The sequence below is a fragment of the Erythrolamprus reginae genome, chromosome 3 (assembly GCF_031021105.1).
Source record: "Erythrolamprus reginae isolate rEryReg1 chromosome 3, rEryReg1.hap1, whole genome shotgun sequence".
Lineage (NCBI taxonomy): Eukaryota > Metazoa > Chordata > Lepidosauria > Squamata > Dipsadidae > Erythrolamprus > Erythrolamprus reginae.
In genome coordinates this window covers 9166679-9310857 of record NC_091952.1, presented here as the reverse complement: position 1 = coordinate 9310857, position 144179 = coordinate 9166679, and the positions used below count along the sequence as shown (strand labels likewise).

Below are 144179 nucleotides of genomic sequence, written 5' to 3'. Positions count from 1 at the left end.
CGTACGGCATAGGAGGAGTCCTAGCTCACGTTCTACCTAATAAGACAGAGGCCCCAATAGCATTTTTTTCAAGAACCATGACCAGCACAGAGAGGAATTATAGCCAGTTAGACAAGGAGGCTCTAGCATTAGTGGCAGGGGTAAAGAAGTTTCACAATTACATTTTTGGAAGAAGCTTTGAGCTAGTCACTGACCACAAACCCCTACTAGGCCTGCTAGCCCCCAACAAGCCCACTCCACCTTTTATGTCTCCAAGACTAATCAGATGGGCTCTTTTCCTCTCAGGGTATCAGTATGAGCTCACCCACAAGGGGGGGAAGGAAATCAATCATGCAGACGGCCTCAGCAGATGCCCCATAGCAGACTTAGTGGAAGACCCTGTTCCTTCCACAGATGTGTTAATGATAGAACTCGAGGAAAACCCACTAACCACAGCAAAAGAGGTAGCTGCACACACGCAGCAAGATCAAATCCTTAAACAAGTGGTGAACTGTGTTCTAAAGGGATGGCAAAATGATGTTGTGAAACCTGAATTGTGTGATTTTAAAAACAAAAGACTTGAGTTATCGTATGTAAAAGGTTGTTTGCTGTGGGGGGATAGAGTGATCATCCCCAAAAGCCTAAGGGGAAAGGTACTCAAAATGTTACATGTGGGTCATCCTGGGATTGTCAGGATGAAGAGCCTGGCAAGGGGGCATTTATGGTGGCCAGGGCTGGATGCTGATATTGAAAGTTGGGTTTCAAAGTGTGATCCGTGCCAAGAGTCACGGCCCAGTCCCCCCAAAACAACTCCGGCTGAGTGGGAACAGCCTGCTGGTCCTTGGTCTAGAATCCACATTGATTTTGCTGGCCCAGTGGGGTCTCAGTATTTTTTAATAGTGGTTGATGCCTTCTCCAAATGGTTGGAAATAATAGCAATGAACAACATAACCACAAGTGCCACTATCAAGGTATTGAGCAGACTGTTTGCATCCCATGGTTGCCCAGATCTCTTAGTGTCTGACAATGGGCCACAGCTAACAGCCAGGCAATTCGAATTGTTCCTAGATGGCCTAGGGGTCAGGCATGCCCTCATCTCGCCTTATTCGCCCTGGGCTAACGGATTGGCAGAACGTTACGTACGGGTGGCAAAGGAGGCATTGCGCAGGTCAGGCCCTGGGGATGTGCAACAGAACTTGGACCAATTCTTACTCACCCAACACATTACCCCTAACTCGCACACACATGTAAGCCCTGCAGAGTTATTGATGGGAAGGAAGTTGAGGTCACCACTAGACAGGTTAAACCCAAGGTTCTGTGTTAATAATAACCAAATGTGTACAAAACCTGAAAGAGAAATGTATTTGGGACAAAATGTATATGTAAAAAGTTTTGATGGAAATGTAAACTGGATGAAGGGAATTATTGTTAAGCAAAATGCACCTAAGACCTATGTTGTTAAACTAGAGGATGGTCGTTTGTGGAAACGACACATAGACCACATTCGGAAGCGAACAGAAAATCAATTGCCACAAACCGCTGACATGGACTCTCCCCCTTCAACAGACTTTAGTACATTGCCCGAAATAAGAGACACGCAAAGAGACTTATCGGGCCAGGGGGAACCATCCAGCGACGCCGAACCATCCTCGTCCTCCGAAGCCTTCGTTGGGCCCGCCAGGCCAAGTCCGCCACACCGGGAGAACAGCGGCGAGCCATCCTCCACAGTCGGTGGCGAAGGAGAAATTGAACTGCGCAGGTCAGCGCGAGCTCCTCAGAGGCCCCACCGATTGGACGACTTTGTCACATGGCTCTCTTGATGGATGTGTCCAACTATGAGGGGAGGGGTGTTGTATCCTGTAATGGCTACCTTGTAACTCTGTAAATAGTTTGTTCCTCTTTCAGCGCTGTCTGAGCCCAAGCAGGAAGTCGCTCCTGATTGGCTCAGACGCGGCCGGCTCTAGCTTTGGCGGGAACCGCAAATATATAAAAGGAGCGGTTTCTCCAGGCAGAGCCAGTCGGTACTCGCTGAATTGTCACTTTACCTTGCTGAGCTGTCACTTGTTCTCTGAGCTGAATAAAAGTACCGATTGCTCCAAACCCTGTCTCTGGGTCTACTTCAACATCGTCAGTGCTAGAAGGGAATACAGGGAGTAGAGAGAGAGATTTAGGGTGTACAAATGCACATATATACATACATACTGAGGATACACATACAAATGCGTTTGTGTATTAGATAGATAGATAGATAGATAGATAGATAGATAGATAGATAGATAGATAGATAGACAGACAGACAGACAGACAGACAGACAGACAGACAGACAGACAGACAGACAGACAGACAGACAGACAGACGATGATAGATAGATATGTGTTATGCAATCCACAACTATTTCAAGATCCTTCACACAAGTACAAGTCCAAAGCAACATTTTCCCCTTTTATGCTTGTTCCTTTGGCTGCTGGGTATTAAATGGAAAGCTATGTGCTGTTCTCCATTAAATGTCACACTCTTGACTTTTAGCTCATTTCTGCAACTCTTTAAGATGATTTTGGTAGGGGGTGGGGGTTCCTTTGGTTTTCCAGGAGAACATTTCTGAAATGGGGTCACACAGTGACAGATGGAAATAGCCACAAAAATGCCATCTTTACGAGTTGTTTCTGGCTCATTCATTGGCAAATTATGCTAATTCCAAAGCCACTTGGCTTTTTCTGAAGATCTATGGAGCTCAGCTGCTATTTTTGCCCTTTTTAATGGACTCTACGTGCAGAGGAATCACTGGAAGGGTCATCGTGCCTGAGTGCCCTTAAAATTAGCCGCTCAAACTTTACAATGCCATTTTTCCCTCTTTCTTTCTCACACAATCTACCGAATCATGCACAAACACCAAAAACAAGTACAAATGCACAGTATATGTGATACCTTGCTCAACAGTAGCAACTGTGAGAGGGATGTTGCAGTCCTAGTGGACAACCATTTAAATATGAGCCAGAAGTGTGCAGCAGCTGCCAAAAAAGCCAACACAGTTCTAGGCTGCATTAACAGAGGGATAGAATCAAGATCTCCTGAAGTGTTAATACCACTTTATAAGGCCTTGGTAAGGCCACACTTGGAATACTGCATTCAGCTTTGGTTGCCACAATGAAAAAGGATATTGAGACCAGTGGTCCCTCTAAGGTGCACGGCTGTGCGGTCGCGCACCCAGCAATGACTTACTGTGCAGCATTTTCCAAAGCTGTGCAGGAGCCGGGAGCCATTTCTCCCTGCCCGACAGCTGCTCTATTTCCTTAAGGGGGGGCATCAGTCCGCCACACCTTCCAGAGCCACAGCTTCCACGTGACCCAGGAAGGAAGAGGCTCAGGGAACCCCACCCACCATCACTGTGGTCTCCTGGCTGGGAGGAAGCCAAGACAGAGAGAGAGAAGTAGACTTGGCCAGAAGAGGGGATGGGGAAGGCAGGGAGGAAGGCAGGCAGGGACAGGGCTGCAGGGACATGCCGGCCATCTGATCCCAGCCCAGACTCCAGAGCCACGTCCAGCCGGATTGATTGATTGGTTGGTTGGTTGGTTGGTTGGTTGGTTGGTTGGTTGGTTGGTTGGTTCATTCATTCATTCATTCATTCATTCATTCATTCATTCATTTATTTATTTATTGTTAGAGTTGAAAGGGACCATGATGGCCATCGAGTTCAACCCCCTGCCCAAGCAGGAACCCTATAGTACACCTGTCAAGTGGCAGTTCAATCTTCTCTTAAAAATGTCCAGAGTGTTGGAGTTCGCAACGTCCGCTGGTAGGTTGTTCCATTGGTTGATCGTTCTGACTGTCAGGAAGTTCCTCCTTATCTCCATGTTAATCTCCCCTTGGTCAGCTTCCAGCCGTTGTTCCTCGTCCGGCCCTTTGGTGCCCTGGAGAATAAAGTGATCCCCTCCTCTCTGTGGCAACCCCTCGTATACTTGTAGACTGCTATCATGTCCCCTCTGGCCCTCCTTTTCTCTAGGCTATCCATGCCCAGTTCCCTCAGTCTCTCTTCATAAGTCTTGGTTTCCAATCCCTTAATCATCTTGGTTGCTCTTTTTTGCACCTTCTTCAGAGTTTCAATGTCTCTTTTGAAGTGTGGTGACCAGAACTGAATACAGTACTCCAGGTGTGGTCGGACCAATGCGTAGTAGAGTGGTATTAAGACTTCCCTGGTCTTGGAGTCTATTCCCCTGTTGATGCAGCTTAGGATTGTGTTGGCTTTTTTAGCTGCTGCTGCACATTGTTGGCTCATTTGGGAGAGTGAGGAAGGGAGAAAGGTCACCACCTACCAGCCACCAGCAGAAGACCCGCCTATTGTCAATCTGGGCTTTAAGGATGGGGGAAATCTCCGAGCATGCTGGACCAGGGGGGACATGATAGCAGTCTTCCAATATCTCAGGGGTTGCCACAAAAAAGAGGGAGTCAACAACAGATATCCTTTAACAGCTTCTGAAAGAAAGAGGGATATAGATGCCCCAAATGTTTGTTGTATGTCTGTTTTGTTTTGTGTGTACTTATTCAAAAACAATAAAATAAAATAAAATATTAAAAAGGGACGTTTTGATTTCGAGAACTCAATTTTGTTTAGATGTTATTAAGCGAGCTCATCCATATTCATGGGTCTCTCTGCTGCCTCAGCAACGGCACATTTTTGTTGAGTTTGGCCGCTGCACAATGCTGAACTAACATTTGCGATGTTCCCCGGTAGCTCTGGGCCACACTAGCTCGTTGTGTTCTGTTTGCTGTGACGATTGGACAAATTTCAGCAGTTTGCCTAAAAGAGACTTTCCATCCTGCAGGGTTTGAAAAACCCCATTCGTTGCCTCTCCTTCTCGGTGTGCAATTGCCCCACAACAGAAACACAACTTTTACTGCCAGTGCCATAACAACCCTTTGGAGGCTGTATCCCCAGGTCTGTTGTTGGGTTTATTATCATTTAATGTATTTAGTTAAAACAATTTATATGTCCCCTCCCTCCCACCTCACAGCAGGGATTCGGATAGTTTAGCCGCAGGACAAAATAAACTGAGAAAAAATGTGGATCGCTCAGAGTGGAAAGATCCTGAAAATACCTGTAGTGAACTCACATAACTGCTTACCCCAGAAATAGAGAGAAATATTGGGTTTGTTTTTGATGATGGCAAAAGCAGGTCAGCTCCTTAAAACGTTCTTACTGGTTAAGTAGGTACGAGTGGCGCCCATAAAGTAATGCATCACATTTTTTTTCTTCAACAATTATTTATTGAACATGATGAAACTTACACACAAGAAAGCATGATGCTTCTTCTACACTTCCTATTTTCCCACATAATCTCCGTCCCGTTCTATGGCCTTCCTCCAGCGAGACACAAGGGCGTGTATGCTTTGTCGGTAGCATTCCTTGTTGTGGTCATGAAGCCTTGGAGCTCTGCTGAACCATCTTCTATTGGCCTCTGTCTGAGCAGACAAAAGAACGGAATACCTTACATAATGGAGTCTTAAGGCAGAGAAGAACAAAGGAACATGAAGGCGGAAATGACAAGGCAGGATGTTACATCAAAAATAGGAGGAGATTAATAAAGGCAAAACATGTTAACTCTTTAATTACTAAATGTCTCTGAGGCTGGCAATATTCAGCGTGACAGCCTCACCCTCTGTGCCCAGCGACTAACCGTACTTCTGTCGACTGCAGATTCTCCATAAACTGTACACAAACGTTTGTGAATGTTCCCAACAGTTTCTTTCTCCATAGTGAGAAATTCAATGATGACACACTGCTTGTAACGTACACAGGGGTGGGCCCCACCAGGAATGGTCGATAATGCCGTTCTGGCAGCAGAAATGGAGCACATAGCCTAGCTATCTATGCATGTTTCTAGATATGCATAATTCTTGGCTCAATATGAAGAACAGTTGCAGGAACTGGGCATTTCTAGTCTAGTGAAGAGAAGGACCAGGGGAGACATAATACCCTGTTTCCCAGAAAATAAGACATACCCCGAAAGTAAGGCATGTCAGAGGTTTTGCAGAATTTGCTAATATAAGGCACCCCCCCCCCCCGAAAATAAGGCATAGTCAAGTTTACATACGGTACGGTGGAAAAACATACGGTACCATTCAAAGCTGTTCATAGCGGTACCATAATAATGTGGCGTTCCTCAGCGGTTCGGTTTGTTACCTCTAGGCAGCTGCACCAACTTTTTCCTTCCCGGCGGTGGCGGCTCCGGCGGCTTCCCTTCATCACGTGACGCCGCCAGGAAGGAAAAAGTTGGTGCAGCTGCCTAGAGGTAACAAAACGAACCGCTGAGGAAAGGAGCCCCCGAAGCTGTCGGAATTGCAGCCAGCCTTACCCTTCCTGCAGCTTGGAGCGGTTAGACAGTAGAGACTGGGAGGCTGTTAAGCGGGCGGCCAGGAGGGGCGTGTCAGATCCCGACTCCCATTCCGTCTCACCCCGTCCCCTCAGATCTTGTGGCAACTGCTTTAAGTAAGGCACCCCCCGAAAATAAGACGTAGCACAACTTTTGGAGCAAAAATTGATATAAGACAGTGTCTTATTTTCGGGGAAACACGGTAGCAGTGTTCCAATACTTGAGGGACTGCCACAGAGAGGAGAAGAGTGGTCAGCCTGTTTTTCAAAGCCCCTGAAGATCAGACGAGGAATAATGGATGCAAACTGAAGAAGGAGAGATTCAACCTGGAAATAAGGAGAAATTTCCTGACGGTGAGAACAATGAACCCATGGAACCGAAGTTGCCTTCAGAAGTTGTGGGAGCTTCATCACTGGAAGTTTTCAAGAAGAGACTGGCAGCCACCAGTCAGAAATGGTATAGGGTCTCCTGCTTGGGTGGTGGGTTGGACTAGATGACCTACAAGGTCCCTTCCAACTCTGTTAATTTGTAATCGAGCGAGTTGAAACTTTAGGAATATAGTTATGGGAACTTTGATGAGGGATCATGCTCCCTTTTCCTCCAAAACGATCAGATAAAATCGTAATTAATGAAAAATTAACTAAAGCTGACCTAGATAGATTCTCATTGATGTACACGTGGCTCTTATTGTCCTTAGGCCAATTGAGGAATATTCCATGGGGAATGATTAATCCGCATAAAAGTTACCATGCATTTGCCTAATGAAATGCAATTAAGCATCTGGGGAAGCGATTATGCTAACAGTTCCTTAAGTAGCCGCCCTGAGTACCAAGGTATTGGGTAACATAGAAGTCTAATTAAGTATTGAGAGTGGTCCATGACTAGGTCCGTTAGTCACAGATTCTGAGGAGGATAAACTGGGCCCATCTTGGAACCCTAGGCCGGGGTAGGCAAAGTTGGTTCTTCTATGGCTTGTGGACTTCAACTCCCAGAAATCCTGAGCCAATCATGCCAGCTCAGGAATTCTGGGAGTTGAAGTCCACATGTCATAGAAGAGCCAACTTTGCCTACCCCTGCCCTAGGCCAGTGTTCTTTACAACTGAGTCAGATAGTGAGAGTGAGGGAGAGTTGAAACCTGAGGAACCTCCAGAGACTGTAGAAACCCCAGTGATGATAATGTTTCAGTCAGAGAAGGAGGGGAACATGAGAGATGAACCCCTGTTAGATGCCGGGGTCAGAAGGTCATAAAGCAGACAGGAATATCTTTATGGGAAAAAGTTCAGAAAGTGAGTCTATGAAAGAAAGTCTCTAGGAAACAATTGACCACACCCAGACAGGATATAAAGGAGGATTTCTGGGTAAAGGGGCATGGTGTTCCAATGTTTGTAATATAATTCAGAATAGAATAGAATAGAATAGAATAGAATTCTATATTGGCCAAATGTGTTTGGACACACAAGGAATTTGTCTTGGTGCATATGCTCTCAGTGTACATAAAAGAAAATATAGATATAGATGGTGGCAGTCCTAGATTTGGAGTTCCAGAAATGCCACGCTGGCAACCTGCTATTATTCTTCTAAATTCATCGGGCAGAGATGCAGTTGTGTGATCAAAACCTGGAGCATCGTGAGTGTGTGTGTGTGTATGTGTGACCGACGAGCCCTTATCTCATAGAGAAATGTGATAATTAGCTTTGACTCTTGGCGGCTGCCTGGACTTTTATCTCTTAGCCAATTTAACAGGGAAACCTGCCAAGATGGACTGAAATGCATGAGTTTGCTTGTATAAATCCTGCTTTTTATATAAATATAAAAGTGTTTTATTTGAAATCCCAGTGCATGGATTTTCCCTTTGTTCTGATCTGAATAGGCCAGAGCAGAACATTAGGTAAATTTATTTATTAAATTTATTAGAGTTGAAAGGGACCCTGCAGGTCATCAAGTCCAACCCCCTGCTCAAGCAGGAAATCCTACACCTCCCCAGCCAAATGGCAGTCCAATCTCCTCTTGAACATGTCCAGAGTTGGGGCATTCACAACCTCCGCTGGCAGGCCATTCCACTGGTTGATTCCTCTGACCGTCAGGAAGTTCTTCTTTATTTCCAGGTTGAATCTCTCCTTGGTCAGCTTCCATCCGTTGTTCCTTGCCTGGCCCTGTGGTGCTCTGGAAAATAGAGTGACCCCCTTCTCTCCATGGCAACCCCTCAAGTACCTGTATACTGCTGTCATGTCCCCTCTGGCCCTTCTTTTCACTAGGCTATCCATGCCCAGTTCCCGCAACCTCTCTTTGTATGCCTTGGGTTTTAGTCCCCTTGTCTACCCTTTCCAGAGTCTCTATGCCTCTTTTGAAGTGTGGTGACCAGAACTGAATGCAATACTCCAGGTGTGGTCTGACCAGGACATTATAGAGCGGTATTAGTACTTCCCTAGTCTTGCAGCTGTGTTGGCTTTTTTAGCCACTGCTGCACATTGCTGGCTCATATTTAGTTGGTTATCCACCAAGACTCCGAGATCTCTTTCACAATCACTACTGCTAATTGAGGTTCCTCCCAGTCTGTATGCATGTCTAGTTTTTTTTTTTTTTACCTAGGTGAAGGATTTTATTTTACCAGTTTTCAATCCATCTTGCTGTGTTACTGTCAATCTCACTCTTCTTTACTTTGCAGAGTGGTAGGTTTTGGTCCACCTTGTCGAATGCTTTGCTAAAGTCTAGGTATAGACCTCTCCAGGTTCCTTAGAGGTCAGTAAGGGGCATGCATAAGTGCACCAGTGTGCCTTCCGTCCCCTGTCCAATTGTCTCTCCTTTATCTCCTTTATTTTTTCTTCCTTTCAAATTTGTTCACCTATGCTTTTACATCTTTTCTTCTATTCATTTCTTTAGTTATATTACTACATATCTATTCTCTTCAATGTGTATTATGTATTGGACTAACTAACTAACTAACTAACTAACTAAACAAACAAACAAACAAACAAACAAACAAACAAACAAACAAATAAATAAATAAATAAATAAATAAATAAATAAATAAATAAATAAATAAATAAATAAAAATATTAAATCCACTGCATTACTCTGGTCAATTGATTTGTTCACAGTGTGATCAGGATATTTTGAAACTCTTTGCAGCAAAGATTCACTTAAAGGCAGGGCAAAAAAAGGCAGAATCCAACACGACGCATTTAACCATCACTTTGCTTAGCACCAAAAATCCTGAATCCCTTCTGTGCTTCATAAACTGAGGACCATCTCTAAAATGAATTCTGCAATTAGATTAAGGGTAATGCTTAAACTCAGCAGTTAAATAATTTTGCAGTGGCTGTTTTTAAAAAAGTCATAACAGCAGAAAGGGCAATTCCACAATTTTTGTGTGTGTGGTGCAAATATAAAAGGGGCTGGCATTGTGTGACTCACTTCACATCATCCACTTTGGCTATTTTGACCTCCTTCTTTCATTGCACACCATGCAAACACAAAGGTTAGATAACTGGATGTAGAATACCGAAATATTGATTTATTAGAGCCGATACAAAGGAATTGTGTGGCACGGACCCCATTTCTACCACTCTTTGCATCACTTGCTAAGGGCCTCATTATGCAAATGGCGTCGTTTGCAAACTGACACCATTGCACAGTTCACATAATGAGGTGCACTCCGACGGAATAAGCAGTTACACATAATGGAAATTTCTATTTGCGTTAGTCATGAAAGCAAGGTTTCAGATGTACATTAACTGTTGGGGACCTACCCTAATTCTGGTTGTTTTTTGTTTTTTGCTTCTGCATGGCTGAGCTCAGTCTTGTCAATAGTTTCTTTTAAGGAATGTGGATTTTGACTTGGCAAAGTTTGGCTGTCGCTTCTTAGCTTAATCAAACTGCCAAATCAGACTTCCTTTCTTTGGTGATGAGAGAGTGAGAGAGAGAGAGAGAGAGAGAGAGAGAGAGAGAGCATACACCTACCCTACTATATACCGGTATACATACATAGTGGAGTTACACACACATGCATAGTTATATATACTTCTCAAAAAAAATAAATAAAGGGAACACTTAAACAAAACAATATAACTCCAAGTAAATGAAATTTCTGTGAAATCAAACTGTCCACTTAGGAAGCAACACTGCTGTTGTGCACATTCAACTTGGTACAGAACAAAGTATTCAATGAGAATATTTCATTCATTCAGATCTAGGATGTGTTCTTTGAGTGTTCCCTTTATTTTTTTTGAGCAGTGTATATTACGTATCTCCATCATTTCTCATATCTATCATCTCTCTCTTTCTCCCTAATCTATCTATCTATCTGTCTGTCTGTCTGTCTGTCTATCTATCTGTCTATCTGTCTATCTGTCTATCTGTCTATCATCTATCATCTATCATCTATCTATCTATCTATCTATCTACCTACCTACCTACCTACCTACCTACCTTTCTATCTATCTGTCTGTCTGCCTGCCTGCCTGCCTGTCTGTCTATCTATCTGTCTATCTGTCTATCTGTCTATCTGTCTATCTGTCTATCTGTCTATCTGTCTATCATCTATCATCTATCATCTATCATCTATCTACCTACCTACCTACCTATCCATCCATCCATCCATCCATCCATCCATCCATCCATCCATCCATCCATCCATCCATCCATCCATCTATCTATCTATCTATCTATCTATCTATCTATCTATCTATCTATCTAAGACCTTCATATATATGTATATAATCTATTATTTGTATTCTGCCTTTATTATTTTTATAAATAACACAAGCCAATGAATATATATCCAACATACCTTTCTCCTCCTATTTTTTTCCCCAAAGCAATAATCCTGTGAGACTTAGAGAGAGAGAGAGAGAGAGAGAGAGACAGACAGACAGACAGACAGACTGATTGACTGACAGAAAAAGACCTCATGGTCCATCTAGTCTGCCCTTATACTATTTTCTGCATTTTATCTTAGGATGGTTATATGTTTATCCCAGGCATATTTAAATTCAGTTACATTCTTGTAGCCTGTCTTTGGACCCGTACAATTTTGTCAATATCTTTTTGTAGGTGAGGTCTCCAGAACTGAACACGGTATTCCAAATGTGGTCTCACCACCACTCTATATAGCGGGATCATAATCTCCCTCTTCCTGCTTGTTATACCTCTAGCTATGCAGCCAAGCATCCTACTTGCTTTCCCTACTGCCTGACTGCACTGTTCACCCATTTTGAGACTGTCAGAAATCACTACCCCATAAGCCTTCTCTTCTGAAGTTTTTGCTAACACAGAACTGCCAATACAGACAGACAGTTTTGTGTGTGTGTGAGGGAGTGTGTGTGTGATCTGACCCAAAATCACCCAGCTGGTTTAATGACTAAGGCAGAACTAGAATTCTCCCAATTGCTCACTTGGTGCCTAGACCACTAGACTATATTATTATTATTATTATTATTATTATTATTATTATTATTATTATTATTATTTTATTGAATTTGTATGCCGCCCCTCTCCGTAGACTCTGTAGAGTTATAGTCCCACTTTAAGCAAGAATGCCTGATGGACAACTATGGACCACTCACCAGGAGGCTGGGAGTTCTAGTCCCGCTTTAGGCTTGAATGCCTGATGGATGACCTTGAGCCAATTATAATCAATCCATCTTACAAGATTGTTATAGGGAAAATAAGAGGAAGGAGAGTTATGTATGTTCGTTGCCTTGAGTTACTTATCAAGTAATAAAAAGTGGGATAAAAAAAAATAAAGTAAAAAAAATCAGACAACCTCAAAGGTGGCCCTTGAGATTATCAGGTTCTATCCTTAATCTTGCAAGCTGCCTGGAATCACCACATAGGAATTGGGTGGCTATAGATGTTGGTTTCATAAATCAAAATAAATAAGTCTAAATCCAAATGGCTGAGATCTTGGACCAGCTGGAAATTTTTCTCCAGCAGTGTTCCAAATCTAATGACTTTATAAAGGAGGAAAAAAAGTCAACTGTAGCAAGATAAGCACCACTGCATTTTGCTTAGACTCTACGAAATGTTAAAATATCCCACTCTGACCTGAGATTGTGAGAAAGGTCCCCTCCTCCAACCAGCAGGGTGATATTTAAAGTAGGTTAATATTCTAATACTTTTATTTAATATCTCGAGCGTCCTTAACTCAGCGTTTTCGTAACCTGGCTTCTTACTCATTCCGTGGCTTAGCAACTTCATCGTTCAGCATCTTATTATCCTACTACGTGTTCACCATAGTTCAGCAATTTAGTAAATTCAGCTTTTAAGTACCTTAATTTGACTCTAATATATCCATTTATATTATATTGCAGTCTGTTGCAGATTATATTATGTTTAGCAATTCTTTTCAAAAAAAATTCCTGAGTGCTTAAAACAGAGGTCTCCAAACTCAGTCACTTTAAGACTGGTGGACTTCAACTCCCAGGATTCCCCAGGGGAATTCTGGGAGTTGAAGTCCACAAGTCTTTTTTAAAAGTTTTTTATTCCCCCCGCCTACTCTCCAAATACATATCCAGATTGCACTCTGGGTAATGCGGTCCATGACATGTGACCTTCTTTGTGTGTTCTTATTGGCCACTGAGCTAGACCCAGGCAGCTGGGTAATTGTCCCATGCTATCCAACCAGTAATGGGCTGCAGTAATGGGGACACAGTGGAGGTAGTAAGTGTATGCAGAATTTATTGAATACTTCATGGCATCGGACCAGAATATCTCCAGGACCGTCTTCTGCCGCACGAATCCCAGCGACCGGTTAGGTCCCACAGAGTTGGCCTTCTCCGGGTCCCGTCAACTAAGCAATGTCGTTTGGCGGGACCCAGGAGAAGAGCCTTCTCTGTGGCAGCCCCGGCCCTCTGGAACCAGCTCCCCCCAGATATCAGAGTTGCCCCCACCCTCCTTGCCTTTCGCAAGCTCCTTAAACCCACCTCTGTCATCAGGCATGGGGGAATTGAAATTTCCCTTCCCCCTAGGCTTATAGAATTTATACATGGTGTGCTTGTATGTATGAGTGATTCTTGGCTCTTGAGTGGGGTTTTTTAGATTATTTTTAATATTAGATTTGTTTACATTGTCTTTTTTATACTGTTGTTAGCCACCCCGAGTCTTCGGAGAGGGGCGGCATACAAATCTAATAAATAAATAAATAATAAATTAATTAATTAATAGGTTTTTTGTCCTTCCTTCTCTAGTACCTTAATATGATCCTTAATTCATTTTTAAAAGGAAATAATTAAATAGTATGTTTTTACCCATAAATGCTTTAATCGTTTTAATCATTATGTAGAACTGAACTTTTGTAGCAATTAAAGAAAATTGAGCTACTTGCCTAACCTGTTATCATACTGAACCTTGTGAGTTCAGTACAAAGCCTGTTTCTTTTCCTTGAAAAAGTTTTGCTTCTCATCCAAGAAGCTTCTTTAGAACTGAAATCTACTTACCTTCCCTATCGGTTTGGAAGTGCACGTTTTTGCACCCAGGCTCGCTTTGCTCATGCGCACACCACCTTCGTGCGTGCTTTTTCACCCTCTGCACATGCGCAGAAGGCTTTGTGCATGCACAGAACAGAAAATGGGGACGTCAAGGCAGGTGGGAAGAACCTTGCGCTGTCTCTGCTACCATTTATCTGAATTACTAGTGACAAACTCCTACCGGTATGCCCGAACTTGGCTGAACTGGCAGGATTTCACCCAGGGGTGGATGTCTATTACTTCTGCTACTGGTGCACTGTGTACGCAGCTTGTTAGATTGCATGTGCACATGCGCATCCCAGTGTGTTTTTGCTTCTTTGCTCCCAGTGCCACAAGGGTCTCTTCTGGGTCCTATTCTTTTTAATGTGTTTGTGAATGACATAGGGGAAGGTTTGGTAGGGAAGGTTTGCCTATTTGCTGATGACTCTAAAGCAGTGTTTTTCAACCGGTGTGCCGCGGCACACTAGTGTGCCGCGAGACATGGCCAGGTGTGGTGTGCCGCGAGGTGGCTCCTGCAAGTGGGAGCCCCCGCCCGCCCGCGGGCAGGCAGGGGAATGGGGACTGCGCGCCCATGGAAAAGGGCACGCAGGGGGGGTATTTTTGGGTGCGCGGCTATTGCCCGCCGCCGCCGCTACCCGTGCACCCCAAAATACCCCCCCTGCGTGCCCTTTTCCATGGGCGCGCAGTCCCCATTCCCCTGCCTGCCCACGGGGGGGCGGGGAGGCGCCGGCAGTAGAAGGCGCTGCCCCCGCCCGCCCGATCCGCTCCCTCTCCTCCTCTTCCGATGAAAGAAACGCGGGGAAGCTGCCTGCTTGAGCCTCGCATTGCTCCACCCCGCTTCGTCCTGCTTGTCATCCTCCGTTGCCAGGAAAGCCGGATTTGCTTTCCGTGAAAGCAGCGCGCCTTTTAACACGCTGCTTTCCTGCACCTCTTTCCTGGGGGGGGGGGGCAGCAAAAGCCTCAGCGAGGTTTGGCTGCCGGGGGGGCGGGGAGGAGAAAATCCTCCCCCCCCCCCCCAGGAGCAGCAAAAGCCTAAGCGGCGGAGTGCGCCATTTGCCTTTCGGCTCATCCGCAGAGGCTTTTGCTGCTTGTGGAGGGGGGGGTTGGCGGTGCCGATGCCAAATGCTTTCCCTCCGCGGTGGGGGGTGCATGGCAGGCGCAGTCAGCCCCAGGAGACAAAGATGGAATGAGAGAAAGGAAAGAGACAGAAAGGGAGGGAGAGAAAGAAAAAGTGAGAGATAGAAACGATAGAGAGAAAGGGAATGAGAGAAAGGAAAGAGAGAGAAAGGGAGGGAGAGAAGGAAAGAGTGAGAGATAGAAAGGATAGAGAGAAAGAGGGAATGAGAGAAAGGAAAGAGACAGAAAGGGAGGGAGAGAAAGAAAAAGTGAGAGATAGAAAGGATAGAGAGAAAGGGAATGAGAGAAAGGAAAGAGATAGAAAGGATAGAGAGAAAGAGGGAATGAGAGAAAGGAAAGAGAGAGAGGAAGGGAGGGAGAGAAGGAAAGAGTGAGAGATAGAAAGGATAGAGAGAAAGAGGGAATGAGAGAAAGGAAAGAGAGAGAGAGAGAAAATAAGAGAGAGAGAGCAACAGAGAGAGAAAGAACAAGAGAGAGAAAGCATGAGAAAGAGACAGAACAAGAGAGAGAGAGAAAATAAGAGAACGAGAGAGAGAGAGAAGGAAAGCAAGAGAGAAAAAAAGATAGCAAGAGAGAGAGAAAGCAAGACAGATAGGGAGAGGAAAGGAGAGTGAGAGAAATGAGAACAAAAAGGGGAGAAAAAAGGAGAAATGAGAAAATGATTGAGGCAGAGAATGAGAGGAGAGTGAAACAAAAGAGAGAGAGAGGTGATTCTTGAACCATATGGTAAAAAGCATCCAAATAATAAGAAAAAAAACCCAGCCCACACCTGTTTTGAAAAGAATAAAAGAGAAAAAAAAACCCAGCCCTCAACTTGTTTTGGAAATGGTTGGAGTGTGTATACATACACACACATAAGGGGGGGAGAGAGACAGGGATGGAAAAAGAGGAGAAGTGAGAGGGAATAGGAATGAGGGGAAAAGGGAGGAAGAGAGAGAGAAATGAGAAACATGAGAGAGAAAAGGGGGAAAGACAGGAGAAGTACCCATAAATGAGACAGTGGTATAAATTTCAGGAGGGATGATTGATGATTGACTGTATTTATAAGGGGATGTTACATGGGATTGTATATATGAGGGGGTTATTTATGTATGTATGTATGTATGTATGTATGTATGTATGTATGTATGTATGTATGTATGTATTTATTTATTTATTTATTTATTTATTTATTTATTTATTTATTTATTTATTTATTAGATTTGTGTCATTTTGGTTGGTGGTGTGCCCCAGGATTTTGTAAATGTAAAAAATGTGCCGCGGCTCAAAAAAGGTTGAAAATCACTGCTCTAAAGTGTGCAATAGGGTTGATATTCCTGGAGGCGTCTGTAATATGGTAAATGATTTAGCTTTACTAGATAAAGCAATGGAAACTGCAGTTTAATGTTTCCAAATGTAAAATAATAAACTTGGGGAAAAGGAATCCTCAATCAGAGTATTGCATTGGCAGTTCTGTGTTAGCAAAAACCTCAGAAGAGAAGGATTTAGGGGTAGTGATTTCTGACAGTCTCAAAATGGGTAAGCAGTGTGGTCGGGCAGTAGGAAAAGCAAGTAGGATGCTTGGCTGCATAGCTAGAGGTATAACAAGCAGGAAGAGGGAGATTATGATCGCACTATATAAAATGCTGGTGAGAGCCCATTTGGAATTCTGTATTCAGTTCTGGAGACCTCACCTACAAAAACATATTGACAAAATTGAACGGGTCCAAAGACGGGCTACAAGAATGGTGGAAGGTCTTAAGCATAAAACCTATCAGGAAAGACTTAATGAACTCAATCTGTATAGTCTGGAGAACAGAAGGAAAAGGGGGGACATTATCGAAACATTTAAATATGTTAAAGGGTTAAATAAGGTTCAGTAGGGAAGTGTTTTTAATAGGAAAGTGAACACAAGAACAAGGGGACACAATCTGAAGTTAGTTGGGGGAAAGATCAAATGCAACATGAGAAAATATTATTTTACTGAAAGAGTAGTAGATCCTTGGAACAAACTTCCAGCAGACGTGGTTGGTAAATCCACAGTAACTGAATTTAAACATGCCTGGGATAAACATATATCCATTGTAAGATAAAATACAGGAAATAGTATAAGGGCAGACTAGATGGACCATGAGGTCTTTTTCTGCCATCAGTTTTCAATGTTTCTGTTTCTATGTTCCTGTGCATGTGCAGGAAGCAAAATCATGTGAGGGGAGAATGCACGAGAGATTTTGGCAATTCTTATGCTCCTGCACATGTGCAGTGTTCTGCCTGGCTAATGGCAATTAGCCACCTACGAGTTCAGAATGAACTCAAACACACAGCAAGGAAATTGAGAAAGTCTTTTTTTATATTCCGAGGCAAAAATACTTGTTTGGAAAAGCACAAAAAACAATTAATGTTTTATTAATCCCAAGAGGTGACAGTTAGTCACACCAACAGTTCACATGATGTCGAGGCATATCCCAAAGCAGAGGAGTAATTTATGGAGCAATAAAGCCGGAGTTTCACACTCCAATCCTCACAGCCCTTTCTGGCTTAAGTGTGTCAGAGTTCACAAAAGTTCCAAAACAGAAAGCAGCCCCACACTGCTTAATTTTCTTCCTTCTTCCAAACACGCCAACGATAAACACCCACGCTCAGCACTCCCAATCTCCCTTATTTATCAGAGTCTCTGCAGTGTAATAGTTGTGGTTGGATCTGGCCCAGCTCCTGCCCCAAGGAATGTGGAGGTGGATGCAGGGGAAACATCAACATGTCATCAGCCTGTTTTATTGCCGACAGAGTCAGGTAGTGCAATTTCCTTGGACGAAGAAGAAGGTGGGGGTGACTTAGAAGAGGGAGGCTTGGCACACAGCCCAGGAAGCCAATCTCCATTATCTTCGGTCAATTTGGATGAAGAAGAGTTGGATCCATGCATGCGCAGAGTTATGCGTAGAAGAGACCAAGTAAAGAACTATTACAGGAGATAAGAGGGGCCACCTGTGTTTGGGTGAGGCTCCAGTAATTAGAGCTGCTGATACAAATAGCAGCGTGCTGGTTTGGCCGTTGTGGAAGATTATCTGATTGCAATTCTTCAGGACCGTGCCTTGCTGTTTTTTTATATTATTATTATTATTATTATTATTATTATTATTATTATTATTATTATTATTATTATTATTATTATTATTAATTAGATTTGTATGCCGCCCCTCTCCACAAAGTTTCCTGACTTTGTTTGTTGTTTTTTCAAGACTTTGAAACCAAAGCAGAGCAAAGTGTGGGTGTTTCACTTCGTGGCAGAAGGAGAGCTGTGATGTTTCTTCACAGCTGCTAGCTAAGTACTTAAGGACTGCTTGTACAGCTTACAAGTTTATTTTGAGAAGAGTGCTCTTTGCAATACAAAAAAGGGTGCTTTGTTTCTTTTGAATTTTTGTGATAAAGAACATTTTTTTTGAACTTTCAAGTGTGTGTGTGTCTGAAATTTGTACCCTTGAATTTTCGGGAGACTCATACCATAGAGCCCGGCAGAACAGTAATTAACACTTGAACAGCTGCACTCCATTATCTGTTTTGGCGCCTGCGCAACTGTTCCTTCCTTCCCAGGATCCTGTGCACGTGGGGATTCAAGATAGGGTCATCCATGACATCTTCCCCTTCTGAGTCTGAGGACTCTTTAGCTGGGGAACTAGCTGGTGGGCTGGCTGCACCCAATCCCCTGTCTGACTCTTCCCCACCACTATCTACCTCTGCTTGTCATTCATCTTCACTGTCCAAGACAGCTGGCAACCAGACAGATCTTCTATAAACAGGGGACTCCCACAGATCCACATCAAAATCCCCAGCTACAGGAGCTGGCCTAGAGCCAACCACAACACGCAGAAGCAAAAAAATGCTGAAATCTCATGTGCGTGTGTGCGCACACAAGATAGAAACATAGAAACATAGAAGACTGATGGCAGAAAAAGACCTCATGGTCCATCTAGTCTGCCCTTATACTATTTCCTGTATTTTATCTTACAATGGATATATGTTTATCCCAGGCATGTTTAAATTCAGTTACTGTGGATTTACCAACCACGTCTGCTGGAAGTTTGTTCCAAGGATCTACTACTCTTTCAGTGAAATAATATTTTCTCACATTGCTTTTGATCTTTCCCCCAACTAACTTCAGATTATGTCCCCTTGTTCTTGTGTTCACTTTCCTATTAAAAACACTTCCCTCCTGGACCTTATTTAACCCTTTAACATATTTAAATGTTTCGATCATGTCCCCCTTTTCCTTCTGTCCTCCAGACTATACAGATTGAGTTCATTAAGTCTTTCCTGATACGTTTTATGCTTAAGACCTTCCACCATTCTTGTAGCCCGTCTTTGGACCCGTTCAATTTTGTCAATATCTTTTTGTAGGTGAGGTCTCCAGAACTGAACACAGTATTGCAAATGTGGTCTCACCAGCATTCTATACAAGGGGATAACTGAAGCTGCGTGGGCAGCGCAGCAATCGCTACCGATGTATCGTCCTTGACTGTACTGGTAGCAACCCGCTACCGATTTCAACCCGAAGCAAATGTTTTGAGGACAGTCATGTTCAAGGAAAGCCATAAAAAATGACAGGAGATTAAGATTTCTCAGAAATCCTTTATTTTAATATTGTTTATGGAGCTTCTCTTAACTTGAGAAAGGATTGGCCAAGAGTCACGAGGAATAAAAATTGATGGGAGTCAATCTTCTTTTTTTCCAGTTCCCCCTCTTGAAGAATCTATATATTTTCCCTCTGGCTTAATGAAATTCAACCAAAAAAAAAATTGTAAATGTTCACCTGAGACAGAGGTCTTCAAACTTGGCAACTTTAAGACTTGTGGACTTCAACTCCAAGGCAGCATAGCTTACTCTCTTGTAATCCCTTCCTCTGCAATCTGCAGCTGCGAGAGCAATCATGGGCTTTCCCAAATATGCCCATGTTACACCAACACTCCGCAGTCTGCATTGGTTGTCGATCAGTTTCCGGTCACAATTCAAAGTGTTGGTTATGACCTATAAAGCCCTTCATGGCACCGGACCAGATTATCTCAGGGACCGCCTTCTGCTGCACGAATCCCAGCGACCAGTTAGGTCCCACGGAGTGGGTCTTCTCCGGGTCCCGTCAACTAAACAATGCCGCTTGGCGGGACCCAGGGGAAGAGCCTTCTCTGTGGCAGCCCCGACCTTCTGGAACTAACTCCCCCCAGAGATTAGAATTGCCCCCACCCTCCTTGCCTTAAGCTTCTTAAAACCCACCTCTGCTGCCAGGCATGGGGGAACTGAGATACTCTTTCCCCCTAGGCCTTTACAATTTTATGCATGGTATGTCTGTATGTATGTTTGGTTTTTTATTATAATGGGTTTTAATTGTTTTTAGTATTGGATTATTGTTATACGTTGTCTTATTATTGCTGTTAGCTGCCCCGAGTCTCCAGAGAAGGGCGGCATACAAATCCAATAAATAAATAAATAAATCTCTCCACTTTAGGTGGTAAGAGAAAAGGAAATGGACACGACTGGCTGAGGAATTCTGGGAGTTGAAGTCTACAAGTCTTAAAGTTGCCAAGTTTGGGGAACTCTGACCTTGAGGTTTTATAGAACATGGCTGAGCTGGCAAAACCAGGGCTGAGCATGGGAGCCACACTTCCATCTTTAAATGGGAGAATCCACTTTCTTTCTTTCTTTTCCCACCAGTCAAACCATGGCTTATTTTTTTAAAAAACAGAAAAGTTATGATGCATTGTCTTTGAGACCAACTTCTCCAATATGGCTGGATGGTAAAGCTGAAGCTGCGGCTTTGTAGCTCTACGGATCCCGATAATAGATAAAAATGACTTGCTAGCATGGGGCAAGTTAATGCAGCTTTGAAGAAGAAAACCCATACGGGCCCAGTTCGAGGAAAAAAGGGGACATCTATGACAAGGTCACCAGATGACGCTTTTTTTCATAATCTGTCCCGCGTCATGTGCCTTTTCAGAAATGTCCCAATTTTCTTCCTTCCTTCCTCTCTCTCTCCTCTATCGTGACTTCCTGTGTACTTCCTGTGTCTCCCAGTACTTCCTGTGTCTCCCAGTACTTCCTGTGTCTCTCTCAGGGTGGGCCTCGCGCTGAGGCCATGCTCGCAGGATGCTGCCTGTACATTGCAGAGAAGTGAGGGTGTCCCCCAGAGAGAGAGGATGAGAGAGAGAGAAAAATAAAGAGAATTTTTTTTGCCCCGCCCCCTCCGTCAATGGTATCCCGCTTCAACAATTTAAAAATCTGGTCATTTTAATCTATGACTGTAAGAGATTATATAAATCAGGCCAGATACTATGAATATGTGGAACTGGATGTAACCGGATTCTATGCAAAAGTTTGGATTTGATACCTTACATAACAGAATGACAGAGTTGGAAGGGGCCTTGTAGGTCATCTAGTCCAACCCACCACCCAAACAGGAAACCCTTCACCAGTGATGGCGAACCTTTTTTTCCCTCAGGTGCCGAAAGAGCATGAGTGTGCACTCTCATGCATGCATAAGTGCCCACAGCCATAATTCAATGCCCGGGGAGGATGAAAACAGTTTCTCTTGCTCTCTGGAAGCCAGAAACAGCCTGTTCCTCAACTTCCGGTGGGCCCAATAGGCTCATGTTTTGTCCTACCCAGGCTCAAAAGACTTCATCATCCCCTCCGTAGGCTCTCTGGAAGCCAAAAACGCCCTCCCAGAGCTGTCTGAGCCAAAAATCAGCTGGCCAGCACACACATGCACGTTGGAACTGAGCTAGGGCAACAGCTTGCATGCCAGCAAATATGCCTCCATGTGCCACCTCTGGCACCCATGCCATAGATTCGCCATCACTGCCCTACACCATTTCTAACAGATTACAGTCTAGTCTCTTCTTGAAAGCTTCCAGTGATGAAGCCCCCCCAACTTCTGAAAGCAACTTCTGTTTTTTTGGTTGATTGTTCTCACTGTCAGAAAAGTTCTCCTTATTTCCATGTTGAATCTCTCCTTGGTGAATTTCCATCCATTATTCCTTGTCTGGCTTTCAGGTGCTTTGGAAAATAAATAGACTCCCCTCCTGTCTGTGTCAGCCCTTCAAATATTGGTAGACTGCTCTCATGTCTCCCCTGGTCCTTCTCCTCATGGGACTAGCCATGCCCAGTTCCTGTAACCATTCATTATATGTTTTACTCTCCAGTACGCAATCATCCTCGTTGTTATTCTCTGTAAGCTATTACCAATTTATTCCAACGATAAAAACCAATCTTGTCAATAATAATCTCATTATTCTGAATCATTTAAGTCTAAAACGTTATATGACAGACTCAAACTCAACCCTGATAAGACGGAGTGGCTGTGGGTTTTGCCTCCCAAGGACAACTCCATCTGTCCATCCATTACCCTGGGGGGGGGGGAAGTTATTGACCCCCTCAGAGAGGGTCCGCAACTTGGGCATCCTCCTCGATCCACAGCTCACATTAGAGAAACATCTTTCAGCTGTGGCGAGGGGGCGTTTGCCCAGGTTCACCTGGTGCACCAGTTGCGGCCCTATTTGGACCGGGAGTCACTGCTCACAGTCACTCATGCCCTCATCACCTCGAGGTTCGACTACTGTAATGCTCTCTACATGGGGCTACCTTTGAAAAGTGTTCGGAAACTTCAAATCGTGCAGAATGCAGCTGCGCGAGCAATCATGGGCTTCCCTAAATATGCCCATATCACACCAACATTCCGCAGTCTGCATTGGTTGCCGATCAGTTTCCGGTCACAATTCAAAATGTTGGTTATGACCTATAAAGCCCTTTATGGCACCGAGCCAGATTATCTCAGGGACCGCCTTCTGCCGCACGAATCCCAGCTACCAGTTATGTCCCACAGAGTGGGCCTTCTCCGGGTCCCGTCAACTAAACAATGTCGGTTGGTGGGGCCCAGGGGAAGAGCCTTCTCTGTGGTGGCCCCAACCCTCTGGAATCAACTTCCCCCAGAAATTAGAATAGCCCCCACCCTCCTTGCCTTTCGTAAGCTCCTCAAAACCCACCTCTGCCATCAGGCATGGGGGAACTAAGATAATCTTTCCCCCTAGGCTTCTACAATTTATGCATGGTATGTTTGTATGTATGATTGGTTTTATAACAAGGGTTTTTAGCTGTTGTAGTATTGGATTTTTACATTCTGTTTTTTGTCACTGTTGTTAGCCGCCCCGAGTCCATGGAGAGGGGTGGCATACAAATCCAATAAATAAATAAATAAAAGATGGAGTCAAACCTACATGTCTAAATTGAGGCAACCCATTTCTTTTATTAGTTCAAAGAAATAATTATTCATTTAGGCTTCCCTTCACCTAAGACCCTTCTGGGTGTCTACGGTAAAGGTTATGTGCTTGTTCAACTCTTCTATTGTTCCAGCTAAGAGCAAAAGGTCAAACCATGCTCACCTGCTCGCTTAGTATGTACTTTCTGTATGCTGCTTGTTAACCAGTCACTAGTTAGCTATTTTGGGGACCAAGTCAATCATCGGGATTACATACACAAGAATTTTGTTATAAAAAATAGACGGCTAGTCCAAGGAAATGAGAGCTTCACACATTAGAAGCTGCTCACTCAGCGGTAATAGTCCTAGGCTGGAAGGATGCGACGAAATGGACCATACAAAACTGGTATGGTACATGGTGGATCATATTCAATTTGAGGTTATATATAAGAGGATGAATTCAGCCAATGAAACTAATCTGCGGGAACTGATGGGCCGTTGGGACAAGGAAAGAGGATATGTGGTTAGTAGAATTCGAGACCAAGGTATAAAGATTAGATTAGAATTACTTTGTAATATGTAAATAGATATATTGCTCTTGAGTTAAAATGATATATAGAAATTGTGCCTCCATTTTGGTGGAGGGATATGAATGCTGTTTGGTGGTGGGCACTTAACACTGAGCACACTGTTATGTGTTGTATGAATGTTTAATGATTATATATTATATCATCACCTCGAGGCTCGACTACTGTAATGCTCTCTACATGGGGCTACCTTTTAAAAGTGTTCGGAAACTTCAGATCGTGCAGAATGCAGCTGCGAGAGCTATCATGGGCTTTCCTAAATACGCCCATGTCACACCAACACTCCACAGTCTGCATTGGTTGCCGATCAGTTTCCGGTCACAATTAAAAGTGTTGGTTATGACCTATAAAGCCCTTCATGGCACCAGACCAGAATATCTCCGGGACCGCCTTCTGCCGCACGAATCCCAGCGACCAGTTAGGTCCCACAGAGTTGGCCTTCTCCAGGTCCCGTCAACTAAACAATGTCATTTGGTGGGACCCAGGGGAAGAGCCTTCTCTGTGGTGGCCCCGACCCTTTGGAACCAACTCCCCCCGGATATCAGAGTTGCCCCCACCCTCCTAGCCTTTCGTAAGCTCCTTAAAACCCACCTCTGTTGTCAGGAATGGGGGAATTGATACTTTCCCTCCCCCTAGGCTTATAAAATTTATGCATGGTATGCTAATATGTATGATTGGTTTTTAAATTGGGGTTTTAAATTAACTTAAACTTAAATATTAGATTTGTTTACATTGTACTATTATTGCTGTGAGCCGCCCCGAGTCTGCGGAGAGGGGCGGCATACAAATCTGATAAATAAATAAATAATAAATTGTAATTATGAAAATCAATTTTAAAAAATTATTAAAAAAAGAAGAAGCTGCTTATTTATTTATTTATTTATTTATTTATTATTTAGATTTGTATGCCGCCCCTCTCCGCAGACTCGGGGCGGCTCACAACAAGATATAGCAATTCATGACAAATCTAAATAAATTTAAAAGATTTTAAAAGATTTAAAAAGAACCCCATTTAGTAGCAAACACACACACAAACATACCATGCATAAATTGTACATGCCCGGGGGAGGTGTTTCAGTTCCCCCATGCCTGACGGCAAAGGTGGGTTTTAAGGAGTTTACGGAAGGCAGGGAGAGTAGGGGCAGTTCTAATCTCTGGGAGGAGTTGGTTCCAGAGAGTCGGGGCCGCCACAGAGAAGGCTCTTCCCCTGGGGCCCGCCAACCGACATTGTTTAGTTGACGGGACCCGGAGAAGGCCAACTCTGTCGGACCTAATCGGTCACTGGGATTCGTGTGGCAGAAGGTGGTCTCGGAGGTATTCTGGTCCAGTGCCATGAAGGGCTTTAAAGGTCATAACCAACACTTTGAATTGTGACCGGAAATTGATCGGCAGTCAATGCAGACTGCGGAGTGATGGTGAAACATGGGCATACCTAGGTAAGCCCATGACTGCTCTCGCAGCTGCATTCTGCACGATCTGAAGTTTCCGAACACTTTTCAAAGGTAGCCCCATGTAGAGAGCATTACAGTAGTCGAACCTCGAGGTGATGAGGGCATGAATGACTGTGAGCAGTGAGTCCCGGTCCAAATAGGGCCGCAACTGGTGCACCAGGCGAACCTGGGCAAACGCCCCCCTCGCCACAGCTGAAAGATGGTTCTCTAATGTGAGCTGTGGATCGAGGAGGACGCCCAAGTTGCGGACCCTCTCCGAGGGGGTCAATAATTCCCCCCCCAGGGTAAGAGAGACCAAGAAAGGACAAAGCATTCCAGAAATCATGTCTCTGCATCTGTGGTTTCTACATCTCTTACACTTCTCTGCACTTTTTCTAGAGACTTTTATTTTAACAATAGATTTTAACAAGCAATCACAGTTGCTTTTTCAAAAGCCAACTGGACTTCCTTTTTCCTTGAAAAAGTTTTGCTTCTCATCCAAGAAGGTTCATTAGAACATTTTCAAGGAAAAGTGTGGTTGATTTTTTTTTTTTTAAAGTCCCTCTGGGACTTTTATTACATCCACTATGTTGATTCGTCATCAGCATCCCTTACCACATAGAGTTCTTCATTAGTTATTTAAGGTTTCAGGCTTATCTTTATTATTCTTATCTTGGTTCCCGAAGTTCTGGATGGTCTAACATTGGAGGTTCTTTAGAGGAGATTGGACAAACAATTTTTTTTTTCTGAAATGGTATAGTGTTTCCTGTTTGAGCAGAGGGTTGGTCTGGAACAGTGTTTTTCAACCAGTGTGCCGTGAGACATGGTCAGGTGTGCCGCGAAGCTCAGAGAGAGAAAGAAAACAAGAGAGAGAGAGAAAGAGAGAGATAAAGGAAGAAAAAGAGAAAGAGAGAGAGAGAAAGAAAGCAAGAGAGAGAGAAAGAGAACAAGAGAGAGAAAGAAAGCAAGAGAGAGAGCAAGACAGAAAGAGAGAGAGAGAAAGAGAGAACGGGAAGGTGGGAGAGAGAAAGACATAGGGGGAGGGAGTGAGGGAGAAAGAGAGCAAAAAAGAGAGGAAGGAAGGAAGCGAGAAAGAGGGGTGGAGAGAGAGAGAAAAAAGAAGGGAGAGAAAGAGGGAGTGAGAGATAAATAGAGCGGAAGGGAGGAAGAGAGAGAAAAACTTTTTGTCCAAACGTTTTTAGCCCCCCCCCCCCCAACTCAATGTGCCCCAGGATTTTGTAAATGTAAAAAATGTGCCATGGCTCAAAAAAGGTTGAAAATCACTGGTCTAGAAGACCTCCAAGGTCCCTTCCAACTCTGTTATTCTATTATTCAAAGCCCACCAATTGAACCCAAATACAATAACATTCTTCAGCTCATGTTCCCCAGGAGCCTGGTATCTACTGCAACTTTCTACTTTTTCATTGGACACAACCCAGCAGGGACCGACCTGTGACCTATTTTCTTCTATTACTGGAAAGTTGGGATGCTTTTCTCCCGAATCCTTGACTTTTCATTTCCCACCCCCAAAATCACAATCATCAAAATCCATCACCTTAGTTGGCCACGTGCCTTACTTTTAGCCCAAGGAGGCGTGCCCGAGACCTTTCGTTTAGACCCCATACAGTTCTGGAGAGCTTCAACTCAAGCCGAGCGTAGTATTTCTCCACGGGCTGAATTGGACTCTTGAGTGCCTTTATGTTGGCAGTTCCTTAAGGGAACCTCCTTTGGATTCTCAGGATTATAATAGGACAACTAATGCCATCATGCAATTGGAACCAGCCCTTTCCCTCCCACCCCGACCCCCTCAAAGAGATATAGAGGATGACCATGGTTTTAGGCAAATGACGCAACCTTGGAAGGCAATCCCGGAGCTTCTAGGAAAAAAGTCATGCGCTGATGTGATGGTATATTATGAATAGCAGCCAGCCCAAGATGAAAGCTTGGGCTTTCCAGGGTGGACTTCCATCTGCTGAACTTAATCGATTCCGGTTTCCAGGCTGGGCTGTTCCTAGATCATCCCTGCTAGCCAAGGCGGGAGGAAAAGTCCCACGGTTCCCAGCAAGCAGACTAAGATAAACATCCAGAGGAATATTCTGTCAATGACCATGGCCACATATTTCCAGTCTTCTTTCACCTATAGAGAGAGAGAGAGAGAGGGAGAATCAGAAGCAAAACATTCATAAAAGATAAAGGTAAAGGTTTCCCCTGTCCAGTTGTGACCCAATGTGAGGAATCATTCAGTCATCTGCACTGGTTTGGTTCTGCAACCCAACAAGATCGGCACAGACTTCAGAGGAGAATCAGAACTGCAGAAAAAACAATTGCTGCCAACCTGCCTTCCATTCAGGACCTGTATACTGCGCGAGTCAAAAAGAGGGCTGTGAAAATATTTATTGACCCCTTGCATCCTGTTGTGGTCAGCTCTGGCCCAGCTCCTGCCCCAAGGACTGTGGATGTGGGGGACACATCCACATGTTGCAGGCCTGTTTTGCCCCCCGGTGAAATCTGCTGATGAAGGCTCCTCTAACTAAGACGACATGAGTGACAGGGAGGAGGAGAGTGTGGCAGACAGCTCAGAAGGAGATCAATTATCTAGCTCCTCCTTGGATTCAGAACAAGAGTTAATGATACAGCCACGCATGTGGAGAGCGATGCATAGGCAACAACAACTGAGAGATTATTATCAAAGAAAATGAGGCCACCTGTGGTTGGGTGGGGCTGTGGTAATTAGTGAGGCTGCTATAAATAGCAGCCTGTGGGTTTGGCCATTGTGGAGGATTATCTGATCATTGTGTTTCATGACTGCTTTGCTGACTTTGATCTTTGTGTGCTGATTTTTCCCCACTTTGAAACTAACCCAGAGCAAAGTGTGTTTCACTTTGTGAAAGAAGAAGGACTGTGAATTGCCTCACAGCTGCAAGCTAAGTATCACAGAACTGATAAGGGACTTGTACAAATTACCAGTTTGTTTGGAGACCAGTGCTCTTTGCTATACCAAAAGAGGGCTTAGGTTAAGTGAATTTTCATTATAAAGAACATTGTTTTGAATTTTCAAACGTGTGTGTGTCTGAAATTGTATCTGTGCATTTTTGGGAGGATTCTACCAGAGAGCTTGACAGAACACATCCTGGACATAAACTGTTTCAACTCCTACCCTCAAAATGTCGCTACAGAGCACTGCACACCATAACTAGACACAAGAACAGGTTTTTCCTGAATGCCATCACTCTAAACAAATATTTCCCTCAACACTGTCAAACTATTTATTAAGTCTCCACTACTATTAATACTAGTTTTGTCTCATCCCATTTTCTCCCACTTATGACAGTATGACTGTAACTTGTTGCTTAAGATTTTTATTAATATTGATTGTTTCCTCATTGCTTATTTGACCCCTATGACAATCATTAAGTGTTATACCTCATGATTCTTGACAAATGTATCTTTTTCTTTTATATACACTGAGAGCATATGCACCAAAGACAAATTCCTTGTGTGTGCAATCACGCTTGGCCAATAAAGAATAAAGAATTCTAAATAATTCTTTGCTAAAGGACCAGTGTTGTCTAAAGCAGGAGTAGGCAAAGTTGGCTCTTCTGTGACATGTGGACTTCAATTCTCAGAATTCCTGAGCTAGCATGATTGGCTCAGGAATTCTGGGAGTTGAAGTCCACAAGTCATAGAAGAGCCAACTTTGCCTATCCCTGGTTTAAAGATGCTTTTGTGGTCAGGTGGCCAACAGGACTACATGCCAAGGCACACAGAATGCTGTTACCTTCCCACCAAAGTGGTACCTATTTAGCTACTCGCATTTGCATGTTTCTGAACTGCTAGATGGGCAGGAGCTGGAGCAAGGAACGGGAGCCCATCAGGCAGCACTTGTATCTCAAACCCAGGCTGCCACCTTTCTTCCTGATAAGCTCTGCATCTTTAACCACTGAGCCATCACACCCCCAAGGCATTCATAACCTGGGAGAAATAATCAATCGGCTTCTTGCGACAGTGATGTCAAAATGTGCAAATCCCAGAATAGGCTTCTGCCACAGATGACTAAATTGAATATGAGCCAGCATTGTGATGTGACTGCAAACAAAGCCTGGTGCACCATTTGCAGCCCTATTTGGACCGGGAGTCACTGCTTACAGTCACTCATGATCTCATCACCTCGAGGCTTGACTACTGTAACGCTCACTACATGGGGCTACCTTTGAAGAGTGTTCGGAAACTTCAGATCGTGCAGAATGCAGCTGCGAGAGCAATCATGGGCTTTCCCCAAAAATGCCCATGTTACACCAACACTCCGCAGTCTGCATTGGTTGCCGATCAGTTTCCGGTCACAATTCAAAGTGTTGGTTATGACCTATAAAGCCCTTCATGGCACCGGACCAGATTATCTCAGGCCTAGGGGGAAAGAGTATCTCAATTCCCCCATGCCTGATGGCAGAGGTGGGTTTTAAATAGCTTACAAAAGGCAAGGAGGGTGGGGGCAATTTTAATCTCTGGGGGGAGTTGGTTCCAGAGGGCCGGGGCGGCCACAGAGAAGGGTCTTCCCCTGGGTCCCGCCAAGCGGCATTGTTTAGTTGATGGGACCCGGAGAAGACCCACTCTGTGGAACCTAACCAGTCGCTGGGATTCGTGCAGCAGAAGGCGGTCCCTGAGATAATCTGGTCCGGTGCCATGAAGGGTTTTATAGGTCATAACCAACACTTTGAATAATATACTTGTTACTGACATATTTTAAGATATATGCATTGATGTATATATGGAAATTGTGGAGAAACAATAAAAAAATTACATTAAAAGATACTTAAAAAATAAAGTCAAGTTTGATGCCCCATTATCCTGCTAACATACATGCAGGTTGGTCTTAATCTGCTCCCGATTTACAAATGCCATCGGGAGAACCGGAGACAATGAATTTCATCAGCTTAAGGTTTTTACAGCCTCTTTTTAAAAAAACAGTTTGCCGGCGACGCAGAGGACCTGGGAGAGCTGTGGCAACATCACCGTAGGAGTCAAGGGGAACATTAGCTCGTGTTTAATTGGCTTGTGATACCTTGGGAACGTTAAGTAACATCGGTGTGTTAAATTAAGCAAAAGCTCGTTGCACCTGGCTGGCTATCTGGTTGTTGCTGTTGTAAATATATTACTTACAGCAACAAATTTCCCCCTTTTTAAAACTACTGGCTCCCAAATTTATTAATTTATTTTTATTTATTTATTTATTTATTTATTTATTTATTTATTTATTTATTTATTTATTTATTTATTTATTTATTTATTTATTTATTTATTTATTTATTTATTTATTTATTTATTTATTTATTTATTTATTTATTTATTTATTTATTTATTTATTTATTTATTTATTTATTTATTTATTTATTTATTTATTTATTTATTTATTAGATTTGTATGCCGCCCCTCTCCGTAGACTCGGGGCGTCTCACAGCAATAATAAACAATATGTAACAAATCTAATAATTTAAAAGAAACACTAAAAGCCCCATTATTAAAACCAAACATACACACAAGCATACCATACATAACTGTATAGCCCCGGGGGAGATGTTTCAATTCCCCCATGCCTGATGGCAAAGGTGGGTTTTAAGGAGTTTACGAAAGGCTATGCAGCCAAGCTATGCAGCTTGGCTGCATAGCTAGAGGTATAACAAGCAGGAAGAGGGAGATTATGATCCCACTATATAGAATGCTGGTGAGACCACATTTGGAATACTGTGTTCAGTTCTGGAGACCTCACCTACAAAAAGATATTGACAAAATTGAACGGGTCCAAAGACGGGCTACAAGAATGGTGGAAGGTCTTAAGCATAAAACGTATCAGGAAAGACTTAATGAACTCAATCTGTATAGTCTGGAGGACAGAAGGAAAAGGGGGGACATGATCGAAACATTTAAATATATTAAAGGGTTAAATAAGGTCCAGGAGGGAAGTGTTTTTAATAGGAAAGTGAACACAAGAACAAGGGGACACAATCTGAAGTTAGTTGGGGGAAAGATCAAAAGCAACATGAGAAAATATTATTTTACTGAAAGAGTAGTAGATCCTTGGAACAAACTTCCAGCAGATGTGGTAGATAAATCCACAGTAACTGAATTTAAACATGCCTGGGATAAACATATATCCATCCTAAGATAAAATACAGAAAATAGTATAAGGGCAGACTAGATGGACCATGAGGTCTTTTTCTGCCGTCAGACTTCTATGTTTCTATGTTTCTAAGGCGAGGAGGGTGGGGGCAGTTCTAATCTCTGGGGGGAGCTGGTTCCAGAGGGTCGGGGCCGCTACAGAGAAGGCTCTTCCCCTGGGTCCCGCCAAACGGCACTGTTTAGTTGACGGGACCCGGAGAAGGCCAACTCTGTGGGACCTAACCGGTCGCTGGGATTCGTGCGGCAGAAGGCGGTCCCGGAGATATTCTGGCCCGATGCCATGAAGGGCTTTATAGGTCATAACCAACACTTTGAATTGTGACCGGAAACTGATCGGCAACCAATGCAGACTGCGGAGTGTTGGTTTAACATGGGCATACCTAGGGAAGCCCATGACTGCTCTCGCAGGGTGATCCCGCTGTATAGAGTGTTAGTGAGACCACATTTGGAATACTGTGTTCAGTTCTGGAGACCTCACCTACAAAAAGAGATTGATAAAATTGAACGGGTCCAAAGACAGGCCCCGGCCCTCTGGAAACAACTCCCCCCGGAGATCCGAACTGCCCCCACCTTCCTCGCCTTCCGCACAACCTTGAAGACCTATCTCTGTCACCAGGCATGGGGCAACTAATGTATCCCCTTCTCTTACCATTAAGAGTTATGAAGTCCACAAACCTTAAAGTTGCCAAGTTTGAAGACCTCGGCCATAGACATTCCATTCTATGTCTGCAGTTTAATGTTTCCAAATGTAAAATAATGCACTTGGGGAAAAGGAATCCTCAATCTGAGTATTGCATTGGCAGTTCTGTGTTAGCAAAAACTTCAGAAGAGAAGGATTTAGGGGTAGTGATTTCTGACAGTCTCAAAATGGGTGAGCAGTGTGGCCGGGCAGTAGGAAAAGCAAGTAGGATGCTTGGCTGCATAGCTAGAGGTATAACAAGCAGGAAGAGGGAGATTGTGATCCCCTTATATACAGCTCTGGTGAGACCACATTTGGAATACTGTGTTCAGTTCTGGAGACCTCACCTACAAAAAGATATTGACAAAATTGAACGGGCTACAAGAATGGTGGAAGGTCTTAAGCATAAAACGTATCAGGAAAGACTTAATGAACTCAATCTGTATAGTCTGGAGGACAGAAGGAAAAGGGAGGGCATGATTGAAACATTTAAATATGTCAAAGGGTTAAATAAGGTCCAGGAGGGAACTGTTTTTAATACGAAAGTGAACACAAGAACAAGGGGACACAATCTGAAGTTAGTTGGGGAAAGATCAAAAGCAACGTGAGAAAATATTATTTCACTGAAAGAGTAGTAGATCCTTGGAACAAACTTCCAGCAGACATGGTAGATAAATCCACAGTAACTGAATTTAAACATGCCTGGGATAAACATAGATCCATCCTAAGATAAAATACAGAAATAGTATAAGGGCAGACTAAATGGACCATGAGGTCTTTTTCTGCCGTCAGTCTTCTATGTTTCTATGTTCCTATGCTACTGAATTGTGTGTATGTCCAACTAACAAAATCCTTTCGTTAACTACTGGCTATCTTGCAAATACTGTAAGGCAAGTGTGGTACTTAACACACACCCCAACACTGTCTGAAAACCTTCCCTTTTTAAAAAAAATCAAATGATTGAACACTTGTGGAATGCCTATTCACAGGAAGTGAGGGCTTTTTTTTCACACAAGCCAATTCAGTATTTGCTGGAGGCCGCAAAGTTCTTGTTTTAGCCATCAGCTGTCTAAATCCCCAAAAGCCTGTCTCATTTGCAGGCAGAAATTTATTTCTCCAGTTTCTGTCCAATTTCTTTGGTTTTGCCAATCTCTATATTTCAGCCCCTTTCCCCGGAGTCATGTGAAATTAATATCAAATGATCTCCAGAGAGCAATTAAAGTCACACTGTATTTGAAGAGAAGGGGAAAATCAGACGAGAAAAACCATAAAGAGCTGCTTTGTGTTCTGGAGGACAGTTTAAAATTAAATTGGGGATAAAGAACAATTCACTTCACACACTCTAGAAACAAAGAAACATAGAAACATAGAAACATAGAAACATAGAAACATAGAAACATAGAAACATAGAAACATAGAAACATAGAAACATAGAAACATAGAAACATAGAAACATAGAAACATAGAAACATAGAAACATAGAAACATAGAAACATAGAAACATAGAAACATAGAAACATAGAAACATAGAAACATAGAAACATAGAAACATAGAAACATAGAAACAAAGAAACATACAAACATAGAAACATAGAAACATAGAAACATAGAAACATAGAAGTCTGACGGCAGAAAAAGACCTCATGGTCCATCTAGTCTGCCCTTATAAAATTTCCTGTATTTTATCTTAGGATGGATCTATGTTTATCCCAGGCATGTTTAAATTCAGTTACTGTGGATTTATCTACCACGTCTGCTGGAAGTTTGTTCCAAGGATCTACTACTCTTTCAGTAAAATAATATTTTCTCATGTTGCTTTTGATCTTTCCCCCAACTAACTTCAGATTGTGTCCCCTTGTTCTTGTGTTCACTTTCCTATTAAAAACACTTCCCTCCTGGACCTTATTTAACCCTTTAATATATTTAAATGTTTCGATCATGTCCCCCCTTTTCCTTCTGTCCTCCAGACTATACAGATTGAGTTCATTAAGTCTTTCCTGATACGTTTTATGCTTAAGACCTTCCACCATTCTTGTAGCCCGTCTTTGGACCCGTTCAATTTTGTCAATATCTTTTTGTAGGTGAGGTCTCCAGAACTGAACACAGTATTCCAAATGTGGTCTCACCAGCATTCTATATAGCGGGATCATAATCTCCCTCTTCCTGCTTGTTATACCTCTAGCTATGCAGCCAAGCATCCTACTTGCTTTCCCTACCACCTGACTGCACTGTTCACCCATTTTGAGACTGTCAGAAATCACTACCCCTAAATCCTTTTCTTTTGAAGTATTTGCTAACACAGAACTGCCAATACAATACTCAGATTGAGGATTCCTTTTCCCCAAGTGCATTATTTTACATTTGGAAACATTAAACTGCAGTTTCCATTGCTTTGACCATTTATCTAGTAAAGCTAAATCATTTACCATATTACAGAGCCCTCCAGGAATATCAACCCTATTGCACACTTTAGAGTCATCGGCAAATAGGCAAACCTTCCCTACCAAACCTTCCCCTATGTCACTCACAAACATATTAAAAAGAATAGGACCCAGAACAAATCCTTGTGGCACACCGCTTGTAACCTGACTCTGCTCAGAATACTCGCCATTAACAATAACTCTCTGATGTCTACGCTTCAGCCAGCTGCAAATCCATTGAACTATCCAGGGATTAAGTCCAATCTTCACTAATTTATCTATCAGCTCTTTATGTGGAACCGTATCAAAGGCTTTGCTGAAGTCCAGGTAGGCAATATCCATGGCACCACCTTCATCCAACACCTTTGTGACCTAGTCAAAGAAATCAATGAGATTAGTCTGACACGATTTGCCTTCAGTAAAGCCATGCTGATTTGGGTCCAATAAGTTATTGTTTTTTAGGTGCTGATTTATCCTCTTTTTGAGTAGAGTCTCCAGCATTTTAACTACCACTGATGTCAAGCTAACTGGCCTGTAGTTACCAGCTTCTTCTCTACTGCCCTTCTTGTGGATAGGCACAACACTGGCCATTCTCCAATCCTCAGGAACTTTTCCTGTTAACAAGGATTGGTTAAACAAATCAGTCAGGGGGGTAGCAATGACAGATCTGAGTTCTTTAAGAACTCTGGGGTGGATGCCATCTGGACCCATTGCCTTATTTATCTTTAATCATTCAAGTTCTTCTAAGACATCGGCTTCTAAGATCACTGGAGCTGAATCCGTACAGCTGGAAGCAATGCAATATCCCTCTATAGTATTATTTTGTAAGGTGTCTTTTGAGAAAACTGAACAGAAGTAGCTATTGAAATGGTCAGAGATCTCCTTATTCCCATTAATGCATGTATTATTCCCGGTACTAAGCTTCGTGATGCTGCAGTTTTTCTTCTTCCTATCACTAATATATCTGAAGAAGGTTTTATCCCCCTTCTTTACAGATTTGGCAATTTCTTCCTCTTTTGAGGCTTTAGCAGCATATATTATCTGTTTCGCCTCCTTCTGTCTCATTTTATACACCTCCCTATCAGCTATACTTCCAGACTCTTTATACCTCCTATAGGCAGCCTTTTTTTCATTGACCATAGCCCTTACATCATTGCTAAACCATAGTGGTTTCTTCTTCCTTTTACCTTTAGTTGTCTTACATACAGTCCAGTGGCTTTTAAGATGGCCTTTTTTAATACAGTCCACTGGGTTCTCGCTCCTGCCATTTTATCCCTCCCCTTTAATTCATTATCTAAATATTCCCCCATTGCATTAAAATTTGTTTTTCTGAAATCCAATACTTTGGTTGCATTATAGGATTGCTCACAATGAGTTTTTACATCAAACCACAAACATAGATGGTCACTGCAACCTAAATTTTCTCCCACCTTGACCTCTGAAACCCAATTCCCATTCGTAAAAACTAAATCTAGAATATTCTCCCCTCTAGTTGGTGTCTTAACCAGCTGTGCCAGAGCTGCTCCTGTAAAGGCCTCTACTATATTCTTACTTTTGCATGTAAGGGCACTGGGGATATTCCAGTCAACATCAGGCATGTTGAAATCACCCATAACCACAATATCTCCCTTTAGTGCCATTTGGGAAATTTCATCCACCATCTTGTTGTCGTATTCCTCAGATTGCCCTGGAGGCCTATAGATCACCCCACTCTAATCCAGTGTTTCTCAGCCTAAGCCTCTAGAAGATGTATGGACTTCAACTCCCAGAATTCTCTAAGTTGCCAAGCATCTGAATTTTGATTACATGATCATCGAGGATGCTGGGAAGGTTGTAAGTGTGAAAAACGACGATAGGTCACTTTTTTCAATGCTGTTGTAACAGTCACTAAACAAATTGTTGTAAGTCTAGGACTACCTGTAACAAATCCTTGGACAGCAGGAATGGAATGGAATGGAATAGAATGGGATGGGATGGAATAGGATGGGATGGGATGGGATAGAATAGAATAGAATAGAATAGAATAGAATAGAATATGAATTTTTATTGAGAATAGAATAGGAATTTTTATTGAGAGTAGAGTAGAGTAGAATAGAATAGAATAGGAATTTTTATTGAGAATAGAATAGAATAGAATAGGAATTTTTATTGAGAGTAGAGTAGAGTAGAATAGAATAGAATAGAATAGAATAGAATAGAATAGGAGTTCTTTATTGGCCAAGTGTGATTGGACACACAAGGAATTTGTCTTTGGTGCATATGCTCTCAATGTACATAGATGAAAAGATACATTAGTCAAGAATCATAATGTACAACGCTCAATTATAGTAATAGGGTACGAATAAGCAATCAAATCATATTAGGAAACAATCAATATAAATCATAAAAGGATACAAGTTACAGTCATACAGTCATAAGTGGGAGAAAATGTCTGATAGAAAAATTTTGGTTACTTCCTTTAAGTCTTGAGTTGAATTAATGGAGGAGGAAGCGTCACCATTTCTTTATAACTTTCTACCCATCATCTTCTGCCCATAGGTTGACTCAGCCTTCTATCCTTCCGAGCTGGGTAAAATGAGGACCCAGATTGTTGGGGGCAATATTTGCTGAATCTGCAAACCGCTTAGAGAGGGCTGTAAAGCACTGTGAAGCTATATGTAAGCCTAAACGCTAATACTATTTTATTTTTCAAGTTTGCTTTGATATTTTAAGGGCCCAAATAAACTCCTGCCCCTTTCCCTGTGTGTACTTGCAAGGAATTTAGGAAATCACCCTTTTCCTGACATCCCATTGGCCTCGGCCCCAATTCCCAATCAATTTTGCAAAACGGAGTTGCAAATAAGTAGACATTTAAAAAAGCAACAACCCACCATTGATCTGGAAACCTATTATGTGTTTAACAAACTATCCCTTCATACCCCCATTCAGTATACCAGTGAAATATGGATGCCACAGGAAAAAGTTGTGTATATTAAAGGCTCCTTCCAAGTGAAGAATTGATTTTTTTTGTGGCTAAACAAGAAAGCTGGAAGGTAAGTAGTAAAGGGTGCTCCAAAAAATTTATCATGCAAATTAAATCATGGGCTGCAGATTCTGTCCTACACATTGGGAAGAAGAATCTGAACTCCAAATACGAACTGAATAATCAAATTATCACAGATAATCCCCACTTGGTTAAAGACCTTGGTATACGAATAACAAAAGATTTAAGTGCCAAAGCCCATTGCAACAATATAGCTAAGAAGGCTTCAAGAGTTGTAAACCTAATCCTACGTAGCTTCTGCTCTGGCAATCTCACATTACTTACCAGAGCTTACAAAACTTTTGCCAGACCCATCCTCGAATACAGCTCATCTGTTTGGAACCCATATCGCATCTCAGACATTAACACCCTTGAAAATGTCCAAAGATACTTCACCAGAAGAGCCCTTCACTCCTCCACTCGAAATAGAATACCCTATGAGACTAGACTTTCAATCCTGGGACTAGAAAGTTTAGAACTAAGACGCCTTAAACAAGATCTAAGTATTACCCACAAAATCATATGGTGCAATGTCCTGCCTGTCGGCGACTTCTTCAGCTTCAACCACAACAACACAAGAGCACACGACAGATTTAAATTTAATATTAACCGCTCCAAACTTGACTGTAAAAAATATGACTTCAGTAACCGAGTTGTCGAAGTGTGGAACTCATTAGCGGACTCTATAGTGTCATCCCCAAACCCCCAACACTTTACCCTTAGATTATCTATGGTTGACCTATCCAGATTCCTAAGAGGTCAGTAAGGGGCGAGTACAAGTGCACTAGAGTGCCTTCCGTCCCCTGTCCTATTGCTCTCCTATATCTCCTATACCTTTCTTCTATTCCTATATCTCTTCTTCTATTCTTTCATTGATATGTTCTATTACTATATCTTCTTTTCTATTATTTCTTAAATATATTTTACTATGAGTATCTCCTCTATAACCTTCATCATGTATTTTACTATGTGGATATAGATATATACCCACTAAAACCCTTATTGTGTATTGGATATAAATAAATAAGTAAGTAAGTAAGTAAGTAAATCAATCAATCAATCCTGAATGTCTCTTAATTTAGACTAGTTCTGTGATGGCAAACCTATGGTACGTAGAGCCATATCAGAGGGGATGCAAGACTTTGCCATATTTCAGCTCCAGCGCGCATGCGTGTGCTGGCCAGATGATTTTCAACCTTGGGAAAAGCAGTTTTGTCCTCTGGACGCTTCAGGGAAGCTTCCTGAAGTCCCGGAGGCAAAAAAAATATATCACCCAACAGACAAATCAGAAGTTTGGGAAAATGCATTTCTGGTTTGCTGTTGTGCTATTTTTTGCCTTCTGGAGCTTCAAGGAAGGTTCCCTGAACCCTCCAAAGTGCAAAATACAGCACAACAGCAAACCAGAAATGCATTTTTCCGAACTTCTGATTTGTCTGTTGGGAGATTTTTTTCACCTACCAGGCTTCAGAGAAAAATAAAAGAATGAAATACCTCTTGGCCAACAACCAGCCAACACTGACAAGGCAAATCTTTGGCGAGTCTTTGGAGAGGGGTGGCATACAAGTCCATTAATCAGGGAACTATAGCAATCGCAAAAGCATTAAGACTTATAGTGCTGGGTCCTCATTTGACCCACCTTGGAAGGATGGAAGGCTGAGTCAACCTTGAGCCAGTGGTAGGATTTGAACTGCTGAACTACAGCTAGCAGTTATTTATTCATTTATTTATTTATTCATTCATTCATTCATTCATTCATTCATTCATTTATTCATTCAGTTAGTTAGTTAGTTAGTTAGTTAGTCCAATACAAATTGAAAGTTAAGGAGAATAAAAACGTGTAGTAGTAAATATCAGGGAAGGGATAGAAGAAGAGATATGAGAATAGAATACATCAATGAAGAGTAGAGGAAGGATATATGGATGGGAGAAAAGATATATAAAATATAGGAGAGACAATTGGACAGGGGACAGAAGGCACACTAGTGCACTTATGCTTGCCCCTTACTGACCTCTAAGGAATCTGGAGAAGTCAACCGTGGAAAGTCTAAGGGAAAAACATTGGGGGTTGACACCACGGAGTCTGGTAATGAGTTCCATGCTTCGACAACTCGATTGCTAAAGTCATATTTTTTACAGTCAAGTTTGGAGCGGTTGATATTAAGTTTGAGCCTGTTGCGTGCTCTTGTGTTATTGTGGTTGAAGCTGAAGTAGTTGTTGACAGGCAGGATGTTGAAGCATATGATCTTGTGCGCAATACTTAGATCATGTTTAAGGCGTCGTAGTTCTAAGATTTCTAGACCCCGGATTGTAAGTCTAGTTTCGTAGGTATTAGCTGAAGCAGCCTGCAGTGCTGCACTCTAACCACTGTGCCACCCTGGCTCCTACCAGGAGAAAACCACCCACCCATCACCCATTCATACTAACAGGGTAAACTATGATGAGCTTTTATTTGTTGTCATTTCAGATATTCCTCCTATTACATATACGGCCAAGAAGTTCCCTGAGAACTATTTAAATATATTTCTTTAATACTGAGTACAGGTAAAACTCAAAAAATTAGATAATTGTGCAAAAATTCATTTATTTCAGTAATGCAACTTAAAAGATTAAATTTGATATATGAGAAACATAGAAACATAGAAACATAGAAGTCTGACGGCAGAATAAGACCTCATGATCCATCTAGTCTGCCCTTATACTATTTTCTCTATTTTATCCTAGGATGGATATATGTTTATCCCAAGCATGTTTAAATTCAGTTACTGTGGATTTATCTACCACGTCTGCTGGAAGTTTGTTCCAAGGATCTACTACTCTTTCAGTAAAATAATATTTTCTCATGTTGCTTTTGATCTTTCCCCCAACTAACTTCAGATTGTGTCCCCTTGTTCTTGTGTTCACTTTCCTATTAAAAACACTTCCCTCCTGGACCTTATTTAACCCTTTAATATATTTAAATGTTTCAATCATGTCCCCCCCCTTTCCCTTCTGTCCTCCAGACTACACAGATTGAGTTCATTAAGTCTTTCCTGATACGTTTTATGCTTAAGACCTTCCACCATTCTTGTAGAAGGTCTTAAGCATAAAACGTATCAGGAAAGAGACTCATTACATGCCAGACAAGATAGTTCTAGCTGTGATTTGTCATAATTGTGATGATTATGGCATATAGCTTATGAAAACCCCAAATCCACACTCAGAAAATTAGAATATTACATGCAATCAATAAAACAAAGATTGTACACAGGACAGTATCGAACCTCTGAACAGTATAAGCATGCATATGTACTCAGTACCTGGTTTGGGCCCCTTTTGCATCGATTACTACCTCAATGTGGCGTGGCATGGAAGCTATCACCCTGCGGCACTGCCGAGGTGCCATGGAAGACCAGGATTCTTAAATAATGGCTTTTAGCTCTTCTGCATTGTTTGGTCTCATGTCTCTAATCTTTCTCTTAGCAGTGTCCCATAAATTCTCCATGTGGTTCAGGTAAGGCGGGTTTGTTGGCCAATCAAACAGTAAGTGTGAGCATGAATCTTCAGTGAAGCCAGCCTCCCTAACCACCACCATCCAGATATTTTTGACAGCAGCATGGAAGAAATTTGCCAGGATCACCTTTTTCAAGGTCTTTTTTCCATGTGCATTAGCATTTAGACTTATATAGCGCTTCATAGTGCTTTACATCTCTCTCTAAGCGGTTTACAGAGAGTTAGCATATTGCCCCAAACAATTTACAGTACAAGTACAAGTGCACTAGAGTGCCTTCCATCCCCTGTCCTATTGCTCTCCTATATCTCCCATACCTTTCTTCTATTCCTATATCTCTTCTTCTATTCTTTCATTGCTGTGTTCTATTACTATATCGTCTTTTCTATTATTTCTTAGATATATTTTACTATGAGTATCTCCTCTATAACCTTCATCATGTATTTTACTATGTGTATATAGATATATACCCACTAAAACCCTCATTGTGTATTGGACTAAATAAATAAATGAATGAATGAATGAATGAATGAATAAATAAATAAATAAATAAATACACAATACATATTGAAGAGAATAGACATGAAGTATTATATATAAAGAGAAGATATAAAAATAGAGGAGAAGATATTTAAAGGAAGAAAAGATATATGATATATGAGATAAGGAGAGACAATTGGACAGGGGACGAAAGGCAGATTAGTGCACTTATATACGCCCCTTATTGACCTCTTAGGAACCTGGAGAGGTCAATCGTGGAGAGTCTAAGGGAGAAATGTTGGGGGTTAGGGTTTGACACTACTGAGTCCGGTAATGAGTTCCACACTTCGACAACTCGATTGCTAAAGTCATATTTTTTACAGTCAAGCTTCAAGCGATTAATATTAAGTTTGAATTTGTTGCGTGCTCTTGTGTTGTTGCAGTTGAAGCTGAAGTAGTCATTGACAGGCAGGACGTTGCAGCATATGATTTTGTGGGCAATACTCAGATCGTGTTTTAGGCGTCATAGTTCTAAGCTTTCTAGACCTAGGATTGTTAGTCTGCTTTCGTAGGATATTCTGTTTCGAGTGGAGGAGTGAAGGGATCTTCTAGTGAAGTATCTTTGGACATTTTCTAGGGTGTTGATGTCCGAGATGTGGTATGGGTTCCAGACAGATGAGCTGTATTCAAGGAGGGGTCTGGCAAAAGTTTTGTAGGCTCTGGTGAGTAGTGTGAGATTGCCGGAGCAGAAGCTGCGTAGGATCAGGTTAACAACTCTAGAAGCCTTTTTGGGCGATATTGTTGCAGTGGGCTTTAGCACTTAGGTCATTTGATATTAGTATTCCAAGGTCTGGGTCCTCATTTTACAACTGTCTTGCTCAACAGTGGAAACTTTGGTCTCATCTATGAGTCAGAAGTCAAGGACTTAACCTGTATACGTTTATCTCATATTTAAGTTCTGGTGGCATTTTACGGCCTCACTTCACGGTCTACTGGTGATCTCCAGTATAGGATTTTGTGCAGATGATATAATTCTACAGAAGGTTTTCCTGGATTTTGCAAAAGACAGAGAGGGCTGGAAAAAGAGGATTATTCAAAGGCTATTAAAAGCCTAGGGAGGATTAAAGAGAATTATTCCAGCTAAGAGAATAGTGAGTGGTGCCTTTGGACCACAAGGCTCTGTCATGGTGAAGCTAAGCCTCCTACAGAGGCCTATTAAAAATACAGCAATAATATATTCTTCTTTTATCACACGGTTCCCCCGGGTTCTATAAAATCAAGCAGAATAAGCCGCAACAATGATAATCAAGACCTAAAATATAAATACAGCTATCCACTTACGTACCAGAAAATAATCAACATCTGAAATTAAAAGACAAGGGAACTAAGCTACAGATACAGATAGTCCTCAAATTACAACGATGGCTCTGAAAAAAAAAGGGACTTAAAACCAATATTCACACTTATGACCACTGCACATACCTGTGGTCATACAATCAAAATTTGGATGCTTTGTCAACTGACTCATATTTAACTAATTTTTTTAGTTAACAGACTCCTGAAAAAATCCAAAAACCTTCTGCATTAGACCATCCAGTGTCTGTTTGAAGACCTGTAATGAAGGAGAACCCATCTTTGTAACAAAATCAGCCAATGAATAGGCACAGCAACTAGGTCAGCCAATGGGAACTAACCACTGAGTCTGTGCAGAGAATTGAAACTGAAACCTTAAGCTTAAGTTTCGGTGTGGCTCCAGTCTCCACTCTGCACTTTTCCACTCTGAACTCTGCTGAAATGAAACTAACTGTTCACTGCTGCCTGTAACTGATTGAAGAAGAATTCTACTTGTGGTGTTTTTGCTGAATTTCAAAATTAAGGGAGACTAGGATAGATCTATTTCGGCCTTGTTCTGGCCTCATCAGCTAGCCATACCCTCACTGGGACTTGAACTTGCAGCCTTTGCCTTGTAAGGCAGAGAATTAACCTCTAGGCCACAGGATCTGATCCCTTTCAGCTTACAAAATAATAAAATGCAATACAAAAAGATACAAGCAATAAGAGGAAGTCGAATATAATATCTAAAACTAAACCCCGTAATAAAACCCATTTGTATAAAAAGAGTCATAATCACATGCACACCATTCATAGTTTGGCCATGAAAGATATACAATTCATGTTCCCCAGGCCTGTTGGCAAAGCCAGATTTTCATGGTCTTACAGAAGGCCAGCACAGTGGGAGCAGTACAGACATTGGGGGCTAGTTGGTTCCATAGAGCTGGGGCAGCCACAGAGAAGGCCCTTCCCCATGGTCCAGCGAACCTACATTGCTTTCCCACACTGGCCTCCATACATGCCAGACACATAACAGTAGCATTCATCTTCCCTAAATATGTAACCTTCCTTTGCTGATGCCTATATTAAGGAAGTCTAGGGGTGGTGGGGGAAAGAGACAGAGAGAGATTGAAGAGATATAAAAGTTGTGCAAGAAATGTCATCCCTTTGTGAGTCACCTGCAAAGAAGGAATGGCATTTACTGTAGTTGTCTGGGGACAGAGAGTTTGGAGCTTTAAAATAAATCTTTATTCATTGTAAGCAACCTGGCATTTTTACTTGATGTCAGAATAGCAGAATAACAACAAAAAGACCTCATGGTCCATCTATAGTTATAGTTCATTAGATTTGTATGCCGCCCCTCTCTGAAGACTAGTCTGCCCTTATACTATTTCCTGTATTTTATCTTAGGATGGATATATGTTTATCCCCATTCTCTCCCCACTCCTTGGGTAAGCAGGGGTGGGCTACTGCCCCAACGCGGGGAAGGGGGGTACGCAGTGGTGTAGCAAAAATGGAGCTCTTCCCCAGAGCACCCAATTTGCACTGAAAGATGTTGAAAGAAAATGCAGGGCGTCCTGCATAAGTCATGCCCATAGTGTAGTAGTAAAAAGTTTGGTAGCTCTTCACTGGGGAGAAGGATATTGAAAAATCTCCATTCATACCCCTCTCCAGGAGAAGGATACAGCAAAATCTCTATTCCCTCTCTGCTCCAGGGGAAGAATACAGCAAAATATCCATTCCCTCCACACTCTTGGAGGAAGGATACTGCAAAATCTCCATTCCCTTCAAACTCTTGGGGGTAAGTGAATACCATGCCTGTATCCAACCCACAATGCACTAGCCAGAAACACAGCTCTCCTCTAAGTTGATCCGACTTAAAGAAGAGTCTGCATTAAATTTATTTATAAAAACTACAAACTGACAGAGTCACACCCCAATGTGCATGAAAGTATCTTAAAGTTGCCAAGGTAGAGAAATAGTGCTTTATATAAATTATTTCCTCCCTCCCTTCCTTTTCTTCCTCCCTCTCTCCCTCCCTTCCCCTCTCTCTCCTCTTCCCTAATCTTTCTCCTTCCTCCCTCCCTCCCTCTTTCTCTTTCCCTTTCTCTCTCTCTTTTCTTTTTTTGCCAAGACTTCACAGGATGACAGAGCACCACAAAAACAGAGGTTTTGCTGAAGCTCAAAATAAAAATAAAAATCTGATTGCCAGGCATCTGTTCCACCTCAGTTAAATGAAAGGGGTTTTGAACTATCTCCCTTCAGCTCACGATCAGGGCTCGGTCTGACTCCCCTGCGCATCACTTGTTTGGTTTTTCTGAATTTTGAAATGCCTTTTTATCACCTCCTCCTCTTGTCAGAAAACCCGAAAACCTACTCTCCCCTCCATCCCTCGCATTTTGCATCGCTGCATTGCTCTTTTTCAAATTCTAGAGTCATTTTTTGTAAATTGTAGACACAAGGGATCATGCAGCCTGGTCTTGTCCTCAGCTTATCTAGAAAGACAAATCCAATTAAGCTCTTTAGAAAAACGAGTGGTGAAACCCGCTATTTTCCATCCCTTCTTGGGTTTTTCTAATCGGCCTCTTGCAAGAAACACTCTCCCCACTTAGAGATAACAATTTTATGGACAGGTTATTAGACCCAGACGTGTTTGATACTCACTCCCTGGTGGGGATGTAGCAGCACTGATAGGAACCATTAAAATGCCCTGGTTTGCTATGCACACAGACGTGTAGTGGTGTTGTGATGTTCAATTCTCATCCCAATCCCAGGTGAGTCAATGGGCATTACCCAAATACAGTAGAAATGGGTTCCTCCTGGTTTGCATCGGTTCGCCCGAACTGGTAGCAAACTGCTAGTGATGTCATAGAGCCAGTTCTGTCGGTGCCTGTCCATGGATACCTCCTGCTTTTTTCTTTTCTTTTTTTGATTTTTGGGGGGCAATTTTTTTGGAATTTTTTGCTGGTTTTTTTCCTTCTGCATATTTGCAGAAGCCAAGTCCCAGCACTGCACATGCTCCATCATCTTATTTTGGGGGTTGGTTTTTCTGGAGTTTTTTGCAAATTTTTGGTACTACACATGCACACCACGCAGCGTGGGAGGAAGCGAACTAGTGGCGAGCTAAGTTAGAATCCACCCCTGATCTACAGCTAGTCGTTGACTTACAGCAGTTTGTTGAGAGGCCATTCAAAGTTACGATGGCATTGAAAAAGTCACTTACGGCCATTTTTTGAACTTCCAATGCAGTGGTTCTCAACCTGTGGGTCGGGACCCCTTTTGGGGTTGAATGACCATTTCACAGGGGTCGCCTAGGACCATGAGAAAAGACAAATTTCCCATGGTGTTGGGAACTATAGCTTCTATTCTGGCACTTTGGAGTATATTTTTACTATCCGACCAATCAGGCGTTTACAGAGGAGGTGTCCCACTGACCTTCCCGCCAATCAGCTTAAAGCTCTGTTGGAAGAATTGGCGCAAGGCTTATGATTGGGGGTCACCACAACATGAGGAGCTTTATTAAGGGGTCACGACATTAGAAAGGTTGAGAACCCCTGTTCCAATCCTTGCAGCATCTCTATAGTCACATGACCAAAATTCAGACCCTTGCCAATTGCCATGTACCATTGCAGTATTTTGGGGGCACAGTTTCTGAAGGCGAGCTACTCCACTGGTTTGATTGCTCTCACCATTGGGAAATTCCTCCTTAGTTCTGGGTTGCTTCTCTCCTTGCTCCATTGCTTCTTGTCTTCCAAAGCACCAGAAGACAGGACAAGAAGCAATAGATGGAAACTAACCAAGGAGAGAAGCAACCCAGAACCAAGGAGGATTTTCCTAATGGTGAGAAGATAAACTTGCTTTCAGAAGTTGTGGATGGTCCATCACTGGAGGCTTTCAAAAGGAGATTAGACTATCATTTATCTGCAATGATAATGAAAAAGGGTGTCCTGCTCAAGCTAGAAGACCTCAGAGGTTTCTTCCAACTCTATTATTCCATGTTCTAAGTGATGCCCTTTTGTCACCATCTGACAAGCAATAGCATTTAGACTTATATACCACTTCATATTGTTTTTACAGCCCTCTCTAAGTGGTTTACAGAATTAGCCTATCGCCCCAAAAAATCTGGGTCCTCATTTTACCCACCTTGGAAGGATGGAAGGCTAAGTCAACCTTGAGCCGGTGGTAGCAGTTAGATGAAGTAGCCTGTAGTGCTGCACTCTAACCACTGTGCCACTTCCACTCTGCAGTGGACAACCAGTTAGACATCTGCCAACAGTGTGCGGTGGCAGTCAAAAAAGCCAATACAATCCTAAGTTGCATTCACAGAGGGATACAATCAAGATCAAATGAAGTAATACCATCCTATAAAGCCTTAGTAACACCACATCTAGAATACTGCAACCAGTTTTGGTCACCACACTATAAAAAAGATGATGAGACTCTAGAGAAGAGCAACCAGAATGATTAGGGGACTGGAGGATAAAACATATGAAGAACGGTTGCAGGAACTGGGCATGACTAGTCTAGTGAAGAGAAGGACCAGGGGAGACACGATAGCAAGTCTTCCAATATTTGAGGGGCTGTCACAGAGAGGAGGGGGGTCAACCTGTTTTCCAAAGCACCTGAAGGCCAGACAAGGAATAATGGATGGAAACTGATCAAGGAGAGAGATTCAACCTGGAAATAAGGAGACATTTTCTGACATTGCAAGTCATCAACCCATGGAGCAGAAGTTGCCTTCAGAAGTTGTGGGAGCTTCATCACTTGAGGCTTTCAAAAAGAGGTTGGACTGCCATTTGTCAGAAATGGTGTAGGGTCTCCTGCTTTGGTGTGTGTGTGGGGGAGGAGGGGTTGGACTAGATGACATATTAGGTCCCTTCCAACTCTTAACTCAACTCAACTCAACAGTAGAGACCTTCAAATTTCTAGGTTCTATCATATCTCAAGACCTAAAATGGTCACCTAACATCAAAAACATCATCAAAAAAGCACAACAAAGAATGTTCTTTCTGCGCCAGCTCAGGAAGCTCAAACTGCCCAAGGAGCTGCTGATCCAGTTCTACGGAGGAATTATTGAGTCTGTCATCTGCACCTCTATAACTGTCTGGTTTGGTGCTGCAACCAACAGGACCGAAACAGACTTCAGAGGATAATCAGAACTGCAGAAAAAGCAATTGCTGTCAACCTGCTTTCCATTGAGGACCTGTAGACTGCACGAGTCAAAAAGAGGGTGGGGAAAATATTTACTGACCCCTCACATCCTGGACACAAATTGTTTCAACTCCTACCCTCAAAACGTCGCTACAGAGCACTGCACACCAAGACAACTAGACACAATAACAGTTTTTTTTCTGAATGCCATCACTCTACTAAACAAATAATTCCCTCAACACTGTCAGACTTTTTACTAAATCTGCACTTCTATTCTACTAGTTTTTCTCATCCTTCCTATCACCCATTTCCTCCCATGTTGACTGTATGACTGTAACTTGTTGCTTATATTCTAAGATTTTTATTAATATTGCTTCTTCATTGCTTATTTGACTCCTATGACAATCATTAAGTGTTGTACCACATGATTCTTGACAAATGTATATTTTATTTTATGTACGCTGAGAGCATATGCACCAAGACAAATTCTTTGTGGGTCCAATCACACTTAGCCAATAAAATTCTATTCTATTCTATTAATCTGTTAAGGCGAGGTCAGTGGAGAAGCCAAATTCACTTAACAACCATGTTACTAACAACTGAAATGATTCCTCCTTAACAACCGTATCCAAAAAAATGGGGGCAAAACTCCCTTAACAACCATTCTACTTAGCAACAAAGGAATTTTTGCCCTCCACTGTGATTGTAAGCCAAGGACTAACAGGTTTTTTTTAAAAAAAACTTCCAAAGTTTTCTAATGAGCTTCTCTAACATCTCCTGGTATTTTCCTCTTGCTGAAAATGTCACAGCAGAGTGGAGCATCAGGTGTAGCACCAGAAACAAAATATATCTAAAGTCCGAGGAATCCAAAGGAATCCAAAATTTCAGCAGCTGGAAAGATGGAGGCCACCAAGCTAGAAAAAAATAAATTAGAAGAAGGAGGCCAGGAGGTCCTTGGGCCAGGAGGCAAACATCAGCAAGGAAGCTGGGTGAAAAGGTGAAGATAGCAGGCTCCTTGATTTATTTCCAGCTGAGAGGCCAAAAGGCATTTGACAGGATAGAGAAGATGCAACCTTACAATCTTTGTCCCACCTGCTACCTTTGTGTCTCAAACATCCCACCATCATCCCGGTTACTAAGAAATCTTCCACAGAAGGCCCATATACAGGTAGCCCTTGACTTACAACAGTTCATTCGATTGTTCAAAGTTACAATGACACTGAAAAAGATGACTTATGACAATTTTCACCATTTTATGCCCTTTCTGGCATCCCCCTGGTCATGTGATCATAATTCAGATGGTGATAGGTCCATATTTATGACTGTTGCTAACACACAGGGTTGTGCAATCCCCTTTATGGCAACTCCAAATCTCAACTAGCAAATGCTCTGTCCTACACATTGGGAAGAAGAATCTGAACTCCAAATACGAACTGAATAATCAAATTATCACAGATAACCCCACTCGGTTAAAGACCTTGGTATACTAATAACAAAAGATCTAAGTGCCAAAGCCAACTGCAACAATATAGCCAAGAAGGCTTCAAGAGTTGTAAACCTAATCCTACGTAGCTCCTGCTCTGGCAATCTCACACTACTTACCAGAGCTTACAAAACTTTTGCCAGACACATCCTCGAATACAGCTCATCTGTTTGGAACCCATATCGCATCTCAGACATTAACACCCTTGAAAATGTCCAAAGATACTTCACCAGAAGCGCCCTTCACTCCTCCACTCGAAACAGAACACCCTACGAGACTAGACTTTCAATCCTGGGCCTAGAAAGTTTAGAACTAAGACACCTTAAACAAGATCTAAGTATTGCCCACAAGATCATATGCTGCAATGTCCTGTCTGTCGGTGACTACTTTAGCTTCAACCACAACAACACAAGAGCACACAACAGATTTAAACTTAATATTAACCGCTCCAAACTTGACTGTAAAAAATATGACTTCAGTAACCGAGTTGTCGAAGCATGGAACTCATTACTGGACTCCATAGTGTCATCCCCAAACCCCCAACACTTTACCCTTAGATTATCCACGGTTGACCTATCCAGATTCCTAAGAGGTCAGTAAGGGGCGAGTACAAGTGCACTAGAGTGCCTTCCGTCCCCTGTCCTATTGCTCCCCTATATCTCCTATACCTTTCTTCTATTCCTATATCTCTTCTTCTATTCTTTCATTGATATGTTCTATTACTATACCTTCTTTTCTATTATTTCTTACATATATTTTACTATGAGTATCTCCTCCATAACATTCATCAAGTATTTTACTATGTGTATATAGATATATATCCACTAAAACCCTCATTGTGTATTGGACAAAATAAAAAATAAAAAAATAAAGTCAATGGGGAAGCCAGGCAGACACCACAACCATGTTTACAAATTTATGTCAACTGCCGTGATTCGGTTAACAAGCGTGGCAAAAAAAGTCATAAAACGATAGCAAAACTCACATAATACATTTCTCACTTAACAGCATATATTCTTGGCTTAATTGCGGTCATAAGTTGAAGACCACTTGTATTGCGTAGGTCAGAAGGAGGGCTGAGAAGACATCAGGGTGCCCTTCACAATCCAGGATGTAAACTATTTCAACTCCACCCCTCAGGATGGCTCTACAGGGCATTCCAGGCGAAACCAACTAGATACAAGCCTAGGTTCTTCCCTTGTGCCAACACTCTGCAAAATAGCTAATTCTTGCAGATTTGTCTACCTTCTGTATATATTTACCCATGGAGTATTATTATTTTTCTTATTACCTTCTTTATTGCCTTCCTCCTATTGGTATTATGATGATGATGATTATTGTTCTCTCTGTTGCTTTGCATCTACACCGAGAGTTCCGGTATTAAACTTATGTATAAAAACTGCAAACTGACAGAGTCATACCCCAATGTGCATGAAAGTAACGTAGAAATACAATTAATCTCCATGTCATCTGGGGAATTTTGGGAGTTGAAGTCTAGGTATTTTAAAGTTGCCATGGTTTAGAAATGATGGTTTATACATCTTCACTCCCTCCCTCTCTCTCCCCCTTATTTCTTCTTCCCATGTCCAGTCTCCTCTTTCTTTCTTTCTTTCTTTCTTTCTTTCTTTCCCCCCTCCCTCCCCCCTCATTTTTTCTTCCCATGTCCTCCCTCTCCTCTTTCTTTCTTTCTTTCTTTCTGTCTGTCTTTCTTTCTTTCTTTCTCTCTTCCTTTTTCTCTCTTTCTTTTTCTTTTTTAATTCTCTCCCTCCCTCATTTCTTCTTCCCATGTTCTCTCTCTCTCTCTCCTCCCCTCTTTTTTCTCTTTTTTCTCTCCCTCCCTCATTTCTTTTTCCCATGTTCTCTCTCTCTCTTCTCTCCTCTTTTTTTCCTCTTCTTTCTCTTCCTCCCTCCCTTACTTCATCCCTCTCACCTTCCTCACATTAATGTGCCACCCCATCTCACCATCATATGATTCTTATATAAATTTGATGGTTTCATTATTTTTAGTAATCACTGCGTATGTGGGTGCCCTTGTGTCCACATCCCCACATTGTCATAATTTCTTTGGGGACCAAATTTGAGCACAGAAAACATGTCCCCTCTGGCTATATCATGCACAACAGTCCCATCTTCAAAACTCATCCCCTGAAACACATCGTTCCAACTCAGAACCTGCTGCAATTAATCAGAATTAGAAAAACTCATTTGCAACCCCCATCCCCGAACGTAACTTAATTTTATGTTTTGCATTCCACCCAAGAACGCAAATTCTACAAGCGCTACAAGATATCCAAAGTCCCAGCCATCCAGTTTTTGGCTTGCTGGGAGGAAGCATTGAGAAAAAAAGGACTCAGGGTTTTTCTGTACTTACTGAGAAATCAGCGTCTTCTGCTCTCAAGTGGTCTGCAATATAGTGGACGCCTTCCACGGCTAACTTCAAGGCAGGAGACATGAGCAAAAACTGCTGCTCTTTGGGAGTCTTGCTCCCTTGTCCCGAAGGGCTGGCAGATTCCTTCTTTTTACATTTACATTTACAATGGGTGGCCTTGGCTTTAGGCTGGTCCACATTCAGATGGCACTGCGGGGATGCTGGGGACCCACTGGATTGGCCGTTGGTCTGGGAAGCCTCTTCTTGCAAGTAGCAATATTGGATGCTCTTGGACCGGTAACGTATGGTCCCTTCTTCTGCTTTTCCTGGGCTGCTGTACATCTGCTGGACGCTTAAGGATCGGCCTTTGCACATGGAGCCAGACTGAAGGTCTCCGAGTGGGTGGCTGGGAGGAGGCTGGAGTGAGGTGCTACTACCTCGGTTAGGTTCTGGGTGCAGCATTGAATACTGGCCAGAGGGTGACTTACACACCGGCTGTGGGCTTTTCTGGTCCTCGAGTTGGGTTCCGAAGGACGACGTCGGGGACTGTTCGTTGCTCTGCGGGCTGTTGGACGAGGAGGTGATAAAGTTGGGGGCCACTTCCGTCTCCGACCAAAACTGTTGCGCGTTGGCGATCTTGTGCATGGACTCGATGAGCTTCTTGCAATTGTCCTTGACCGTCGAAGGGCGTTTCATGAAGAGGAGGCGGGGGACGACGTCCAGGAAAACCTTACGCACCCAGGCGGGCATGGTGTGGGTCCGCGGGGAACGGTGGTGGACGTTCAGCACGAAGACGGTGATGATGATAGACAAGGTGACGAAGATCATGGTGAAGAGGAGGTACTCGCCGATCAAGGGGATGACCAAGGATGTGGAGGGGATGATCTCAGTAATGAGAAGGAGGAAGACCGTCAAGGACAGCAAGACAGAGATACAGAGGGTGATCTTCTCCCCACACTCGGAAGGCAAGTAGAAAACCAAGACGGTCAAGCACGAGATGAGAAGGCAAGGAATAATCAAGTTGATGGTGTAGAACAGAGGGAGGCGCCGGATGATGAAGGAATAGGTGATGTCTGGATAGATCTCCGAACAGCACTCGTACTTCTTGATGTTGTAGTTGCCTACAGCGTTGATGATCACCCATTCGCCGCTCTCCCAATAATCCAGCTGATCCACGTGGCGGTGCATGCTTTCGAGATCTATCTTGGCCTTGTCATAAGTCCACGAGCCGAACTTCATGGTGCAGTTCTGCTGGTCAAAAGGGAAGAAGGTGACGTCGATGCTGCAGGAGCTTTTGTAGATGGCGGGAGGATTCCATTTAATCCGTCCGTCGTAGAAGAGGTGGGCTCTGGTCAGGTGGGTGACTGCGAAATCCCCGTCAGCGCTGTGGAAGGAAACGAAAAGAAAATACAGTGTGGAATTATTTTTTTGAGGGGGGGGGGAGATTTTTCCAAAGCACCAAAAAACAAGACATGAAACAATGGATGGAAGTTAATTAAGGAGAGAAGCAAACTCTTGAGTTTTGTATTGTCTTAAGCATAAAACGTTTCAGGAAAGACTTAATGAACTCAATCTGTATAGTCTGGATGACAGAAGGGAAAGGGGGGACATGATCGAAACATTTAAATATGTTAAAGGGTTAAATACGGTTTAGGAGGGAAGTGTTTTTAATAGGAAAGTGAACACAAGAATAAGGGGACACAATCTGAGGTTAGTTGGGGGAAAGATTAAAAGCAACATGAGGAAATATTATTTTACTGAAAGAGTAGTAGATGCTTGGAACAAACGTCCAGCAGATGTGGTTGGTAAATCCACAGTAACTGAATTTAAACATGCCTGGGATAAACATAGATCCATCCTAAGATAAAATACAGAAAATAGTATAAGGGCAGACTAGATAGACCATGAGGTCTTTTTCTGCCATCAATCTTCTAATTTTCTATGTTTCTATTATATGGAAGAGAAACCCTTTTTTCTATTTTGGAATCTCAAGACTTTTTGCTGGGATCCTACTTATTATGGGATAGGAGAGGGAGTCAGTCTATTCTCCAAAGCACCTGAGGGCAGGACAATAGCAATAGCATTTAGACTTTATATATCACTTTACAGCCTTCTCTAAGTGGTTTGCAGAGTCAGCATCAGTGAAGGGCTGCAAAAAAATTTCCTACCACAATGTGGCCGTGGCTTATTTTGTAGGTGTGGCTTGTCGACCATGTGACCAGGTGGGAGTGGTTTGGTGATCATGTGGCAGGGATGGCTTAAAGGTCATGTGACTGGCTTAAAGGTGACCAACTTGACGTTACTCATGTTAAGGGTTTAGGGTTAGGGTGCCTGGCCCCTCCTCTCCTCAAAGAGATACAATTTCCCTCTCTATTTACTATTACTGTACATCCAAAATATACTATTTAATTCTATGTATATATGCCATATGTGTACATACATATTGCACACAGTCACACAAAAATATACATTATCTACTATATAAACTGTATGTGTATGTACACGCACGCGCACACACACAGCTGTTCTAAAATTATACACATTCAACCTCATTTACTGCGATAGGAAAAACATACTCAGAGCCCAGAAAGGGGGGGGGGGGGGTCAAATATTTTCTACTGGTTCTGCATACCTCACCAAAATTCTATTGGTTCTTTGTATCTGACCATACCTGTAGGAGCCCATCCCTGGTCAGCATATATTGCCCTCAACAATCTGGGTCCTCGTTTGACCCACCTTGGAAGGATGGAAGGTTGAGTCAACCTTGAGCCTGGTGAGATTTGATCTGCCAAACTGCTGGCAGCTGGTGATCAGCAGAAGTAGCCTGTAGTACTGCACTCTAACCACTGCGCCACCGTGGCTCGTCAAGCAATCATCATCTTCTTTTAACAATCCCATAATCCCTTGCAGGGTGGAATCTGGGCAACTGTATGGAGTTGAGTGTTTTACTGGCCGGATGCTGTACCTGTCGCCAATGTGGAGTTTTGTTCAGCAGTTTTATAGTCTCATTGTGCCCAGAGAGAAATAGCTGCCTCTACCTAGGATCGAACTCACAGCCTCCTGATTGTGAGGTTGAGAGCTCTACCTCTAAGCTACTGCACCACTCTGAGGGCAGGACAAGCAATGATGGAGAGAAATTAACCAAGGAGAGGTCCAATTTAGCATGAAGGAGAAACTTCTTTAACAGTGAGAACCAGGGTGTTGCAGCAGGTGGAGTGCTGTACTGCAGGCCACGGAAGCTGACTGTAGATCTGAAGGTCAGCGGTTGAAATCTCCTCACCAGCTCAAGGTTGACTCAGCCTTCCATCCTTCCGAGGTGGGTAAAATGAGGACCCGGATTGTGGGGGCAACAGGCTGGCTCTGTTAAAAAGTGCTATTGCTAACATGTTGTAAGCCGCCCTGAGTTTAAGGAAAAGGGCAGCATAAAAATCTAATAATTAAATAAATAAATAAATAAAATAAACAATTAAACAGTTTGCCTCCGGAAGTTGTGGATGATTCATCACTAGGTCTAGGGCAAGGGTAGGCAAAATTGATTCTTCTATGACATGTTGACTTCAACTCCCAGAATTCCTCAGCTAGCATGATTGGCTCAGGAATTCTGGGAGTTGAAGTCCACAAGTCATAGAAGAGCCAACTTTGCCTATAGGGCAGTGATGGCAAACATTTTTTGGCTGTCCTGCCAAAACAGTGCTTGTATGTGTGTGTGAGTGCGCTAGGACGCTGCATGTGCCCACACCCATTCCCTTCCCCCATGCATGCACACCACTCATGCGCTGCCTCAGTGCATATGCACAACCCTCCCTTGCCCCTGCATAAGCACACAGGTCTCAATTAAGCCTGGGACATGAAAAACTGCCCAATGAGCAAACCAGAAGTTTGGGGAAAAAGGACTTCCGGTTTACCCGTTGAGCTGTTTTTCGCACTCCAAAGGCTTCGGGAAGCATCCCTAAAGCCCCCGGAGTACAAAAAATGGGGCAAAGGGCAAACCGGAAGTCCATTTTTCTGAACTTCCGGTTTGCCCATAGGGCATTTTCTGGCACTCCAGGGCAAAAGGGCAAAAGGGCTTTCGCCAAGGCGAAAATCAGCCGGCTAGCACACGCATGAGTGCTGGAGCTGACATAAGGCAATGTCTTTTTTAAAAAAATATTTTTTATTGATTATAAAAAAGAAAAACAAACAAACAAACATAACACATAGGACATAACAAGACATTAAACGAACATTTCCAAAATGTGAACTGTAGATGGTACCCATCACAAAAGTAAAAACTATAAAAAGCGATTTTTATGAATATATCAAGTTAATATATAGTAACTTATCACTAAGTAGGGATAGCATATATAAGTTAAGGTTAACATAATTTACATTTTCATTCTTATTTTGCTTCTGTTTGGATCTTATATAGTCAAACTATATAGTCACAAGGCAATGTCTTATGTGCCCTCTGATATGGCTTTGCGTACCACTTGTGGCCCATGTGCCATATATTCACTATCACATAGGGTCTCCTGCGTAAGTAGGGGGTTGGACTAGATGACCTCCAAGGTCCCTCGCAGCTTTATTCTGTCTGACTGGATCGTCAGAAAGAGAGTTTTTCATTATGCTTTGATTCACTGATGATTGACCCTGCAAATAAACAGGCAGACAGGCTGGAAAAAAATGGGCTATGGATGGCTGGCTCATTGTTTATATTTCCCTTGCTACCTTCAAGCTGTAGATTGAGTCTCGGTCCAGTCAACATTCTTTACTGAAATATTCATCAAAGCCAATAACTATGCCGAATTAGCCTCACCGCCACCATCACTTTCAGCTCTTTTGTGTTTCCAATGAGTTAAAGCTCTGGCCGCATCTTCCCTTAACGGGAGATATATTGGCCAGCTGCAAACAAAAGAGATCAAAATGCTGAGTAAGCTAATACAGTGGCACCTCTACCTAAGAACGCCTCTACTTACAAACTTTTCTAGATAAGAACCAGGTGTTCGAGATTTTTTTTTGCCTCTTCTCAAGAACCATTTTCCACTTACAAACCCGAGCCTCCGAAACTGTAACTGGAAAAGGCAGGGAGAAGCCTCCGTGGGGCCTCTCTAGGAATCTCCTGGGAGAAAACAGGGCCGGAAAAGGTGGGGAGAAGCCTCCATGGGGCCTCACTAGGAATCTCCTGGGAGGAAACAGGGCCGGAAAAGGCAGGGAAAAGCCTCCATGGGGCCTCTCTAGGAATCTCCTGGGAGGAAACAGGGCCAGAAAAATTAGGGAGAAGCCTCCTTGGGGCCTCTCTGGGAATCTCCTGGGAGGAAACAGGGCCTCCACCCTCCCTGTGGTTTCCCCAATCACACACATTATTTGCTTTTACATTGATTCCTATGGGAAAAATTGCATCTACTTACAAACTTTTCTACTTAAGAATCTGGTCCTGGAATGAATTAAATATGTAAGTAGAGGTACCACTGTAGTTAGGAATGCCAGTGCCATCAAATCAGTAGTTATCATCAAGTAGATTCCCCTACCCTCCTCTGTGTAGGAAGCACTGTAACTCTGGGTCGAACTTTTTCCTAATTTATTCCCATGCATAGTGGGAAATGACTGCAAAGCAAAGCACAAACACAAAATACACTTGTGCACATGCACGCACACAAACAGAAAAACATACACAGGGTGGGAAATCCCTGGCAAAGCAAAGCACAAATACACACAAACACAAACACTCGAGGCTTTGTGCAATCCTATTTCACAGTTATTTTTTCTTGCTGTTTTCGCTTCTGCCTTGTGAGATGCTGGGATGCAAAGTTTCTTAATTCATTCCCATCCACAGTGGGGAATGACTGTCAAAGCAAAGCACAAATGCAAAACACAAAGACACACACTTCAAGTTTTGTACACCCCTGACTCCCAGGTTTTTGGGGAGGGGAGGTTTCATGTGATGCAGGGGCAAATTTTCATAATTTGTTTCCATTCACAATGAGAAAACTCTGTGAAAACAAAATCACACACATGGAGAGAGAGAGTGTGAGAGAGAGAGAGTGAGAGAGAGTGAGAGAGAGAGAGTGAGAGAGAGTGAGTGAGAGAGAGAGAGAGAGAGTGAGAGAGAGAGAGTGAGAGAGAGTGAGAGAGAGAGAGAGTGAGAGAGAGTGAGAGAGAGTGAGAGAGAGAGAGAGAGTGAGAGAGAGTGAGAGAAAGAGAGTGAGAGAGAGTGAGTGAGAGAGAGAGAGTGAGAGAGAGAGAGAGTGAGAGAGAGTGAGAGAGAGAGAGTGAGAGAGAGTGAGAGAGAGTGAGAGAGAGAGAGAGAGTGAGAGTGAGAGAGAGAGTGTGTCTGAGAGAGAGAGAGAGAGAGAGAGAGAGAGTGAGAGAGAGATGGAAATCCCTGCCAAAGCAAAGCACAAATACACACAAACAGAAGCACACACAAACACTCAAAGCTTTGTGCAATCCAACTTTGCAGTTACTATTTCTGTCCTTTTTCAATTCTGCTTTGTGCGATGCTGGGATGCAATGTTTCTTCACTGCCAAAGTAAAGCACAGACATAAAACACATGCACACACACACACACACACACACACACACAATCTTCAAGTTTCATACAGCCCTAGCTTCAATGTGTGATGCTAGGGGCAAATTTTCATAATTTATAGAAATAGAATACCCTATGAGACTAGACTTTCAATCCTGGGCCTAGAAAGTTTAGAACTAAGATGCCTTAAACAAGATCTAAGTATTGCCCACAAGATCATGTGCTGCAAGGTCCTGCCTGTCAGCGCCTACTTCAGCTTCAACCACAACAACACAAGAGCACAGAACAGATTTAAACTTAATATTAACCATTCCAAACTTGACAGTAAAAAATATGACTTCAGTAACCGAGTTGTCGAAGCGTGGAACTCATTACCGGACTCCACAGTGTCATCCCCAAACCCCCAACACTTTACCCTTAGATTATCTACAGTTGACCTATCCAGATTCCTAAGAGGTCAGTAAGGGGCGTGTACAAGTGCACTAGAGTGCCTTCTGTCCCCTGTCCTATTACTCTCCTATATCTCCTATTTCTTTCTTCTATTCCTATATTTCTTCTTCTATTCTTTCATTGATATGTTCTATTACTATACCTTCTTTTCTATTATTTCTTAGATATATTTTACTAAGTGTTCGGAAACTTCAGATCGTGCAGAATGCAGCTGCGAGAGCTATCATGGGCTTTCCTAAATACGCCCATGTCATACCAACACTCCGCAATCTGCATTGGTTGCGAATCAGATTCCGGTCACAATTCAAAGTGTTGGTTATGACCTATAAAGCCCTTCATGGCACCGGACCAGAATATCTCTGGGACTGCCTTCTGCCGCACAAATCCCAGTGACCAGTTAGGTCATACAGAGTGGGTCTTCTCCGGGTCCCGTCAACTAAACAATGTCGTTTGGAGGGACCCAGGGGAAGAGCCTTCTCTGTGGCGGCCCTGACTCTTTGGAACCAATTCCCCCAGATATCAGAGTTGCCCCCACCCGCCTTGCCTTTCGTAAGCTCCTTAAAACCCACCTCTGTCGTCAGGCATGGGGGAATTGACACTTTCCCTCCCCCTAGGCTTATATAATTTATGTATGGTATGCTAGTATGGTTTTTAAACTGGGGTTTTAAATTACTTAAACTTAAATATTAGATTTGTTTACATTGTACTGTTATTGCTGTGAGCCGCCCCGAGTCTGCGGAGAGGGGCGGCATACAAATCTGATTAATAAATACATAAATAAATGGGTATCTCCTCTGTAACCGTCATCATGTATTTTACTATGTGTATATAGATATATACCCATTAAACCCTCATTGTGTATTGGACAAAATAAATAAATAAATAAACAAAAATTTACAATGGGAAAGCTCACACAGAGAGAGGAGGGGGGGAATCCCTGACAAAGGAAAACCACAAACACACACGAATTCGAACACTTGAATCTTTGTGTGGTTCTCCTTCACAGTTATTTTTCCTGACCGTTTTCGCTTGTGCTTTTGTGCGATGCTGGGACCGAAGTTTTCATAATTTATTCCTCTCGACTGTGGGGAAATCTCTGCCAGCTGACCCACAGCCCACACAGAAGCACCAGTGCTGGCCTAATTACACATCCGTGACAAAAACAGGCAGATTTGTAATGCAGGTGACAGATGTAACAAGTTTCTAATCCTGTGGGTTTTTTTTAAAAAAAAAATATTGTTATTCAATATGCACTTGGGGAAATGCACTTGGGAAAAGGAATCCTCAATCTGAGTATTGTATTGGCAGTTCTGTTGTTAGCAAAAACTTCAGAAGAAAAGGATTTAGGGGTCGTGATTTCTGACAGTCTCAAAATGGGTGAGCAGTTGTGGTCGGGCGGGTAGAAAAAGCAAGTAGGATGCTTGGCTGCATAGCTAGAGGTATAACAAGCAGGAAGAGGGAGATTATGATCCCGCTATATAGAGTGTAGGTGAGACCACATTTGGAATACTGTGTTCAGTTCTGGAGACCTCACCTACAAAAAGATATTGACAAAATTGAACGGGTCCAAAGACGGGCTACAAGAATGGTGGAAGGTCTAAAGCATAAAACGTATGAGGAAAGACTGAATTGAACTCAATCTGTATAGTACTGGAGGACAGAAGGGAAAGGAGGGGACATGATTGAAACATTTAAATATGTTAAAGGGTTAAATAAGATCCAGGAGGGAAGTGTTTTTAATAGGAAAGTGAACACAAGAACAAGGGGACACAATCTGAAGTTAGTTGGGGGAAAGATCAAAAGCAACGTGAGAAAATATTATTTTACTGAAAGAGTAGTAGATCCTTGGAACAAACTTCAGCAGACGTGGTTGGTAAATCCACAGTAACTGAATTTAAACATGTCTGGGATAAACATAGATCCATCCTAAGATCAAATACAGGAAATAGTATAAGGGCAGACTAGATGGACCATGAGGTGTTTTTCTGCCGTCAGTCTTCTATGTTTCTATTCATTTCCTCACAAAGGATCGGTGCTTACTTCCCTTTGAGACAAAAAAAAAGGGGGAGATGGGGAGTGGGGCCATCTTTCAAACTGCACCCCTAATAAAACACAACGGAACGTTTCAATATACTTAGGGTGCACAAACGCAATTGAATATTCCTGAAAACATTTCGCAAACGGCTTTCTTTTGCCATTGACCTTCTAGGGAACTCCAGCCTCCATTTCTCAGCCTATGGGGAGTCGACAGCAGCAGCTGCTTGGAAACCCATTTGCAAAATGACTGCAAAGGGTAAAATGTAGATTAAGCTCTTCCTGATAATTAAATTTCCCCCCCTCCCCGTTCCCCCAGCCCATCATCGCTCTGACACATTTTCAGAAAACTCTGGATCGGCCGGGGCCTATTAGTTTATGTCGCACCAAATTTATTGATTGACAAACGGCGTTCATTTCCTCCGCTTCGAAATGCCACATGTGGTGTCTCAACCTGGGCAAGTTAATTATTCAGCCTGTTTAATAAAGTAAATGAAATGCCTGTCTGGTCACTTGCCTAGGAGAACATTAAGTCCTACTCATCGTGTGTGAGGAAAAACATTTTTTTTCCAGACCGGTTTTCGAAACCGACCCAACACGACACTGTGTTTTTTTAAATGGTAGAAAGAGCGAGGGATAAATGGAGCAGAAAATGTGACTTACGACCACCACTGAGGTAGACCTCGGCTTAACGACTAGTGATGGGCGAACCTAACGGTGTTCGGGTTTGGCAAGTTCGGACGAACTTTATGCAAAATCCGGCCAACCCGAAACCGAACCCGAACTTGAACCCGAACGGGGAATCCCTCCCATGAAGAGATTCCGGGGGCGGAGCTTTGATGTCACCGGCAGGTTGCTAAGGACGCCAAGGTGATCACTTCCTGGATTCCATGGAGAGAAGTGACTTAAAACTAAGGAGAATTTCCTGACAGTCTGAACGGTTTATCAGTGGAACAGCTTGCCTCCAGAAGTTGTAAATGCCCCAACACTGGAAGTTGTTAAGCAGATGTTGGATAACCAGTTGTTTGAAGTAGTGTAGGGTTTCCTGCCTAAGCAGGGGGTTGGACTAGAAGACCTCCAAGGTCCTTTCCAGCTCTGTTTCTGTTGTTGTTGTTGTTATTGTTGTTGTTGTTATTATTATTATTATTATTATTATTATTACTATTATTATTATTATATTACCTTCAAGGTCTAATAATCTTGGTTGCTCTTCTCTGCACTCTTTGTAGGCCAGTGGTTATCAACCTGGAGGTTGGGACCCCCTTTGGGGTCGAATGACTATTTCACAGGGGTCACCTAAGACCATCAAAAAAGACCAATTTCCCACGGTGTTAGGAACTAAAGCTTCTATTCTGGTGACTTGGGATATATTCTTACAATCTGACCAATCAGGCATTTACATGGGTGGTGTCCCTCTGACCTTCCTGCCAATCAGCTTAAAGCTCTGTTGGAGAATTGGTGCTAGACTTATGATGGGGTGTGTGTGTCACCACAACGTGAAGAACTGTATTAAGGGGTCACAGCATTAGAAAGGTTGAGAACATTGTTCTAGAATATCAACATCTTTTTTATACTTTGGCGACCAGAATTGGATGCAGTATTATTAAGGCTTTATAGAATTGTATTAGTTCCTCATGTGGTGTTGATGATTATTATTATTTTATTATTATTATTTATTATTATTATTATTATTATTATTATTATTATTATTATTAGTTAAGTTTTTAAGTTTTTAAGTTTAAGTTTAATCAGATTTGTATGCCGCCCCTCTCCACAGACTCGGGGCGGCTCACAGCAATAACAACACAATGTAAAACAAATCTAATATTTAAGTTAATTTAAAAAAAAACAAATTAAAACCAATCATACATACTAGCGTACCATGCATAAATTTTATAAGCCTATTATTATTATTATTATTATTATTATATTATTATTTATTATTATTAATTAGATTTGTATGCCGCCCGTCTCCGTAGACTCGGGGCGGCATAATCCCTCTGTTAATGCAATTTAGGATTGAATTGGCTTTTTTTGGCTGTTGCAAACACGGAAGGAGGAAGGAAGGAAGGAAGGAAGAAAGAAAGAAAGAAAGAAGAAAGAAAGAAAGAAAGAAAGAAAGAAAGAAAAGAAAGAAAGAAAGATACACCCTTTGCATAGGCGTGGCTTGAAGATATTGTGCGCTTGAAGGTTAGTGTGGCTTGAAGTTGTTATTGTGTGGCTTGTGATTGCAGTGTATAGTTGAACTGTCTAGTGAGATAGTTTACAATGTACATAGATAGATTAGTTTTGCTAAGAAGTAAATATTTTCTTAAAGAACCTTCTGCTGTGTTTGTCTTCAATTATCTGCAAATATTTTAGTTCCTGGTATCCTGGTCTGTGGCTGGCCTATTTAGGTTGGACAGCTTCTGAAAAATGCAACTCTAACAATACTACCTCAACAACAACCACAAGGACCTACCAACTCAACCACCGACATCTCAATTATAGTCAAAACAACATCCAGCGCAGGGAAAAACACACATCACATGCATCCTATTTGGACTAGAAACAGGGGTAGGCAAAGTTGGCTCTTCTATGAGTGGTGGACTTCAACTCCCAGAATTCCTGAGCCAATCATGCTAGTCCAGGAATTCTGGGAGTTTGAAGTCCACATATTATAGAAGAGCAACTTTGCCTACCCCTGGACTAAAAGGAAACGACAAGCCAGACATCAGCATAGTACGCAACATCAGCAGCAGCCGTGACACACAAACCATTACCTCCGATAAAATAATTGTTGAAGTTTCCAGAGATAGCCCCTGTGCACAAGAATAATGACGCTTGATGGCCCTTCATTGACTGGCTGGGAAGATTACCAATAATGATTACATGACCCTGGGACCATTACAACGGTGCCACAAATGGTTGCAACTCAAGGATTACTGTATCCAGGGGTGGGCTACTGCCTGGATGGGGGGGGGGATTGCAGTGGAGCTCCACCCCAGAGCACCCAATTTGCACTGAAAAATGTTGAAAGAAAATGCAGGGCGTCCTGCATAAGCCACACCCACAGTGTAGTAGTAAAAATTTTGGTATCCCTTCACTGCCTGTGAATCCTTTATTATTTATTTCTTTTTTATTATAAAGTTTTTATTTACAAGTATACAAAACATAAAAGACAATCGTAACAGTTGACAATTGAAACCTAGTACATTTACAATATGCCTGGATGTAATAATATAACCATTAATAAACATGTAGACTAACAAAAAAGGGTATAAAGAAAGTAGAGAGAAGAAGAAGGAAAAAGAAAAGGAGGAGAAGCAAAGAAGAGAAAAGAAAAAGAGAGGAGGGTGGGCGAGTGTACAGTGGAGCTGTGTTAAGAATATGAACTAATTTTAAATTTATTAACTCATTACCTTACATCAAGATTAGTCATATAGATAGGTAGAAGCAAGTGTTGAATTAATCACAGTATAGAGATTTTGAAACTAGAATTAAAAATACGCCAGGAATAGCCAAAAATGCTCTTCTAGACAAATATGTATAGGATCCCAGGATCAATTGATTACTGCTATTATTTTTTTCTTGAAGAATCTCCAGCCAGTGATTTCTGCCAGACCACTGCAGCACCAGCAGATACCAAAAAAAAGGAGTTATATTTTGGTTTACTAAGGAAATTCCATTGTGTCAAAAGTGCAAGAAACTTGGCTGCCCAGTGTCCAAACAATTTACTGCAGATTAATGCTACTTTTGCAAGAGATGTCACCAAGCAGGCTGCAGATGGAACAATTAGAAGTAAGTACTCTATCAGGAGGACAATGATTTGGAGAGAGACCAGGTATGTCGGGGGGGGAAATGCCTCTCTGAAATCAAGGGCCTTCAAACTTGCCAATTTTAAGACTTGTGCAATTCAGCTCCCAGCATGACAAATTATTTGCGGGACCACCTTCTGTTGTATGAGTCCCAGCGACCCGTTAGGTCTCACAGAGTCGGCCTTCTTCAGATCTCATCAACTAGACAATGTCGCTTGGCAGGGCCTAGGGGAAGAGCCTTCTCTGTGGGGGCCCTGGCTCTCTGGAATCAGCTCCCCCCAGAGATTCGCATTCAATTCAATTCAATTTATTAGATTGGTATGCCGCCCCTCTCCGAAGTCTCGGGGCGGCTCACAACAATAATAAAAACAGTATAACAATGGAACAAATCTAATAATAAAATTATATAAAAAACCCAACAGTATAAAAAAACCATACATACCAAACATAAAATATAAGAAAGCCTGGGGGAGATGTCTTAATTCCCCATGCCTGGTGATATAGGTGGGTCTTGAGTAACTTGCGAAAGACAAGGAGGGTGGGGGCCTTTCTAATCTCTGGGGGGAGTTGATTCCAGAGGGCCGGGGCCACCACAGAGAAGCTCTTCCCTTGGGGCACGCCAAATGACATTGTTTGGTCGATGGGACCCGGAGAAGGCCAACTCTGTGGGACCTTATCGGCCGCTGGGATTCGTGCAGGTAGAAGGCGGTTTCCGGAGGTATTCTGGTCCAATGGCATGAAGGGCTTTAAAGGTCATTACCAACAGTTTGAATTGTGACCGGAAAACTGATCGGCCAGCCAATGCAAGCCACGGAGTGTTGTAGAAAACGTGGGCGAATCTAGGAAGCCCCACGATAGCTCTCGCGGCCACATTTCTGCATGATCTGAAGTTTCCGAACACTTTTCAAAGGTAGCCCATGTAGAGAGCGTTGCAGTAGTCGAACCTCGAGGTGATAAGGGCATGAGCAGCTGTGAGCAATGACTCTCTGTCCAAATAGGGCCGCAACTGATGCACCAGGCGAACCTGGGCAAACGCCCTCCCTGCCACAGCCCCACCATCCTCGCCTTCCGCAAGAGTCTGTTTTGTCAAGTATGTATTGATGGTATACAAAGATATAATAATATTTATATACGTAATACTAGTAAAAGAGAAACATTAGGACAGAGGACGGAAGTCTGTGTATATTATTATTATTATTATTATTATTATTATTATTATTGTTGTTGTTGTTGTTGTTGTTGTTATTATTATTATTTATTCTGTTGGGCTCTCTGATAGGAGCCTCCCGAAAATTCAAGGATACAAATTTCAGACACACACACTTTTGAAAATTCAAAACAATGTTCTATATCACAAAAGTCAAAATAAACTAAGCACTCTTTTTATATTGCAAAGAGCACTCTCCCCAAAACAACCGGGTAATCTGTCCCTTAAGCAGTCATTAAGTACTTAGCCAGCAGCTGTGGAGAAACTTCACACCTCTTCTTCTTCCAAGGGAGATACACACACACACACATGCTGCTCTGCTTTGGTTTCAAAGGCATGAAAAAGCAACAAAGTCCAGAAGACACAGGATTCCTGATGAACTCCGATGAGATATTCTTCCACAATGGCCAAACCCGCATGCTGCTATTTATAGCAGCAGCCCTAATTACTGGAGCCCCACCCAAACACAGGTGGCCTCCCTTATTTCCTGTAATATGTTCTTACTTGGTCTCTTCTACGCATAATTCTGCTCTTGCGTGGATCCAAAATGTCATCATCTGAAACTATAGAAGATAAGGAAGATTGACTGCCTTGGCTGTGTGCCAAGCCCTCCTCTGCCAAGTCACTCCCACCTTCTTCTTCGTCTGAAGAAACTAAACTCTGATCTGATTCTGTCGGCAATAACACAGGCCTGTGACATGTTGAATTTTCCCCTGCATCCACCTCCCCATTCCCTGGGGCAGGAGCTGGGCCAGAGCCAACCACAACATCATCATCATCATCATCATCATCATCATCATCATCATTATTATTATTATTATTATTATTATTATTATTATTATTATTATGTCAGTACAACACAGCAAACGAGATCACTATGCTGGATTTCGTATTTCATCACCAGTCGGGCGCTTCCCAAGCACCTAGGACTGCGTGATGTAGCGGTGAATTATGTTTGCCGATGCCAGTAAAGCGGCCTTTTGCAATTGACACATGGAGATTTTGTCAATTCCGATGGTTTTCAAATGTCCGGTGAGATCCTTTGGTACTGCGCCCAGTGTGCCAAGTATCACTGGGACCACTTTCACTGGCTTATGCTAGAGTCGTAGCAGCTCGATTTTCAGATCTTCGTATTTCACTAATTTCTCTAGCTGCTTCTCCTCAATTCTGCTGTCTCCTGGGATTGCGATGTCGATGATCCATACTTTCTTTTTCTCCACGATCACAATGTCTGGTGTGTTAAGCTTCAGAATTCGGTCAGTCTGAAGTCGGAAGTCCCACAGTAGTTTTGCTTGCTCATTTTCGACCACTTTTTCGGGCTTATGATCCCACCAGTTCTTTGCCATTGGTAAATGGTAGTTCTGGCACAAGTTCCAGTGGATCATCTTTGCCACAGCATCATGTCTATGCTTGTAGTCAGTCTGTGCAATCTTTTTGCAGCAGCTGAGTATGTGAATATTATTATTATTATTATTATTATTATTATTATTATTATTATTATTATTATTTATTTTATTTATTTATTATTTATTACTTAGATTTGTATGCCGCCCCTCTCCGAAGACTCGGGGCGGCTCACAACATGTAAAAACAAATCATAAGCAATCAGACAAATTTAAAATATTTAAATATTTAAAAAACCCCATATGCTAACAGTCACACACACAGACATACCATGCATAAATTAAACGTGCCCAGGGGGAGATGTTTCAGTTCCCCCATGCCTGACGGCAAAGGTGGGTTTTAAGGAGTTTACGGAAGGCAGGAAGAGTAGGGGCAGTTCTAATCTCCGGGGGGAGTTGGTTCCAGAGGGCCGGGGCCGCCACAGAGAAGGCTCTTCCCCTGGGGCCCACCAACCGACATTGTTTAGTTGACGGGACCCGGAGAAGGCCCACTCTGTGGGACCTAATCGGTCGCTGGGATTCGTGCGGCAGGAGGCGGTCTCGGAGATATTCTGGTCCGATGCCATGAAGGGCTTTAAAGGTCATAACCAACACTTTGAATTGTGACCGGAAATTGATCGGCAACCAATGCAGACTGCGGAGTGATGGTGAAACATGGGCATACCTAGGTAGGCCCATGACTGCTCTCGCAGCTGCATTTTGCACGATCTGAAGTTTCCGAACACTTTTCAAAGGTAGCCCCATGTAGAGAGCATTACAGTAGTCGAACCTCGAGGTGATGAGGGCATGAGTGACTGTGAGCAATGAGTCCCGGTCCAGATAGGGCCGCAACTGGTGCACCAGGCGAACCTGGGCAAACGCCCCCCTCGCCACAGCTGAAAGATGTTGTTCTAATGTGAGCTGTGGATCGAGGAGGACGCCCAAGTTGCGGACCCTCTCTGAGGGGGTCAATAATTCCCCCCCCAGGGTGATGGACGGACAGATGGGATTGTCCTTGGGAGGCAGAACCCACAGCCACTCCGTCTTATCCGGGTTGAGCTTGAGTCTGTTGACACCCATCCAGGCCCCAACAGCCTCCAGGCACCGGCACATCACTTCCACCGCTTCGTTGACTGGGCATGGGGTGGAGATGTAAAGCTGGGTATCATCCGCATATTGATGATACCTCACCCCATGTCCTTGGGGTTATTATTATTATTATTATTATTATTATTATTATTATTATTATTTAGATTTGTATGCCGCCCCTCTCAGAGTTGCCAAAATTGAGAAACATTGACATAAAATATTTCCTGGCAATATTGACTTCCAAGGCAAAACCACATTTCCCATTAATTTCACAACGGCGAGCAGCTTTGTAGAAGTCCGTGCAGAATTCGAGGAGAGTGAATTAAATGACCAAGGTGCTTTCTTTCAAAATCAGAATGAAGCAGGCCCAGTCCCCAAGATCCCTCCGCAGCATTTAACGAAATACAGGTTGCGTTTCATCACAGCGAAATTCAAAAGAGCAGCCGTGTTTTGCCTCAACTTCAAAAGAAAATGTTGGCACCCCGTGCATTTGTTTCGAGCTCACCTCATTGCAAGGTTATTTTCTGCATCTTGAGCACTCAAAATATTGGCGCCAATGGTGATTTTCAGCCTTTTAAAAAGCATACCATTCAGTTACTCATAATTAACCAATGATGTGTTGGAAAGTCTCCATGGTGCTTTAAACTCCTTGTCTATTCACTTATATTTTATCTCTAATTATCCTTTTAAAAATATTTAACCAAAGTACACTCTGCCCTGCCCAGGCTCTTTTTAAGGCCAGAAGGAAACCTGCATTGTGCTACAACTTTGCCTAATTTTCAAGTTCAAATGGGCAATTTTAGAAACATAGAAACATAGAAGTCTGACGGCAAAAAAAGACCTCATGGTCCATCTAGTCTGCCCTTATACTATTTTCTATATTTTATCTTACAATGGATATATGTTTAACCCAAGGCATGTTTAAATTCAGTTACTGTGGATTTATCTACCACGTCTGCTGGAAGTTTGTTCCAAGGATCTACTACTCTTTTAGTAAAATAATATTTCTCATGTTGCTTTTGATCTTTCCCCAACTAACTTCAGATTGTGCCCTCTTGTTCTTGTGCTCACTTTCCTATTAAAAATACTTTATGTGCAAAATTTTGATACTCAGCCTTTTCTGTGTCTTCCTACAGTTTCTTATGTGATACATAATATTGATAACACTTTTTTTTCCTGATTGATGGACAGGACACAATTTCCCCACACAAAGATGTGAGAGTCAACACCATTTTCTCATTTACACCCAGAAGCAAAATGTATTTCATAATTTAAATTGAGTCCAATGGATTTCTTGATCCCTCTTAAGTCATCTCCTATAACTGGTTGAAGAGGGCTATCAGGCTGTGGTCTCTAGCAAATTTCCCTTCCAACGTTCCTCCTGCATTTCTCTCTCTTTCTCTCTCTCACACATACAAACATATACATACACAAACACACACACACATGCACGTGCACACACGCACACACACTCCTATCTATCTATCTATCTATCTATCTATCTATCCATCCATATCTATCTATCTATCTCTGTCTATCTATCTATCTATCTATCTATCTATCTATCTATCTAATCCATATCTATCTGTCTGTCTGTCTGTCTGTATACTCTATCCATATCTATCTATCTATCTATCTATCTATCTATCTATCTATCTATCTATCTATCCATATCTGTCTGTCTGTCTGTCTGTCTGTCTGTCTGTCTGTCTGTCTATCTATCTATCTATCTATCTATCTATCTATCTACCCATATCTGTCTGTCTGTCTGTCTGTCTGTCTGTCTGTCTGTCTGTCTGTCTGTCTGTCTGTCTATCTATCTATCTATCTATCTATCTATCTATCTATCTGTCTATCAATGTTCTGGTTGGCTCTGGCCAGCTCCTGCCCCAGGGAATGTGGAGGTGGAGGCAGGGGAAACATCAACATGTCCTAGGCTGTTTTGTTGCCGGCAGAGTCAGGGAGTGCAGTTTCCTTGGATGAAGAAGAAGGTGGGGGGTGACTTGGAAGAGGGGGGCTTGGCACACAGCCCAGGAAGCCAATCACCATTATCTTCAGTCGATTACGGATGACGAAGTGTTAGACCCCACACAGGCGCAGAGTTATGCATCGAAGAGACCAATGGAGGAAATATTACAGGAGATAAGAGAGGCCACCTGTGTTTGGTGGGGCTCCAGTAATTAGAGCTGCTGCTATAAATAGCAGCGTGCTAGTTTGGCCGTTGTGGAAGATTATCTGATCGCTGTCTTAAGGATCGTGCTCGCTGTGTCTGAACTTTGTTTGTGGATTTTTCACACGCCTTTGACACCAAAGCAAAGTGTGTGTGTGTTTCACTTCGTGGGAAGAAGGAGGTCCTGTGACGTTTCTTCACAGCTACTACGCTAAGTACTTAAGGACTGATTAAGGGACTTGTACAGCCAACAAGGTTGTTTTGGGGAAGAGTGCTCTTTGCAATACAAAAAAGAGTGCTTTGTTTTCTTGAATTTTGTGATAAAGGACATTGTTTTGATTTTCAAACATGTGTGTGTCTGAAATTTGTACCCGTGAATTTTCGGGAGGCTTCTACAAGAGAGCCTGGCAGAACAATCAATCTATCAGTTTATTCACTATTATCTATCATCTATCTATCTATCTATCTATCTATCTATCTATCTATCTATCTATCTATCTATCTATCTTTCTCTTTCTCTATATATATCTATCTTCTATCAATCTATCAATTTATCTCTCTATTATCTATCATCTATCTATCTATCTATCTATTTATCTATTTCTATCTTTTAATCTATCAATCTATCTCTTTATTATCTCTAATCTCTCTATTTGTTATCGATCTATCTATCTATCTATCTATCTATCTATCTTTCTTTCTTTCTTTCTTTCTTTCTCTGCCTATGTTGTAATTTTTTAAAATAAATAACTGAAGTTTCCAAACACTCTTCAAAGGTAGCCCCATGTAGCGAGCATTGCAGTAGTCGAACATTGTGAGGTAGATTGGGTTGAGAGAGAATTACTGGCCCAAAGCCCCCAGCTGGCTTTTTCTTTCTATTTGCACCTACTAGATTTTCTACATGATTTGCTTTAGTTTGGCAAGATTTCTGCCTACAAATGAAACTGCTTAGCGAATATCAGTGTATCCTTCTTGGTTAACGGAGCCCGACTATTGCAAAAAGGCCTGGTGTTTGCAGGAAGACAAGATAAAACCACAGCCTTAAAGGAAAGATGCTCAGAATATGCTCTTACTTGTTGTAAAGAACTATGTCCGGTCTCCAAATAAGCTCGGATGGGATTCGTATCGACGTAACGTTCTCGTATTCTTCGGGATCCCAACGTAACTTATAATCATGCCACTCCTAAAAGGCAGGAAATACCAGGTAAATAATTAGGCCCAAAAAGAGAAAGCAAGAAACATCACTGGAGACTTTCAAGAAGAGATTGAACTTCCATTTGTCAGAAATGGTACAGGGCAGTAATGGTGAACCTATGGCATGGGTGCCACTGGTGTCACGCAGAGCCATATCTGATGGCATGCGAGCCGTTACCCTAGCTCAGCTCCAAGGAGGAGGAAGAGGGGGAGGGGGAGGAGGGAAAAGAGAAGGAAAGAGAAAGAGAGAGGAAAGGAAAAAGGAGGAAGAGGAAGAGGAGGAGGAAGAGAAAGAAAGAGAAAGATAGAGAAAAGGAAAAAGGAGGAAGAGGAAGAGGAGAAGGAGGAGGAAGAAAGAAAGAAAGAGAAGAGAGAGAAAAGGAAAAAGGAGGAAGAGGAGGAGGAAGAAAAAGAGAAAGAAAGAGAAAGACAGAGAAAAGGAAAAGGAGGAAGAGGAGGAGGAGGAAGAAAGAGAAGAGAGAGAAAAGGAAAAAGGAGGAAGAGGAAGAGGAAAAGGAGGAGGAGGAAGAAAGAAAGAAAGAGAAGAGAGAGAAAAGGAAAAAGGAGGAAGAGGAAGAGGAAAAGGAGGAGGAGGAAGAAAGAAAGAAAGAGAAGAGAGAGAAAAGGAAAAAGGAGGAAGAGGAAGAGGAGAAGGAGGAGGAAGAAAAAGAGAAAGAAAGAGAAGGATAGAGAATGGGGAAAAGGAGGAAGAGGAAGAGGGGAAGGAGGAGGAAGAAAGAAAGAAAGAGAATAGAGAGAAAAGGAAAAAGGAGGAAGAGGAGGAGGAGGAAGAAAGAGAAGAGAGAGAAAAGGAAAAAGGAGGAAGAGGAAAAGGAGGAGGAAGAAAAAGAGAAAGAAAGAGAAAGACAGAGAAAAGGAAAAAGAAGGAGGAGGAGAAAGAGAAGGAAAAAGGGGGAGGACAAGGAGGAGAAAGAGAGATAAGAGATAAGAAAAAAGAGGAGGAGGAGGAAAGAGAAATGGAAGGGGAAGGAGAAGAAAGAGAAAGAGGAGAAGGAGGAGGGAGGAGGAGGAGGAGGAGGGAGAGAAAGATAGAGGAGCAGCAGGAGGAGAAGATGTGTGGACCACCTCTCAGAATTTCCTTCGATGGCCATGCTAATTGTGGAATTCTGGGAGTTGTAGTCCACCCATCTGGAAATTGCCACGGTTGACAAACATTGTATTTATTTGGAATTTTAAGAACTTTATGCAACAGCTTTCAAAAGCAATAGTTGCACTGTATGGGCCAAGTCTTTTAACACCCATTTCCCTAAAGGCAAATGAACAAGGAAATTTCCCAACATTTCATGACATCCCTCGCCATTAAAAAGCAGGATATTTGTACAGGAAAACTCTTCACCATTGCTCCCTCCACCCACATTTTCCCTTTTTCTTCTGAGCTAAATACAAGTAAGATCTCTGGAACTCCGAGTCTGCGGAGTGGGGCGGCATACAAATCTAATAAATAATAATAATAATAATAATAATAATAACAACAACAACAACAACAACAACAACAACAACAACAACAACACGGGGCAGGGGAGGAAGAATAACGAAATCTTGGTTGACTCACTTGTTTCACCCAAACATTTGTGGTCATCATTTGGTTCTTTTCATCCTGAAAAAATGAGACAGAAACAGAACAGAAGTTGTAAGAAAACCCAAAGCTCTATAAGCTTTTGCTGATGCTGCAATCTCACCAATATGATGAAGTGGACAAGGCCATCGGAGCTGTGAGTTCCGCCACCTGCTTACTGGATCCGTGTCCCTCCTGGTTGGTTTCGGCCAGCAGGGAGGTGACACGGAGCTGGGCCCAGGAGATTACCAACGCTTCCTTGGGGAGGGGAGTTTTTCCATCACTCTATAAAGAAGCGCTTGTGCGCCCCCTCCTCAAGAAGCCCTCCCTGGACCCAGCCGTACTTAACAACTATCGTCCAGTCTCCAACCTTCCCTTTATGGGGAAGGTTGTCGAGAAGGTGGTGGCACTCCAGCTCCAGCGGTCCTTGGAAGAAGCCGATTATCTAGGTCCCCGGCAGTCGGGTTTCAGGGCCGGTTACAGCACGGAAACCGCTTTGGTCGCGTTGATGGATGATCTCTGGCGGGCCCGGGACAGGGGTTTATCCTCTGTCCTGGTGCTCCTTGACCTCTCAGCGGCTTTCGATACCATCGACCATGGTATCCTTCTGCGCCGGCTGGAGGGGTTGGGAGTGGGAGGCACTGTCCTTCAGTGGTTCTCCTCCTACCTCTCTGGCCGGTCGCAGTCGGTGTTAGTGGGGGGCCAGAGGTCGACTCCTAGGTTTCTCCCTTGTGGGGTGCCTCAGGGGTCGGTCCTCTCCCCCCTGCTATTCAACATCTACATGAAACCGCTGGGCGAGATCATCCAAGGACATGGGGTGAGGTATCATCAATATGCGGATGATACCCAGCTTTACATCTCCACCCCATGCCCAGTCAACGAAGCGGTGGAAGTGATGTGCCGGTGCCTGGAGGCTGTTGGGGCCTGGATGGGTGTCAACAGACTCAAGCTCAACCCGGATAAGACGGAGTGGCTGTGGGTTCTGCCTCCCAAGGACAATCCCATCTGTCCGTCCATCACCCTGGGGGGGGAATTATTGACCCCCTCAGAGAGGGTCCGCAACTTGGGCGTCCTCCTCGATCCACAGCTCACATTAGAACAACATCTTTCAGCTGTGGCGAGGGGGGCGTTTGCCCAGGTTCGCCTGGTGCACCAGTTGCGGCCCTATTTGGACCGGGACTCATTGCTCACAGTCACTCATGCCCTCATCACCTCGAGGTTCGACTACTGTAATGCTCTCTACATGGGGCTACCTTTGAAAAGTGTTCGGAAACTTCAGATCGTGCAAAATGCAGCTGCGAGAGCAGTCATGGGCCTACCTAGGTATGCCCATGTTTCACCATCACTCCGCAGTCTGCATTGGTTGCCGATCAATTTCCGGTCACAATTCAAAGTGTTGGTTATGACCTTTAAAGCCCTTCATGGCATCGGACCAGAATATCTCCGAGACCGCCTCCTGCCGCACGAATCCCAGCGACCGATTAGGTCCCACAGAGTGGGCCTTCTCCGGGTCCCGTCAACTAAACAATGTCGGTTGGCGGGCCCCAGGGGAAGAGCCTTCTCTGTGGCGGCCCCGGCCCTCTGGAACCAACTCCCCCCGGAGATTAGAACTGCCCCTACTCTTCCTGCCTTCCGTAAACTCCTTAAAACCCACCTTTGCCGTCAGGCATGGGGGAACTGAAACATCTCCCCTGGGCACGTTTACTTTATGCATGGTATGTCTGTGTGTGTGACTGTTAGCATATGGGGTTTTTTAAATATTTAAATATTTTATATCTGTTCGATTGCTTATGATTTGTTTTTTTACATGTTGTGAGCCGCCCCGAGTCTTCGGAGAGGGGCGGCATACAAATCTAAGTAATAAATAAATAAATAAATAAATAAATTTGCACTAATAAATGTGGCGCCTTTCGTGGTCTCTGAGCTTGGTAGTTTTCTTGACATTTCATTACCCAACTAGATAACATTTTATTTATTTATTTTATTTATTTATTGGATTTGTATGCCGCCCCTCTTCGTAGACTCGGGGCGGCTAACAACAGTAATAAAAAAACAGCATGTAAATCCAATACTAAAACAACTAAGAAACCCTTATTGTAAAGCCAAACATACATACAAACAAACATACCATGCATAAATTGTAAAGGCCTAGGGGGAAAGAATATCTCAGTTCCCCCATGCCTGACGGCAGAGGTGGGTTTTAAGGAGCTTACGAAAGGCGAGGAGGGTGGGGGCAACTCTAATTTCCGGGGGGAGTTGGTTCCAGAGGGCCGTGGCCGCCACAGAGAAGGCTTTTCCCCTGGGCCCCACCAAACGACATTGTTTTGTTGACGGGACCCAGAGAAGACCCACGCTGTGGGACCTAACTGGTCGCTGGGATTGGTGCAGCAGAAGGCGGTCCCTGAGATAATCTGATCCGGTGCTAGAAGAGAGTGGGGCTGGAATAACTGTAGATCAAATGGTAAAGATAAAGTTTCCCTCGCACATATGTGCTGCTCATTTATTTTATTTTATTTTTTATTTATTTTTTGTCCAATATACAATACATATGGAAGAGAATAGACATTAAGTAATATATATGACGATGGAAAGTAAAAAGAAGAGAGTCTGGTAATGAGTCCCACACTTCAACAACTCGATTGTTAAAGTCATATTTTTTACAGTCAAGTTTGGAGCGGTTAATATTAAGTTTGAATCTGTTGTGTGCTCTTGTGTTGTTGCAGTTGAAGCTGAAGTAGTCGTTGACCGGAAGGACGTTGCAGCATATGATCTTGTGGGCAATACTTAAATCTTGTGGGCAATACTTATTTAAATACTTAAATACTTAATTTCCAACTCTAGGGGGCAGTGTTCATCTCCTTTTCAAAGCCGAAGAGCCAGCACTGTCCCAAGACATCTCTGTGTTCATGTGGCTGGCATGACTAAATGCCAAAGGGGCACAGAATGCTGTCACCTCCCCACCAGTAATGGGTTCCAGGTTACGCTATCCAGTGCACAGTCCCGGTAGGGAAATCTGCTAGGGATTCAAAGCACTGAACCGCTGACTTTTCTGATCGACAAGCTCAGCATCTTAGCCACTGAGCCACCACGTCCCTTTAGATAAAAAACCAAGCTGTAAATAACAACCCAATCAGGGAACTATCAAGGACATTCCCACCAACACTTACAGGGCAAACCACTTGTATATAAACAGAGAGCAAACCCCATTCCCTTCTAATATGTTTTTTTTTATTTAATTTTTTCCAATTTACATATCAATAAACATTTTAACAGTACTACTATGTCATATGCTTCATATGGTTACTTACATTTATTCCAATACACCTTTATTTCTCTGTTCTAACCAATTATGCCACTCATTCCACACCTCATAAAATTCTGTTTCTTCCTTGCCTTTCATCCCTAATGTGAGCTTATACATCTCTGCACATTCCAGTATCTTTTCATTGCTTAGTGTACTTTCACATTTCCAATATTGAGCATGTACAATTCTTGCTGTGGTTACTATGTGTAAAATAATGTATTGTTTCTTTATTTTTTGGTTAATTATTCCTAATAAGAATAGTCCAGTTTTAAACTCTATTTATTCCCCTATTATTTTCTGTAGCCATCTCCTTATCTGTTCCCAATATTTCTTCACTTTGGAAAATTGTCACCACATGTGATAAAAAGTTCCAACCTTACTTTAACATTTCCAGCAATCCAGTTCATATTTGTATACATTTTGGCCAATCTTGCCAGTGTTAAATGCCACCTATAAAGCATTTTCTACTGATTTTCTTTAAATTCAATTGATAACGTTAATTTATAGTTCTTGTTCCATATTCTTTCCCATTCCTCTACATTTATACTATGGTCTATATTTTGTGCCCATGCAATCATCCAACATTTCACAATTTCCTCTTCCATTTCTACTTCCAATAAATATCTATATGCTTTTATTATAAATTTTTCTTCATTCCCAATCAGTATTGTATCTAATGGTTGTGGTATCCTTTGAATTCCATATTCTTCCATATCCTTTCTATATTGAGGAGGAGGAAGAGGAGGAGGAGAAGAAGAAGAAGAAAAGAAGGAGAAGGAGGAGAAGGAGAAGAAGGAGAAGGAGGAGGAGAAGGAGAAGAAGGAGAAGAAGGAGAAGAAGGAGAAGAGGGAGAAGAAGGAGAAGAAGGAGAAGAAGGAGAAGAAGAAGAAGAAGGAGAAGAAGGAGAGGAAGGAGAGGAAGGAGAGGAAGGAGAGGAAGGAGAGGAAGGGAAGGAGAGGAAGGAGAAGGAGAAGAAGGAGAAGAAGGAGAAGAAGGAGAAGAAGGAGAAGAAGGAGAAGAAGGAGAAGAAGGAGAAGAAGGAGAAGAAGGAGAAGAAGGAGAAGAAGGAGAAGAAGGAGAAGAAGGAGAAGAAGGAGAAGAAGGAGAAGAAGGAGAAGAAGGAGAAGAAGGAGAAGAAGGAGAAGGAGGAGAAGGAGGAGAGGGAGGAGAGGGAGGAGAGGGAGAAGAGGGAGAAGGAGAAGGAGGAGAAGGAGGAGAAGGAGGAGAAGGAGGAGAAGGAGGAGAAGGAGGAGAGGGAGGAGAGGGAGGAGAGGGAGGAGAGGGAGAAGAGGGAGAAGGAGAAGGAGGAGAAGGAGGAGAAGGAGGAGAAGGAGGAGAAGGAGGAGAAGGAGGAGAAGGAGGAGAAGGAGGAGAAGGAGGAGAGGGAGGAGAGGGAGGAGAGGGAGAAGAGGGAGGAGGAGGAGGAGAAGAAGGAGAAGAAGGAGAGGGAGAAGAGGGAGGAGAAGGAGAAGAAGGAGAAGGAGGAGAAGGAGGAGAAGGAGGAGAAGGGGGAGAGGGAGAAGAAGAAAAAGAAGAGGAAGAGGAGGAAGAGGAGGAAGAGGAGGAAGAAGAAGAAGAAGAAGAAGAAGAAGAAGAAGAAGAAGAAGAAGAAGAAGAAGCAGCAGCTCCAGACCCATGAAGACACAAGATCCAATAAAAAAACTGGGTACTTTCTCACCCAAAGTCCCTTGTCCATCTTGACACTAATAAAACAAACCCCATTCTCCAAAATTTATAGAAATCCACTTCTCCTTCGAAAGACATTTCTAATACAAATTCACCTCTGTCGCACTGAGTGAAAAGCGGAAGAGAAAAATTATTTCCAAACCTGTGTTTATACAGTTCATCGCTATGCATATCGTATGCTGCCCTGCCTCCTTTGCCCCTCTTCTGGTTTGCTGATGCGTGAGTGGATGGTCCATTTCCCTTTCCCACACATTCTCTCCCTCGGATATAATCTACACTTCTTATGGGTTAGCTCTCCAATTTTTTCTTTTCTTTTAATATGGGTTAACAATGCAGAAATGTAATCCATGAGCTATTAATATTCGAAGAGCCTTCTGGCTCTCAAGAAGATATTATACTCTGGATGAGCTAATTCAATTGTTTTAGTCAATTGCTTTGAATGTACAGCTCAGGCTGGGCGTATATAAAAATAATAAGAAATCGATAAGCCACAGATCATGGTCTTGATTCTTCTGAAGTTGAGTTGAGCTGACAGCCCTTCAAAAGTCTAAGTCTATATAAGTCTAAATGCTATAAAAGCAAATGAGGAGCTCTCCTGGCTTACAAATGCCTAATGCAGGAAATCCTCTGTTTATGGCCATAATTGAGCCCAAAATTTAGGTTGCTAAGCGAGACCGTTAAGTGAGCGCTGCCCCATTTTATGACTCTTCTTGCCACAGTTGTTAAGTGAAGTGCTGCACAGTTGCTAAGGTAGTAATAGAGTTGTTAAATGAATAGAAACATAGAAACATAGAAGTCTGACGGCAGAAAAAGACCTCCTGGTCCATCTAGTCTGCCCTTATACTATTTTCTGTATTTTATCTTAGGATGGATATATGTTTATCCCAGGCATGTTTAAATTCAGTTACTGTGGATTTATCTACCATGTCTGCTGGAAGTTTGTTCCAAGGATCTACTACTCTTTCAGTCAAATAATATTTTCTCATGTTGCTTTTGATCTTTCCCCCAACTAACTTCAGATTGTGTCCCCTTGTTCTTGTGTTCACTTTCCTATTAAAAACACTTCCCTCCTGGACCTTATTTAACCCTTTAATATATTTAAATGTTTCGATCATGTCCCCCCTTTTCCTTCTGTCCTCCAGACTATACAGATTGAGTTCATGAAGTCTTTCCTGATACGTTTTATGCTTAAGACCTTCCACCATTCTTGTAGCCCGTCTTTGGACCCGTTCAATTTTGTCAATATCTTTTTGTAGGTGAGGTCTCCAGAACTGAACACAGTATTCCAAATGTGGTCTCACCAGCATTCTATATAGCGGGATTACAATCTCCCTCTTCCTGCTTGTTATACCTCTAGCTATGCAGCCAAGCATCCTACTTGCTTTCCCTACCGTCTGACTGCACTTATGAATCTTAACATAAGGTGACCAGACGTCCCGCTTTTGGTGGGACAGTCCCACTTTTTGATAATTTGTCCCGCGGCATTCATTCATTCATTATTTATTTATTTATTTATTCATTCATTCATTCATTCATTTATTTATTTATTTAGTTGAAAGGGACCATGCAGGTCATCAAGTCCAACCCCCTGCCTGAGCAGGAATCCTAAAGCACCTCAGCCAAGTGGCAGTCCAATCTCCTCTTGAAAGTGTCCAGGGTTGGGGAGTTCACAACCTCCGCAGGCTGGTTGTTCCACTGGTTGATCGCTCTGACTGTCAGGAAGTTCTTCCTTACTTCTAGGTTGAATCTCTCCTTGGTCAGCTTCCAGCCCTTGTTCCTCGTCCGGCCCTTTGGTGCTCTGGAGAATAGAGTGGGCCCTTCCTCTCTGTAGCAACCCCTCATACACCTATATACAGCTAACATGTCCCCTCTGGCCCTCCTTTTCTCTAGGCTATCCATGCCCAGTTCCCCCAATCTCTCTTCGTAAGTCTTGGTTTCAAGTCCCCTATTTGAATTTGAAAAATGTCCTGCTTTATTGAAAGATCAACTGTCGCGCAGAGGTAGCCGGCATGACAGTCGGTCTTCATTGGTGGCTCCAGGCCAGGTAGCCTCCCGTCAAGCTGCCCCCACTGGCCTAGACCCCCTCCTGGATTTGACCCAGGTGGATTTGCTGCAGGCAGAGTCTCCAAGTCCAGATGAACTGGGCCACTCCCTGAAGAGGCAGGCGGAGCCGGCAGCCGGTAGGAGAAAGCCGAAGCGGCCGGGAATTTGACAAGCTTTGGCAGCTCAGGAAGTTCCCCTTCTTCCCCCACCTTCACCCATGTGAGTCCTTCTGGCCAGCTCCTTCATTGTGAAAGGCCGGGTGGCTCATCTGCTGAGCCCCTTCTCCTTTCTCTTCCTCCTCTTCTTCCTCCGCCCTCCCCCCAACTCGACCATGGCGCGATCTTCAAAGGGACTCTCCATTTTGCCCCTTTGCTGAGCCTGGCCTCGCTGAAACAACAGGGGTTGGAGGGAGGAAGAGAAAGAGTGAGAGAATGAGAGCGAGAGGGAGGGAAGGAGGGAGAGAGAGGGGAGCTGCTGAGCCCCTTCTCCTTCCGTCCCTCGTCTTCTTCCTCCACCCTCCCCCCAACTCGGCCATGGTGAGCCCAGCCTCACTGAAATGATGGGGGAGAGGAAGGGAGGGAAGAGGAGAAGGGAAGGGGAGGGGAGGGGAGAGGAGAGGAGAGGAGAAGAGAAGAGAAGAGAAGAGAAGAGAAGATTCTTTATTGGCCAAGTGTGGTTGAAAAAACAAGGAATTTGTTTCTGGTGCATAAGCTCTCAGTGTACATACAAATAACAAACTGATAAGTCATAGATCACAAATCACATCATAAATCATCCGATACGAACAAGGGATAAATCATAAGATACCAATAGGAAAAGTTAGTAGGAAAGATAAGTAGACGAGAAGGATAATGACACAAGGCCTTACTATATGAGTCAATAAGAGCTGTTGTGGCACAGTGATTAGAATACAGTACTGCAGGGCTAACACACTGCTCACTCCAGGTGTTCGATCCTGACCAGCTCAAGGTTGACTCAGGTCCTTCCTAGGATGGTAAAATGAGGACCCAAATTGTTGGGGGCAAGAGGCTGATTCTGAAAAACTGTTTAGAGAGGGCTGTAAAGCACTGTGAAGCTGTATATAAGGCTAAGTTGCCATTGCTAAATATCTTTAGGCCCAAGACAGTGCTGTGGAAGGTAGATGTTTAGCAGAATTAGGCTCAGTTCTTAAGCACAGGCCATCCCCAAACTGAGGCGTCCTTAACCTGACGACTTGCTCTACGTGATTTCTAGAACCATTTATCTTCGGACACTCCAGAAGCAAGAACTATGTCAATGATGGCGAACCTATGGCACGGGTGCCACAGGTAGCACACGAAGCCATATCTGCTGGCACATGAGCTGTTGCCCTAGCTTAGCTCCAATGTGCATGTGTGTGTTGGCCAGCTGATTTTTGGCTCACACAGGGGCTCTGGGAGGGCGTTTTTTGCTTCAGAGGGTCTCTGGGGGGTTGGGGGAGGGCTTTTATTTACCCTCTCCTGGCTCTAAGGAAGCCTTTGGACCCTAGGGAAAGTGAAACACGAACCTACTAGGCCCACCAGAAGTTGGGAAACAGGATGTTTCCAGTTTCCAGAGGAATTCTAGGGGGTAGGAGAAGCTGTTTTCACCCTCACCAGGCATTGAATTATGGGTGTGGGCACTCATGCACAGGGGTGGGCAGCAGGCAGGATGGGGTGGAATGCAGTTCCACCAGTGGAAATGAAGATGCATGCGCAGCTCCAGCTGATTGGCGGCTGTCACTTTGTGGATTACTGGTCTCAGCTCCTTTTTTCCCTGTTGCTGCTGCTGTGTCTGCTCTCCTTGCTTTTTTCCTCTTTCCTCCTTACTGGCCTCGGACGAGCTTCCCTCTCTCCTGTCCGGCTCCCCTCCAGCCTCACGTGGCCACCTCCCGTCTGAGGTGCAAACAGAAGGTGTCGGTGGAAGCGGAGCTGGTATCATTTATGCTTCTGAAGCACCCGTTCGCCTAGCTACCCAGCCTGAGGCGGGGGGGGGGCAACCCAGGAAGGAGAGCGTGGGAAACGCAAAGCAAATTGTCACCCCAGTGAGCGACACTGGTAAGGTTGTAAGTCGAGGACTTAGCAGTTCACTTGAACAATGATAATCATTCAAGCTACTCCCACCGGATCACATGGCCGGCAAGCCACTCCTACCCAGTCACATGACCATTAAGCCACACGCACAAAATAAGCCACACCCACAGCGTGACAGTAAAAATTTTGGCTGCCCATTACTGCTCGTGCATATGCGATAACACGGGGGCACTCTCTTTCGGCACCCAAGAGAAAAAAAAGTTCACCATCACTGAACTATGTCATAGATCTGGGTGCATCTCTCGTCTTAAGATGCTCTCATCGTAGAAGCCATCGATCGACGCATTTCTTCATAATGTAAGGCCGTCTATCTTGGGGAATGTACCAAAGCATACCTCCACATTAATTATTCAGAGCAAAGCAACTCTTTTAACAACGGAAGCTTGGTCTGGGTTTCTAGCTTTCACTCCATTTCCCACACAGGAGGAAATGAGAGAGGACCGTTTCCCACAATCTCTGATTGAATTGTAAACGATGACCTCTTTATCTCTCTGGGGGTCTTGCGGCTCCCAAATGACATCCATTCACAAACTCCTTCCTCTTGCCTTTTTTCCAGAATGCGGTGGTTCGATTCCCATCTCATCTTCTTTCCTTTCTCAGCATGTATGGGCTTCCTTGAAACTTTTAAGGGCTATGCGGAAACCAACCACAAATCTCTTTTTTTTAACCTAACAAAACTATTTGCAAAGTGTAGCAAATACTTCAGAAGAAAAGGATTTAGGGGTAGTGATTTCTGACAGTCTCAAAATGGGTGAACAGTGCAGTCAGGCGGTAGGGAAAGCAAGTAGGATGCTTGGCTGCATAGCTAGAGGTATAACAAGCAGGAAGAGGGAGATTATGATCCCGCTATATAGAGTGCTGGTGAGACCACATTTGGAATACTGTGTTCAGTTCTGGAGACCTCACCTACAAAAAGATATGGACAAAATTGAACGGGTCCAAAAACGGGCTACAAGAATGGTGGAAGGTCTTAAGCATAAAACGTATCAGGAAAGACTTCATGAACTCAATCTGTATAGTCTGGAGGACAGAAGGAAAAGGGAGGGCATGATTGAAACATTTAAATATGTCAAAGGGTTAAATAAGGTCCAGGAGGGAACTGTTTTTAATACGAAAGTGAACACAAGAACAAGGGGACACAATCTGAAGTTAGTTGAGGAAAGATCAAAAGCAACGTGAGAAAATATTATTTCACTGAAAGAGTAGTAGATCCTTGGAACAAACTTCCAGCAGACGTGGTAGATAAATCCACAGTAACTGAATTTAAACATGCCTGGGATAAACATAGATTCATCCTAAGATAAAATACAGAAAATAGTATAAGGGCAGACTAGATGGACCAGGAGGTCTTTTTCTGCCGTCAGACTTCTATGTTTCTATGTTTCTATGTATTACAGGAGAAGCCTCATCTCTGCTGATGAACCACTACTGGGAGAAGGAATGAAGATTCGCTGGTTTCATTCTCCTAATGGGCAAAATATAAAACATAGGATGATAGAGTTGGAAAGGACCTTGGAGGACGTCTAGTCCAACCCATTATTGAAGCAGGAGACCATATACCAGTCGTGGCAAATTGTTTCAGCACTGAGTGCCCAAACCAGAATGTGCGTCTCTTTTTGGTATCATTATTATTTTTATTTATTTATTTATTTATTTATTTATTTATTTATTTATTTATTTATTTATTTATTTATTTATTTATTTATTTATTTATTTATTTATTTATTTATTTATTTATTTATTTATTTATTTATTTATCTATCGTTAGAGTTGAAAGGGACCATGACGGCCATCGAGTTCAACCCCCTGCCCAAGCAGGAACCCTATAGTACACCAGTCAAGTGGCAGTTCAATCTTCACAACGTCCGCTGGTAGGTTGTTCCAATGCTTGATCACTCTGACCATCAGGAAGTTCCTCCTTATCTCCATGTTGAATCTCTCCTTGGTCAGCTTCCAGCCCTTGTTCCTCGTCCGGCCCTCTGGTGCCCTGAAGAATAAAGTGATCCCCTCCTCTCTGTGACATCCCCTCGTATACTTGTAGACTGCTATCATGTCCGCTCTGGCCCTCCTTTTCTCTAGGCTATCCATGCCCAGTTCCCTCAGTCTCTCTTCGTAAGTCTTGGTTTCCAATCCCTTAATCATCTTAGTTGCTCTTTTTTGCACCTTCTCCAGAGTTTCAATGTCTCTTTTGAAGTGTGGTGACCAGAACTGAACACAGTACTCCAGTGTGGTCGGACCAGGGCGTAGTAGAGTGGTATTAAGACTTTCCTGGTCTTGGAGTGTATTCCCTGTTGATGCAGCTTAGGATTGTGTTGGCTTTTTTAGCTGCTGCTGCACATTCTTGGCTCATGTTTTGATATGTAATTATTTTGTTGTTGTGCATGTACACTGAGAGCTTACACACAAGAGACAGATTCTTTATGTGTGTAATCATACTTGACCAATAAAGTGTTCTATATTCTATTTTCCATTTAAATAGTTCAGTGGTGGTCTCTCTCATGGTTACATATAACGGAAATTACATGCTTTCTGTAAAAATAATTCTGCAGGCTTAAGATTCATCTTCTATTTCTATTATGCTTAGAGAGGGCTGTTAAAGCAATGTGAAGCGGTATATGTCTAAATGCTATTGCTCTTCTTCTTCTTCCTCCCACTCCTCATCCTTCCTCTTCCTCTTCCTCCTCCTTCCCTCCTCCTCCTCTTCTTGTTCTTCTTGTTCTTCTTGTTCTTGTTCTTCTTCTTCTTGTTCTTCTTGTTCTTCTTGTTCTTGTTCTTGTTGTTCTTTTTCTTCTTCTTCTTCTTCTTCTTCTTCTTCTTCTTCTTCTTCTTCTTCTTCTTCCCACTCCTCCCCCTTCCTCTTCCTCCTCCTCCCTCCTCCTCCTCTTCTTGTTCTTCGTGTTCTTGTTCTTCTTGTTCTTCTTGTTCTTCTTGTTCTTCTTCTTCTTCTTCTTCTTCTTCCCACTCCTCCCCCTTCCTCTTCCTCCTCCTCCTCTTCTTGTTCTTCTTGTTCTTCTTGTTCTTCTTGTTCTTCTTGTTCTTCTTGTTCTTCTTGTTCTTCTTGTTCTTCTTGTTCTTCTTGTTCTTCTCGTTCTTCTCGTTGTTGTTGTTGTTGTTGTTCTTCTTCTTCTTCTTCTTCTTCTTCTTCTTCTTCTTCTTCTTCTTCTTCTTCCGACTCCTCCCTCCTTCTCCTCCTCCTCCTCCTTCAACTAACCCACTTACTACATTCCTATAGGGGTTCACAGGAGGGAATCTCATTCATATATTCAGAGGAAAACAGAGTATAATCCGTCTCTTTTCAGAACCCCCAGGTTAAGGGATTTCTGAGTGATAATTGAGAATAAATCCTGCCCCCAAACACCAAAAGCTTTTGCTATGTTTCAACTAATGAGACACCTCAAACAGTAGAATCAGACAGTCTTAAGTGAACAACATATGTTGCGCCAGAGGCTTTAGATGGCAAAGCCCTCTAATAAATCCAGCATCCTATTGGGGACCAATCAGTAGCAATGAAAAGAGCCCTGCCAGCTTTTTAAACAATGTCTTAATGCAGGGAATTACATGGCTGAACAATACAGATGTGTGTATCAGTATTTACCCCTTTCTCCTTTTATCTAAGGGTGGGCGTTATTCTCCCCCAGGGTCACTTAGTCTTGACAGTCTAAGGATGTGCAGACCAACTCCCAAAATTCCCCAGCCAGTATGGGGGGATTCTGGGAGCTGAAGTCCAGCCATATCCAAAGCAGAACACAGATTCACAGTTTTGTTCCATACAATATCAACCTTGGGAACTCTCTGCTAACGTATTCAAATTGGACAGTCATTAACATGTATGTATTTGTGTGTTTGTTTGTTTGTGTGTGTGTATGCATGGTGCAGGTATATATTTATGTATATAGCATTATTATTATTTATTATTAATCAGATTTGTATGCCGCCCCTCTCTGCAGACTCGGGGCGGCTCACAACAATAATAATACAATGTAAACAAATTTAATATTTAAGTTAATTTAAAAAAAACCCAATTTAGAAACCAATCATACATACTAGCATACCATGCATAAATTTTATAAGCCTATGGGGAGGGAAAGTGTCAATTCCCCCATGCCTGACAACAGAGGTGGGTTTTAAGGAGCTTACGAAAGGCTAGGAGGGTGGGGGCAACTCTGATATCTGGGGGGAGTTGGTTCCAAAGGGTCGGGGCCGCCACAGAGAAGGCTCTTCCCCTGGGTCCCACCAAACGACATTGTTTAGTAGACGGGACCCGGGGAAGGCCAACTCTGTGGGACCTAACCGGTCGCTGGGATTTGTGTGTTCATGTGCATTATATATATGTTTGGGTAAACATACACTCTCTTGAGAGCAGGCAACTGAATTTCATTTTTAATGTGGGCTGGTGTGCTCACAGAAAACAAAGGCAATGAAAGATTTATCTTATCTTATCTTATCATTTTATCTTCTCTACAGGAATCTAACCAACTAGTGATCAAGGGAGGAATAATAATAATAATAATAATAATAATAATAATAATAATAATATATTGGATTTGTATGCCGCCCCTCTACGTAGACTTGGGGCGGCTAACAACAATGATAAAAACAGCATGTGACAATCCAATAATATAACAACTAAAAACCCTTATTATAAAACCAAACATACACACAGACATACCATGCATAACTTGTAATGACCTAGGGCAGCGTTTCCCAACCGGTGTGCCGCGGCACACTGGTGTGCCGCGAGACATGGCCAGGTGTGCCGCCAAGCTTCAGCTGGGTGGGGCGCTGCCGGTACTTCCATCCTGGGGCTCCCGCTCACAGCTGTCCCCCGCCTCCTGCTCGATGCTGCGGTTTTCGGCGCTCTCCTGCTGGGCCCCAAAGAAGGAAGGCAGGAAGAAGGAGAGCTCCATTCTTCACACCTTTTTCCCGCCTTCCTTCTTTGGGGCCCAGCAGGAGAGCGCCGAAAACCGCGGCATCGAGCAGGAGGCGGGGGACAGCTGCGAGCGGGAGCCCCAGGATGGAAGTACCGGCAGTGCCCCGCCCAGCTGGAGCTTCTCTGGCGTCGACGGCAAGTATCCGATGGGAGCGGGGGTGGGCGGCCGCAGCGGCCGCAGGCAGTCGCAGGGAGATGGCGGCAGCGAGAGGGATCGCTTTCTCTCTCTCTCTTAGCTGACTGCAAGCGGGAGCCCTGACGGTGGCGGTTGGACATGCTGCTGGACGTCGTACATGCTGGCACTGCGGGCCTGGCATATACGGTGTCCAGCACCACGTCCAGCTGCCGCCGTCAGGGCTCCCGCTTGCAGTCAGCTGAGAGAGAAAGAGAAAGAAAGAGAGACATATAAGAGAGGCAGAGAGAGAGAGAAAGAGAGACATAGCAAGAGAGGCAGAGAAAGAGAGACAGAGCAAGAAAGAGAGACAGCAAGAGAGGCAGAGAAAGAGAGATAGAGAAAGAGAGAGAGAAAGAAAGAGAGACATAGCAAGAGAGGCAGAGAGAGAGAAAAAGAAAGAGAGACATAGCAAGAGAAAAAGAGAGACTTAGCAAGAGAGGCACGGAGAGAGAGAGAAAGAGAAAGAAAGAGAGACATAGCAAGAGAGACAGAGAGAGAGAAAGAGAGAGAAATAAAGAGAGATAGCAAGAGAGGCAAAGAGAAAGAAAGAGACATATAGCAAGACAGTGAAAGAGAGAGAGAGAGCAAGAGAGAGAGAAAAAAGCAAGAAAGAGATAGCAAGAGAGACAGAGAGAGAGAGAGAGCAAGGGAGAGAGAAAGACCTAGAGGAAGGGAAGGAGGGAGAGAGAAAGAGAGCAAAAAAGAGAGGAAGAAAGAAAGAAAGAGGGATGGAGAGAGAGAAAGAAGGGAAGGAAGGAAAAGAGAGAAAGAGGGAGAAATAGAGTGAAAGGGAGGAAGAGAGAGGGTTTTTTTGTCCAAACTTTTCTTTAGCCCCCCCCCCCTTCAGTGTTCCCCAGGATTTTGAAAATATGAATAATGTGCCGCGGCTCAAAAAAGGTTGGGAAACACTGACCTAGGGGGAAGAGCTATCACAACTCCCCCATGCCTGGCGGTATAAATGAGTCTTGAGTAGTTTACGAAAGACAGGGAGGGTGGGGGCAATTCTAATCTCTGGGGGGAGTTGGTTCCAGAGGGCCAGGGCCGCCACAGAGAAGGCTCTTCCCCTGAGGCCCACCAAACAACATTGTTTAGTCGACGGGACCCGGAGAAGGCCAACTCTGTGGGACCTTATCGGTCGCTGGGATTCGTGCGGTAGCAGGCAGTTCCGGAGGTAGTCTGGTCCAAAGCCATGTAGGGCTTTAAAGGTCATGACCAACACTTTGAATTGTGACCGGAAACTGATCGGCAGCCAATGCAAGCCACGGAGTATTGAGGAAACATGGGCGAATCTTGGAAGCTCCATGATGGCTCTCACGGCTGCGTTCTGCATGATCTGAAGTTTCCGAACACTTTTCAAAGGTAGCCCCATGTAGAGAGCATTACAGTAGTCGAGCCTCGAGGTGATGAGGGCATGAGTGACTGTGAGCAGTGACTCCCGCCCCAAATAGGGCTGCAGCTGGTGCACCAGGTGAACCTGGGCAAATGCCCTCCTCGCCACAGCAGAAAGATGATGTTCCAATGTCAGCTGTGGATCGAGGAGGACGCCCAAGTTGCGAACCCTCTCTGAGGGGGTCAGTAGTTCCCCCCCCCAGGTATCCTTTTTGGACATCCAAATGTCTACATTAATAAGAATCAGAATAGGAATAGGTATGGAGAGGAGAAGGGAAGGGAAGGGAAGGGAAGGGAAGAGAGGAGAGGAGAGGAGAGGAGAAGAGAAGAGAAGAGAAGAGAAGAGAAGAGAAGAGAATTTTGGAACTGCACCAGGGACTCAGAGCTGTGCGCACAGTTCCATTTTCCCTACTGGAGCTACAGAGTGGCCTGTAGCGGTAGGAACCCAATACTGGTGCCGCAAGAGCTCCACCTGTAGGCCACCACACCATTCTTGTCTGTTCCTCTTCTGTAACCTCTTTAAATCCTAATTTATTTTAGCAAACAAACTGGAGAGAAACATCTCAGTGCCTTGTTCCCAAATATACTTGAAGCCTTCCACAGTTAGAATATTTTGCTCCATTATTAATAGACCTCCTCTCCTTTAATTATAATCGTTATTCTTTCTGGTTCCCTCTAGGGCCTGACCTTCAAAAATCCACTCTTATCATGTTCTTCCTCTAATCAACAACACTTTCCCACAGGAAGCTTTCTTATAATTAATTTTAAATTCTTCATTTTTCTTGACAAAGTTCAAAACCAGCCATAGGAAGGTTTTTGTAATTAATTTCAAAGTCTTGTTTCAACTCTATCTGGCCCCTTAATCCACTTATAACGTTCCCAAATCTGTGTCCTCATCACTTTTGGCTGTTTATTCTAAAAGAAGAGTCTTTTAAGTCTTTAAAACTTACATAAAACTTTTTTCATGAGCAATTGAAGGAGACTCACCTAGTGTGATCTTATTTCTGAAGATTCTTTATATATATATAATACCCCATTAACAACAATCTTTTTTTGCATTTTTATGTTCTGCAATGCGTGCGTTTATTCTACGATTAGTTTGTCCAATGTATGTGGCTGCACATGTTTTGCATGGACAAACTAATCGTAGAATAAACGCACGCATTGCAGAACATAAAAATGCAGTCAAAAAAGAAGAAAAAACTTCCTCCCTTTTCCAGCATATTAAAAAAACAGGACATGAAATTGACTTCGAAAAAATGAAATTACTTTCCAAAAAAGAACACGTATATAAAAGAATAATCATGGAAGCCATAGAGATAGAAAAACACCCCCTCTGTATGAATAAACGTGATGACACGTCCCGCCTACCAGAAATTTGGAAACCAGCCCTAAACAAAAAAACATATCATAATCATCACCATGTCAATCCTTCAACTAAATGTGATTCCACCAACCAATCAAATCATTAAAACATAGCCACCCAATCTATTTGCTACATTCAAACCAAATCTCCACCCCCACCACTATTTATAAGGAACAAATGGCAGTTGCAAACAAACTATATTTACAGCAGCACGAAGCTTACAACTTCAGCCTGATGATGGTGAATATTACACGGGGCAAAACCCGAACTCAGAACAATCTACATACATACATATATATATATGGGTTGGGCCGAGAGGCAAATAAGAAGCTGTGATGTTCCTTCGATACACCAGGGTGATTCGACACAAAAATATGTAACCCTTCCCTGGTGCAGAGCTGAAGGGATTGGATACTGTAGCCTAGAGCAGGGGTCTCCAACCGCCGGTCCGCGGACCGGGACCGGGCCGTTGGGGGTTTTCAGCCAGTCCGCGGCACCAGGGCCCCCTCGGCCTTTCCGCGCTGCCCACCGCCCGCCCCGATTTGCCCCCTCTGCTCCTCTGCCACCTCCTGCCTTTCACCGCAGCTCCTCCCGCACCCGGAACGCACGCCCTGCCCGCCTCACATTTGCCGAGAGGACTTTCGCCCCGGGCTCTCAGCAAGGGGGCTGCATGAGAGGCGGGGCCGGCGGAAGGTGATATTCAATGTCGGGGGCGCACGGGCGGTTTTGCGCGCGCTCCCTATCTCCCTGCTAGCCCACTCGGAATACTGTATTCAAAATAAGAAAAGCCTTCGCCGGCAAAGGCTTTTCTTATTTTGAATACGTATTCCAAGTGGGCTAGCAGGGAGATAGGGAGCGCGCGCAAAACCACCCGTGCGCCCCCGACATTGAATATCACCTTCCGCCGGCCCCGCCTCTCATGCAAACCCCCTTGCTGAGAGCCCGGGGCGAAAGTCCTCTCGGCAAATGTGAGGCGGGCAGGGCGTGCGCGCGTCACCGCTGAGAAGAACGGAGAGAGAACGAGAGTGAGTGAAAGCAACAGACAGCAAGATAGAGAGAAAGTGAGAAAGAGAGAGTGAGAGAAAGGGGGGGAGAGAAAGAGATAGCAAGAGAGAGAGAACAAGAGAGAGAAAGAGCGTGAGAAACAAAACAAGAGAGAAAGAGTGAGAGAGAGAGAAAGCAAAAGAGACAGAAAGAAAACAAGAGAGAGAAAGTGAGAAGAGAGAGAAAGAGGGGGAGAGAGAGAGAAAGAGAGGGAGAAAGAGAGGGAAAGGGGGGAGAGATAGCAAGAGAGGGAGAGAGAAAGAGAGAGGGAAAGGGGGAGAGAGGGGGGAGAGAAAGAGGAGATAAAGGAAGAGGAGAGAGAGAAAGGAAGAGAAAGAAAGAAAGAGGGATAGAAAGAGAGAGAGAGTGAGAGATGCTCAGTGAGCCTTTCTTTGAAGTTGCCTTTCTTTCTTTCTTTCTTTCTTTCTCTTTCTTTCTTTCTTTCTTGCTCTTTTTCTTTCTCTCTTTTACCTTTCCTTCCTCTATTTCTTTTCTTTCTCCTTCCTACCTTCTTCCCTCCCTCCCTCCAGTCCTTCCTCTCTTACTCTCCCCTTTCATAAGTTTCCTTGCTTCCTTCCTCTGTTCCTGTCCCTTCCCTCTTTCCTTCTTTCTTCCTTCCTTCCTTCCTTTCCTCCCTTCCTTTCCTCCCTCCATTTCTTGCTTTCCTTTTCCTTCCTCCCTTCTTTCCTCCCTCATTCCCTTCTTTCACTCCTTCCTCTCTTACTCTCCCCTTTCACACCTTTCTTTGCTTCTTTGCACCCTTCTTCTGTTCCTGTACCTTCCCTCTTTCCTTCCTTCCTTCCCACCATCCGTCCATTCATTCACCCATTCCTCTCTTGATCGCCCCTTTTATGGCACCGCTGACAGCTAGCTCCCCCCCCCCACCGGGCCATGGAAAACTGGTCTAGCTGAAAGCCGGTCCCTGGTGCAAAAAAGGTTGGGGACCTCTGGCCTAGAGGATAATTCTCTGCCTTACAAGGCAAAGGTTGCAGGTTCAAGTCCCAGTGGGTATGGCTAGCTGATGAGGCCAAAATAAGGCCGAAATAGATCTATCCTAGTCTCCCTTAATTTTCAAATTCAGCAAAAAAACATGTGACATATATATATACATATATATATATATATATATATATATATATTTGTTTTTGTAAATTTTCACGGGTATATGTATATAGATTGTTCTGAGTTCGGGTTTTGCCCTGTGTAATATTTTTCATGTTTATGCGACGTTTCGGTGAAATCACATTCACCATCATCAGGCTGAAGTTTCCAAGCTTCGTGCTGTTGTAAAATGGAATGTTTGCAACTGTCATTTCTTCCTAGTATATAGTGTGGGGGTGGAGATTTGGTTTGAATGTAGCAAATAGATTGGGTGATTATGTTTCAGTGATCTGATTGGTTGGTGTAATCATAATTATTAGAAGGATTGACATGGTGATTTTTATGAAGTGTTTTTTGAAGTGTTTTTGTTTAAGGCTGGTTGGAAACCAGCCTTAAACAAAAAAAACAAAAAAAACACTTCATAAAAATCACCATGTCAATCCTTCTAATAATTATGAATTTGGAATTTTGAAATTTGGAAACCAGCCTTAAACAAAAAACACTTCATAAAAATCACCATGTCAATCCTTCTAATAATTATGATTACACCAACCAATCAGATCACTGAAACATAATCACCCAATCTATTTGCTACATTCAAACCAAATCTCCACCCCCACACTATATACTAGGAAGAAATGACAGTTGCAAACATTCCATTTTACAACAGCACGAAGCTTGGAAACTTCAGCCTGATGATGGTGAATTGATTTTATTTATTTTTATTTATTTATTTATTTTGTCCAATACACAATGAGGGTTTTAGTGGGTATATATCTATATACACATAGTAAAATACATGATGAAGGTTATAGAAGAGATACTCATAGTAAAATATATCTAAGAAATAATAAAAAAGAAGGTATAGTAATAGAACATATCAATGAAAGAATAGAAGAAGAGATATAGGAATAGAAGAAAGGTATAGGAGATATAGGAGAGCAATAGGACAGGGGACGGAAGGCACTCTAGTGCACTTGTACTCGCCCCTTACTGACCTCTTTGGAATCTGGATAGGTCAACCGTAGATAATCTGAGGGTAAAGTGTTGGGGGTTTGGGGATGACACTATGGAGTCCGGTAATGAGTTCCACGCTTCGACAACTCGGTTACTGAAGTCATATTTTTTACAGTCAAGTTTGGAGCGGTTAATATTAAGTTTAAATCTGTTGTGTGCTCTTGTGTTGTGGTCAAAGCTGAAGTAGTCGCCGACAGGCAGGACGTTGCAGCATATGATCTTGTGGGCAATACTTAGATCTTGTTTAAGGTGTCTTAGTTCTAAACTTTCTAGGCCCAGGATTGAAAGTCTAATCTCATAGGGTATTCTATTTCGAGTGGAGGAGTGAAGGGCTCTTCTGGTGAAGTATCTTTGGACATTTTCAAGGGTGTTAATGTCTGAGATGCAATATGGGTTCCAAACAGATGAGCTGTATCTGAGGATGGGTCTGGCAAAAGTTTTGTAAACTCTGGTAAGTTCCTTCCAACCCCTTCTTTGCACTTTTTTTAGGGACTCCTTCAGCCCCTTTTTTAATATTCTGGTCACCTTAAATACATATAATATAATAGATGGGGTCTAACAGTGCAATATAGAGTGGGGTGTTTTTTTTTAAAAAAAAAACATTGGTACTCTACCTTTATTGGTGGAATTTCCCAAATTTGTGGATGACACTAAGCTAGTAGTTCTCAATTTGGGGGTGGGGACCCCTTTGTTGGTCGAACAACCGTTTTACAGGGGTCGCATAAGACCATGGGAAAATACAAATTTTCCATGGTGTTAAGAACTGGTGTTAGGAACTAGAGTCTTCGGAGAGGGGCGGCATACAAATCTAAGTAATAAACTAAAGTTTCATCTTCTGGAGGCTTTCAAGAAGAGGAGGGGGCCACTCTATTCTCCAAAGCACCAGAGGGCCAGATGAGGAACAACGGCTGGAAGCTGACCAAGGAGAGATTCAACCTAGAAGTAAGGAAGAACTTCCTGACGGTCAAAGCGATCAACCAGTGGAACAACCTGCCTGCGGAGGTTGTGAACTCCCCAACTCTGGACACTTTCAAGAGGAGATTGGACTGCCATTTGGCTGGGGGGCTTTAGGATTCCTGCTCAGGCATGGGGTTGGACTTGATGACCTGCAAGGTCCCTTTCAACTCTAACAATAAATTAATAAATTAATAAAAATAAAGTGGCCAGACTGCCAACTGTCAGAAATGCTGTAGGTTCTGCTGCGATGGGAGGGAGGGGGTTGGACTAGATGACCTGCAAGGTTCCTTTCAAATCTGTTAATCTATTACTCTATTCGAGGCTCGACTACTGTAATGCTCTCTACATGGGGCTACCTTTGAAAAGTGTTCGGAAACTTCAGATCGTGCAGAATGCAGCTGCGAGAGCAATCATGGGCTTTCCCAAAAATGCCCATGTTACACCAACACTCCGCAGTCTGCATTGGTTGCCAATCAGTTTCCAGTCACAATTCAAAGTATTGGTTATGACCTATAAAGCCCTTCATGGCATCGGGCCAGATTATCTCAGGGACTGCCTTCTGCCGCACGAATCCCAGCGACCAGTTAGGTCCCACAGAGTGGGCCTTCTCCGAGTCCCGTCAACTAAACAATGTTGTTTGGCGGGACCCAGGGGAAGAGCCTTCTCTGTGGTGGCCCCGGCCCTCTGGAACCAACTCCCCCCAGAGATTAGAATAGCCCCCACCCTTCTTGCCTTTCATAAGCTTCTTAAAACCCACCTCTGTCATCAGGCATGGAGGAACTGAGAAATTCTTTCCCCCTAGGCTTCTACAATTTATGCATGGTATGTCTGTATGTATGATTGGTTTTAAAATAAGTGTTTTTAGCTGTTTTAGTATTGGATTGTCACATGTTGTTTTACCACTGTTGTTAGCCGCCCCGAGTCCACGGAGAGGGGCGGCATACAAATCCAATAAATAAATAAATAAATACTAATTAAACAACTATATTTATTCATTTCACAGCCTTGGCAAGAAAGGTTGTACAATGGAGCAAAATTCACTTAACAGCTGTCTTATTGAGCAACATAAATTTTGGGACCAATTGGTGTCATAACTCAAGAACCTCCTGTACTTCTAAACCAGGCGTCATGAATCCTGCATCTGTGCATCGTTATTTTTTTCTGCCTATATGGCATCTCTCTCTCTCCCTCTTTTTAAAACTTTACTAAGCCCTCTTTCCCTAAAGTACACTATGCATTTTTTGTCAATAAGGAATCAATAGGAGATTGAAAACAAAGCAATTTATAGAAAGAATAGCAAAGAGAAGCTTCAGTGGTCATTAAGAGGTTGGGATATTCACTCAAGACAAAGACAGGGTTGGAGAAAGTATTATGGAGATCCGAGCATTTGACAAAAGATCTTGAAGGAGGGGAAAAAATTAAACTCAACAATGCTGTTATCAGAACAATCTTGGTTTCCTTCTGAGTGATTTAATCTCTTCATGGGTGGCAAAATTTCCAGTAATATTGGCCTTGCTTTGGAATAAAAATAGAAAATTGGGGGAAGGAAATTCAAGGTTAGAGCAGCGACTAGAATAAAAATATGGAAACAGATTCATCTTTAAAAAAAATAAAAAACCAAGCCAGCCATAAATAAAGCAAGGTTAAATCATAAAAGGATTTTCTTCTTAGCTAAATATGTAACAAAATATAGCAGGGTAAAACACAGAGATGTGAAATTTCCATAGCCACCGTTCAAGTGGATAGGTTCTCCTGGATTGCTAAATAAGAAGTGACGGGAAGCCCTGGACAGTCATACAGTAGCTTTTTTCATAGAAAAATGGAAAAATGGGATTAAGTCCTACGGCAATCTTCTCCTTGGCGTTCTGGGTTTTTTATACAGTAGTACCACTACTTACGAACTTAATTTGTTCTGTGACCAAAGAAAAAGTTTGTAAGAGGAAGCATTTTTTCCTATAGGAATCAATGTAAAAGCAAATAATCCATGTGATTTGGGAAACCACAGAGAAGTTGGAGGCCCTGTTTCCTCCCAGGAGATTCCTAGAGAGGCCACAGAGGCTTCTCTCCATCTTTTCTGGCCCTGTTTCCTCCCAGGAGATTCCTAGAGGCCCCACGGAGGCTTCTCCCTGCCTTTTCCAGCCCTGTTTCTCCCAGGAGATTCCTAGAGAGGCCCCACAGAGGCTTCTCCTCACCTTTTCTGGCTCTGTTTCTCCCAGGAGATTCCTAGAGAAGCCTCACAGAAGCTTCTCCCCGCCTTTTCTGGCCCTGTTTCCTCCCAGGAGATTCCTAGAGAGGCCCCACGGAGGCTTCTCCCTGCCTTTTCTGGTTACAGTTTCGGAGGCTTGGGTTTGTAAGTGGAAAATGGTTGTTGAAAAGAGGCAAAAAAAATTGAACACCCGGTTCTTATCTAGAAAAGTTCGTAAGTAGAGGCGTTCTTAGGTAGATGTGCCACTGTATAGGGAACCAGGAGAACATTTATAAAATTCAAAAATAAAAGACTTCTTTTAGCAGACCTACAGAGCAGATTTAGTGGGCTTGGTGCTCTCTGAACTTATTTTGCAGATGTTTCATGACCCAACTAGATAATATCATCAGTGCTAGAAGGAAGTGACGTTTGTTCTGTTTACAGGTAGTCCTCTTCCTCCTCCTTCTCCTCCTCTTCCTCCTCCTCCTCCTCTTCTTCCCCTTTGCCCTTCCTCTTCTTCTGTAAACTTCTTAGAGAGGACTGTAAAACCAATATGCCCTTCTTCTTCTTCTTCTTCTTCTTCTTCTTCTTCTTCTTCTTCTTCTTCTTCTTCTTCTTCCTCCTCCTCCTCCTCCTCCCACTCCTCCTCTTTCTTCCTCCTCCTCCTTCCTCCTCCTCCTCCTTCTACTTCTTTCTCCCACTCCTCCTGCTCCACTTCCTCTTCTTCCCCTTTGCCCTTCCTCTTCTTCTGTAAACTTCTTAGAGGACTGTAAAACCAATATGCTCTTCTTCTTCTTCTTCTTCTTCTTCTTCTTCTTCTTCTTCTTCTTCTTCTTCTTCTTCTTCTTCTTCTCCTTCTTCCTCCTCCTCCTTCCTCCCCCTTCTCCTTCCTCCTTCCTCCCCCTCCTCCTTCTACTTCTTCTTCTTTCTCCCACTCCTCCTCCTTCTTCCTCCTCCTCTTCCTCCTCCTCCTCTTCTTCCCCTTTGCCCTTCCTCTTCTTCTGTAAACTTCTTAGAGGACTGTAAAACCAATATGCTCTTCTTCTTCTTCTTCTTCTTCTTCTTCTTCTTCTTCTTCTTCTTCTTCCTCCTCCTCCTCCTCCTCCCACTCCTCCTCTTTCTTCCTCCTCCTCCTTCCTCCTCCTCCTCCTTCTACTTCTTTCTCCCACTCCTCCTGCTCCACTTCCTCTTCTTCCCCTTTGCCCTTCCTCTTCTTCTGTAAACTTCTTAGAGGACTGTAAAACCAATATGCTCTTCTTCTTCTTCTTCTTCTTCTTCTTCTTCTTCTTCTTCTTCTTCTTCCTCCTCCTCCTCCTCCTCCCACTCCTCCTCTTTCTTCCTCCTCCTCCTTCCTCCTCCTCCTCCTTCTACTTCTTTCTCCCACTCCTCCTGCTCCACTTCCTCTTCTTCCCCTTTGCCCTTCCTCTTCTTCTGTAAACTTCTTAGAGGACTGTAAAACCAATATGCTCTTCTTCTTCTTCTTCTTCTTCTTCTTCTTCTTCTTCTTCTTCTTCTTCTTCTTCTTCTCCTTCTTCCTCCTCCTCCTTCCTCCCCCTTCTCCTTCCTCCTTCCTCCCCCTCCTCCTTCTACTTCTTCTTCTTTCTCCCACTCCTCCTCCTTCTTCCTCCTCCTCTTCCTCCTCCTCCTCTTCCTCCTCCTCCTCTTCTTCCCCTTTGCCCTTCCTCTTCTTCTGTAAACTTCTTAGAGGACTGTAAAACCAATATGCTCTTCTTCTTCTTCTTCTTCTTCTTCTTCTTCTTCTTCTTCTTCTTCTTCCTCCTCCTCCTCCTCCTCCCACTCCTCCTCTTTCTTCCTCCTCCTCCTTCCTCCTCCTCCTCCTTCTACTTCTTTCTCCCACTCCTCCTGCTCCACTTCCTCTTCTTCCCCTTTGCCCTTCCTCTTCTTCTGTAAACTTCTTAGAGGACTGTAAAACCAATATGCTCTTCTTCTTCTTCTTCTTCTTCTTCTTCTTCTTCTTCTTCTTCTTCTTCTTCTTCTTCTCCTTCTTCCTCCTCCTCCTTCCTCCCCCTTCTCCTTCCTCCTTCCTCCCCCTCCTCCTTCTACTTCTTCTTCTTTCTCCCACTCCTCCTCCTTCTTCCTCCTCCTCTTCCTCCTCCTCCTCTTCCTCCTCCTCCTCTTCTTCCCCTTTGCCCTTCCTCTTCTTCTGTAAACTTCTTAGAGGACTGTAAAACCAATATGCTCTTCTTCTTCTTCTTCTTCTTCTTCTTCTTCTTCTTCTTCTTCTTCTTCTTCTTCTCCTTCTTCCTCCTCCTCCTTCCTCCCCCTTCTCCTTCCTCCTTCCTCCCCCTCCTCCTTCTACTTCTTCTTCTTTCTCCCACTCCTCCTCCTTCTTCCTCCTCCTCTTCCTCCTCCTCCTCCTCTTCTTCCCCTTTGCCCTTCCTCTTCTTCTGTAAACTTCTTAGAGAGGACTGTAAAACCAATATGCCCTTCTTCTTCTTCTTCTTCTTCTTCTTCTTCTTCTTCCTCCTCCTCCTCCTCCTCCCACTCCTCCTCTTTCTTCCTCCTCCTCCTTCCTCCTCCTCCTCCTTCTACTTCTTTCTCCCACTCCTCCTGCTCCACTTCCTCTTCTTCCCCTTTGCCCTTCCTCTTCTTCTGTAAACTTCTTAGAGGACTGTAAAACCAATATGCTCTTCTTCTTCTTCTTCTTCTTCTTCTTCTTCTTCTTCTTCTTCTTCTTCTTCTCCTTCTTCCTCCTCCTCCTTCCTCCCCCTTCTCCTTCCTCCTTCCTCCCCCTCCTCCTTCTACTTCTTCTTCTTTCTCCCACTCCTCCTCCTTCTTCCTCCTCCTCTTCCTCCTCCTCCTCTTCCTCCTCCTCCTCTTCTTCCCCTTTGCCCTTCCTCTTCTTCTGTAAACTTCTTAGAGGACTGTAAAATCAATATGCCCTTCTTCTTCTTCTTCTTCTTCCTCCCACTCCTCCTCCTCCTTCCTCCTCCTCCTCGTTTCCTTCTTCTTCTTCTTTCTCCCACTTCTCCTCCTCCTCCTTCCTCCTCCTCCTCCTTTCCTTCTTCTTCTTCTTCTTTCTCCCACTCCTCCTCCTCCTCCTTCCTCCTCCTCCTCCTTTCCTTCTTCTTCTTCTTCTTTCTCCCACTCCTCCTCCTCCTCCTTCCTCCTCCTCCTCCTTTCCTTCTTCTTCTTCTTTCTCCCACTCCTCCTCCTCCTCCTTCCTCCTCCTCCTCCTTTCCTTCTTCTTCTTCTTTCTCCCACTCCTCCTCCTCCTCCTTCCTCCTCCTCCTCCTTTCCTTCTTCTTCTTCTTTCTCCCACTCCTCCTCCTCCTCCTTCCTCCTCCTCCTCCTTTCCTTCTTCTTCTTCTTTCTCCCACTCCTCCTCCTCCTCCTTCCTCCTCCTCCTCGTTTCCTTCTTCTTCTTCTTTCTCCCACTCCTCCTCCTCCTTCCTCCTCCTCCTCCTTTCCTTCTTCTTCTTCTTTCTCCCACTCCTCCTCCTCCTCCTTCCTCCTCCTTTCCTTCTTCTTCTTCTTTCTCCCACTCCTCCTCCTCCTCCTTCCTCCTCCTCCTCCTTTCCTTCTAGTTCTTCTTTCTCCCACTCCTCCTCCTCCTCCTTCCTCCTCCTCCTCCTTTCCTTCTTCTTCTTCTTTCTCCCACTCCTCCTCCTCCTCCTTCCTCCTCCTCCTTTCCTTCTAGTTCTTCTTTCTCCCACTCCTCCTCCTCCTCCTTCTTCCTCCTCCTCCTTTCCTTCTTCTTCTTCTTTCTCCCACTCCTCCTCCTCCTCCTTCCTCCTCCTCCTCCTTTCCTTCTTCTTCTTCTTTCTCCCACTCCTCCTCCTCCTCCTTCCTCCTCCTTTCCTTCTTCTTCTTCTTTCTCCCACTCCTCCTCCTCCTCCTTCCTCCTCCTCCTCCTTTCCTTCTAGTTCTTCTTTCTCCCACTCCTCCTCCTCCTCCTTCCTCCTCCTCCTTTCCTTCTAGTTCTTCTTTCTCCCACTCCTCCTCCTCCTCCTTCCTCCTCCTCCTCGTTTCCTTCTTCTTCTTCTTTCTCCCACTCCTCCTCCTCCTTCCTCCTCCTCCTCCTTTCCTTCTTCTTCTTCTTTCTCCCACTCCTCCTCCTCCTCCTTCCTCCTCCTTTCCTTCTTCTTCTTCTTTCTCCCACTCCTCCTCCTCCTCCTCCTTCCTCCTCCTCCTCCTTTCCTTCTTCTTCTTCTTTCTCCCACTCCTCCTCCTCCTCCTTCCTCCTCCTTTCCTTCTTCTTCTTCTTTCTCCCACTCCTCCTCCTCCTCCTTCCTCCTCCTCCTCCTTTCCTTCTAGTTCTTCTTTCTCCCACTCCTCCTCCTCCTTCCTCCTCCTCCTCCTTTCCTTCTACTTCTTCTTTCTCCCACTCCTCCTCCTCCTCCTTCCTCCTCCTCCTCCTTTCCTTCTACTTCTTCTTTCTCCATTCCTGGAGGCTTTTAAGAGGAGATTGGACAGCCAAGTGTAGTAGTATGGGGTCTCCTGCTCGAGAGGGGGTTGGACTAGATGACCACCAAAGTTCCTCCCAACTCTGTTCTTCTGCAATTCTATTAAAAACAAGGCCAGTCCAAGGGCGCTACAACAGCTCCCATGCTGCCCTGCTCAAATCTCACCATCCCCAGCTAGCCCAGTGCTTGCGAGTGGCAGCTGTATTTGAAGGAGACAGATTAGCAAGTGCAGCTACTTTATCTAAAGACGTAACCCAGCCGAGGCCTGTTTTTAGAATGCATTTTAGATATGTACATAATATTATTGTTATTATTCAGGGAATATTGGATAAACATAGCCTGAGGGGGGAAACACAAAGAAAACAATTCAACCCTGTCCATTTAGTTAGGAAACATGATGTTCCACAAGCTTTAAGTGGAAATTATTATTATTATCTTTTTACTTAGTAAGCAGCAATGTTATTTTAATGACTTTCTTGGTGAGTGGATAAGAGACAAAGGCTCACCGACTACAATATCGACACCATGTTTTTTAAAACATTTTAGATTACAGCATAGAACCATAGGGGTGGAAGGAAACTTGGAGGTCTTCTAGTCTAACCCCTTGCTAAAGGCAGAAGGCCTATATCAGTGATGCCAAATCTTTTTTTCCTCGGATGCCGAAAGAGCATGTGTGTGTGCTATTGCGCATGTGTGAAGGCCCACACCCCTACTTCAATGCCTGGGGAAGGTAAAAACAGCTTCCCCTGCCCCCTGGAGGCCCTCTGGAGGCCAGAAACGGTCTTCTTCCCAACTTCTGATGGGCCCAGTAGGCTCGTGTTTTGCCCTCCCCAGGCTCCAAAGGCTTCCCTGGAGCTGAGGGAGGATAAAAACGCCCTCCCCCATCCCACCGGAGGCTCTCTGGAAGCCAAAAACGCCTTCCAGTACCTCTGTGTGAGCCAAAAATCAGCTGGCCGGCACGCACATAGACGTTGGAGCTGAGCTTGAAACATCCAAAGATATTTCACCAGAAGAGCCCTTCACTCCTCCACTCGAAACAGAATACCCTACAAAAATAGACTAACTATCCTGGGTCTAGAAAGCTTAGAACTACAGTGCCTAAAACACGATTTAAGTATTGCCCACAAGATCATATGCTGCAACGTCCTACCGGTCAATGACTACTTTAGCTTCAACCGCAACAACACAAGAGCACGCAACAGATTCAAACTTAATATTAACCGCTCCAAACTTGACTGTAAAAAACATGACTTTAACAATCGAGTTGTCGAAGCGTGGAACTCATTACCGGACCCAATAGTGTCAACCCCTAACCCCCAACATTTCTCCCTTAGTCTCCCTTAGTCTCTCCACGATTGAGCTCTCCAAGTTCCTAAGAGGCCAGTAAGGGGCGTACATAAGTGCAATGGTGTGCCTTTCATCCCCTGTCCAATTGTCTTTCCTTTATCTCATATATCATATATATTTTCTTCCTCTCATATATTTTCTCTTCTATTTCACATATTATCTTTATATATATTACTTCATGTCTATTCTCTTCCATATGTATTGTGTATTGGACAAAGATTAGATTAGATTAGATTAGATTAGATTTATTGGATTTATATGCCGCCCCTCTCCGCAAACTCGGGGCGGCTCACAACAACAATAAAACAGTACATAATAACAAATCCAATGCCCACCAATCTAATTACAGTTTAAAATTAATAAATTTATAAAACAATCCCAATGTATATAAAAAAAGACACACAGTCAATCACTCAATGGCAAAACAACATGGGCAAGGGGGAGATGTTTAGTTCCCCCATGCCTGACGGCAGAGGTGGGTCTTAAGGAGTTTACGAAAGGCAGGGAGGGTGGGGGCAATCCTAATCTCAGGGGGGAGCTGGTTCCAGAGGGTCGGGGCCCCCACAGAGAAGGCTCTTCCCCTGGGTCCCGCCAAACGGCATTGTTTGGTCGACGGGACCCGGAGAAGGCCGACTCTGTGGGACCTAACCGGTCGCTGGGATTCGTGCGGCAGGAGGCGGTCCCGAAGATATTCTGGTCCGGTGCCATGAAGGGCTTTATAGGTCATAACCAACACTTTGAATTGTGACCGGAAACTGATCGGCAACCAATGCAGACTGCGGAGTGTTGGAGTGATATGGGCATACTTAGAGACGCCCATAATTGCTCTCGCAGCTGCATTCTGCACGATCTGAAGTTTCCGAACACTTTTCAAAGGTAGCCCCATGTAGAGAGCGTTACAGTAGTCGAGCCTCGAGGTGATGAGGGCATGAGTGACTGTGAGCAATGACTCCCGGTCCAAATAGGGCCACAACTGTCGCACCAGGCGAACCTGGGCAAACGCCCCCCTCTCCACAGCTGAAAGATGTTTCTCTAATGAGAGCTGTGGATCGAGGAGGACGCCCAAGTTGCGGACCCTCTCTGAGGGGGTCAATAATTCCCCCCCCCCCAGGGTAATGGACGGACAGATAGAATTGTCCTTGGGAGGCAAAACCCACAGCCACTCCGTCTTGTCTGGGTTGAGTTTGAGTTTGTTGACACCCATCCAGGCCCCAACAGCCTCCAGGCACCGGCACATCACTTCCACTGCTTCGTTGACTGGACATGGGGTGGAGATGTACAACTGGGTATCATCAGCGTATTGATGATACCTCACCCCATGCCCTTGGATGATCTCACCCAGCGGTTTCATGTAGATATTAAATAGCAGGGGGGAGAGGATCGACCCCTGAGGCACCCCACAAGGGAGAAACCTAGAGGTCGACCTCTGACCCCCCACTAACACCGACTGCGACCGACCAGAGAGGTAGGAGGAGAACCACTGAAGGACAGTGCCTCCCACTCCCAACCCCTCCAGCCGGTGCAGAAGGATACCATGTTCGATGGTATCAAAAGCCGCTGAGAGGTCAAGGAGCACCAGGACAGAGGACAAGCCCCTGTCCCGGGCCCGCCAGAGATCATCCATCAACGCGACCAAAGCAGTTTCCATGCTGTAGCCGGGCCTGAATCCAGACTGCTGGGGACCTAGATAATCGGCTTCTTCCAAGGACCGCTGGAGTTGGAGTGCCACCACCTTCTCAACAACCTTCCCCATGAAGGGAAGGTTGGAGACTGGACGGTAGTTATTAAGCACGGCTGGGTCCAGGGAGGGCTTCTTGAGGAGGGGGCGCACAAGCGCTTCTTTATAGAGTGATGGAAAAACTCCCCTCCCCAAGGAAGCGTTGGTAATCTCCTGGGCCCAGCTCCGTGTCACCTCCCTGCTGGCCGAAACCAACCAGGAGGGACACGGATCCAGTAAACAGGTGGCGGAACTCACAGCTCCAATGGCCTTGTCCACTTCATCAGGTGTCACCAAGTCAAACTCCTCACAGACAGATGGACAAAGACGTTTAGCCCCAGTCACCTCGACTGACTCGTTGTCAGTCGACTCTGTTTTACAATTGGAGTTGAGGTCCGCTCGGATCCGAGCGATTTTATCAGCGAAAAACGTGTTAAAATCCTCGGCACTACTCTGCAAGGGCTCCCCAACCCCCCTCTGATTAAGAAGGGAGCGGGTCACCCTAAACAGAGCGGCCGGGCGGGATTCCGCTGACGCAATCAAGGCGGAATGATACGCGCATCTTGCCGCCTTGAGCGCCACTTTGTAAGTCTTAATATGAGCTCTTACAAGTGTTCGGTCGGATTCGGACTTACTCTTCCTCCATCGCTTCTCTAGACGTCTCTTCTGGCGTTTCAACACCCGGAGCTCCTCGTTGAACCATGGAGCTCTACGGGGTCTAGTGCCATGGAGAGGTCGCAACGGCGCAATCCGGTCAAGAGCCTTGTTCCAGGCCTCAGCAAGAGACTCTGCCGAACTGTGGACGAGTGTATCTGGAATAACCCCAAGCGCCGTCTGGAAACCTTCTGGATCCATCAGGCGTCTGGGGCGGAACCTCCTAATTGGTTCCGCCTCCCTGCGGGGAAGGATTGGAGCCAGGAAGTTAAGCCGCAGTAGGAAATGATCTGAGATAAATAAATAAATAAATAAATAAATAAATAAATAAATAAATAACAGCTTGCGTGCCAGCAGATATAGCTCCATGGCCACCTGTGGCACCTGTGCCATAGGTTCGTCATCACTTACCTATATTTTTTAAAGCTGGGGAGGAAAGCTTCAGAAATATCTACATTTCGAATACAAGATGCACCCAAATTTTCAGCCTCTTTTAAGCGGGGAAAGACGCATCTTATACCCCCAAATACAGTGGTACCTCTACTTACAAACTTAATTCATTCCGTGACCAGGTTCTTAAGTAGAAAAGTTTGTAAGAAGAAGCAATTTTTCCCATAGGAATCAATGTAAAAGCAAATAATGTGTGCAATTGGGGAAACCACAGGGAGGATAGAGGCCCTGTTTCCTCCCAGGAGATTCCTAGAGAGGCCCCACAGAGGCTTCTCCCTGCCTTCTCCGACCCTGTTTCCTCCCAGGAGATTCCTAGAGAGGCCCCACAGAGGCTTCTCCCTGCCTTCTCCGGCCCTGTTTCCTCCCAGGAGATTCCTAGAGAGTCCCCATAGAGGCTTCTCACTGCCTTTTCCGGCCCTGTTTCCTCCCAGGAGATTCCTAGAGAGGCCCCACAGAGGCTTCTCCCTGCCTTTTCCAGCCCTGTTTCCTCCCAGGAGATTCCTAGAGAGGCCCCACGTAGGCTTCACCCGACCTTTTCCAGCCCTGTTTCCTCCCAGGAGATTCCTAGAGAGGCCCCATGTAGGCTTCTCCTCATCTTTTACGGTTACAGTTTCGAAGGCTCAGGTTTGTAAGTGGAAAATCGTTCTTGAGAAGAGGCAAACCAATCTTGAACACGCAGTTCTTATCTAGAAAAGTTCGTAAATAGAGGTTTTTGTTGATAGAGGTACCACTGTATTAGCTTACTGAGCATTTTGATCTCTTTTGTTTTCAGCTGGCCAATATATCTCCCGTTAAGGGAAGATGCGGCCAAAGCTTTAACTCACTGGAAACACAAAAGAGCTGAAAGTGATGGTGGTGGTGAGGCTAATTCGGCAGAATTAATACCGAAGCACATAAAGTTATCCGTATTCTTGTACAATGTTTTTTTTCATTGGCTTCTGAAAAGAAATAACATGGGCTTTTCGCCATTCTGAAAAGCAAAAAATAAAATCCAAATCTCCATAGCAACCTCAAAAAAAAAAGGGTGCTATGTCTTGCCATCCCTCCCCCCCTCCAATATGATGTCTCTAAGCTTGGCCCTATGAATCATAAACACCTCCACTGGTTGTAAAAGTTGGATAGAACTCTCTAACCACAATGCTAATTGCTGCCAACCTCAACCCCACAGATTAGAATGTCCCTAAACATGCCATACCATAAATGTTTAATAATGGTTGCATTAAATTGCTGGAACTGGGCATGGATAGTCTAGCGAAAAGGAGGGCGATTGGGGACATGATAGCAATAGTCAGATATTTGAAGGGTTGCCACGGAGAGGAGGAGTCACACTATTTTCCAGGGCACCAACGAGCCAAACCAGGAGCAACAGATGAAAATTGACCAAGGAGATATTCAACCTGGAAATAAGGGAGAACTTTCTGACGGTGAGACTTTTTTTTTTTTTAAATATAATTTTTATTGATTTTTTAAAAGTTTTACAAAAAACAAAATGAAAGCATAAAACATAAAAGTGTACCATCACCATACAAAAAAAAAAAAAGGATTCCCTTCACCAGGGAAGATTAAATTTTTTTTATCCTTCATTTGCTTCCTCTCTGGGTTACATTGTTCATTCATTATAAAGTGATTAAATTTTATTATTTACATTTGCATCGCTTGCCGAAATTGTTAATATATAATTTTTAACCTTCTCCCACCGCCTCATTGTTGCTGCTAATTTCTCTTCATTATAATTATGTAATCTGATTTCCATAATTTCAAAGTGAATGTGGTCCACCATGTACCTGCACCAATTTTTTATCGTCCATTTATTATATCTGACGGTGAGACTGATCAACCAATGGAATGGTCTGCCAGTGGATGTTGTGAACACCCCAACACATGACATGTTCAAGAGGAGATTGGACTGTCATATGGCTGGGGTGGTGTACGGTTTCCTGCTTGAGCAGGGGGATGGACTAGATGACTTGCAAGGTCCCTTTCAACTCAAATAATAAGTAGGTAGGTAGGTAGGTAGATAAAAAGATAGAAAGTAAAGTAGGTAGGTAGGTAGGTGGGTGGATGAATGGATGGATGGATGCTAGGTAGGTAGTTAGGTAGATAGGTAGATAAAAAGATAGATAGAAAGAAAGAAAGGAAGGTAGGTAGGTAGGTAGGTAACTAGGTAGGTAGGTAGAGAGATCGATCGATAGATGATAGATAGATAGATAGATAGATAGATAGATAGATAGATAGATAGATGATAGATAGATAGATAGATAGATAGATAGATAGATAGATAGATAGATCACAGGTAGTTAGGTAGGTAGGTAGGTAGGTAGGTAGATAAAAAGATAGATAGAAAGAAAGTAAGGTAGTTAGGTAGGTAGTTAAGTAGATAGATAGATAGATAGATAGATAGATAGATAGATAGATAGATAGATAGATAGATAGATAGATAGATAGATAGATGATGTCGGGAGGGAGGGAGGGAGGAAGGAAGGAATATTTCCCAAAAGGGTGAGGTGTGCCTCACTTGGGGAAGTACAGATAAGAGTCCAGAAGGAAGTTTTAAAGGCTACATAGTTACAGTAAAAATCCACCTTTGCCAAGGTTTTGTTGCATTGTTTTCAGGTTTCAGTTTGATGTTTGGATTTCTAGGAAAAGTCTGTACGCTAAAATTCTACTCAAAGGAGGTGTGATGACAGAAAGATTAGGAACCCCAGCATTAAGGAAATATTGAAAAAAAATGCAAAGACTTAGCACAAAGGATAATTTTTAATGTTTAGGTAGACTTCAACCTACAGCAGTTCATTTTGTGACTGTTCAAAGTTACAATGGCGCGCAGTATCGGGTTGTTACCAGAACAGAGGTCAGCATACCGGTAGCGAAAATTGAGCTGTGAGCGCAACTTCGCTTCTGCTGTGGGCGCGCATGGGCGCATCCCAGAAAGATTTTGATTCTGCACATGCGGAGGAAGCAAAATCTCACATGCTTGAGATTTCAGCAATTTTTTTGCTCCCGTGCATGCACATTTTTTTCCTCTAACTTTAATTTTTCCTGCATTTTTATTTCATAATGAAACTTAATAAAACATTTATGGCAGGGGGAGGAAAAATAAAATAAAATAAGAATAAGAATAAGAATAAGAATAAGAATAAGAATAAGAATAAGAATAAGAATAAGAATAAGAATAAGAATAAGAATAAGAATAAGAATAAGAATAAGAATAAGAATAAGAATAAGAATAAGAATAAGAATAAGAATAAGAATAAGAATAAGAATAAGAATAAGAATAAGAATAAGAATAAGAATAAGAATAAGAATAAGAATAAGAATAAGAATAAGAATAAGAATAAGAATTTATTAGATTTGTATGCCATCCCTCTCCGCAGACTCGGGGAATCTCACAACATCAATAAACAGTGTACAATGAACAAATCTAATATTTAAAAGAAAATATCTAAAACTCATTATTTAAAAAAACATACAACACAAGCATGCCATACATAAAACTATATAAGCCTGGGAGAGATGTCTCAATTCCCCCATGCCTGGCGATATAGGAGGGTCTTAAGAAATTTACGGAAGACAAGGAGGGTGGGGGCAGTTCTGATCTTTGGGGGGAGTTGATTCCAGAGGGCCAGGGCCACCACATAGAAGGCTCTTCCCCTGGGGCCCGCCGGACGACATTGTTTAGTCGACGGGACCCAGAGAAGGCCGCTAGGATTCGTGCGGCAGAAGACGGCCCGGAGGTATTCTGGTCCGATGCCATGTAGGGCTTTATAGGTCATTACCAACACTTTGAATTGTGACCGGAAACTGATCGGCAGGCAGTGCAGACCACGGAGTGAGATGAAAGATGAAAATGAGGATTATTTTCTAAAAGTCCACAGGCTTTCTCAGAAAAAAACCTTCGAATTCTCAACCCCTAACAAGGCTCGCTGGATAACTGCCCAGCAGAGTCCATGATATACATAACTGTATTTTAATTTAGTAATCATATTTTTGAACAGCATTGTCCAACATTATTAAATCACTCGGCGGGAGTAATAGCCGAAGACTGACAGATCCTGAAGTCGAACAGATTTATCATGAATATTATTTCAATGTGATGTGCCGGTGCCTGGAGGCTGTGAGGGTCTGGGTGGGAGAGAATAGGCTCAAACCTAACCCCGACAAGACCGAGTGGCTCTGGGCATTCCCTCCGAAGGATCCTACCATCTGTCCGTCCCTGATTCTGGGGAGGGGGGAACCTTAACCTCCTCAGAAAGGGTCTGCAACTTGGGGGTCCTCCTGGATTCTCAGCTGAGTCTTGAGCAACATCTCTCAGCTGTGGCTTGGGGGACCTTTCCCTCCTTCTTCCTATCCCCATTACTTCTCCTCCCTCCCTCCCTCCTTCCCTCCCTTCCATTCAAAGTGACAATAAAATCTATTCTATTCTATTCTATTCTATTCTAATCTAGTCTAGTCTAGTCTAGTCTAGTCTCTAGTCTAGTCTTCTATTCTACTCCACCCTATCCTACTCTACTCTACTCTGTGTTACTACACTAACAACCTCAGTGATCCACTTAACAACTGTGGCAAGAAAGGTCATAAAAGGGGGCAAAACTCAGAGCAACAGAAAATTTGGGCTCAGTTGTCTTAAGTCAAGGACTAAGTGTTAGAAGAAATCAATCAGAGACTTACACTGGAAGACCAAGTTTACAGAAATAATTAACATGGAAGGTCTCTCTACTAATTCCCCAAATTAAGTATACAGTTGAATCTAATTATATAGTTCTACAATACATGGTTTATTAGAAGTGAATAAATAAACAAAACAAACAACGAATCCTGGCTCTTACAGTCTTGCAGATATCTGGACAAAGGAGAGGAAGTCAATTTCCAGAAGGAAATCAATCCATTTCAATCTCACCAGTTCTTTGCCTCTTGTTTTTTTTTTTTTTTGAATGGACTTCGCCTTGCAGTGATTACAGGAATTCTGTACAAATACTCTCTCTCTCTCTCCCCCCCCCTCCCTCTCTCTCTCTCTCTTTCTCCAACCCAGAGAACAAGACTTTGCACGCGCGTTTATGTAAAAACTCTGAAACCATTCCCAGGTCACTTTTCAGTTACTCAACCTCTTATGCATAATAAATGACAAAGCAACTTTGTGCAAAGATCAATGAATGGAGCAGTCCTTCAGCAAGAATTCAATTCAATTCAATTCAATTTATTGGATTTATATGCCGCCCCTCTCCGAAAACTCGACTGTTTCCAGATTTTCCTTCATTGTGCAACATTAAACACACAACAATGGTGCACACATGCAGATTCTCTCTCACACACACACACATACACACTGTGTCTATAAATCTCAGTCTATGGAGTACCATAAGCACTTCATATTATTTCTGCCTTTTCCTTATTTTTCTGTCCTCCCACTAGAAATAGTTTAATCACAGCAATTGTACCGTTGTGATTAATGTGAGCAATTGGTCGTCCCAGCTGACACCACCACCACCAATAATAATAATAATAATAATAATAATAATAATAATAATAATAGTAATAGTAATAGTAATAATAATAACAACAACAAAACAAGAAGAAGAAGAAGAAGAAGAAGAAGAAGAAGAAGAAGAAGAAGAAGAAGAACCACTACCACCACCACCACCACCACCACAACAACAACAACAATAGTAACAACAACAACAACAACAGAGTTGGAAGGAACCTTGGAGGTCTTCTAGTCCAGCCCCCTGCTAGGGCAAGAGGCCCTATACTACTTCAGACAAATGGTTATCCAACATCTTCTTAAAAACTTCCAGTGTTGGAGCATTCACAACTTCTGGAGGCAAGTTGTTCCACTGATCAATTGTTCAGACTGTCAGTAAATTTCTCCTTAGTTCTAAGTTACTTCTCTCCTTGTTTAGTTTCCACCCATTGCTTCTTGTTCTACCCTCAGGTGCTTTGGAGAATAGTTTGACTATTTCTTCTTTGTGGCAACCCCAGAGATATTGAGAGACTGCTATCATGTCTCCCCTGGTTCTTCTTTACATTAAACTAGACATACCCAGTTCTTGCAAGTGTTCTTCGTATGTTTTAGCCTTCTGCACCCTAATCATCTTTGTTGCTCTTCTCTGCACTCTTTCTATAGTCTCAACATCCTTTTTGCATTGTGGCTGTAAGTCTTAAAAAATTTCACTGGAGATTTCTGTATCATCCCCTTTTTTAAAATAAAAATAATAATGCAGCTGCGAGAGCAATCATGGGCTTTCCCAAATATGCCCATGTTACACCAACAACCAAGACCTTCATGGCACCGGACCAGATTATCTCAGAGACCGCCTTCTGCTGCACGAATCCCAGCAACCGGTTAGGTCCCACAGAGTGGGTCTTCTCCGGGTCCCGTCAACTAAACAATGCCGCTTGGACCCAGGGAAAGAGCCTTCTCTGTGGCGGCCCCGGCCCTCTGGAACCAACTCCCCCCAGAGATTAGAATTGCCCCCACCCTCCTTGCCTTTCGTAAGCTCCTTAAAACCCACCTCTGCCGCCAGGCATGGGGGAATTGAGATGCTCTTTCCCCCTGGGCCTTTACAATTTCATGTGTGGTATGTCTGTATGTATGTTTGGTCTTTTATATTAATGGGTTTTTTAATCATTTTTAGTATTTATTGGATTATTATTGCACATTGTTTTATTACTGTTGTTAGCCGCCCCGAGTCTCCAGAGAGGGGGGGCATACAAATCCAATAAATAAAATAAATAAATAAATTATTTCAGGAAGCCCAAACTGTTCTAAAATGAAACTGTTGGCTTCCAGCTTCCCAGTCTCATGTATTACGTATGCTGTTCATATTTCTGTTGTGTGATTCATCTTGCAGCCTTCACTTGAAAGCCTATCGGCAGTCAATTCCATCAATTCTCAATTATTAAAACAATTTTGCAAAGTCTCCAAAATCTTTTGGGGAGTGACTGGGCACGTTTGGAATGGAGAACTATGTCACGGGCCCTCTCGCAAAATGGCTGCTATGAAGATCGTGAAAACCGAAATGAAAGCAGTCACATTCTTCCCTTTGAATCTTTCTAGTTTACCATCATGACAAAGTCTTCGGAGGGGGACGGCGTACAAATCCAATCAATCAATCAATCAAAGTGAAACATTTCACATTTTTTTAGTGGCTGGAGGGAAATCTCTCTAAAACAAACCTGCCAGCGGCTTTATTTCCTCAGAAATAAAGTAAATCAGTACCTCAGAAATAGTAGTGGGTTCTAAAACCTAATGCTACCAGTACACAGAATCAGGCCAAATCAGGAATAACCCACTGCTGTCCAGAATACAAGTAGTCCTTGATGTACAGCAATTCATTTAGAGAATAGAATAGAATAGAATAGAATAGAAACAGAATAGAACACAACAGAACAGAATAGAATAGAGAATAAAAATAAAATAAAAAATACAATACAATAATGGAATGGAATGGAATGGAATAGAGAATAAAGAATACAAAATATAGAAGAAGAGAAGAGAGCTAGCTATAATCTGAATGTAGCTTTCCCCCCCCCCAAGCCCTAACTAGCGGCCAAGTGTGATTGGACACACAAGGAATTTGCCTTTGGTGCATCTACTATCTGTATACATAAAAGAAAATATACATTTGTCAAGAATCATGTGGTACAACACTTAATGATTGTCATAGGAGTCAAATAAGCAATCAGGAAACAATATTAATAAAAATCTTAAGGATACAAGCAGCAAGTTACAGTCATACAGTCATAAGTGGAAGGAGATGGATGATAAGAATGATGAGAAAAAACTAGTAGCTTTTTGAGGGTAGGAGTTGAAACAGTTTATGCCCAGGATGCGAGGGCTCAATAAATATTTTCACAGTCCTCTTTTTGAACTCATGCAGTATACAGGTCCTAAATGGAAGGCAAATTGGCAGCAATTGTTTTTTCTGCAGTTCTGATTCTCCTCTGAAGTCTGTGTCGGTCTTGTTGGGTTGCAGAACCGAACCTGACAGTTATAGAGGTGCAGATGACAGACTCAATGATTCCTCTGTAGAACTGTATCAGCAGCTCCTTGGGCAGTTTAAGCTTCCTGAGCTGGTGCAGAAAGAACATTCTTCGTGGTGCTTTTTTGATGACGTTTTTGATGTTAGGTGACCATTTTAGGTCTTGAGCAGTGATGGGCTCCTACGGGAACGGTCCGGAACCCAGTTCCGGTAGCAAAATTTGGAGCTCCACCCCAGAGCACCCAATTTGCACTGAAAGATGTTGAAACAAAATGCACAAGTCACGCCCACAGTGTGGTAGTAAAAATTTTGGTAGCCCATCATTGGTATTGAGGTATGATAGAATCTAGAAATGTGAAAGTCTCTTCTGTTGATACTGTGTTGTCTAGCATTTGGAGAGGGGCGACATAGAAATCTAATAAATTATTATTAATTATTATTAATTATTATTATTATTATTATTATTATTATTATTGTGAGAGGTTGTAGAATAGGAGGGCTTCTCCTAAAGTCTATAGAGGTGCAGATGACAGATGGCATATTATTATTATTATTATTATTATTATTATTATTATTATTATTATTAATTTATTAGATTTGTATGCTACCCCTCTCCGAAGACTCCGAAGACATGTCAGATGAATCTTCAAAGTTAAAACAGCACAGAAAAAAAAACCCTGACATGATCTTTTTTCACACTTATGACCGTAGCAGTATCCCCAGGGTCATGCTCAGTAGTGGATTGCTACCGGTACGGTTGAGAATGGTGCAAAGGTAGCGCTCGGTGCCCTGCGCATGCAACTTCGGTTCCCTTGCTTGTTTTTGCTTCTGCGCATGTCCAGGATGCAAATCTTGCAAGGGAACATGCACGCATGTGAGATTTAGGTGATTTTTTTTTTGCTTCCGCACATGCGGAACAACAGAGTTAATACCTTTGAAAAGTGTTCGGAAACTTCAGATCATGCAGAATGCAGCTGCGAGAGCAATCATGGGCTTCCCAAGATATGCCCATGTTACACCAACACTCCGCAGTCTGTATTGGTTGCCGATCAGTTTCCGGTCACAATTCGAAGTGTTGGTTATGACCTATAAAGCCCTACATGGCACCGGACCAGAATATCTCCAGGACCGCCTTCTCCCACACGAATTCCAGCAACCGGTTAGGTCCCACAGAATTGGCCTTCTCCGGGTCCCCTCGACTAAGCAATGTCATTTGGCGGGACCCAGGGAAAGAGCCTTCTCTGTGGCGGCCCCGACCCTCTGGAACAGCTCCCCCCAGATATCAGAGTTGCCCCCACCCTCCTTGCCTTTCGCAAGCTCCTTAAAACCCACCTCTGTCGTCAGGCATGGGGGAATTGAAATTTCCCTTCCCCCTAGGCTTATAGAATTTATACATGGTATGCTTGTATGTATGAGTGGTTCTTTAAATTGGGGTTTTTAAAATTGTTTTAATATTAGATTTGTTTACATTGTCTTTTTATATTGTTGTTAGCCGCCCTGAGTCTTCGGAGAGGGGCGGCATACAAATCTAATAAATACAATACAATACAATACTAACTGAACAACTGCAATGATTCACTAACGGACGTAGCAAGAAAGCTCGTAAAACGGGTTGAAACTCACTTAACAAATGTCTCAGTTAGTGACATAAATTTTGGGCTCAAGTGTGGTTGTATCTTGAGGACTAATCTGTATATCTTAATACAAGATGCCTCTTGACCATTATAAAGAGCTGCCTCCAGTTGTATTTTATTTATTTTATTTTTATTTATTAATTTATTTTGTCAAACAATTATAGGGTGGTAATTTGTACAAATAAAATATTAGATAAGTAATGATAAAAATAACAAAAGAAGACAATAGGACAGGGATGGTAGGCACAGTGGTGCGCTTATGCACGCCCCTTACAGACCTCTTAGAAAGGGGGAGAGGTCAATTGTAGATAGTCTAAGGTTAAAGGTTTTGGGGTTAGGAGTAGAAACCACAGAATCAGGTAGTGCATTCCAGGCGTTGATTTCTTTGTTGCTGTAGTCGTATTTTTTGCAGTCAAGTTTGGATGCAAATGACCAATTGTCTGCAAGGGATATTAATCCTTCCATTCCCCACCATCCAGTCAGAACTGAAGAAGCTTTTTGGATGAGAAGCGAAACATCTTCAAAAGAAAAAAATAAGGAAGTCCAGTTGCCTCATGAAAAAAACCTCCATCTTTGGAACAACCATTGACCTGATTGAGAATCTCTAAGACTTTTAGCTACAGAATTTGGGATGGACACCCATCACTTCTTATCCTGCCCTCTGATGCATTGGAGAATAAGTCAATCCCCTTTTCTCCGTGACAGCCCCTCAAATACCGGAAGGCAGCTATCATGTCACTTCTAATCTTTCTCTTCAATAGACTGGACATATCTAGTTACCTCAACCGTTCATCATACATTTCTGCCTCCAGACCTCTTCTCATCTTTGTTGCTTCAACTTAGCTATAAAAACTACCTCTCTTTCCTTTATAAAAACCACACTAAATTCAAGAAGAATTATCTTTATTCTCAGAGGTAAAGGTATTTCCAATCATGGAACGGCTTGCCTCCAAAAGTTGGGAATGCTCCAACACTGGAAGCTTTTAAGAAGATGTTGGATAATAAAGCCCTTCATGGCACCGGACCAGGGTATCTACGAGACCGCCTTCTGCCGCACGAATCCCAGCGACCGGTTAGGTCCCAAAGAGTGGGCCTTTTCCAGGTCCCGTCAACAAAGCAATGTCGTTTGGCGGGGCCCAGGGGAAAAGCCTTCTCTGTGGCGGCCCCGGCCCTCTGGAATCAACTCCCCCCAGAGATTAGAATTGCCCCCACCTTCCTTGCCTTTTGTAAACTCCTTAAAACCCACCTCTGTCATCAAGCGTGGGGGAACTAAGACATCTCCCCCTGCCTATGTAGTTCTAGTACATGATATGACTGTATGTATGTTTGTTATATTGGGGTTTCTTGCTTTTAGATTTTAAATGTGTAATTGTTATCTTAGATTTTTTAATTATTAGATTTGTTAATATATATTGTTTTTGTTGTTGTTGTGAGCCGCCCCGAGTCTGTGGAGAGGGGCGGCATACAAATAAAATAAATCAAATCAAATAAATCACATCATTTGTCTGAAGTAACGTGTGTACGGCCTCCTGCCCAAGCAGGGGGTTGGACTAGAAGACTTCCAAAGTCCCTTCCAACTCTGTTGTTGTTGTTGTGGTTGTGTTGTGGTTAGCTCTGGCCCAGCTCCTGCCCCAAGGAATGTGGAGGTGGATGTGGGGGAGACATCAACATGTCGCAGGCCTGTTTTGCTCCCAGTAGAATCTGCCGACAAAGTCTCCTCTGACCAAGGAAGCATGAGTGTCAGGGAAGAGGGGAGTTTGGCAGACAGCCCAGGAGGAGATCAATCATCTGTATCATCCCTGGATTCTGAACAAGAATTAATGACACATCCACGCATGTGTAGAGTGATGCATAGGAGACAACAACTGAAGGATTATTACAAGAGAAAATGAGGCCACCTGTGGTTGGGTGGGGCTGCTGTAATTAGTGCTGCAGATAAAAGTGCAGCCTGGTGTTTTAGCCTCATGGCAGTTTATCTGATTCATTCTTTCGTCAAGATCATGGTTTTTGCTGTTCAGGATTGTGTGTGTGGGCTCTCTGGACTTTAGAATTGGACTCAATTTCCCAGTTATTGGGTGAGCAATTGGACTGCATTTAACCTGTGCCTTGTGTGTACCAGAAAATCCTTTTGACATTTAAAAAGGGAGCTGTTTCTGTTTTTCTGTTTATAAAAACTTTTGGGTTTTTCTTTTATCGTGTGGTGTGTGTCTTCCTGGACTAATTACCCTGTAATTACGGGCGGTTGAGACACGCCGGCAGAACAGGTTGTGATTGTGGTGGTGGTGGTGGTGGTGGTGGTGGTGGTTGTTGTTGTTGTTGTTGTTGTTGTTGTTATTATTATTATTATTATTATTATATTCATAAAAACTGTAATACACAGCAAATGAGATTTATATGCTGGATTTTGTATCACAATATCACAAGTCAAACACTTCCCAAGCCTCTAGGATGTATTTTTGTAGGATGCACGCAGATCCAAGTAAGGTGGTCTTTTGCAACTGACAGATCGTGAATTTATTGTTTTCAAATGCCGGCTGAAGTCTTTTGGTACAGCACCCAATGTGCCACAGGGACCACCTCTACTGGTTTATCCTGATATTGGCTAAGTTTTTCTTGTTGTTTTTCTTTTCAATTCAAATTAAAATTCAAAAGTTTTTCTTTTCAATTCGACTGTCACCTGGTATGGCGACATCAATGATCCACAATTTCTTTCTTTTCCACAATAGTGATCATTTTCTTGGCCAAAAGAAATTCAGGCTCAAAAATAAAACCCGGGTATTAAAGGAGCAAGTTGAACTTCATGATCTTGGAAGCTAAGTAAAATCAGATCTGACAGTGCTCAGATTGGGAATAACCGATTAGAAAACTGGAAAAATATCTTAGAAAGAGACAGTAATATTTGCCCCAAACTGCCAAAAAATCCTGCACGGATTCTACCAAGAATCCAATTCAACCAGAGCCTACTTTTATTTCTTAAACAATTCAAGTAGTTCTCAATTTATGACCCACAACTGAGCCCAAAATTTCTATTGTTAAGCGAGACATTTGTTAAGTGGATTTTGCTCCATTTTACGACTTTTCTTGCCACCGTTGTTAAGTGAAACACTGCATTTGATAAGGTAGCAACCCTGTTGTTAAGTGAATCTTGCTTCCCCATTGACTTTGCTTGTGAGAAGGAAGCAAGAGGGGATCACCTGACCTTGGGACACAGCGACGGTCATAAATCGTGAACCGGTTGCCAAGCATGTGAATTTTGATCATGCGACCATGGGGATGTCGTAACTATGAAAAATGGTCGTAAGTTGCTTTATCCAGTGCCATTGTAACTTTGAACGATCACTACACGAAGGACTACCCGTACTTTTGGGGAAAATATTTGTTGTGGATATTGTATTCACCAAGAGGTCAAATTGTACTAAATTCTAGACTGACGTTCTAACAGAATGCTTCTCAACCTTGGTGAGTTGAAGATAAGAACATAAGAACCTAAGAAGAGCCATGCTGAATCAGGCCAAAGTCCATTGAGTCCAGCATTCATAGTGGCCCACCAATTGTCCATGGGGATCTTGAGCAGAAAGAGAATGCAAGACCCTCCCTTTCCCTTGACCCCCAACAAATGGTACTCAAGGGAACCCTGCCTGCCTCAACCAACATAGAGGCAGCACATGGACATCCCTTTCAATAACCACCAATACACTCGGCATCCATGAATCTGTCTAATCCTGCTTTGAAGCTATCCAGGCTGACAGCTGTCACGACCTCTTAGAAACATAGAAACATAGAAACATAGAAGACTGACGGCAGAAAAAGACCTCATGGTCCATCTAGTCTGCCCTTATACTATTTCCTGTATTTTATCTTACAATGGATATATGTTTATCCCAGGCATGTTTAAATTAGGTTACTGTGGATTTACCAACCATGTCTTCTGGAAGTTTGTTCCAAGGATCTACTACTCTTTCAGTAAAATAATATTTTCTCATGTTGCCTTTGATCTTTCCCCCAACTAACTTTAGATTGTGTCCCCTTGTTCTTGTGTTCACTTTCCTATTAAAAACACTTCCATCCTGAACCCTATTTAACCCTTTAACATATTTAAATGTTTCGATCATGTCCCCCCTTTTCCTTCTGTCCTACAGACTATACAGATTGAGTTCATGAAGTCTTGAACTCCAAATGTGGTCTCACCAGCCCTCTATATAAGGGGATCACAATCTCCCTCTTCCTGCTTGTTATACCTCTAGCTATGCAGCCAAGCATTCTACTTGCTTTTCCTACCGCCCGACCACACTGCTCACCCATTTTGAGACTGTCAGAAATCACTATCCCTAAATCCTTCTCTTCTGAAGTTTTTGCTAACACAGAACTGCCAATGCAATACTCAGATTGAGGATTCCTTTTCCCCAAGTGCATTATTTTATATTTGGAAACATTAAACTGCAGTTTCCATTGCTTTGACCATTTATCTAGTAAAGCTAAATCATTTACTAGATAAATGGTCAAAGCAATGGAAACTGCAGTCTTCTGGAAGTGAATTCCATAAACCAACGGAGATGTGTGGACAGTGGTGGGCAAGCCCCGGAATGGTCAGAAACAGCATTCCAGCAGCAGAAATGGAGTGCATAGCTTCGCTCCATTGTCGCCGTACGTACACGCACCATGCATGTGCAACTGGAGCAATTCTGGTAAAAAATTACCAGGTTTTTTTATGTCACGCATGCGCGGAAGCAAAGAAACCGGCAATTTTTGCTGCCAGAAGGACGTCTGCACAAGAGATTTTGGCTGCACATGCGCAACAGCCGGAATCTCACTGCGGCGCCTAGAACGGCAACTGGCAAAAGCAGCCTGCTTGAGCTCCGGCCATGCGCCTGCTCTCTCATGGCACACAAGAGAGAGATGTCTGTGGCACAGGAGAGCAGGCCAAGTGGCCAGAGCTCGGGGCCACCCAGCCTGCATGCTCTTGGCACCCCTACAGGAGGTCATCAGAGCAAGATAAGGGCCGGGTGGACCTCTGGCAGAGCGGTCCAGCGAGCAATGACATGGTAGAGTGGGCGGTGGGGGGGAAGCCGCTGCGACAGGTGGGGGGGGGTAAATGGCAGCAAACAGATGGTGGCATGGCATGGGGAGCGGGTGTGGGGCAACCGCTGTGAGAGGCGCAGGGGGGGACGGTGGCAGGCAGCGGCAAACAGCCACTTACCTTATTTTTGCCTATTTCCGGGCTCTTTTCACTCCTGCACATGCACAGAAGCTAAAAATCCCGGAAATCTCACATGTACGCATCCTCGTACAAGATTCAGCTTCTGCACAGAAGCTTAATCCTGCGTGAGTGCATGTTCTGCTTGGGCAGGAATGGTAGCCTGCCCCTGTGTGTGGACTTCAATTCCCAGAATTCCTCAGCCAGCAATGCCCGTGTGCACATCTTCAAATTGCCATGGTTGAGAAATATAGGCCTAACTAATGTTCTGATCTATATTTGATGCCTCCCATTTTGGATTTCAGGGGGGAGGGGCTTTTTGTGTGTAAGAAGGTCCCGTTAGAAATCCAAACCTGCGAGAAGAGAGGTACGCCGCCTACGGTCTGACCTAAGTGTAGTACACAAAGTTGTCTGCCACAACATACTACCTGTCAATGACTACTTCAACTTCAATTTCAACAATAAATGAGCACAAAAAAGACTCAAACATAATGTAAACCAAACTCCAAATTCAACTGCAGAAAATACAACTTCAGCAACAGTGGTCAATGCCTGGAATGCCCCTACTTGACTCTATTGTTACGTCTTCATATAATGCACTTGGGGAAAAGGAATCCTCAATCTGAGTATTGTATTGGCAGTTCTGTGGTAGCAAAAACTTCAGAAGGAAAGGATTTAGGGGTAGTGATTTCTGGCAGTCTCAAAATGGGGTGAACAGTGCAGTCAGGCGGTAGGGAAAGCAAGTAGGATGCTTGGCTGCATAGCTAGAGGTATAACAAGCAGGAAGAGGGAGATTATGATCCCGGTATATAAAGCGCTGGTGAGACCACATTTGGAATACTGTGTTCAGTTCTGGAGACCTCACCTACAAAAAGATATTGACAAAATTGAACGGACCCAAAGACGGGCTACAAGAAGGGTGGAAGGTCTTAAGCATAAAACGTATCAGGAAGGACTTCATGAACTCAATCTGTATAGTATGGAGGACAGAAGGAAAAGGGGGGACATGATCGAAACATTTAAATATGTCAAAGGGTTAAATAAGGTCCAGGAGGGAAGCGTTTTTAATAGGAAAGTGAACACAAGAACAAGGGGCACCAGTCTGAAGTTAGTTGGAGGAAAGATCAAAAGCAACATGAGAAAATATTCTTTTACTGAAAGAGTAGTAGATCCTTGGAACAAACTTCCAGCAGACGTAGTTGGTAAATCCACAGTAACTGAATTTAAACATGCCTGGGATAAACATATATCCATCCTAAGATAAAATACAGAAAATAGTATAAGGGCAGACTAGATGGACCATGAGGTCTTTTTCTGCCGTCAGACTTCTATGTTTCTATGTTTCAAACTCTCAAAACTTTAACCTTAAACTGTCTACAGTCGACCTCACTCCATTCCTAAGAGATCTGTAAGGGAGCGTGCATAACCGCACCATTGTGTCTACTGTCCCCTTTTATTCATACTCATTTCCTGTGTATCTATCCATATCCAACCTCCCTTCCATTGAGGACCTGTAGACTGAGTCAAAAAGAGGGCTGTGAAAATATTTACTGACCCCTCACAACATGGACATAAACTGTTTCAACTCCTACCCTCAAAACGTCGCTATAGAGCACCGCACACCAAGACAACTAGACACAAGAACAGTTTTTTCCCAAATGCCAGCACTTTGCTAAACAAATAATTCCCTCAACACTGTCAGACTACAATATTTACTAAGTCTGCACTACTACTATTACTAATTTGTGCTCATCATTCCTATCACCCATCTCCTCCCACTTAAGACTGTATGACTGTAACTTGTTGCTTGTATCCTTAAGATTTTTATTAATATTGTTTGTTTCCTAATTGCTTATTTGACCCTTATGACAATCGTTAAGTATTGTACCCCATGATTCTTGACAAATGTATCAAATATATATACACTTTTATGTACACTGAGAGCATATGCACCAAGACAAATTCCTTGTGTGTCCAATCACTCTTGGCCAATGAAGAATTCTATTCTATTATTTTCTATTCTATTCTATTCTATTCTACTCTACTCTACTCTATTCTGTTTACACTTATACTTGTTCTCTAGTACAAGTTTGATAAAATAAAATAAAATATAAAATAAAATAAACAGCCTTGTGGAATTAATTCCAGCCGTACTTACAACATCTATAAGCTGAGCAATGGACAATCCAAAGCGCACGATGACAACATCAGAAATATTAGCAACTGGCCTGGACCATTTGTTGTATCCAGAGAAAAGTTTCTTCAGCAAACGTTCTTCAGCATGTGCCCGGGTTTCTACATGGCCAAAAGCTGTGGAGAAAACAGAAATCCATAGGATCTATACAATATCACACATCTTATTGTACCTAGCATAATTATAGAATGAGAGAGTTGGAAAGGACCTTGGAGTCTTAAGCTCTGCACAGACAGGAAAGCTATACCATTTCAGACAAATGGCTGTTTAATGTCTTCTTAAAAGCTTCCAGTGTTGGAGCATCCACAACTTCAGAAGGCAAACTGTCCCATTGATTGATTGTTCTAACGTTCAGGAAATTTCTCCTTACTTCTAGGTTGCTTCCCACCTTGTTTAGTTTCCGCCCATTGCTTCTTCTCCTACCCTCAAGAGATTTGGAGAATAGGCTGACCTCACACTTCTTTGGGGCAGCCCCTTAGCAATGGCTGGAACTGATGCATTTAAATATGTTAACATTTATTTATTTATTTATTATTATTTTTATTTATTCATTCATTCATTCATTCATTCATTCATTTATTGGATTTGTATGTCGCCCCTCTCCGTGGACTCGGGGCGGCTAACAACAGTGATAAAAACAATACTTAGCAATCCAATAACAAAACAACTAAAAACCCTTATTATAAAAACCAGACATACATACTGACATACCATGCATAAACTATAGAGGCCCAGGGGGAAAGAATATCTCAGTTCCCCCATGCCTGACAGCAGAGGTGGGCTTTAAGGAGCTTACGAAAGGCGAGGAGGATGGGGGCAATTCTGATCTCTGGAGGGAATTGGTTCCAGAGGGCCGGGGCCGCCACAGAGAAGACTCTTCCCCTGGGTCCCGACAAAGGACATTGTTTAGTTGACGGGACCCGGAGAAGGCCCACTCTGTGGGACCTAATCAGTCACTGGGATTTGTTGTGGCAGAAGGAGGTCCCGGAGATAATCTGGTCCGGGTGCCATGAAGGGCTTTATAGGTCATAACCAACACTTTAATTTAAATATGTTAAAGACGGCTACAAAAATGGTGGAAGGTCTTAAGCATAAAACGTATCAGGAAAGACTTCATGAACTCAATCTGTATATTCTGGAGGACAGAAGGGAAAGGGGAGACATGATGGAAACATTGAAATATGTTAAAAGAAAGACCCCAATAACTGCTGGCCGATCTGGAGAGAGGGCCAGCGGAGAGGGGGCGGCATACAAATCTAATACATTATTATTATTATTATTATTATTATTATTATTATTATTATTATTATTATTATTATTATTATTATTATTCCCATGCAGGCTTCTTTTGACATAATCTTCACTCTTAGTCTGCCTTCCTTCCTTCCTACCCTTCCTTCCTTCCTTCCTCTTCCCTTCCCTTCCTTCTCATCTCTCTTTCTTCCTATCTCCTTCCCATAATAATTAACAATAATAATAATAATAATAATAATAATAATAATAATAATTTATTAGATTTGTATGCCGCCCCTCTCCGAAGACTCGGAGCGGCTCACAACAGTGATAAACAATGTGACAAATCCAATACTTAAAAACATCTAAAAACCCATAATATTTTCCTTCCTTCCTTCCTTCCTTCCTTCCTTCCTTCTTCTTATCTCCGTTTCATCATCTTCTCCCTCTTTCCTTCCCTCTCTCCCTCCTTCCCTTCTCCCTCTCTTCCTTCCTTCTTATCTCCTTCAAATCATCTTCTCCTTCCTTCCTTCTTCTTATCTCCTTCCCATCATCTTTTCCTTCCTTCCTTCCCTCCCTCCTTCCTTTCTTCCTTCCTTCCTTCTTATCACTTTCCCATCATCTTCCCCTCCCTCCCTCCTTCCTTCTTATCACTTTCCCATCATCTTCCCCTCCCTCCCTCCTTCCCTTATCCCTCTCTTCCTTCCTTCTTATCTCCTTCAAATCATCTTCTCCTTCCTTCCTTCCCTCCTTCCTTCCTTCTTCTTATCTCCTTCCCATCATCTTTTCCTTCCTTCCCTCCCTCCCTCCTTTCTTTTCTTCCTTCCTTCCTTCTTATCACTTTCCCATTATCTTCCCCTCCCTCCCTCCCTCCCTCCTTCCTTCCTTCCTTCTTATCAGTTTCCCATCGTCTTCCCCTCCCTCCCTTCCTCCTTTCCTCCTTTCCTTCCTTCCTTCCTCCCTTCCTTCCTTTCAGCAAGGGCACCTTCTGAGCCATGTCTGGGAAAGTTGGTGGCGGCTGCCATGCTAATAAAGGAACTCTCCAAAGCGCCTTTTGTTGGATGGAATGAGAGGCGGGAAACAAGACAACATGAACAAATATCCCGAGCCCAGCCCTTGCTTCTGCTCAGAAAACTGCCAAGGTGACAATTCTCCACACCCCTTATTTTATTTTATTTTTATTTTTTTGGCTGCCTGAAGATAAAATGAAAAGCACCAAAAAACAAAAGCAAAAAAAAAAAATCCCTCTCCCATCCTTCAAAGCACAGACTCAGTTTCTCTATATGGAGAAGGCTTGCACACAAAGGGAGAAATTAGGCGGAACTGGGTAGCACCTTTTTTCCAATTTGCAAGCATCTGACAAGAGAAAGCTTACTCCTTCTAATAAACCGTGTTACTTGTTGTAGCTGCCCTCGAGTAAGGCAGGGAGGGGGGTGTCAACAGAGGGGGAGGGAAGACCCTCACCGGGTGGGGTTTGCCTCCAAAAACCCATCTCATTAATACTGATGAAATTACTCCAAGAGTAAACAGACCCCCAGGCCTCCAGAGACCACCTTCACTACAGTTGTTATTGCCGCATCAGCAAAGCTTTAGCCTGGGCAATTTACATTAAGAGACTAATGGATGGAGGGAAGAGAAATAAATAACCGTCTGGAAAAGCAGGGGAAAGGGCTGTAATCTTCCTAGGCTACTACGGGCTCAACCCACAAATTTGGTGATGGCTCACAGCTCAGAGGATAAAGCGAAAGGTTAGCCCGAGCCGGTGAAACAAAAATGCATCTCTCTCTATCCATTCTGCAATTGCCCACACACCATAGAAACATAGAAGATTGACGGCAGAAAAAGACCTCATGGTCCATCTAGTCTGCCCTTATACTACTTCCTGTATTTTATCTTAGGATGGATCTATGTTTATCCCAGGCATGTTTAAATTCAGTTACTGTGGATTTACCAACCACGTCTGCTGGAAGTTTGTTCCAAGCATCTACTGCTCTTTCAGTAAAATCATGTTTTCTCACGTTGCTTCTGATCTTTCCCCCAACTAACTTCAGATTGTGTCCCCTTGTTCTTGGGTTCACTTTCCTATTAAAGACACTTCCCTCCTGAACCTTATTTAACCCTTTAACATATTTAAATGTTTCGATCATGTCCCCCCTTTTCCTTCTGTCCTCCAGACTATACAGATTGAGTTCATTAAGTCTTTCCTGATACGTTTTACCCTGCTGTTCTGTTCGGGTCGTATGTGACCCGAAGCCAAGTTTGAGTCCCTGTAAAAAATTTTCCCTGCATATCTGAAACTTGAAATTTCATGCTGGTTCATCATTTCAGGGGTTCTCTCTATGAGAATTTTTTTGGGGGGGTGGGGGGGCTTAGTTTTTGCTGGGCAAAAAAAGTTACAAATCTTATGTTCCCGGGTCACCCTGACCCGGACCGAAAACTCTTCATTTGCAGTGCTTATGTTTGGTCTTTTTGAAAGCTTTTTTCACTTGGAAAGTAGTCTGAACATTTCTGCACACAATGATATGAAAATTGAAATGAAAAAAGTAAATCTTATTGGTTTATTTTGCGGATATAATGCACGCCCCCCCCCCCCGTTTTTGTGAAATTTTTTTCAATTTATGGATAGTTTTGCTTGCAAAATGCATTCTATTTTACTAAAGTTGGTGTGGGATTGGTAGCTTGAACATTTCTGAATATAAGAAAAATATAAAGGAACTGAAAAAAATGATTCTTATTGGTTTTTTAACATCAGAAATAAGGCCTCCCCCCCCCCCCTTGGCTGCTTGCAACCATTTTCACTTTTTATTTTTTTATGCTCCAAATCCGAAATATTCTTTAAAATCTTAGGCATTCATTTACTCAATTTAACAATGCTGATCATCAAAAAATATTTTTGGGGTGGTGGCTAATTGTTTTCTGGGCAAAAAAAAATCATAACTTTGAATCTGTTTCTGTTCGTATGTGACCGGACCAAAAATAATTTTTTTAGGTACTTGAATTTGATCTTTTTGAAAACTTTTTCAACTGGAAAACTAGTTTGAACATTTATGAACATAATGATATGAAAATTGAACTGGAAAAATTGAGACTTATATTTTTATTTTGATCAAAAAGCCCCTCCCCCCCATCCTTTTTAAATTTCGTGTCAATTTCTATTTTTTAAGGCTACAAATCCCTAAGGAATTTCCCCCCAAAAGGTTTGATATACTAAATTGAACATTTCTGAATATAAGAAAAATATAAATGAACTGAAAAAAATGGTTCTTATTGGTTTATTTTTGCCACAAAACGGCCACCCCCCCTCGGCCTTGCTGTGTGCCATTATTGTCACTGTTTATACATATTTGTCTAGAAATATTTGGAATATCCTTTTGAAAATCAACCACATTGTAGCCAGAGAACTAATTTTATGAAACAAATCCATTTTACTAAAAAAAAGTATGTAAGTTTGAAATTAACAGCATAATTTTTATATAAATTGAAATAATTGAGGCATACTTTATGTGCAAAATAAACCAATATGCATCAATTTTTCCAGTTCAATTTTCATATCATTATGTTCAGAAATGTTCAAGCTACCAATCCCACACCAACTTTAGTAAAATAGAATGTATTTTGCTAGCAAAACTATCCATAAAGTGAAGACTATTTAAAAAAAACGGGGGGGGCGTGCATTTCATCAACAAAATAAACCAATATGCATCAATTTTTCCAGTTCAATTTTCATATCATTATGTTCAGAAATGTTCAAGCTACCAATCCCATACCAACTTTAGTAAAATAGAATGCATTTTGCAAGCAAAACTATCCATAAATTGAAAAAAATTTCACAAAAACAGGGGGGGCGTGCATTATATCCGCAAAATAAACCAATAAGATTTACTTTTTTCATTTCAATTTTCATATCATTGTGTGCAGAAATGTTCAGACTACTTTCCAAGTGAAAAAAGCTTTCAAAAAGACCAAACATAAGCACTGCAAATGAAGAGTTTTCGGTCCGGGTCAGGGTGACCCGGGAACATAAGATTTGTTACTTTTCTTAAACAGAACAGCAGGGTTAAGACCTTCCACCATTTTTGTAGCCCTCCAAGGTCCCTTCCAACTATTCTAGTTCTAGTCTAGTCTATTCTAGTCTCTCTTCTATTTTCTCTTCTGTTCTCACCTCTCCTCTCCCTCCCCACTCCTCTCCTCTATTTTCTTTCTCTTCTTTTCTCTCTCCTCTCTCCTCTCTTCTCTTCTCCTCTCCTTCCCTATTCTGTATTCTATTCTATTTTCTCTTCTCTCTTCTCTTCTTTTCTCTCCTCTTCTCCTCCCCTCCCCACTCCTATCCTCTATTTTCTTTCTCTTCTCTCTTCTCTCCTCTCCTCTCTTCTCTCTTCTCTTCTCCTCTCCTCTCCCCTCCTCTCCCCTCCTCTCCTATTCTTTATTTCTTCTCTCTTCTCTCTTCTCTTCTCCTCTCCCCTCCTCTCCTCTCCCCTCCTCTCCTATTCTTTATTCTTGTCTCTCTTCTCTCTTCTCTCTTCTCTCTTCTCCTCTCCCCTCCTCTCCCCTCCTCTCCTATTCTTTATTCTCTCCTCTCTCCTCTCTCCTCTCTCCTCTCTCCTCTCTCCTCTCTCCTCTCTCCTCTCTCCTCTCTCCTCTCTTCTCCCTTCTCTCTCCTCTCTCCTCTCTTCTCCCTTCTCTTCTCTTCCATGGCATTCCATTCCATTCCATACGTTTGAATGCATATCCTTTCTCCCTTCCTTTATCTCCAATAGAAACCAGTAAGGGGGTTTAATCTGAGAAGCTTTCTCAAGTGACTTTCTTGGCCTTGGGGCTGGGTCTTTCATGTATCTGTTGCCTTGGGGAGGGACCTTCCCCTTCAAAGCTCATTCCCTCTTCTCCCTACACACTCTATGAACTTTACACCTCCTCTTCTGTTGCTGGAGATTTTTGCCAATCACTGTGCTGGGAGCAAAGAACGATGCAGGCTGACCCACCTAGGGGGCCCGAACATCTCTAAGCTTTCTTAAGCCAAGACCAAACAACTATGGAAGACTATCCACTATTGACCTCTCCCAAAAGGTCAGTAAGGGGAGTGCATGTTCACCAGCATGCCTTCCGTCCCCTGTCCTAATGTTTCTTTTAATTTTTTACTAGTATCATGTATATTAATACTCTTATATCTAATTTATTTATGTATTTATTTATTTATTTATTTATTGGATTTGTATGCCACCCCTCTCCGCAGACTCGGGGCGGCTAACAACAATGATAAAAACAGCATGTAACAATCCAATTAATAAAACAACTAAAAACCCTTATTATAAAACCAAACATACACACAAACATACCATGCATAACTTGTAATGGCCTGGGGGGAAAGGAATATCTTAACTCCCCCATGCCTGGTGGCATAAGTGACTCTTGAGTAATTTACAAAAGACAGGGAGGGTGGGGGCAGTTCTAATATCCGGGGGGAGTTGGTCCCAGATGGCCGGGGCCGCCACAGAGAAGGCTCTTCCCCTGGGGCCTGCCAAATGACATTGTTTAGTCGACAGGATCTGGAAAAGGCCAACTCTGTGGGACCTTATCGGTCGCTGGGATTCGTGCGGTAGCAGGCGGTTCCAAAGGTAATCTGGTCCAATGCCATGTAGAGCTTTAAAGGTCATGAGCAACACTTTGAATTGTGACCGGAAACTAATCGGCAGCCAATGCAAGCCACAGAGTGTTGAAGAAACGTGGGCGAATCTTGGAAGCCCCACGACGGCTCTCACGGCTGCGTTCTGCACGATCTGAAGTTTCTTTTTATTTTTTACTAGTATCATGTATATGAATATTATTATATCTTTACATACCTCCAATATGTACTTGACAAAACAAACAAATAAATAAAATAATAAATAAAACTGACTAATTGTCTGAATCCCGTCCAATGATTAATACTCGTAAACCAAGGAGCACATTTGAAATTGCTCTCCAACCTCACTCACTCGCCACTTCTTCCTCGGCATTTACTCGGAATTGCAATGAATCAGAGCTACTGATGGGAATTTGCTTCACCTCCTCGGCCTCCAACTCAAATGCCAAAGAACCACTGCTAAAAACAGCCTTGTGGGGGTGGGAAAACCCAATGAACAACCCCCCGCACCAGCCCCGATCTCTGGTTCGTTCCAGGCTGGGGTCTCCCAAACATGATCTCCGTGTAAAGGTCAAGGTGTCACATTCACACGACACGCTGAACCATTGGTCTGAGAGTGCGTGCATTCTCCATCATTACTCATTCCCCCAGAATCTGAGTTCAGCACAGCAAAACAGGTCCATGGGATAGGGGGACACACACACAAACACACACACACATAGCAAATCAAGACTAATGTGAATCGTTGTTTAGCACAGTTTTGCAAAAAAAATAACCCCTCACTTTAAAAAATAAATAAATAAGATGGTTTAAAGCCCTGGTTCCTGACATAGAATGCTGTACTGCAGGCCACTGAAGCTGACTGTAGATCTGTAGGTCAGCGGTTCAAATCTCATCACCGGCTCAAGGTTGACTCAGCCTTCCATCCTTCCGAGGTGGGTAAAATGTGGACCCCGGATTGTGGGGGCAATAGGCTGGCTCTATTAAAAAGTGCTATTGCTGACATGTTGTAAGCCGCCCTGAGTCTAAGGAGAAGGGCGGCCATAAACAATTGGATAGATAGATAGATAGATAGATAGATAGATAGATAGATAGATAGATAGATAGATAGATAGATAGATAGACAGACAGACAGACAGACAGACAGACAGACAGATAGATGATAGATAGAGAGATAGAGAGATAGAGAGATAGAGAGATAGAGAGATAGAGAGATAGGGAGATAGAGGGAGATAGGGAGAGAGAGAGAGAGAGAGGGAGATAGGGAGATAAGGAGATAGAGAGAGAGAGAGAGAGAGAGAGATGTGGAGCCCACGCCCCACAGGGGGGCAATTAGATTTTTAATGGGGGCAATTTGAATGTTGTTTAAACCATGTTAATGGCCTTTTAGACCAAGTTGTGGCCTCTGTGTGAGTTAGGAGTTCACCTTTTGAATAGTAAGAATTATATGCCATGGAGTGGTGGGGGGTCACCAGGATTTTAGAGATGCTTGGATGGGGCATGGCCAAAAAAAGGTTGGGAACCACTGGTTTAGAGGGTTATGTGAATGAAAGGAAATGGTTCCCGGTTTGCTATTATTTGAGGAAGGAAGGATTTTTTTTTTTTAAATTTATTTAAATTTGGCCTGAAATGCATGGAAACTCCTTCTGGCTTATGCGGTCAGGCTGAAGGGTGCGAATGGAGAAAAATCTTTCCCATCAGGTTTACGGAGTTACGGGATGTCCTTGGGCTGATCCACTGGGTCTCCAGATCTTCCTCTTTGAGGACAGAAGTGGGAAATCCCCTTCAGGAAAAAGCCCTGCGCGCAAGAGGTGAGACACCCCCCCCCCTCCCACTCATCTTCACCTACTTTGGGGTCTCTTGATGGACAGCTGGGGGTGACCTTGGATTGGTCTTTTCTCTCTCTCTCTCTGAGCTGGCCCACCTTGCAAGGCTGTCGTGATCATGCCATTGTGAAGAGCAACAGGGATGGAGAAGTTGGGTGTAAAGGAGGAGATGGAGAGATGGAGACAGAGAGAGAGAGTGACAGAGAAGAGAGAGAGTGACAGAGAGAGAGTGACAGAGAGAGAGAGAGACAGCCTGAGATACACGATACAGAGACACACAGAGGGGGGGAAAGAGGGGAGGAGACACAGACAGAGAGAGAGAGAGACACACAGACAGAGAGACAGAGACAGAGAGACAGAGAGAGACAGAGAGAGAAGCCCCCAAATCACTGTTTTTTAGTGCCCAAGTACCACGGACAGCGCAGGTCTCTGTTTTTGTTTTTATTTTTAAAAACACACTTTTTATCTTTTTCTGTTCACACAACGCGCTCGTTGGCAGACCCACAACCTGCCAAGTTTTGACACCTTAACCTTGATCTTTCTTTAAAAAAAGAAAAGAAAAAAAGCGGGGCTCGGTTTTGTACCAAGCCCAATACACACATACATACACAGAGAGAGGGGAGGGAGGGAGAGAGGGAGAGAGATCGCAGCCAAGAGGGGAGGCCGGGTTGCCTCGCGAGTCGTGCGAACGCGTCCGACACGAATGTTTAAAACACGGGCGGGGAAAGAACGCGCAGACCCACAAGGTGGCAAGCTGGAACGCGTTCACCTTGATATATATTTATATAAAAGCCTCAGTCCCGCGGGACTCAGTTTTTGTACCGAGCCCACCCCTCCTACACACACACACACACACACACACACAGTTCTCACGCGGGATTGCAGCCACGGGAGGGGGAAAGATTGCCTCGCGGGTCGTGCGAACGCGTCCGACATGCATATTTACAACACGGGCGGGGAAAGAACGCGCACACCAGCAACGTGCCAAGTTTGAACGTGTTAACCCTGATTTAAAAACCGAGCCCACCCCTCTCACACACACAAGGGTCCGTCCCTCGGGGCTTGGTTTTTGTACCGAGCCCACGCCTCATACACACACACGCCGCCCCGCGGGATCGCAGTCAAGGGGGGGATTGCCTTGCGGGTCGTGCGAACGCGTGCGACACGAATGTTCCAAAAACGGATTGGGGAAGAACCGGGAAAGGGGGGGGAAAGGGGGTGGTCATATTTGGAAAGAAGGGGAGGTCGAGGCTCCTCTGGCTTCCCCCCACACGCACACACAAAACACACACCCCACTCCCCTCCCCGCCGCCCTCCTTACCGGGGAAGAAGTTTGCGCAGAGCAGGAGCAGCAGGGGCTCCTGACACGCGAGGAAGCCCATCGGGGAGCGTCCCCGACGCCGAGCCATGCCCGCCCGGCCCGCCTCAACGCAGCAGGTCCCGGAGCGCCGGCGTGGCTCGCCGCGCCCTCCTCTTGCCGCGACCCCGGAGCATCCTCGCCTGCCCGGCCGGGGAGAACCTCCGCTTGTGCCCGAGGCGCCTCTGGCGGGCGAGCGGAGAGGGGCGCGCCCGGCGGGGGACTCCTTCGGGGACCGCGTTGGCCCCCCAGCCGGAGAGGAGGCGGCGGGGGCTGCGCAGAGCTGCGGGGGGGTGAGAGACGCCTCTGGCTGCCGGCGGGGGGTTTCTGCGGCTTCTGGCTTCGCCCGCCGCCGGAGTCTCGGAAGTTGCGTCCGGGCGAAGCGAAAAGCCGGGCCGGAGCTGTGGTGCGAGGAGCGGGACACGGGGAGTGGGGGGGGGGGGCTTCTGGCGGAGCATCTCGGCTGGCGGGACCGAGCCTCGGCCGGGCGGGGGCGGTGGAGGAGGAGGAGGAGGAAAGCCCGGGAGGAGGGACGGGGAAGGAGAACGGAGGAGAAGGAAGCGGGAGGAAGAGAAGGGGAAGAGGAGAAAAAGAGAAGGAGAAAGAGAAGGAGACGGAACGGGAGGAAGAGATGGAGAAGAGGAGGGGAAGAGGATAAAAAGAGTAGAAGGAGAGTGAGACTGGTATGAAGGAGAGGAGGAGCAGAAGGAGAAGAGGAAGGGCAGAAGAGAAAGAGTGAAGGAGAAAGAGGAGGAGAAAAAGAGGAGGAGGAGAAAGAAGGATGAAGAAAACACACAAAAGAAGAGAAGAAGGAGAAGGGGGAATATAAAGAGAAAAAGAAGAAGGAGAAGAACGGGAGAGAATGAGAAAGGGAGGAAGGAGAGGAAGAGAAGAAAGAAGAAAGAAGGAAAAGAAGAGGAAGAAGAAAAAGAAAAAAGGAAGGGAAAAGAGAAGAAAAAGGGAAGGGAAACGAGAAGAAAAAGGAGGAGGAGGAGAAAGAGGAGAAAGAAAAGGAGGAAAAGAGGAGGAGGAGAAACAGAGAGAGAAGGAAAGGGGGCAAGAAGGAGAAGGAAAGGAAGAAGATATGGAGAAAAAGAGGAGAAGGGGGAATAAAAGTGTGAGAGAAGGAGAACACAAGAGAATGAGAGAGGGAAAAAGAAGGAGAGAAAGAGGAGAAAGAAGAAGGAAGAAGGAAGGATAAGAAGAGGGAGAAGAGAAAGGAGGAAAAGAGGAGGAAAAGAGGAGGAAAGAGGAGGAGCAGGAGGGAGAAAAGAGGAGGAGGAGGAGAAAGGGGGAGAAGGAAAGGTGGCAAGAAGGAAGAAGGAGAGGAAGAAGATACAGAAGAAGGAGAATATAAGAGAAAGAGAAGGAGGAGAAGAACAGGAGAGAATGAGAAGAGGAAGGAGAGAAAGAGGTGAAAGGAGAGGAAGAAGAGAAAGAAGAAAAAGAGAAGGAGAAAGAAAGAGGAGAAAAAGAGGAGAGGAGAAAGAGGGGAGAAGAAAGGGGGCAAAGAAGGAGAAGAAGGTACGCAGAAGAAGAGAAGAAGAGAAGGAGGAATATAAAGAGAATGAGAAGGAAGAAGAAGGAGAGGAAGAGGAGAAAGAAGAGGAGAAGTTAGAAGAGGAGGATAAAGAGAAGATCACGGCAGGCTTTATCAAAGCAGCTTTCTCCCTCTGGGGAAAAGCATTTGCAACTCCCATCCTCCCCAGCTAGGTGGGTGAGAGTGATGGGATTTGGAGTCCCACATTCCCAGGATCAAGATAGGATGCTTGGAAAAGAGGGGTGTGTGGGTGAAAGGGGTACACTCCTCCCACCCCCCACCCCAATTTACCACGCGCTACAAAAACTGGTATGATTTATGTGACCTTAGCTAAACTGAGTTAGAGCTGGTGAGTATCTGGATGAGACACCAAGAGGTAATCCCAGAGCAATGACAAATCAAACACTTCCATAGCTTCGCCAGTAAACCTACAAGGATGCATCTCAGGAGTAAAGCACAACCTGAATATTATATTTAAGTGCATCTTTTTTTTGAAACCTTGGCCCTGCGCCAGTGGCCACATTCACATAACACTTTACTGGATTACTTGTGTTCTGGGTTTACATATTGTTGACTGTCCATCCTTGATTTGGGGGTGGGAGGAATTACCCCACCCCCCAGAATGGGTTCACAATTTGGGAGTCCTCCTCCTAGACCAATGATGGTGAACCTATGGCTTGGGTGCCACAGGTGGCGCGTGGAGCCACATCTGCTGGCATGTGGGCCGTTGCCCTAGTCCAGCTCCAATGTGCATGTGGGTGCTAGCTAGCTGATTTTTGGCTCACAAAGAGGCTCTGGGAGGGCGTTTTTGGCTTCCTCTGGGGGTGATGGGGGGGATTTTTACCACCACCCCTGGCTCCAGGGAAGCTTTTGGAGCCTGGGGAGGGCGAAAAACGAGCCTACTGGGTCCACCAGAAGTTGGGAAACAGGCCATTTCCAGCCTCCAGAGGGCCTCCATGGGGTGGGGAAAGCTGTTTTTGCCCTCCCCAGGCATTGAATTATGGCTGTGACACTCGTGCATGCGTGATAATGTGTGTGCATGCTCTTTCAGCACCCAAGGAAGAAAAGGTTTGCCATCATTGTGGCAAAGAAGAAGAAGAAGAAGAAGAAGAAGAAGAAGAAGAAGAAGAAGAAGAAGAAGAAGAAGAAGAAGAAGAACAACAACAACAACAACAACAACAACAACAACAGAGTTGGAAGGGACCTTGGAGGTCTTCTAGTCCAACCCCCTGCTTAGGCAGGCAACCCTACATTACTTCAGACAGATGGTTATCCAACATCTTAAAAACTTCCAGTGTTGGAGCATTTACAACTTCTGGGGGCAAGCTGTTCTACTGATCAATTGTTCTAACTGTCAGGAAATTTCTCCTTAGTTACTTAATTACTTCTCTTCATGTTCAGCTTCTACTCATTGCTTCTTGTTCTACCCTCAGGTGCTTTGGAGAATACGTTGACTCCCTCTTCTGTATCTAGGGGGACTTTTGCACAGGTTCGCCTAGTGCACCAATTGTGACCCTATTTGGATCAGGAGGTCCTTCTCATGGTCACTCATGCCCTTATCACCTCACGGTTAGATTACTGCAACGCGCTCTACATAGGGCTGAAGAGTGTTTGGAGACTACAGTTGGTCCAGAATGCATCTGTGTTAGCTGTTGTGGATGCACCTAAGTACACCCACATTTCACCAACCCTCCGTGGACTGCACTGGCTCCCAATTGGTCTCTGGGCACAATTCAAGGTGTTTAAAGCCCTACATGGCTTAACGCCAGACTATCTTTGAGTCTGCCTTCTATCACATAGCTCCCAGTGACCGGTAAGGGCCCACAGAGTTGGTCTTCTCCGGGTCCCATCAGCTAAACATGGGAGGGCCTTCTCCAACTCTCTGGAGCCAACTACCTCCTGAGATCCAGACTGCTCCCACCCTACTGGCCTTCCAGAAACCAGTAAAAACCTGGGTTTTCTGGCAGGCCTGGGGGCATTGATCTCATGATGGTAACCATTGAGATCTGGCCATAAATGGGATGTATGGTTTTTAAGTGTTGGACCTAAATTGCTTTTAAACTGCTTTTAGAGATTTTAATATTATTTGTATGTATTATTTCTGGTTGTGAGCCGCCTAGAGTCCCAAGGGTTCACAACTAGAAAATTGAATAAATAAATACAAATTGAATAAACCAACAAACATATACAGGTATATGGGCATATATACATATATGGACATATACATACACATACATATACATCAGGCGTGAAATGCTCCTGCTTTGCTCGTACCTGTTGGGCGTAAGAGAGCCAGTCGTGAAGGGAGTGCAAGGCTCTGCCCACTTGCATCGATGCTGCCATTTGGGTTCTTTTACTCTCTGTGCATGCACAAAGCCTTCTGGGTTCTCCTATGAGTGACAGGCATGAGTGAACCGGGAGCATTTCACCCCTGATACACACAGCGTGAGGGAGAGGGAGGGGGAGGGGGAGGGGAGGGAGGGGGGAAGGAGAGAGAAAGAAAGAAAAAAGAAAGAAAGAAAGAAAGGGAGAGGGGGAGAGAGAGAGGGAGGGAGAGAGAGAGAGAGAAAGAAAGAAAGAATGGGAGAGGGAAGGGGAGAGAGAGAAAGGGAGGGAGAGAGGGAGAGAGAGAGAGAGAGAAAGAAAGAAAGAAAGAAAGAAAAAGAAAAAGAAAGAAAGGGAGAGGGGGAGAGAGAGAGAAAGGGAAGGAGAGAGAGAGAGAAAGAAAGAAAGAAAGAAAGGGAGAGGGGGAGAGAGAAAGGGAGGGAGGTAGAGAGAGAGAGAGAGAGAAAGAAAGAAAGAAAGAAAGAAAGGGAGGGAGGGAGGGTGAAAGAGAGGGAGGGGAAGAGAGAGGGAAAAAGAGAGGAAGGAAGGAAGGAAGGAAGAGGGATAGGGGGAGAGAGGGGGAGAGAGGGAGAGAGAGAGAAAGAAAGAAAAAAAGAAAGGGAGAGGGGGAGAGAGAGAAAGGGAAGGAGAGAGAGAGAGAAAGAAAGAAAGGGAGAGGGGGAGAGAGAGAAAGGGAGGGAGGTAGAGAGAGAGAGAAAGAAAGAAAGGGAGGGAGGGTGAAAGAGAGGGAGGGGAAGAGAGAGGGGAAGAGAGAGGAAGGAAGGAAGAGGGATAGGGGAGAGAGGGGGAGAGAGAGAGAAAGGGAAGGAGAGAGAGAAAGAAAGAAAGAAAGAAAGGGAGAGGGGGAGAGAGAGAAAGGGAGGGAGGTAGAGAGAGAGAGAGAAAGAAAGGGAGGGAGGGGTGAAAGAGAGGGAGGGGAAGAGAGAGGGAAAGAGAGAGGAAGGAAGGAAGGAAGAGGGATAGGGGGAGAGAGGGGGAGAGAGGGGGAGAGAGGGGGAGAGAGGGGGAGAGAGGGAGAGAAAGAAAGAAAGAAAGGGAGAGGGGGAGAGAGAGAGAAAGGGAAGGAGAGAGAGAGAAAGAAAGAAAGGGAGAGGGGGAGAGAGAGAGAAAGGGAAGGAGAGAGAGAAAGAAAGAAAGAAAGAAAGGGAGAGGGGGAGAGAGAGAAAGGGAGGGAGGGAGAGAGAGAGAGAGAAAGAAAGAAAGAAAGAAAGAAAGGGAGGGAGGGTGAAAGAGAGGGAGGGGAAGAGAGAGGGGAAGAGAGAGGAAGGAAGGAAGGAAGAGGGATAGGGGAGAGAGGGGGAGGGAGGTAGAGAGAGAGAGAAAGAAAGAAAGAAAGGGAGGGAGGGTGAAAGAGAGGGAGGGGAAGAGAGAGGGAAAGAGAGAGGAAGGAAGGAAGGAAGAGGGATAGGGGGAGAGAGGGGGAGAGAGGGAGAGAGAGAAAGAAAGAAAGAAAGGGAGAGGGGGAGAGAGAGAGAAAGGGAAGGAGAGAGAGAGAAAGAAAGAAAGAAAGAAAGAAAGGGAGAGGGGGGAGAGAGAGAGAAAGGGAAGGAGAGAGAGAGAGAAAGAAAGAAAGGGAGAGGGGGAGAGAGAGAAAGGGAGGGAGGTAGAGAGAGAGAGAGAGAAAGAAAGAAAGAAAGAAAGGGAGGGAGGGTGGGTGAAAGAGAGGGAGGGGAAGAGAGAGGGAAAGAGAGAGGAAGGAAGGAAGGAAGGAAGAGGGATAGGGGAGAGAGGGGGAAAGAGGGAGAGAGAGAGAAAGAAAGAAAGAAAGGGAGAGGGGAGAGAGAGAGAAAGGGAGGGAGGTAGAGAGAGAGAGAAAGAAAGAAAGAAAGGGAGGGTGAAAGAGAGGGAGGGGAAGAGAGAGGGAAAGAGAGAGGAAGGAAGGAAGAGTGATAGGGGAGAGAGGGGGAGAGAGGGAGAGAGAGAGGGAGAGAGAGATCTAGTCAAAATGAAATGTATAGCTTGTCTTTATTTCTTTCCACTCAGTAGCCCCAGAACTCTGAGCAAATCTGTATATAGCATCCGCCTTAAGAATAGCTCAAATGCAGATTATTTCTAACACTATTAAGCCTAACCTCCAGGTTAATTGAGAAGCTCTTCCTTCCATCCCAATGGGTTGCTCTGCACCATTAATTGGATGAATGTTGCAACAACAGGACAAACCTTAAGAGGCTCTACAAGGGAAAGGAATTGAGAGATGCATCTCCCCTTAAGAGTTTACCCACAGTCCTTCTACCTAGGACCATCGTGGACCCCAGCATTTCTCTTGCTAACCATGATAGGTGTTGGGGGAGATTTGCCCCATTTTTAAAAAGATTTGTTGCCACTTTTGTTAAGCGAGTTGCCACAGTTGTCAAGTTAGCAATGTGGTTGTTAAGTGAATTTGGCGTCCCCTTTGTCAGAAGGTTGCAATAGGGGATCACCTGCCACAAAGACAAGGAGGTCCACCTATTCTCCAAAGCACCTGAAGGCAGGAGAAGAAGCCATGGGTGAAAACTCATCAAGGGGAGAAGCAACCTGGAATTAAGAAAGAACTGCCCAACAGTGAAGACAATTAACCAGTGGAACAACTTGCCACCAGAAGTTGTGGGTGCTCCAACACTGGATGTTTTTAAGAATACTGTATATTGGATAACCGTTTGTCTGAAATGGTACAGTGGTACCTCTCATTCTGTGACCAGATTCTTAAGTAGAAAAGTTTGTAAGAAGAAGCAATTTTTCCCATAGGAATCAATGTAAATGCAAATAATGTGTGCAAACCCATTAGGAAAGAAATAAAAGCTCAGAATTTGGGTGGGAGGAGGAGGAGGAGGAAGAAGAGGAGGAGGACAGTCGCTGCCGAAGGAAGAAGGGGAGGGGAGAGGAATAAAAAAAATCCAAAACTTTAAGGCTTTAAAAAAAAAAGAGGGACTCTGAGCCAGCGAGGAGGAGCATGTGCCTCCCATACACCCGGCGCGAGGTTGTGTCCCATATACTGCACCAGAGAGAGAAACCCAGGTGGGCGAGATGGGGAATCCTCCCGCTCCTTTGACCGAAAGGCAGCTGCTGCTGCTGCTGCTGCTGCTACCTGCTTCCTCTTCCTTCCCATGCTGAAGGGCTCCCCTCTCCTCTTGCTCACTCACTTTGTAGCTGGCGCCTTTCCTTCACTGTGGTGACTCCTCAGTTTGCTAAAGCTGAGTTGATCCGGCCGGGGCAAAGCACCCCCTTTTGCCTTTCTGCACCCAGATGCTCTGGGAGGCAACCTTAAGCCAGGTGTATAGGAGGCGGCGCAAGGGAGTCACTACAGGGAAGTGGTTTACTCCCTCTCCAAGTGCCCAGAGAAAGGAAAATGCTCTGTTCACTCTGGGCTGCCCAGAGCGAAGGGAGCGTTTCTTTTCTCTGGGCACTGGCAGAGGTTTATTCCCTCTCCAAGCGCCCAGAGAAAGGAAAATGCTCTGTTCACTCTGGGCTGCCCAGAGCAAAGGGAGTGTTTCTTTTCTCTGGGCACTGGCAGAAGTTTATTCCCTCTCCAAGCGCCCAGAGAAAGGAAAATGCTCTGTTCACTCTGGGCTGCCCAGAGCAAAGGGAGTGTTTCTTTTCTCTGGGCACTGGCAGAGGTTTATTCCCTCTCCAAGCGCCCAGAGAAAGGAAAATGCTCTGTTCACTCTGGGCTGCCCAGAGCAAAGGGAGTGTTTCTTTTCTCTGGGCACTGGCAGAGGTTTATTCCCTCTCCAAGTGCCCAGAGAAAGGAAAATGCTCTGTTCACTCTGGGCTGCCCAGAGCGAAGGGAGCGTTTCTTTTCTCTGGGCACTGGCAGAGGTTTATTCCCTCTCCAAGCGCCCAGAGAAAGAAAAATGCTCTGTTCACTCTGGGCTGCCCAGAGCGAAGGGAGCGTTTCTTTTCTCTGGGCACTGGCAGAAGTTTATTCCCTCTCCAAGCGCCCAGAGAAAGGAAAATGCTCTGTTCACTCTGGGCTGTCCAGAGCAAAGGGAGCGTTTCTTTTCTCTGGGCACTGGCAGAGGTTTATTCCCTCTCCAAGCGCCCAGAGAAAGGAAAATGCTCTGTTCACTCTGGGCTGCCCAGAGCAAAGGGAGTGTTTCTTTTCTCTGGGCACTGGCAGAAGTTTATTCCCTCTCCAAGTGCCCAGAGAAAGGAAAATGCTTTGTTCACTCTGGACTGCCAGAGCCTCCTTAAGAGCCACCAAAAGGCTCCTCTGGCAGCCCAGAAAAGCCCGAGGTGGCCGGGATTAAAGGGGAAATGGCAGGAAACTGGCCAGGCCTTCATGCCCCTCTCAAATTTCCTGGGAAATTTTTTCATGCTTGGGTTCATACAAAATGGTTCTTAAGAAGAGGCAAAAAAAATCTTGAACACCCAGTTCTTACCTGTATCTAGAAAAGTTCTTAAGTAGAGGCGTTCTTAGGTAGAGGTACCACTGTATAGGATTTCCTGCTTGACCAGGGGGTTAGACTAGGAGACCTCCAAGGTCCCTTCCAACTCTGTTATTTGTATGTTCTAAATTCTTCTAAAGTGTTGGCTGAATTCCTCGAGTTTGGTGTCATCTACAAATTTGATGAGTTCCCCTTCTATCCTCTCATATCAATCAATCAATGATGGATATGAATCAATGATTGGTATGAATCAATGATTGGTATGAATCAATCAATGACCTCTCCCCCTTTCTAAGAGGTCTGTAAGGGGCGTGTGTAAGCGCACCATTGTGCCTACTGCCCCATCCTACTGTTCTATTGTCTTCTATCATTACTTTTTATCATTACTTTCCAGTGTTTTATTTTCACAAATTACCATCCAATAATTGTTTGACAAATATAAATAAAATAATAAATAAATAATAAATAAATAAATCACTTATGAAGATGCCAGTTGTATAATTAATTAATTAGTGCCAGTAATTAATCAATCCACTGAACTGTGTTATGAAAAATTGTGAAATGTTGGGTGCCCCAACACTGGAGGTTTTTAAGAAGTGATTGGACTTTTTTAATTTTAAAAATATTTTAAAAATTTTAAAAAAAGATGTGATTGGACAACCATTTGTCTATAGTGGTAGAAGGTTTCCTGCTTGAGCAGGAGGGGTGGACTAGATGGCCTTTAAGGTTCTCTAGGTCAATTTGGAATGAATATTATTGCAACATTATGGTTCCCAGGTTTACTACAATGCTAAATACACAGCTCAAAAAAAAAATAAAGGGAACACTTAAACAACACAATATAACTCCAAGCAAGAAAAACTTCTGTGAAATCAAACTTAGCAAGCAACACTGATTGACAATCAATTTCACCTGCTATTGTGTACATTCAACTTTACACAGAACAAAATATTCAATGAGAATATCTCATTCATTCAGATCTAGGATGTGTTCTTTGAGTGTTCCTTTTAATTTTTTTGAGCAGTACAGTGATACCTCTACTCACGAACTTAATTCATCCTGTGACCAGGTTCTTAAGCAGAAAAGTTTGTAAGAAGAAGCAATTTTTCCCCTAGGAATCAATGTAAAAGCAAATAATGCGTGCGAGGGAGGGTGGAGGCTGTGTTTCCTCCCAGGAGATTCCTAGAGAGGCCGCATAGAGGATTCTCCCCGCCTTTTCTGGCCCTATTTCCTCCCAGGAGATTCCTAGAGAGGCCCCACAGAGGCTTCTCCCCACATTTTCTGGCCCTGTTTCCTCCCAAGAGATTCCTAGAGAGGCCCCACAGAGGCTTCTCTCTGCCTTTTCCGGTTACATTTTCAGAGGTTCGGGTTTGTAAGTGGAAAATGGTTGTTGAAAAGAGGCAAAAAATCTTCAACACCCAGTTCTTATCTAGAAAAGTTTGTAAGTAGAGGTATTCTTAGTTAGAGGTACCACTGTATATATAACAGAGAGAGACATAGAGAGAGAAAGAGAGACAGTAATAAATATAATAAATATAAATACTATTCTTCAAAATTGCTGTAGTAAGGGAACTTTTTTCTAGATTTTGTTTCGTCGATAAGGCTAATTGTAAACCTATTTTTCAGGGATGGATTTGATGTTGTCTCACTCAAAAAAAAGGAAAAACAAAATGCCTTTGGCAGTTCAAGAAGAAATGGAATCAGTTATTGTTGTCATTATTGGATCTTTCATCACTCTAAAAGCAGACAAGCATCTCTCGTTACATTCCCCCTGGAAAAATTGGCAAGACACACATTATTTGAGTTCTGGATCACCACTCAGATCAGGAGGGGGGGGGGAACCCCTCTTTCCCTCCCCAAAACCAGCTCACATTTTTACTCTGCCTTTGTTAGCTCCTGTTCAAAAGAAAGATAACCCATTTTATGATCTTATTTTTCAGGAGCTGGTTCTCCAAAGTCCGTAAGAGTAATATGAAGGACAGCAGGTCCAAGTCTTTGCCCCGGATTTATTTATAGGCAGTCCTTGACTTATGACCACAAGGGTGCTCAAAATTTCTGTTGCTAAGCGAGACCATTGTTAAGTGAATTTTGTCCCATTTTACAGCCGTCCTTAGAAACATAGAAACGTAGAAACGTAGAAACGTAGAAACGTAGAAACGTAGAAAAAGTCTGACGGCAGAAAAAGACCTCATGGTCCATCTAGTCTGCCCTTATACTATTTCCTGTATTTTATCTTAGGATGGATATATGTTTATCCCAGGCATGTTTAAATTCAGTTATTGTGGATTTATCTACCACGTCTGCTGGAAGTTTGTTCCAAGGATCTACTACTCTTTCAGTAAAATAATATTTTCTCATGTTGCTTTTGATCTTTCCCCCAACTAACTTCAGATTGTGTCCCCTTGTTCTTGTGTTCACTTTCCTATTAAAAACACTTCCCTCCTGAACCTTATTTAACCCTTTAACATATTTAAATGTTTCGATCATGTCCCCCCTTTTCCTTCTGTCCTCCAGACTATACAGATTGAGTTCATTAAGTCTTTCCTGATACGTTTTATGCTTAAGACCTTCCACCATTCTTGTAGCCCGTCTTTGGACCCATTCAATTTTGTCAATATCTTTTTGTAGGTGAGGTCTCCAGAACTGAACACAGTATTCCAAATGTCCTTGCCACAGCTGTTTCAGCGAATCACTGTAGTTGTAAAGGTAGTTGGCTTTGCTTGTCAGAAGGTCACCAAAAATGGTGATTGCATGACTCGGGGACAATGCGATGGTCATAAATATGAATCAGTTACCAATCATTTGAATTTTGATCACGTAAACATGAGGATGTTCATAAGCGTGAAAAATGTAAGTCACCCAGTCACAACTGATGAAACTTCTTCAACTAGATGACCTACTCAGGGGTTCCTAAACTTGGCCACTTTAAGACTTGTGGACTTCTACTCCCAGAATTCTCCAGCCAGAATAGCTGGCTGGAGAATTCTGTGAGGTAAAGTCCACAAGACTTAAAATTGCCAAGTTGGAAGACCTCTGACCTACAAACTCCCGTCTAACCCTGGTAATCTGAATAGCAAACTGTCTTCTTCTTCTTCTTCTTCTTCTTCTTCTTCTTCTTCTTCTTCTTCTTCTTCTTCTTCTTCTTCTTCTTCTCTTCTTCTTCTTCTTCTTCTTTTTTTCTTCTTCTTCTTCTTCCTCTTCCTCTTCCTCTTTGTCTTCATCCTCCTCCTCTTCTTCTTCTCCTTCCTCTTCCTCTTCCTCTTCTTCTTCCTCTTCTTTCTCCTCCTCCTCCTCCCTCTTCCTGTTCCTCTCCTTCTTCTTCCTCTTCCTCTTCATCTTCTTCTTCATCTTCTTTCTCCTCCACCTCCTTCCTCTTCCTGTTCCTCTTCTTCTTCTTCCTCAAAGAGAAAACAATCCAATTCTCTTTTGAAAAATCACCTTCTAGTCCATTGGTGTGGATTTAAAGTGTCCTGTCACTATCCATGTCACTTCATTGTCACACGTCAACTTCCATTCCATACCATACCATACCATACCATACCATGCCATACCATTCCATTCCATTCCATTCCATTCTGCTATTCTGTTCTGTTCCGTTCCGTTCCGTTCCATTCTATTCCATTCTGCTTCTATTCCATTCTATTCTATTCTATTCCATTCCATTCTATTCTATTCTATTCTTCCTCATCTGGACTTTGGCTGCTTTGGAAAATAGCCTGTTCCCCTCCTCTCAGTGGCTGCTCCCCAAATACTGGAAGATTGTTATCATGTCTTCCCTGATCCTTCTTTTCACTAGACTCAGGACCAAAAGACATGTTCG

General features: G+C 43.5%; 1 protein-coding gene across 1 annotated transcript; it reads right to left on the bottom strand.

The window, feature by feature from the left end:
- Positions 1 to 27197: 27197 nt before the first annotated feature.
- CHRNA4 (cholinergic receptor nicotinic alpha 4 subunit) lies at positions 27198 to 132161 on the bottom strand. The gene is made up of 6 exons (XM_070744462.1): positions 132074 to 132161; positions 122038 to 122189; positions 73188 to 73232; positions 71494 to 71603; positions 51786 to 53166; positions 27198 to 27323 (listed from the first exon to the last, which is right to left on the bottom strand). The coding sequence occupies exons 1-6, from the start codon at positions 132159 to 132161 to the stop codon at positions 27198 to 27200; spliced, it is 1902 nt and encodes a 633-aa protein (XP_070600563.1).
- Positions 132162 to 144179: the final 12018 nt, after the last annotated feature.

What these genes read in the sequence shown, in the direction of transcription:
- CHRNA4 (XM_070744462.1), bottom strand. Translation starts at nt 132,161, where the DNA reads ATGGCTCGGCGTCGGGGACGCTCCCCGATGGGCTTCCTCGCGTGTCAG. An exon ending in TTGCTCAGCTTATAGATGTT is followed by an intron (nt 73,233 to 122,037) that starts GTAAGTACGGCT and finishes TCATTTTTTCAG; the next exon opens with GATGAAAAGAACCAAATGAT. An exon ending in CAGAAGACGCTGATTTCTCA is followed by an intron (nt 27,324 to 51,785) that starts GTAAGTACAGAA and finishes CTCTCTCTATAG; the next exon opens with GTGAAAGAAGACTGGAAATA.